A 144,179-nucleotide genomic window follows, 5' to 3' on the forward strand; every position below is an offset into this window, starting at 1 on the left:
AGGGGCATTCTTTAAGCCAAAGGGCATAACAGTAAACTGATAATGCCCATCAGGTGTTAAGAATGCGGGTTTCTCTTGTGCTCCAGGTGCAATTTTGATTTGCCAGTATCCTGCTGTCAAGTCAAAGGTACTTAAGAATTGGCTGCACCTACTTTGTCAATTAATTCATCTGCCCTTGGTATGGGGTGAGCATCTGTCTTGGTGACAGAGTTGAGCCCTCTGTAGTACTCACAAAACCTCAGCACTCTCCTTCCATCCTTGGTGTGAGGTTTGGGGCCCGAGACCACTGGGCTAGCCCAGGGACTGTCAGAGTGCTCAATCACTCCCAATTCCAGCATCTTGTGGACTTCCACTTTGATGCTTTCCTTGACTTGGTCAGACGGACTAGTTTATTCTTGACAGGTAAACTGTCTTCTGTGTCCACATCATGGGTACCCAGGTGCGTCTGACCAGGGGTCAAAGAAAACTGCTGAAGGACTTGCCTGCAGTCAGCTTGCTGTTGGTTAGAGAGGGTGTCTGAGTAGACAACTCCACTGAGCCATCTTTAGGGTCAGTTGAGAGGAGGTCGGGGAGAGGTTCACTCTCTGCTTCCTAATCCTCATCAGTAACCATCGACATGGGTATGTCTGCCCTGTCATTGTAGAGTTTGAGGCAGTTAATATGGATCACCCTCTTGGGTGTGCTGCTAGTGCCCAGGTCCACTAGGTAAGTGACCTGACTCTTCTAGCACCTGGTAAGGGCCACTCCATCTGTCCTGGAGGCTCCAGAACCCAGATTTTCTGCTCTGGCTGAAATTCAGCCATTGCACCCTTTGGTCATACCACAACTTTTGGAGTTGTTGGCTGGCCTCAAGGTTTTTGCTTACCTTTTCCGTGTACTGTGCCATCCTTGAGCAGAGGCCTGGTACATAGTCCACTACATCTTGTTTAGGCTCATGGAGAGGTCTCTCCCAGCCTTTTACAAGTGCCAGTGGTCCCCTTAAAGGATGGCCAAACAGAAGCTCAAAGGGGGGGAAACCCCACTCCCTTGTGTGGCACCTCTCTGTAGACGAAAAGCAGACATGGCAGGAGGACAGCCTATCTCCTTTTGCGTTTTTCAGGGAGCCCCATAATCATGCCCTTCAATGCCTTGTTGAATCTTTCCACAAGAACATTGGTTTGTGGATGGAATGGTGTGGTGTGGTGAATTTGTAAGTCACCCCACACTCATTCCACATAGGTTTCAGGTAAGCTGACATGAAGTTGGTAGCTCTGTCAGAAACCACCTCCTTAGGAAAACCCACTCTGGTAAAGATACCTAAGAGAGCTTTGGCTACTGCAGGGGCAGTAGTCAACCTAAGGGGAATTGCCTCAGGGGATGCTGAGGGAGGTTCAAGTGGACCCACTATGTCAACACCAACGCTCTCAAAGGGGACCCCTACCACTGTAAGTAGAATGAGGGGGGACTTTGGATGCCCACCGGTCTTGCCATTTGCTTGATAGGTAACACAGGGGCTGCAAAACTCCCTTACCTTCTGGGACATAATGAGCCAATAGAAATGGTTGACTGATCTCTTCCAAGTCTTGGTTTGTCTCAAATGCCCAGCAAGGGGAATGTCATGGGCTAAGGTGAGGATGAACTCTCTAAACTCCTGAGGCACTACCACTCTCCTAGTGGCACCAGGTTTGGGATCTCTTGCCTTACTGTAAAAGAGTCCATCCTCCCAGTAGACCCTGTGGGATCCACTGACACTTCCATTTTCTTACTCAGTTGCTTGAGGTCTCAGGCCTTCAAGAGTGGGACATTTCTTTTGTCCCTGGCACAGCTGTTCTCTTGAGGGTCCCCATGGGCCACAGAGCTCTACCTGATAAGGCTCCAGCTCCATGGACTCAGTTCCCTCACGGGATAGGACATCTTGCTGGGAAAAGAGGTCCCGTTTCTTTTGCTGGTCCCCCAGTCCTCTTTCCTTTTCTCTTTGAAGTTTTTCACCCTGTGCTCTGCTCTTTGCTCTTGTCTTAACACACACCAGTTCAGGGATACCCAGCATGGCTGCATGGGTCTTGAGCTCTACCTCAGTCCATGCTGAGGACTCCAGATCATTCCCTAGCAAACACTCTACCGGAATTGCAGAAGAGACCACCACCTGTTTCAGGCCAGTAACCCCTCCCAATTCTAAAGTCACCATTGCCATGGGATGGACTTTAGTTTCATTGTCAGCATTGGTGACTGGATATGTCTGTCCAGCCAGATACTGTCCTGGGGAAACCAGTATGTCTGTCACCATTGTGACACTGGCACCTGTATCCCTCGGGGTTTCTACCTTTTACCCATTTATCAAGAGCTGCTGCCTGGATTTTTGCAAGTTAGGCAGCCAGGCAGCTAGTGTGGCTAAATCTACCCCACCCTCTGAAACTAAGGTAGCTTCAGTGTGAACCCTGATTTGCTCTGGGTACACTGTTGATCCCACCTGGAGACTGGCTATTCCAGTGCTAACTGGAGTATAATTGTGGGACTTTTCTTGGGACAGGCCTCGTCTCCAGTTTGGTGTCCAGGCTGTCTACAGTTGTGACACCAGGCCTTCTTGAGATCAATGTTTTTACCCGTATGCCCATTTGTTGACTGTGAAGAGGCTCAGGGCCCACCCTCCTGAACATGTTTTTGGGGCCCTTGAGAAAACTCTGTTTTTGTCCTTGGATGTCACACCACCTTTCACCTGGTGAGGCTATGTGACCCCTTTCTTTTGGTCGCCCCCTGTGGATGGCTTGGTCACCCTTGTCTTGACCCAGTGGTCTGCCTTCTTTCCCAATTCTTGGGGAGAAATTGGACCTAGGTCTACCAGATGTTGATGCAACTCATCATTGAAGCAATTACTTAACATATATTCTTTCATAAATAAATTATACAGCCCAGCATAGTCACTTACTCCACTGCCAGTTATCCAACCATCTAGTGTTTTGACTGAGAAATCAACAAAATCAACCCAGGACTGGCTTGAGGTTTAGTGAGCCCCTCTGAACCTAATTCTATACTCCTCAGTTGAGAATCCAAAGCCCTCAATCAGGGTAGCTTTCATGGGGTCATAGGATTCTGCATCTTTACCAGAGAGTGTGAGGAGTCTATCCTTGCACTTGCCAGTGGACATTTCCCACAGGAGAGCACCCCAGTGAGATCTGCTTCGTTTTCTGGTTGCACAAGCCCTCTCAAAAGCTGTGAATCATTTGGTGATGCCATCACCTTCTTCATATTTAGTTACTATCCCTTTGGGGATTTTTAGGATGTCAGTATTCTCTCTGACCCTATTTAAGTTGCTGCCACCATTTATGGGTGTTAAACCCATTTCTTTTCTTTCCCTTTCTATAGCTAGAAGCCGCTTCTCCAAAGCTAATCTCTTGGCTATCCTTGCTAGAAGGATGTCCTCTTCACTGAGGCTGCCCTCAATGCTTACAGAGGGACTCCCCTGTGGAAGAGCCAGGCTCTCTGACTATGATTTGTGGAGACAGGGTTCTAGGAGCCATGTTCTCCCTAATTAGGACAGGAGGGGTGAGTTATTCCTCCTGTTCACTAATTTCTTCCCCATCTGAGGGAGGATCCTCCAGCTCAGAGGGGTGGTCCCTTGCATACTCTGCCAAGACCTCCTGGAGCTTGACCTTGGTAGGGTTGGACCTAGTATTGATCGGTTTTATTTTACAGAGGGACCTTAGCTCTGACATCCCTAGATGCAGGTAAGGGGTGAGGTTAAGTTCCATCACCATCTCCTCTGGGTTATTCATTATCTCTCTAAAAGTTGGGATTACTTTTTAAGAAACTAAAAACTACTTCTAGTACTTAAATCCTAACTTTTAAACTTAAAAAGAAATGGTAACAGAGACTTACACAAGGCCCTGGTAGGACTTTTAAAAATTTAGAATAATAGTCAAAAATTAAAAAATCTGTTTCTAATGACAATTTTTGAATTTTAGTCGTGTGATCAGGTATTGGCTGAGTAGTCCAGCAAATGCAGAGTCTTAGACCCCACCGCTGATCCACCAACGTAGGAAGCTGGCTCTGTATTTACTATCTCAAAGTGAGAGATAGTGTGCACAGAGTCCAGGGGCTTCCCCTTAGAAGTTGATAGTGACAATAATAGATAATACTAATGCTCTATTTGTGGTAGTGTGGTCGAGGAGTTAGGCTTATCAGAGGGTAGTGTTAAGCATTTGTTGTACACACAAAGGCAATAAATGGGAACACACACTCAAAGACTTAACTCCAGGCCAATAGGTTTTGTATAGAAAAATATTCTTCTCTTAATTGATTTTAGAACCACAAGATTCAGATATCAAGCACATAAATGTTAAAGGTACTTGGCATAGGTAAATGTAGAACTTTGCAGTGCTTCTTCCAGGCGTAGTGTTCTTTATTACCAAGCAATCGCCGTCAGGGGGATCCTCTGGATTCTCTCTGCAGGCGTCATTGTGGGGGTACAAGGAGGTCATCTTAGGGAGGACATGTTGTGGGAGTCGCCTGGGGGTCCTCTCTGTGGTGTTGGATCCTCTGGACACGGGCCGGGGGCATCGGGTGCAGAGTGTTGGGGACTCACGCTTCAGTAGTGAGGTGGGAGTCCCTTTAAGGATGGTTTCTTCTTTGTTGCTTTGGACAGAGCCGCTGTCCACGGGAGTTTCTTGGTCCTTTGGGTTTGCAAGGCAGTCCTCTAAGTCGGAAGAGGTCGCTGGCCCCGCTGTATGAACTGCAGGTTCTTTGAATCTGGAGACAGGCCGGTAGGGCTGGGGTCTAAGCAGTTGTCTCCTCCTTCTCTGCTGGGTTTTCAGGTCAGCAGTCCTTCTTCTTAGGTCATCAGGAACCTGATTTCCTGGGTTCAGGATCGCCCCTAAATACTAGATTTAGGGGTGTGTTTAGGGCTGGAGGGCAGTAGCCAATGGCTACTGTCCCTGAGGGTGGCTACATCCTCCTTGTGCCTCCTCCCTTTGGGGAGGGGGGGCACATCCCTATTCCTATTGGGCTAAATCATCCATGTCAAGATGGAGGATTTTCTAAGGAAAGGGTCACCTCAGCTATGGACACCTTAGGGGCTGTAGTGACTGGAGGGTGACTCCTCCTTGTTTTTCTCATTATCTCCTGCGGACTTGCTGCCAAAAGTGGGGGCTGTGTCCGGGGGGGGCGGGCATCTTCACTAGCGGGAGTGCCCTGGGGCGTTGTAACACCAGGCTTGAGCCTTTGAGGCTCACCGCCAGGTGTTACAGTTCCTGCAGGGGGAGGTGTGAGGCACCTCCACCCAGGACAGGCTGTGTTCCTGGTCACAGAGTGCACAAAGGCACTCAACCCATGTGGCCAGAAACAAGTCTGGAAGTGGCAGGCTGGCAGAGACCGGTCAGCCTAGCAGTAGCAGCTGGGCTGTCTTGCAGGGGGCACCTCTAAGATGACCTATGAGTGTTTTTCTCAATAACTCTAACACTGGCATCAGTGTGAATTTATTGTGCTGAAAAGTTTGATCCCAAATTCCCAGTATTCAGTGTAGCCATTATGGAACTGTGGAGTTCGTGTTTGACAAACTCCCAGACCATATACTCTCTATAGCTACTCTGCACTTACAATGTCTAAGAATTGGCTTTGACACTGTAGGATCTTAGCAATGGAAGGATTGAGATTGGCTTACACCTAGACAGAAAGGTATAAGGTTAGCCTTTTATGGCAGGGAGTATAATAATATACCCTTGCTCTTCAGTAAAGACTAATTTCAGTAGATCAAATCATAACTGTTAGACCTGTCAGCCTTAAGAGTGGTCTTCACACACAAACATTTTGCCTTACACCTGTTTTGCTCAATACCACTGTTAACCAGCGCTGCTTGTGCTCGCTCCTTCTAACATGGTGAAATTGGCATACATCTATCTGGCATAATTAATTCACTTGCAAGTCCCTAGTAAAGTGACACTACAGGTACCCGTAGGATGCAAATGAAATGCCTGCAGCATTAATTGTGCCACCCACTTTAGTAGCATTTGAAGATGTCTCAGGCTTGCTCTTGTAGCCTGTGCCCTGCCATTTTGACCTGCCAACATAAACCTTTTGCCAGGCCTATCCTTGTAGTGAAGGACTAAAATGAGTTTGTCATCACTGCAAGGCCTACCTCTCCCATAGGATAAAATGTGGTTAATTTAATACTTCTAATAAGTGATAATGTTTGATTGGGAGCAGTTAAGAAAGTCATGTTTGGTGTCGGAGGAATTGTAATTTAAAACCATCATTAATGGTAAAGTCGAATTTTGAGTCACAATTCTCAAAATTCCACTTTTAGAAGGTTGGCATTTTCTTGTCCTACCGAATTTGGTGCCATGACTAGGTATAGTTGGCAGCTGTCTTTTGTGTATGCCTCCTAGACAGCCAAACAACAGAGTCTGGATGATGGCAGAATGGGCCATCTCTGGCAGGATGGGGATGTGGGGGTGGAGTGGTCATCTACCATACTTTCAATTCAATAGGCTACTTCAGCACACACAAAGGGCTTCACACTAGCGTACTGTGCCCCAGACAGACTGGGACCAGGGAAGGGAGGCAGGACATTCCAGGCACTACTGTAGGGAAAAACTTCAGAAGCTTCTCCCACGTCAAAGTGGGCACCAGGTATAACAAGTATTGACAAAGCAAATTGGTCTGGAGTTTGCGGACAGCTTTTTGGCAATTCATAGTTTTTACAAAACATAAGAATTTAGGAAGCTGCAGAGCCCACATTAAACAAAAAGTGGCTAAAGGCTAAAGTGTTTTTCTAGACACAAAAAGTACACATTACCATGGTACACCCAGCACTGAAGGGAACTAGCTAATGTGTCGATGCACTCCTTGTGAAAGGGCTGCATGCCATAACTCAGAGTAAAGTCAAGCAATAGCTGGAATGGGTGAACATTGCTCCTTGGTTTATGTTGGAGTGGGTAGAAGAAAAATGTGAATGACAAAATCAAAGATTAATGGACAAAGTCTGGCTGAAAAACCCTAAAAATAGCTATCATATCCATACTTATAATAAAATCAAAAGGTCTAGGCTAGCACAGACCTAAGACAGCCATAGGTCTAGCATTGGCTACTCACCTTGCCTTTAAGCAGGGCAAGAAAAATGGGGCAAAATGAAGGAGGGGGAAATAGAAAAAAAAGGAAGGAGGGAAGAATAGAAAAAAGGAAGGAAGGCAGACAAAAAGGAAGGACAAAGGGCAATAAGAAAATGAAGGAAGAAGATAAGAAAAAGATTGAAAGGGGCAAAAAAGGAAAGAGCAACAGCAAAAAAAAAAAGAGAAAAATGAGGCAAAAAACAAAAGAAGATAGAAAAGAAAAAGGGCAAAAAGAAAGAAGGAAACGGGGAACAAAAGAGGAACATAAAGGAAAGGATGAATGTAAGAAGGTAAACAAAGAAAGAAGGAAAGAAGTAAAAAAGAAAAAAGGAAAGCAAGAAGACAAGAATGAAAAAGTAAATAAAGGAATGAAGATGCAAAAAAGGCAAAAACGAAAAGGAAAGAAAAAGAAACATGACAAAAAAGAAAGGAAAGAAAAAAGACATGAAATCAAAAAATAAAGAAAACTAGAAAGAAGGGAAATATGGAAAGTAGAAAAGAAAGCGGAAAAAGAAGGAATGAAGGTAAAAAAGGAAATAAGGAAAGAAAACAGAAATAAAAATGAAAGACTAGTATAAAAGAAGGCAAAAAAGGAAGAAAGGAAAGAACAAAGGAAAGAAGAGGAAGAAGGCAAAAAAGGTGAAAAGAAAGATAGCAAGTAAAAGGAGAGGCAAAAAAGGAAGAAAGGAGTGAAAGAAGAAATGAAAAAGGGAAAAAGATCGGAAAGAAAAGGAAAATAAGAAAAACCGTAGGAAAGAAAAAAGGAAAGAAGGAAATTAAAAGGGAAAGAAAGAAGGGAAGAAAAAGGGTTAACATTATAAAATAATGGACATACACACCCAAATTACACCAGTCTTGTGCTTAAATAAAACTGTTACAAGTGTGCTACAAATGAAACATGATCAAGTTTCTTTTTCTTCCTGGGCAGTTTATTAAAGAACCACTGGTGAAACAGAGATCAGGGACCCAATATGATATGCTGTGAAATAGCAGCAGTCCACTTCAAAAGGAATTTTCAACCGCACTGGGAGACAGGAACTGAAAAAGATGGAATGTGACTTGTGCTCACTTCATGTGTGTCCTACTATCACACCAGGCAACACTGGCACCAAAGGGGACTAAACCTTGTTTGCGGATGTGCTCTTTGCGAAAGAGCAAAATGCAGACACTTAAAGTAATGCTATCTGGAGCCTTAACCCCCTCTGTGCCGAGGATGTAATGGTTACGTCCCGCGGCATAGTGCTCATGTGCCAAGGACGTAACCATTACGTCATGGGCACTGAGCTCAGAGGGAGCGCCAGCGCTCCCTCTGTTGGCTTCCCTCCCACCCCCCCAAAGCAGGGATGGAAGGGGAAGCCCTTCCCCTTCCACCCCCGAAGCCCCTGACCCTCCCAGTGACGTCAGCGCGCAAATGCGCTGACCTCATCAGAGACCACTTCCCCATCGCGCTGGAAGCTCAGCTTCCAGCGCAATCCGAAGAGAAATGTCATCCGATCACGTGATGGGGCCCTGAGAGGCTTCAAAGGGAAGGAAAGGGATTTCCTTCCCTTTGAAGTCTCTCAGAGCATTTCAAAAGCCGGATTCTAAGCGATCCGGCTTTTGAAATGCCCACTAGACACCAGGGATTTATTTTTTATTTGAAATTGGAATAAGGGGAGTGACCCCTTGGGCAAGGGTCAGTCCCCATGTGGGCAATATTTTTCAAGGCCTTTTCTGACCCCAGGTGGGGCAGAATCCACTAGGCGCCAGGGATCATTTATTTTTGCAGTTCTTTTTTTTTTTTGGGGTGGGTGGGAGCGCCCCCTTAGGCAAGGGTCGCTCCCTAGGGGGCATATTATATTTAGGCCATTTCTGCTGCCCTTAGGGGCAGATCGGCCTATTTTTATGAGGCCAGTCTGCCCCCAAGGGGGACAGAAACCACTAGACACCAGGGAGTTTTTTTTTTTTTTACGCCAAATTCACGGAAGGGGAGCGACCCCTTAGGCAAGGGTCGCTCCCCGGGGGGATGGGGGGGGGGGCAAATTTATTTTAGGCCATTTCTGCCCCCCCTGGGGGCAGATCGGCCTATTGTTATTAGGCCGATCTGCCCCCGGGGGACAGAAAACTCTAGGCGCTAGGGCAAAAAAAAAGAATTGTGTTTTTTTTTTAAGAGATCGGCTGATTTTTGTTAGGTCAATCTGCCCCCAAGGGGGACAGAAACCACTAGGCACCGGGGATCTTTTTTTTTGCGCCAATATCATGCAAGGGGAGTGACCCCTTAGGCAAGGGGGGGGGGGGTGGGAAATTTATTTTAGGCCATTCCCCCCCCGCCCCCGGGGGCAGAAGCCTCTAGGCGCCAGGGATTGGTGTGTGTGTATGCACGTGTTTTCTTTAGGGGGGGCAGCCCCTTGGGTAAGGGTCGCTCCCCATGGGGCACATTACTGATGGCCATATCTGCCCCCAAGGGGGGCAGAAAGCCCACCAGAGGCCAGGGAAGTATTATTTTTCAAAAATAAGAGGGTGGGGGTATGGCCATACCCCTATCCAAAATAAATGGGGCCAAAGTTGTTCTGCCCACCAGTGGGCACACGGGGCAATTACCCCTGATCCACACCCCGGGAGGGGGGGTGGGGGGGCAGAAAGTCTACTAGATGCCAGGGAATTAAAAAAAAAAAAAAAAAAAAGATTGGGGTGGTGGCTACCAACCAGTAAGGGCCTGGTTATGCCCCCACCCCAACTGAAGGGGGTAACAGTCTTTCAGCTCTCCCCCGCACTCTAAAACATCTTATCCCACAGACATTTGATTATTTTGGGTTTTAGTTTTACATTTGGTCCATGAGAGCTTGGCTAACTCTCAAAATCGTCTCACTTGGAATGGTGAGGGTTGCACTTTATGGACTTTGGGATGCTGCCATGTAGAAAAATCCATAAGACCTAAACACATCTGAAAAGTAAACATCTGGGTGATTCCAGGGTGGTGTGTTTCACATGCGCGCTGCACCATTTTTGTACCCACAATCCCCTGCAAACCTCCAACTTTGCTGGAAATCACACGTTTCCCACGTTTTTGTGATGGAACCTTTCGGAATCTGCAGGAATCCACAAAATTTCTACCACCCAGCTTTGTCTCATCTATACCGATAAAAATTCTGCTGCACTTGTCAGCCTAAAAATGTTTTTTTGCAAACTGCCCTTTTGGACCCCCTTTGGTTCCCCCTCAATATCGACATGTTTTTGGCTCTTCCCTTTCACAAGCACTTGCCCCACCTACATAAATTAGGTTTCTTTTTTATTGGGAGACTGAGGGGAACATTGGGTGGTATGAGATTTGTTCCAGTGCGGTGATCCCACACAGAATTTTGGGAAAAATGTGATTTTTTAGCTAAATTTGAGGTTTGCTGAGGATTCTGGGTAAGAAAACATTGGGGGATCCCCGCAAGTCACACCTCACTGGACTCCCTCGGGTGTATAGTTTTCAGAAATGTCAGGGGTGGTTGGTTTCCCTAGAAGGCTGCTGAGCCCAGGACCAAAAACGCAGGTGACCCCCGCAAAAACAGGTTGTTTTGTATTTGATAATTTTGATGTGTCCAGATAGTGTTTTGGGGCATTTCCTTTCGTGGGCAGTAGGCCCACCCACAAAAGTGAGGCACCATTTTTTATCGGGAGACTTGGGGGGAACGCTGGGTGGAAGAAAATTTGTGGCTGCTCTCTGATTCCAGAACTTTCTGTCACCAAAATGAGAGGAAAAGGTGTTTTTTTGGCCAAATTTTGAGGTTTGCAAAGGATTCTGTCCAACAGAACCTGGTCAGAGCCCCAAAAGTCACCCCATCCTGGATTCCCCTAGGTGTCTAGTTTTCAAAACTGCGCAGGTTTGCTAGGTTTCCCTAGGTGCCGGCTGAGCTAGAGGCCAAAATCCACAGCTAGGCGCTTTGCAAAAAACAGCTCTGTTTTCTTTGTGAAAATGTGATGTGTCCATGTTGTGTTTTGGGGCAGTTCCTGTCGCGGGCGCTAGGCCTACACACGCAAGTGAGGGTACCATTTTTATCGGCAGACATGGGGGGAACACAGAATAGCAAAACAAGTGTTATTGCCCCTTGTCTTTCTCTACATTTTTTCCTTCAAATGTAAGACAGTGTGCAAAAAAGACATCTATTTGAGAAATGCCCTGTAATTCACATGCTAGTATTGGCACCCCGGAATTCAGAGATGTGAAAATAACCACTGCTTCTCAACACCTTATCTTGTGACCATTTTGGAAATACAAAGGTTTTCTTGATACCTATATTTCATTTTTTATATTTCAGCAAATGAATTGCTGTATACCCGGTATAGAATGAAAACCCATTGCAAGGTGCAGCTCATTTATTGGCTCTGGGTACCTAGGGTTCTTGATGAACCTACAAGCCCTATATATCCCCGCAACCAGAAAAGTCCAGCTGACGTAACGGTATATTGCTTTCAAAAATCTGACATTGCAGGAAAAATTTACAGAGTAAAATGTGGAGAAAAATAGCTGTTTTTTTTACCTCAATTTCAATATTCTTTTATTTCAGCTGTTATTGTCTGTAGGAAACACTTGTAGGATCTACACAAATGACCCCTTGCTGAATTCAGAAGTTTGTCGACTTTTCAGAAATGTTTAGCGTTCTAGGATCCAGCATTGGTTTCTCACCCATTTCTGTCACTTACTGGAAGGAGGCTGAAAGCACAAAAAATAGTAAAAATGGGGTATGTCCCAGTAAAATGTCAAAATTGTGTTGAAAAATTGGGTTTTCTAATTCAAATCTGCCTGTTCCTGAAAGCTGGTGATTTTACCACCGCAAACCCTTTGTTGATGCCATTTTCAGGGGAAAAACCACGAGCCTTTTTCTGCAGCCCTTTTTTCAAATGTTTTTTTAAAAAACGAAATTTTTGCTGTATTTTGGCTAATTTCTTGGTCTCCTTCAGGGGAACCCACAAAGTTTGGGTACCTCTAGAATCCCTAGGATGTTGGGAAACAAGAAAACGCAAATTTGGCGTGGGTAGCTTATGTGAACAAAAAGGTATGAGGGCCTAAGCGTGAACTGTCCCAAATAGCCAAAAAAAGGCTCGGCACAGGAGGGGAAAAGGCCTGGCAGCCAAGGGGTTAAGAAGGCTGACCCATTGCCCACTGGCCTATGCAGTATGCTGAAGTGGGCGGAAGCAAAATGGGAATGACAAATACAGACAAATGGGTGAAGAGAGGCAATTGAATGCCCTTTTAAGTAAGTATATTAGACGTATTGCTTTAGAAAAATCAAAAAGTCTTGGCTAACACCAGGCCTAAAAAGGGAACCTACAGACTCACTCTTCAGTACACTCCTGGACCAGTGGATACTACAGAAGAAGGATGCTCTGCTGCTCGAGGCCTGCCCTGCTTGCTGAGAAGGCAAACTGGACCTGCACCCTCTGATGGAGTGAATTCTTGATCCCCAAGAGGTGCAGATTGTAGTGGTGTAGAGTGCATTGGCATAGAGTAGAATGATGAAGTGTAGAGTAGAGTGGCATAAAGTGCAGTGCGTACAGTGGGACAGAGTAGGGTGCAGTGATGTAGAGTGCAGCGTCAGAGTGCAGCAGTGTAGAGTGCAGGGTAGGGGGTGGAAGGGAAAAGAAGTACCACAAAAGAGTGGCATGTAGGAGAGAACAAAACTATATGGATGGGGCTATGGAGTGCTTGAACACAAAATATTGTAGCTCCAAAAATAGAAGCAGTGGATGAAGCAACACAAGAAGAGTCAATGACCCAGGCATGCCATGACAAACTGGAGGAAACAAATGGCAGCAACAGTGAAGCTAACAAATGGTAAACTAGGGCAGGCTCTAAGCCCATTGTATGTAAACAGAAGTGCAGCAGAGACCACGCATGCACTATCTAGGGGGGAAACTAAAAAAAAAAAAAAGTACTTTGTTCTACCAGCAATACAACAAACAAATGGGGACGGATTCAAGATTTCTAAAAACTACAGGAACTGCCAGCAACGACCAGAATTCCTGGAAACTATGAGAACAGATGCTTCCCCGTGCTTCAGTTATTTTGCTTCTTTCTAGGTGTGGTGGCATGTGGTCTTTTCCTTAAAGTGTCTTGAGTCAAATATTGTGCCCAAAATACACTTAAAGCAGTTCTGGTTATTTCCTGGGAGTGTCAAAAGTAGCTGGCAGTCTCAGCACCACAATTACATACAGAACTTTGTGGCCATGGCTCAGTTTGCAGGGGAAGGAGGGCGGGTAGGTGGGTCTCTGGAAAAGAGCAGGAACTGCTGGTCGTGGTTTGGTCAATTCAGCGCATCACACTTCACATGGTGATTTGGTACCTGCAGGAATTCAGGACAATTCCCAGTGTAGCAGGACTTCCCTGCCGTGGACACTGCAATTACAGTCCTCACTGGCAACCACATCAAACTCTCCCAACCAAGGGATGAGTGCATAGTTGCGCTCATTGCCCAGAATTGGGGTAGCTGGAAACAAGCACTTAACAAGTAGGGGTTCGCCACAAGTCTTTGCAGCGCCAATCTCCCCCTCTGGGTTTAGCAGTGAAGATGTTGCTTATGGAACTTGATCAGTCCTGTCTGTGCCTACTCACCTTTCAGGCAGCTAATGCTGGGCGTTCCTTTGGGCACAGTCCTCCTGCAGAAACAATCTATTGCAACACAGGTATTCAAGGTATGCCCTCCGCACTCCATCAGAAATGCTTGGATTCCAATGGTAACATCTCCTCAACTTCCTGGGAATCTGTCTACAAGCGGCACTTACTCTGGACTGCAGGTGTTTCTACAACACCCTTGATTGTGTTACCTGGGACTGTTTGGAGAGAATTCTGAGCACCAATTTGGAATCCTCCTGCTTAAATAATTGTTACTGACAAACTGTGGATTCTCAGGCACAGCTCTGGTACTGGTTCTAGGCAGTTCTGCCTTATTAGTATCCCTCTCCAGATAGGCCAGTTACATGTTTTGTCTTCAAGGGTCACCATGCAGGAAGAGTGGGATGGAGCCTCTAGCTCAGACAAACCCAAAACACTGGCACAAGTATAAAATTCCCTGGTTATGCTATGTTAGGAGCATTTATGGAGTGCGTTAGACCCGAGGGTATCAAAGTGCTAACAGAGACCCAGCAGATGGCAGAAACATTCACTCAATGCTGTGCAAAGTAAAGAGCCAAGTTTTTAGGTGTTTTTTAAAGATAAAGAACCTTTCTAAATTTGCAATGTGGGCTGGCACAGTATTCCATAGATGGGCCGCTCCTACAGAGAAGACCCTTGCTCCCCATCTAGCTTTGCGAAATCTAGGAACAGCTACAAGTTTCCTTAAAGACGACCTAAGAGGTCTGGATGGAGTGTACCACATGAACACAGCATTGAGCTGTTCTATGATCTGGGAGTAGAGGGCTTTGTGCACCGTACAGAGAGTTTTGAAAACAATCCTCTTTCGGACATTCAGCCAATGAAGGGCACGCAGTCCCTCTCTTGTTGAGGTCCATATAGTGATGTTCAGAGTAAGGCACGCCGCCGTGTTCTGGACAACCTGCAGTTTGTTAATAGTAGCATATTTACTATTTAAGAGTAAAGAACTGCAGTAGTTAAAACGCGAAGTAATGAGTGCAATAAACACTGCCTAACACAACTATAGAGGAATAAAAAGAAAAATCTTCCTCAGAAGTTCAATAATATGAAAACAGGTGCCAACGGTATGGTTGGCTTCGATGTCAAAGCTTAAGGAATTGTCAATCATAATACCCAAAAGATGGCATTAGAGTTGCTAAAGGTGCCACATAGACATTAAAGAGGGTTGGGTTCAAAGTACAGCCTTGGGGGATGCCACAAGGAAGAGTGAAGGCGTCCGCTTTAAAGTCACCACAGCTAACTACCTGAACCCTGTCCAGGAGGAAGGAGGAAAGCAAATTAAGGCCAGCCTGCCAATCTCTATCTCCTCCAGCTGATGTACTATAGGAGTTGGCCAAATTGTATCAAATGCTGCTGACAAGTCAAGCATTAAGAGTACAGCTGCACCCCTCCTGGTCAACAAGGTGGCGGATGTTATCAGTTACTGCCACCAGTGCAGTCTCCGTACTGTGACCAGCCCTGAAGCTGTTTTGTGAAGGGTCCAGACAGTCATGGATTTCTATATAGTTGACCAGTTTCTGGTTAAAAAAAAATTCCAGCACTTTAGCAGGAAAAGGGAGCAGAGAGATCAGACGATAGTTCTTAAAATTGTCCGGATCAGCATTGGACTTTTTCAGAGGAGGAGTGCCTAAACCTCTTTTCCAAGGTGCAGGAAAAACGCCAGATTGAATGATACGCATAAAGGTATTATGCAGGAAGTCAACAATGGGGTCGGGCACCAGATGGAATATTTTGGCCGAGCAGGGATGCCAATGGACGCAGATTGAGTACTTTAGTTTACTGAAGCAAGATGGTCAGGAACTCAAAAAGTTTATGTTTAGAGGGGATTACAGGCGAGGAAATATTGTCTGATTTAAGATCAAAGGCGGAATAGATATATAGGATCTTATATATTTATTTTTTCCTATAAAGTACCATCCAATCACAGAAGGCTTGGAAGGTGGAAGCCTAGTTTTGAGAAGTAAAGGTCAACTGTTTAATGGTTTTAAACGGCACCTTAGAGGAATTGCTTGCATTCCAATTTTATCACAGAAGCATGCCGTTTTGCGGCCTTAATGGCTGATTTGTAATGGGCCAGCACGGTTTTATATTTAGCTTTATCCAAACGTTTACCCTCAGAAGAGGGAGAAAACGGCCACTCGGGTTCTTGTCCACGACCTTTAGAGTGCAGCTCCTTAAGTTTGGCCAAGAACCAGGGAGCAGAAGGTTTGGTTCTGGTCAAAGTTTTAGATCTTAATGGCACAATGGAGTCTAAAGAGAAGGCAACCCAAATGTCAGGGCTCTAATTTGGTGCTTCTGATGTATTGAAAACTAGAATTACAGGCTCTGCACTGAGAGCAGAATATTTGGGATTACACCCTCCTCTTTGCCACGACACTCAAAACAGATTTCGAGATAAAAATAAGTAATGCCTTTATTACAGTTCCTAATTTCGTCTGGGAATTTACAAAAGTTAAACTTCAACTGTGGCATCTGCTATGTCTATATTTTTAAGAGCTTCGAGTTGAAGATACTGAAGTGGCTACTAAGGATGCATGCACATCCAAGGTGGCCTTATTGAAATGCAATTGTGATATTTTAGGCAATCCCATTCAAAGTTATTTGCAGTGGGTGCACACACACTCATCAGTTAGGGCCATTTTAATTGGAGTTGTTACAATACAACAAACCCATTTCATAGCGCCCACCACATGTGCACACATGGGAGGCCATACTGTAATGTTTATTAAAAAAAAAAAAGCTTTGAGACTGTCACCTACTGAGTACCTCAAACACAAAAAATGGAAAAAGAAGTGGGAAGTGGGAAAGAGGGCGTCAAGGGAATATAGGGAGGGATGGCAAGGAAGATACATATTTTTTTTTAAAGTAGTGCACAGAACAGGGAGAAGTGGAGGAAACAATGGACATGTTGGGGGAGAAATACAGAGAGTGAGGGGGCAAGAAAATGAAGTTGGAAGCTGCACACAGAAAAGAACAAGAACATATGTTTGAAATTAAATGAAAAAAGTAGTTCCCTGATTGCAAGAAACATCATTACTGGAAGCATACAAGTCAACCAGTCAAAAACCTATGAAATCAAAATGCTCCTATGTGAGAGGAACACATGAACAGGGAGGAAGGTTATTCAATCAAGCAGAGACAAATGAGATAAGCAACACAATTGCCAATCATAAGCAAGGGGTTAAGTTAGAGCACACTCCAAGTATATGTTAGGTATGGGAAAAAATAGGTCTGCTTTCAGACAGCTAAAGATAGCTATACCGGAAATATTTAAAGAAGGATGATTTTTAACCAAATAACATATTCATTAAATTCACAAAAAAAGTGAATCAATACGTTTTTTATAAGGCTCTGACTGTTATTAGAAGAATATCTGGCAGTTGTTTGCAATGTAATCCAACCCACTCCCCTAAGACTATTTCATCATCTGGTTACACAGAGAAGATGTGAGTGAGTGCCGCCTTGCTGCACCAGTGTTGCAGCCAGATATGAAAATCACAAAATATTGAATACACAAATAATAACATAGATATTGAATCCCCATTACACCCTTGAACAAAGTCAGAAATGGGGCACAGGGATAATAGCATTTGAGGCTGCATGACACTTTGATAAATCGAAAAATAAAGATACCATTCTTTGGAAAGTGCAGAATTGAACGAGCAGAAGAAAACTAAATCATCTTGATACAGTAGAATGATTTCAAGCATGCCCACCCAATACGCCTGCATCCAGAACTACAAATTCTGACAAAAATCACAGACCAAGTGTAGTTTGCAGGTTTAAAGAGTCATTTCATGTCACAGATCAGGCCAGCTGCACAGTCAGTACTCTCTTCCAGCTCATCAACATAATCTACTGCTAAGGATTTTACTTTTAAAGGAAACTGATGGCAGGGACGGCTCCTCCATTAGGGTGGAGGAGCGTCCCCCCCCCAAGCCAGCAGCTGAAAAACCTTTACAAGAAAACAATAATAAATTGAGTTGTAAAGGGGTGGGGCCATGGGGGTGACACGCACTCCCCCTCAGAGAGCATGTGTGTTTGGCCGGCCGTCTCAGGCCGGCCAAACACATATGCGCAGTAGGCTCTCTCCAGCCCGGCAACACAGTTGTCCGGCTAGAGAGAGCTTGCACAGGCTGCCAGTCTACCTGGGAGCACCCTGGCTAGGCACTCCCAGCCAATCCTGACACTGCTCTGAGCGGGGAGCCTCTGCCTGCAACGGGGGAGAAGGGTGGAGCGGCAGCGACTCAAGGGTAAGTGTTTTTTTTATTTTTACTTTGTATTAATTTAATGATTATGTCCCCCTCCCTCTGCACGCCGCCCTGCCCCTTCCGTGCCCAGTGACTAAGTGATGGTGAGCTCCTACTTGTTAAGTATCTTAAGGCTAGAAAATGTGTACCGGACAAAGGAAGGTTAAAGGGTCTAATGGTCTGCTACCAACTGGTAGGCATTAGGTTAGGAATGAGGTGCACAGCAGTTACTGCACGTTTTCCACAACAGAAACCAGCTTTGAGATACTAACCTTTGGGAAAATGGGCAGAAGTCTATGTTGTAACAGCATACAAATCACTACAGAAACATTTATGTTTCAAGCAGGAAGCAACGGACGTGGCAGAGAAGAGCGCATGAAGCATGTGGTGTATTTGATAATTTCACTTGACTAGTTTCAAGGCCATCAAGAACCCTATTTTCTGTTAGAGACTTTTTAGATACTTCCACTCTAGATGTGGAGGCTGTGTCCTCTCTAGCACCAAGATGTCCACGGGGTGATAAAGTGCTGTACAGGTATCAAAATAAAATGAAGTCAAAACACAGGCTCTCCTATAGCAAGCTGTTTTATGTGGTGTTTTGGGCACTGGACTCTATATGTCCAGCTTGAAAACAGGTAATTCTATGCTTCAAATTAAAAAAGCAACAGAAACCAAGAAACACTATCAAACAGTAATAACAGACTAATACCAACAAGCCAACAGTTGGAACTCCTAAACAGCACATGCAGTTGGTCACTTGGAATTTTCACCAGTGATGCAATTCAAGAGAAAATAAAACTTAAGGCAAGGTCATAGAGCTTACACCAGTCCATAATACGACCGTAACATGAATCTCTTATTGGATGCCAATCTAAGTACATGACTGAATTCTTATCCTGAATTTTGCACAGTAAACATCTTTACCTACCCATGAGGTTATGCTTACAGATAAATCAGATGAGTGGAAATTATCACTCCTAAATTTGGCGCACAGGTATTCTTAGCTGGATGTGGGCGTCAACCTTAGGCTCTGCTTTCAGGTATATTTCAATGTTTTGGGGGACTTTCAATCCAGGTTCTGCCCACTGGTGTTCTCAGCTAAACAGGTGGGACAGCCTTAGGCTCTGCCCACTGGTGAAGTACAACCCAGCGGAGGCCATCGCTCCTCAGTTCTGCCCACTGGTATTCTCAGTGAAACAGGAGAGTCACCCTCAGTCTGTGCCCACAGAAAAAAATCAGTTGGTAGGGATCGTGCTCCTGATTTCTCCCCCACAGAAAAATTGTAGTTGATCCGAGCTAGTTGCTCCCACTCTGCTGGCATATCCTGGAGACACCCTAAGACATCACTCCAACCAGTGAGCAATCAAAGAGTCTATATATCATTTAATCATGAAAGGCTAACAAAAAAATGAAAAATCAGATATCATCCAGTCAGCCTGGTCAATGTGCTTCCCCGGCACTAAGGAAAGACAACCAAGAGGACAATCCCTCATCTAAAGGATCTTTTCATTCATCTAAAGGCACAATATTATTCAGTAGAAATTAACTTTGAGCCAAGTCATAAAAGGCGCAAATGAGGGTATGTTTCTCTGTCCGCCATGACCTCTCCCCTTTCCACTCTAATTTGCATAGATCTCCTCAACTCTGCCCTTCTGTACTTTGCAAACCCCATCACAGTACATGGTCCTCTAGCCTGCCTCTGCCCGGTCATAATATATTCACCAGAGTCCGGACCACCATACTCACCAAAGCACTTGCACATCATTTCCTGCTTCAAAACCCACTACACTCTGCCCTCGTCAACCACAAAATTCACATAATACCCCCATCCTTAAACACAACCCTCAAATTATGACAAAACAAGCCTGTTATAGTGCTTCACCTCCACTAAGCATAACCCACATGCATTAACACCCCCAACATTATCCCAATACTACCTGTAAACTCCCCCCATCTAATCCTACTCTATCCCCTTCCGCACTGTGGCCTCAGAAACCAGACATTCACATGACAGAAGGTTTCACAGCATCATCATCAATGGGTGCTCCATGAATAAGAATTCCCTAAACATCTTTCAACTGATTCCCAATACGTCATCAGATCTCATCTTCGTAGCACAAATGTGACTCACTTGATGAAACCTCACCAAACGTCAAAAGATCACCCCTCCCATCTTTCACAACTGCCCCGAACACCAAGCAGGTGATCTCTCTGTACAGAAGACTTCACCATGACAGATTGTGAATCCCTACTAATGAGATGTTTAGCCACCCCTACATGCTCTTGGTCATTCTTCATGATGTACAAACTACCTCCAAGCAAAGGGGACTTCAAGGATGCATTAGTAGACACTAGAAAGGAAAAAAAAAAAAACACAGTTACAAAATAAATAAATTGCACTTCACCACTGTTAGAAATGGGGTCTTTGGTTGGCAGACAGGTTACCCCCTGTCCAAGCAAGGACCCTCTTTCTAGTCAGGGTAAAAGAGAATCACCCTCAGCTAACCCCTGCTTAACCCCTTGGTAGCTTGGCACGAGCAGTAGGCTTAACTTCAGAGTGCTAGGTGTAAAGTATTTCTACCAACACACACAGTAACAACACTACAAAATGACAACACAGGTTTAGAAAAATAGGAAATATTTATCTAAACAAATCAAGACCAAAAACGACAAATCCACAATACACAAGTCATCACAAACTAAAAAGTCTTCATGTAGTTTTGAACACACACTAACACTGTTAGCGTGAAAATGTACCTTGTGCGCATCAAAAATAACCCTGCACAGGCGGGTGTGCTTCAAAAAGGGCTTGCGATGCGTCGATGTCACTCACGAGCGAGACCTTGCGTCTTTTCCCCCTTCTGTCGAGTCGGCGTGCATCGGTTCTTCTCTCCGTAGGAGAGCGATGCGTTGATTCGGTCCGCACACAGGTCCGGGCAGGCCTTGCGTTGTTTTTGCACACACAGTGATGGTTTGCGTCAGAAATTCAGCAGCACTATGGTCCGAAAACCATGCAGCGCGGGTTGCGATCTCCCAGTCTCCATCTGCAATGTTGCGTGTCGTTTTTCCATCTCCGTGCATCGATTCTCTGGTCGTGTTGCAGGCGAGCATCGATTTTCAGCCGTGAAGCCGGCGGCGTGTCGTTTTCCCAGCCGCAGATCGGAGTCACATCGATCTCTTCCTCTTAGGCTGCCAGCTTCTCCTTTCAGGATCCTAGGAACTGGATGGGCACCACAGGGCAGAGTAGGAGACTCTCCAGAGACTCCAGATGCTGGCAGAGAGAAGTCTTTGCTGTCCCTGAGACTTCAAACAACAGGAGGCAAACTCTAAATCAAGCCCTTGGAGATCTTCTTCAAGCAGGGATATACCACAAAGTCCAGTCTTTGTCCCCTTGCACAGGCAGAAGCAGCAACTGCAGGATAGCTCCACAAAGCACAGTCACAGGCAGGGCAGCTCTTCTTCCTCAGCTCTTCAGCTCTACTACAGGCAGAGGTTCCTCTTGTTTTCCAAAAGTGTTCTAAAGTCTGTGGTTTTGGGTGCCCTTCTTAAACCCATTTTCTCCTTTGAAGTAGGCCTACTTCAAAGCAAAGTCTCTCTTGAATTTGAAATCTTGCCTTGCCCAGGCCAGGCCCCAGACACTCACCAGGGGGTTGGAGACTGCACTGTGTGAGGGCAGGCACAGCCCTTTCAGGTGTGAGTGACCACTCCTCCCCTCCCTCCAAGCACAGATGGCTCATCAGGAAATGCAGACTACACCCCAGCTCCCCTTGTGTCACTGTCTAGTGTGAGGTGCAACCAGCCCAACTGTCAAACTGACCCAGACAGGGAATCCACAAACAGGCAGAGTCCCAGAAATGGTATAAGCAAGAAAATGCTCACTTTCTAAAAGCGGTATTTTCAAACACACAATCTAAAAATCAACTTTACTAAAAGATGTATTTTTAAATTGTGAGCTCAGAGATCCTAAACTCCACATGTCCATCCGCTCCAAAAGGGAATCTACACTTTAATCATATTTAAAGGTAGCCCCCATGTTAACCTATGAGGGGGACAGGCCTTGCAACAGTGAAAAAAAGAATTTAGCATTATTTCACTGCCAGGACATATAAAACACATTACTATATGCCCTACCTTAACCATACACTGCACCCTGCCTTTGGGGCTACCTAGGGCCTACTTTAGGGTTGCCTTACATGGAAGAAAAGGGAAGGTTTAGGCCTGGCAAGTCGAATTTACAGTTACAACTGCACACACAGACACTGCAGTGGCAGGTCTGAGACATGATTACAGATCTACTAATGTGGGTGGCACAACCAGTGCTGCAGGCCCACTACTAGCATTTGGTTTACAGGCCCTGGGCACCTCTAGTGCACTTTACTAGGGACTTACTAGTAAATCAAATATGCCAATCATGGATAAACTAATCAACCATACAAATTACACAGTGAGCATAGGCACTTTAGCACTGGTTAGCAGTGGTAAAGTGCTCAGAGTTCAAAAGCCAACAGCAACAGGTCAGAAAAAATAGGAGGCAGGAGGCAAAAAGATTGGGGATGACCCTGCATAAACTCTAAAGTCTAACAACCACAACAACTTATGTATCTAAGTAGACATGACTATTTGGTTCAACTGTCTGGATACCACACAAACAAAATAAATCCCATCAAATCTGGAGGCCCTCCGTTTAAGCCCTCTCATCAAGAGACCAGCACTCACACCAAGACAACTTGAATGTGATATTCACCTCTAATGGACATGCTAAATAAACTGGAAACTCCCCCCTCAATAAGGAGAAACCACCATGAACTCTCCTTCTACTTAAACCTCCCAAACAAAAAACAAACCAAGAACAAAACCTGCCGGCCATGGAATATGGAAGAAATAAAGCCTCACTATGCACACAGTTCTCTTAAACCTTGCATAACCATCACCAAGAGAAGTGATGGCATTCTACCAGTTCAATGGTTCACAAACTGCCCCACAGACAGATCCAACTGAAGACCTGGAAGCAAACCCAAGAAAAGTACATACAAAGATAAAAATATTGCAAAAGAAGCTGGGCCGGTTACAACAGAAAGGCAATGGAAGTGGCAAAGAAGCTACAATACTCTATGTGAATAAGGGACACAAAATGCCCTTCAAAGAAGCACAAGCAAGATTCTGGCACAACTCTGCAACCCAGAATTTTCAATTTCAGTGATACCACAATCACAAACATTCTGTGACTTAAGCTCCAAAGAGCTTATTGCCTAAACAGGGAAACCAGATGACCACCCCAGGTTAGAGCATCAAATGCAACACCTATAACAGAAAGATGCATTATAAACAAATACTTAATCAACCATCAACCCCTTACCTAATTCAAGATGCACTCAGACACTTAATGCTGTAAACTGACTAAAGCAAGGACCCCAACCAGATCTCCAATGTAGCCAGTTTTGGCAAAAACATTCAAACACATCCTCCTAAAGAAATGTGCTGGATCCTTGGAAAGGAATATCTTGAACACTTCCCTAGAATAGGGATCCTTCGCACCAGAATTTGCAAACATCTGATAACAGATTGGTCACAAGAAAAAGAAAGTCGGTCCTTCCAGTCCTGTTAACTACAGGCCAAAGTCCAATGTCTAGTCTTGGGACATTTACTTGAAAGAAGGGGGTTTGCCAGTTCACTATGTGAAGAGAATAGTTTACTGCTAGATCAACAATCTGGATTATGCACTGGCAGAGATAGAGTCAGCTTTCAAGGAGAACTTGAATATAAATCTGAAAATAATGCAGTGACTGCAATGCTACTTCTGCATTTATTGGCAGAGTTCAATAATATCCATAATCAGACACTGCTAATGTAACTCAAAGAACTTGGCACAAGCGGGAACCACTTCTTGCTTTAAAGACAGACAAGGCGGGGCAATTATGCACCCTCTGCATCACTGCAGTATCCCACAATGCAATTACAAGGTTTATGACCTTTCTACTTACCTTCAACCTCTATCATATTCCACTACTGGGCTGGATATGTTACTTTAGTCTTACCTGCTCCAGCTACACAGGCAACAATCACCTTATTAAAAAACATGGGCAATCCCAGTAATCTGGGACCAGATGGTGAGGTATCACAAACTAAGAACATCATAAATCGTGGCCTGTGGACACGGACATAATCATCATTCTACAATAACAGCAGCTTTAAAAGGAGTGCTCCTTCTTAACAATGAGAAATCTAAGATGCATCATCCATCAGAAGTTACAAATCATACTCACCCATGTAATATCAAGGGTGGAGTTACGTTCTAATTCACAAATTACAAATAGTTTGAAAAGTGTATTCACCTCTGCCCACGGGAGCACAGCACACCACTCCACTAAGGATCACAATAGCTACCTGTATCAACACTGTCAGCATTCAAGGCCCTCTACATCTTCCACACAGTCATCCAAGGAAAAAACCCACATCACCTACGCATGAAATTAAAAATAGTCCTAAAACAGGACACTACTACCAAGATTAACACCTCAGATCATCATCCATTCCTATAAAAAGAAGTCCAGTGGTGGATCTGCATTCACAGTACAGGCGAAAAAACTTTGGACCTCATTGCCAGATAAACTATTAAATAAACAACATCATACACAATTCAGGAATACAGTAAAAACCTGGTTATTCTCAAAATATAACTCAGCACATTGGACAGAACCCCAGCATGTGAGCATCAAATTATACTAATGACCACTACAGTGCATATCACCTAAGAGAATTGATTCGAACTTAGCAGTACAGGACTCTGCTCAAAAAAATCCACAGACCACCTGCAAGCCACTGTTGATGATCTAACCATACTCAGTAAAGACATTCATCAGAGACAATCAGACTACTCTGGGGCTATTGCTGAGGAATCCCAGCACAGCCAACTGTAATTGGAGCTGTAGAAATAACATCCATAACACAAATGGTTCTGTTTAAAGACCTAAACAATAGATTGATAGCACAGTTGACTATAGCCAGTGCAGGCTGCATAACAAAATACACATCAGTATTCATTGTGTAATATCCCAAAGGACAGACTCACCACTATATACAGTATACCAATAGCCACACAGCCAACAACTCAATAGCAAAAGTGTCAGGCAGTAAATGGCTAACGAAACATTGTTGGCTCTTGGAACAAAAAAGTTTGTCCTACAGGGCCCAACCATCAAGCAATGCAACAGACCGACAGACACCCTACATTCACACTGTAAAAGAGTATGGGCTTAACACGGATTATGAAGGCAGATCTCCTCGCTCTCTCCGCTGCTCGCTTCCCTAGCACCTTCCTGACCCTAATACTTCAGCCAAATCAATGCATGTGTTGTAATCAGCACAGAAAGTGGATTCAAAACTTTAAGAAAACCAGTGTCATGATAAAGGGCCTACAGAGCACCATAGTGGCCTGCTTTATACAACTATAATTTGCCAGTCTGTCGCTCACGTCTCTCATCTGTAACGCTGCTCAGCACTGCATTTCAAGAAATGATAAGAGCAGCGATCCAATCACTCCTATAATACACCAAAATGCTTCCCACACAGGCTCACTACAAAGACAATATTATCCAAACGACACACTCTTCCACAGTATACCATGCTACCTATCCGAAAATGTAAATGTGTGCCATGAGCTGGAGTATGAAGTTCTTTATATTTATTACAATACCATATCCCTAAATATATTAAAATTGTACTTCAGCAACCATCCGGTGAACAACAGGAGAAAATTCTAACTTCACACTGAAGCATTTGTGAACATCAATGGTAGGTCTACTATTTCAATCAAACAGAAAACTTGGATTCTATCGCAAACAAACAGCCAAAAATGAATTTGGGATGAGGGGACTGAAAGAAGAGCTGTTTTAGAATGTTTGGATTTGTATTTGCTTTGTTGAGATGTCAGCACAAGTAGGAATTGACGAGGATTTACTGAGGACAGTGTCTTAATATTTAGCAGAAATCATGTTTTGTGACAGGAGTGTAATCTTTAATACACAGACTAACATTACATTCTCCAAAACGCCAAATGCAGAGAAACACCTCAAACAAGGACTTTACTATACACAGGGGTTTGTCAATGAACCACTTGCAGAGGTGGCGAAAGGCACTGCCAACATGTACTGTACTTCGCAGGAATCTACAGTGGATTGGAAAGGTGGCTCAAAAGATGTAGCTTTCCTAGTGATCCAAATACTCTGACCCTAGCCCAGAAGTATTGGGCCAATCGGTCCCCTACGTTCTGGGCTCTAGACGCTTTGCCTGTGCTGGCCTGTCTACTGGCCCATTCACCTATCATTTGCTTAGTTTACTTTCATTGTAAAACTGATATGCTACTGCAGTCCAAACAGTGCACCTGGCAAGCACAGAGGGGGGCATGTTTTGCTCTTATGCTTCATAATCCACAAATGTGCTCTACGTATGGCGGCATGAAGAGGGTGCACGCATTCAGTCACTGGAGTCCAAGCCGCTTCGGTCATTCACAGTTCTACAGATTCCAACAATCATCAGCCTACCAGTGGAATGGATGTGGAACATTAGAGCACTAACAAGAGTGGACTGGGTTTAGTCAATACCTGAAAAGAGCAAGTATACAGAGGAAAAAGGGGACAGACCAACATGCTATGCTGCCTTTCGTGAGACAGTTGGGCGTGAAATAAGAGTCCTGCATGTTCACATGGCACTAGCCAGGTAGCATACCTGCAGATTTTCAAGCGAGCAGTAGGGAAATCGTTTTAAATGCACACCGGTGGTGTCTCTGAAAGGCCCAAGAGTTGAGGCAGAGACAGACACGAGTAAAAAAAAAAAAGAAAATAGGACACATCAGAAACAATGCTTCGTGGATTACCCCTTTACAAGTCACACTGATCACATTACAGTTGCAAAAGTTTAAATGCCTCAATTTTCCAAACTGCAATTCCTACGTTTTATTTGGGTAAAAAAAAAAAAAAAAAAAGTTTTTTTTTCTTTTTTTTTTTTTACAATTTGGTATGAAAAGTAGAAATTGTTCATGATAACAGCCCAATCAACTGTTCTCGTCCTTGGTCCCGCTCTGCACCTGTATATATTGCACTAATGAATCCTGGACCCTTTTTCATCAGGACTGTATTATTTCTGAATTGCACTGCTGAGCAGACATTTCCAACATTCAGTAAAGTGACGGGATAAACTTTAAAGTCTTTCAGAGTTTAGTTCTTAAGTAAGCAAATAAAAACAATTCAAATACGCTGGAGCAGGTATGCATTTCTTCACACAAAGAACTTACTTTAGTCATTAATTTTTGTAATACTGCTGCTTTTAAGGAAGCTGAACTCCCAGATCCCTAAAAGTCAGTTCCTTTTGAAAGAAAAGTCTTCTCCAAGCTATCGCGAATTTAAGACACTTCCTGTGCGCACTCTCAAACCCTTTAAGATGGGTGCCCACTTGCTTGGCAGCAGGTTAAGGAGTTCCTGGGTGTACTGTGTGTAACATGTGTGGTGAATTGGGACTGGTTTCAGAGGACTGAAGGAATTGTAGCACATAAGCATCGGATTTTACACCTGTCCAGACTGAAATGTCTGTCACTTACAGTCACTTCATGGAACAACATCTCCAACAGACAGTAGAGCTGTATACTCGCGGTCACAGTAGACTATACCCACAATACCACTGGGAGATAACTCAAGAAGCTGTGCAGCAGTTTACTTCCTGGTTTCTTTAAGAAGCCATTTAAAATAAACACAGCTCTTAAATGGACCTTAGTCTGGAGTATCTATTCAAGTGCACTATGCATTCTAGCACTAGTAGCTTCCCTTTCTCATTACGAGTGCAATGCTTTAGGCAGTAAAACCGAGATTAGCTGAAGGTTTCAATAGCAATATGGGGCAACTGCAAAGCTACGAAGGAAGACAGATAAATCATTTATTTTAAATATAATGAAAATCTGGAAGTTCCTTCTAGCAAAGTATTCTTGCTCAATGGGGCCAGGTTGCGTCAGATGGTGAAAGTACCATCCTTAAAGGCCAGCAGGGATTGACATTGTCAGTCAAAGGCCGTGCCTTTGAAAGGTCAGTTTGGTTTGGGGTAGAGTTGGTTTCATGTGAGATTACATAAAACCAATTCTGCCCTAACTCTGTTTTAGACATGCACATAACATTTACAAATTCTCCAAGAGGTGACCTGCCCTCTTGATGAGGTAAACCGGTTACACCCAACAAGCAGAAACAGTTTTCCTTTCCCGTTTGGGAGGAGAGGTTAATGCGCTGCACACATGGATACGAATGGTCTGCATGGGTTAGGTTTGGCACACAGGGGTCGTTAGGCCTGAACGGAGTATTGAGCACAGATTTGCATTCCTAACTAGCCATGTCTCTCTCTCTCTCTGCTAATTACTCTTGGAGTGACTTTTCAGGTTTGTCAATGGCTGACTCTTTGTGGCTCCGCTGTGGGCTGCGTGGGGAGGTGGCAGCCAGGACCCGACCGGTCACCAGTAGTGCCAATGCCAGCAGGTGGACTGAAAAGTAGATGGAGCGCCAATAACGCATAGTGTCAGTATATGTGAGCAGCACAAAACCCATGCACATGTAGTCGTACGACCGCATCTTCAGGAACCACTGCACCCAATCGAATGCAAGCTTTCCTGCGTCTGACAGATGGTGCCGCAGCCCAGCCTCCATGGCTCCTTCAGCAGCTAGGCAGAGAGGGATGGTCAGGAAGCTCAGGTAGTATCCGGGATGGATGCCATGCCAGTAAGCACTGATCAGCATGGTCCAGGCACTCCTGCAAAGAAAGGAAGGCAGAGTAAAGTCAGAGCCTGCAAATGAAAGAGTGGTAACGCCTCAAGGTATGTAGTGCAACCCTGTCCTGCTTGTAGAAGCTTAGAGCCTGATTTAGAATTTGGTGGCAGGGATAACTGTCACAAACGTGACAGATATCCAGTCCATCATATTAAGATCCCATAGTAGCTTATGGAGATCCTACTACGGCGGACGGATTTGTGACAGAGTAACCCGTCCACCAAACTCTAAATCAGGCCCTTAGTAAATGTAATATGCCCCCACCCGGAGGAGTTGGTCTTAGCATTTATTGAAAAGTGAGACCGGCATCACATATAAACAAATATTAAAATGGAAGAAAAGCAAACAGGATTCCAAATGGCTGCAACTATTCATAAACACAGTAATCAGGATCACAATCAAAGCATGCTTCCAAGCAAAAATGAGCGCAACAAGAAACAAACAAAAAACTGATATTTAAAGCATATGTTCAGTGGTGTAATGCATGTGACGAGACTTCAGCATATGGGGTGGTACATCTATGCTGCTTTGTTCCGCCCTATCGCTTCTGGGGCAATACAGGGCACACGAGTGTTGCTGAACAAAAATCTCCAGACCCAGTGTGGCATCTGCAAATGTTCTAAAGGGGAGGAATCTGCAGTCTGACACCTGACACAGTATCAATCAGGAAGAGCTTTATTAAAGGTAAGTAACTTGTTATTTAGTGCCCACCCAAGTATCTAACACTGTTTAGATAATCAAGAAGTGCCTCAGGAGAAATAAAAGCGCGTTTGACTGCTCCACTGTACTACCTAGTAACATTGCCTGACTTAGAATTCGGTGGATAGGTTACTCAGTGACAGAGGTGACGGATATCTCGTCTACCAAAATCTAAAACCCATTCTATCTTATGGGTTTTAGATTTCTGCAGACGGGATATCTGTCACCATTGTGACAGAGTAACACGTCTGCCGAGTTCTAAATCAGGCCCTATGTCTCCAAGATGCTTCTGTCAATCAGTTGTATTTTATAGTGCTAGCATAATGGCTTTCGGCTACTTCAGAGCACATTTAACATGCTGTGAGTATGGAGAAGTATTAGGACATCTCCAATAGCGCGTCACATTTCAGTGGCACATCATCGTAACTGGAGAGTTTTGAACCAGATGACTTGCCTGACAATAGTGCCTGCAAAAGACGTGAGGAGGACATTGAAGTAGTCTACCTGTGCCTACCACAGAGGTTTGGTATCTGTAGGGATTGTTCCTTTTCAGATAGTACAAATGAATTAAGCATTGCTCATCCTTCCTTGATAACTGAGCAACATTTTGCCATTTGTTAGTGTGCTATGGTTCTTGGCTTTCTAAAGTCTGGCTAAAGGAGCTTTAAGTGTTGGATACCTTTCATTATATATTTTATTTAAAATACATAGAGTGAGCCAGATGAGTAGTTCGCTCTTGCCACATGCTAGCAGCCGTTTATGACGGATTGTTTTACCTGTTGATTCCTCAATTGTTGACTATTCCTAGGTGCCAAACTTGATCCTGATACTTTTTATATAGTTCCAGCGCCAGTAGGGGGGCACAGGTTCTGTCACAGCACCAGAAGCAACACCATGGTGGTTTCACTGGAGTCATAAAATGGCCACCCAAGCACACCGATGTCAGTTTCCTTTTTTTTCCTGCACACTTCAACCTCCTTGGTTTTTTTAGTTTCTCGTCACAGATTTTCGCTCAAATCACCACTAACAAGTGCAGTGCTTGATGATTTCTCCCTCTAACAAGCCCTTTTGGAACTGGAACTGAAACAAATCTTCATTTCAGACACGCATGAAACAGGTCTGTGATGTTTGGGGTCAACCCACGACTCAAGGCTGTGTGACTTTTAAAGCCTCATGTGCCCAGAGCCATTAAGAGCACAAAGCCAAGCTATTTATGGCCTTTGCGCACAATGACCCTTCGGCTCAACACCATTCATGTTCTGGTTCAAGATGTCAAACTAGGCCACTTCCTTCACTCAAATCCTCAAAGTTTTCAACATGCAAAAGGTAAGTTTACCCTGATATTTCTGTCCGCTGTGGCATCACCTTCAGTGCTGGAACTGGAGATCATTCCCCCTAGAAGCAGGAGCGTGCCTCTTTGTCTTCACCGGCTCCTCATTTGCCAGCACCAGCACTGGCTCCTCCTCTGTCCTATCCAAAATCCTGGAATAGGGGGCTTATCCAGTTTTCTTTTTACATGCCATGATGGAAATGTTTCGCCATGCGTCAGTCCTCTCTGGCACACCTGCGGGCCCCACTTGAGTTGTTGGGCTTCGTTCAGTTCCTACAGACTGGTCCTTTGCTGGTGCCTTATGTATCAGATAGAACTCCTGCTGCGCTGTCTAAAAACATCCTGACTGGAGGCTTTTGACAGATTACCTTACGCCAGTGTGATCTCCTGCGCCACTGATGCCAATTCAGGCACCATCAGTGCCAGCCAGTGGCATTACACAAAATGAGGAGGCTTTCTTCAGAATGTGATGAGGAACTCATGAGTCTCACATATTCATTGTCCATGGGCTGAATGAGCCCAAATTGAGACCATATTCAGATGCTTGATAGCATTCAACATGACAGACAATAGAAGTGAAGCTGCCAACCAGCTCATATCATCTGACACAGCAGATAAGTAAGCTCTATAGCTGGCTAGTGGTTTAGATATTTTTCACAAAGTGGATAAGGCAGCCCCATAGGGCGGGCACCCCATGAGGTGGTTTCATTTCAAGTAGTCCTGAGTAAGGCTGCGTACGTTCTGGAGCTTCCCTTGTCCACTGTCAATGCCAAGTCAAATATCCCGACAGAGGTCCTGCAAACCTTATCTTCCACTCTTGAGTCCTTGCTATGCCTTTTAAGGAGGCCTTCAAGGACACAGTGAATTGCACAAGGAAAGCTCACATCAGCTCTAGCAGTGAATAGTTTGCTCTCCACGCATCCTAGACCAGATTCTGGGAAACTGGCTTTCTTGTAAATTCATCTTTCTCCAGACAACCTGGCTGTGCAGACCTCCTTCTGTACAAAATAAAACATTGGTGCTTTCTTGGCAACCCCACTGGACAGAGTCAATGAAGTTGAGGTAGTAAGAAGGAAGATCTTTACTTCAGCCAGTATGGCAATCCACTCTTAAATGTAGTTTGTTAGTTGGGTAGATCTTGTCTGGCCTAATGGGATATGTCACCGTTAGTGATATTGAATTTAACATATCACATATCTCTGTAAAAAAATTATTGTCCAGAGATTTTCATTTTTGATTTGTGTTTCTGGATCATTAGAGAAGTCATTTAGCTTGGGTAGACATTGCGGATCCGGGCCGAAAATGTTCTGGACGCCACTTTTAAAAATGGCAGATGTGTTACAGTGATGAGGTAATATTTCAGGAACCATGAAATCTATATACTTCATTTTGGTGTAAAAACAGGTTTGGGGTGAGAGGGGGGGGCTCAAGTACTGATATGGAGACAGAAAATAATTCCTCAGGGCAACCCTGCTGCCATTTTCCAAAATGGCGGCCACAATAAAGGAAGAAGCAACCTATATAGAGATGAAACAAATAATAATGGTTTTTAATCCTTTTATGTGTACACCAAACAATGTTTATGATCTGAATATGAAAAAAATGTTTATCAGCCCTGTTTTAGACACAATTTCATAGTTCACTTTATATACTGGTTTCGACAATCTTTAGTGGTACATTTGCAGAATGATGAACATTTGAGAAGAGCATATAGTCAGGGACATCTTTTTGTAGCACAGGTTTTGCAAGTACACGTACGTGTAAGATCTGTGGGTAAAGACTTTAGAAATGTTGTAGGTTTTAGCACCACATCAGTATATTCCCAACCAAATTCACATGGATCTTTCTCTACATATGCATCATCCAAAACATTTACACATCTTTTTTTCAAGTAGACCGCTCTTTTAATCACACAGAATATGATGTTGATAGAGGATCACTTAGCAGGACTGATCTCTTGAACTCACTATACAGAAGATCATCAAAGTGTGAAACAGTCAGAACTTGTTTTCCACACACGCACAAGGTATTTTTCTACTTATTTAAAGTCACATTCTTCTTCTGTCTCAGCAAATCCTTTGGAAACTTCACAGGTTCAGCAGTTAAAACTGTAGGCTTGGTTCCAATTTTGCTCCTGGTGTCATCACCCATAAGAATACGTGCCTTGATAAGAACACTGGGTCAGGTTTCTTGTACAGAACATGAAACGTGATTAAGGCCCTCATTCTGACCCTGGCGGTCATGAGACTGCCAGGGCTGCAGTGGAGATCAGACCGCCGCAAAAGCAGTGATCCAGCCTTCATATTACGACCGTGACAGAGCCGCCACAGTCTGACAGCCGGCACCGCCAGGTGTTGCCAGCCGACAGCCTGGTGAAGCCGGTGGTCTCAATCTGCCAGGGCACCACTGTAAGCAGCGCTGCCCCCTGGATTACGAGTCCCTTTTCCGCCAGCCTTTGCATGGCAGTCCCACCACCATGCAAAGGCCGGCGGAAAAGGGGTGCCAGGGGCCCCTGCACTGCCCATGGGCTGTCCATGGGCAGTACAAGGGCCCCCATGGACAGCCCTGTCATGCTTTTCACTGACAATTTACGGGCAGTGCAAAGCACAACGGGCACTGTCGCACTTGATGCACCTTAACATTGCCACTAGCTTGATTATGAGCCCACGGCAATGTTGTGGTGTGTTTCCTGCTGGGCAGGTGGGCGGAAATGCTGTTTCTGCCCGCCGGCCCAGAAGGAAACTCTTACTAGGTACCGAGGAGAAATGGCTGCATATGTGGTCATCCCGATGTGGGACTTTGGCGGTCGCCCGCCAAAGTGAAAATGAGGGCCTAATTGTCTTTTCTCGCTTGTTCCTTAACGTATCCATAACTCTGACAATCCTTGACTTATGAACACCCCAACAAATCTCAGTAGCACAATCATAACATCTGTCATTTGACAGTACAACAACTCGATTGGAAACATTTCGAACAGCCCACTCAACATGTGGCACAACACAAAGGGTAGCTTCCTCCAATTTGCTATTAAGTTCTTGAACAATATGGCACGTAACTTTTGAATACATCTCTGCAGGCACCAACTCCTCATTGACAGTCATTCCACTTGAAATAATTGGAAATTCAGTGTTCACTGAAGCATCAGCAATGTTTTGGAGAGTTAACATCTCCAAGTTCATCATGTTTGATGCTGATGACCAGAATTTATCAAGTTGCACAGGTAAAGGAGTCTAATTTTTGATGCAGGCAAGGTAAATTGTTCCACTTGTAGACATTCATCTGATTCTTTCACCTACTTTGACAATTAGTTCAAATAAATGCCATGAATAAGGACACCTTTTCGAACTGAAATTCTTCAGGTCAAAGTCTGTTTTTTTTTGTAACCTGTTTTGTAGTGGCTGGTTTGACAAAACGATTACTATTGCCATTAAAGCGTGGAAGTTTTTTTTTAGTGATTATGTCAGTTTTTTCCTTTTTGAATACAAATCTCTCCAGCTTCAGTTTTGTGTATCGTTTCAATCTATGTTCCAGTACATCTAGTGGACATGTCCCTATTTTGTTATCCACATATTGTTTGATCACAAAGTTGTGCAGTTGCACAAGCTCAGTCCTTTCAAAGGGGTTTCTTTGCTGCTGCATGAACTAAAGAAGGCTGTCAGGATGTTCATTAATTCTGAATGTCATCACTCTGAAAACAATGCAACTAGAAAGGACTTCATGGTAAACTAGCTGCCACTGAGCAACATATTCACTTTTACGTGTCTGACCAACAATTCCCTTGGAACTTTTCTGCGATCTCTGGATCGTCTGTTCCAGTTTCATATCTGAAGTCACAGCATTGAACCTTCTCTCTCTCCATCTTTCACCACAAAATTTCTTTGGATGAATTTTCTGTAGAGGTAAGCTCTCCAGCTTCTTCACACTTTCAAAATACCAGGATGCATATCTCAGGTAGTTTATGCAATCGAATTCATGAAACACAGTAATCAGTGACTACATAGTCATTAAGTGCAGCTCCAAATCACCTTCCGGATCAAGTTTATCACTAGAGCTCTCGTGTGTAAAACATTCCCACAGTACTTGCAAAGTTCAGATTTTTCTTTACATTCTTTGACAAACTCCACAAACTTGGTTTTCATGTTTTCTGATTTTGAGCTGAGTATATTGAACATTTCCTGGCTTTGCATTATGTCTTTTGAATGAAGTGCACCCTGTGCCTTGTTCACTTCAGAGAAAAGACATGCAAAACCTAATTTGTCATTCTTGTTCCTGAAAGCATTCCAATGCAATGTTTGTATAGCCTCAGATATGATAAGCATACCTTGTAATGAATGAACATAGTGAGTTCTGCTCAATATGTGCCTCAATAAGTGCTGAGATAACTTCCTGCACACAGCAATTCAACTTTTGTCATGTGGAAAACGCACATCACTGGATAAAGATCATCAAATTCTACTGGACATAAAAATATCAGCTACAATATGGAAAACACCTTAATCGCAGAAAATTGGCAGGATATGCTTGTCTTCAAACTGAGCGTGTACATTTTGGATTTTTTTTTAGAGCTGTGTATACTGTTGCATAGTTTGTGACTAGAGAGGGTATTACTGGTAAAAACCCAACTTCTTCAGTGAGACAGTATTCTGGGAGATCGGAGCATAAATTTCATACCATCAGGAACTGGCTTTTCTTCATCCTTCAGTTCTCACCTAATAAGCAAAAAATTCAGTGAAATCAGCTTTGCAGACCACAGCATCAGGTAGAAGATCCATTTCCTCAGCCACTTTGAAACTTTATGGTAGAGTGGGGTTGATGGCTTGAAGTGATTTTGCAAATGTTGGCAAGCCAGCTGGGTTACAAGTTTGCAGTTTCTTTGTACCAATGAGGTAGCTGCTGGAAAAAAGCAGTCTCGGCTGTAAGCATAAACAGTCTTGAAAAAGCACCATAGCAGTATCATGTGTACTGGATGTTCCAAACAAAGAAGAGCGGTCTTCAAAAGAAACTTCATCAAGAGCAGCAATTGTAAATCTTTTTCTGGTAATGTGACTTGGAAGTGGCGTGCTGTCGGATTCACAAGATTTTACAGCATGAGCTGCTAACAAGTTCCTGCTCTGTACTATGTCATTGTAACTTGTTGATACACCAATCCTATTCATTGAAGTGAGTAGCTCTCTACATCTGCACGTGTCATAGATTGCGTGGGCAGTCATCATATGTAGCAGAGTTTACTTTTTATCATGATGTCATTCATAAAACATTGATTTGGATAACGCAGTACCATTTGCACAGAATAAGCATGTCAGTTAATGTGATTGTCTTCTACTTATTTTTCTTATATCTTCAAAGCCATCATCAATTTTGGCAGCTTCTGTTCTGAACTTAACAAAATCAGGCATTCTTGTTGACTCCCATGATTTGCGGAGCTCTGAGGCATCACAAAATTTGTCATTACGTCCAAAATCTAAATCTTTCAGGATGTTACCTAAAATGGTTACTGCTGATTTTACTGCATCCTGTGATCTTGTTTAGGCAGCAAGAACATCACCATAAGTGGCTAATTTTTTTTGTTAGACTGACCAAAACTAATACTGTCATTGTACATTCTCACCAGGAAATTGTTAATTTAATTATTATGGATCAATAGAGTTTCATCAAAGTTGACCATTATTTCACTGATCTCACGGAGTATAAACCCGTAGCCAGCACTCAAGAGTGGCTTTAAAACTTAATTTGCTTTTTCAAAGAGTGCAAACTTAAACTGAAGGCTGGCGGTTACTTTGCTGCTGGGAGCTCATTGTATATTCATATTTTCGAATTAACGCACACATGCAGTTCAGTTGGGCGTACAAATCCGCTGCAAATACATATACTTTGCTGTTTAGATCAGCTACTCAGCTAATAACTTCATCTTGGAAGAAACTAGCTGCAGATAAAAACATGTTTGCTCTTTGAGACTCACATACTGTGTACTCTGTCCTTCCTTCAATCCCTTTTGCCCCTGTTCTGGCTAAACTACAGATAACACATTGAAGATCCTCTGCTTTCTGATCAGTTGTTGGAGGTGGATGAGGGCTAGCCATTGAGCTTCTAAGTGGATGGGCGTTGGGTTTGGTTGTCATCGCTTTCTCAAAAGACTCTGATTCTTGTTGTGAATTCACTGGTTTCTGCTATTTTTCTGTAAAAAAAAAAATCCAGGCTTTTTTACCGTTGTATCCAACTTGTAGCACTTGTTGTTACAATGATCAAATTTTTCATCCTCTTCACCCATCAGTTTCAATATTTTAAGACCTCCATCTTGTCATATTTCTGCAGCATCTCAAACTCTCTTCTGTCCCGCTGCAGTTGATGTTAGCTTTTCTTTTGGATTAGTTTGGCATACAACACATTTTTCTCTGTTGAAGGTGTACTCAGATGTTGTAGTTAGCAACACTGTGTCACAGGTGTATGCTACCACCTGCTGCGCTCATGTTTACGAATTTGAATCAATGGAAAACCTGAAACAAAAACAATATTAAAAAAATTATCAATATGATGGCTAAAACACATCATTATGGAGCCACCATTTCTGAAAGTGGCAGAAGAGTTGCTCTAAGGAGTTTGTTTCTGTCTCTATAAGACTACTTGACCCCTAAAACCTATGTTTTGATACCAACATGAGGTATATAGGTCTCATGGTTCCGGAAATGTTACATCATCACTGCAACTCATCTGCTATTTTTAAAAATGTTGTTTAAAAAAAAAAAAAAAAAAAAAAACACATCGGCCCAGATTAGCAAATTACATCTCTAATTTTACTAAAACACAAATTAAAGATGAAACTCTGGACAACTTTCTTTTTTTTTTTTTTTCTTTTTTAAACAGAGGTATATCAAGGGGCCAGGACTATGATGAGAAGGATGTCTTTAGACAAGTTACCAGAGCTGGTCTGGATACTGCTGTGGGCCCTTCGCTGGCCCTTAAAAGGCATGCCTGGCTCAGATCAATCGGCTTTTCCAGGGATGTCCAAGAGATAGTGCTGGATAAGTTGTTTGATGGAGCAAGAATTTTTTTGCCAAAGCAGATTCTGATATTCAAGCAGTGGCCCTTTGACCATCATTCTCCGGCGAAAGACTACTGCTAATTCCAAACATTTTGAGACTTCTCAAGTGGCTTACATTTCCATCAGAGCAAGCCCTCTAACAACGAACCAGCTTCTTACGTAATACTAGTGCAGGAGCAAAGGTTGAGGCAGCCAATCATAGCAAATCTACTCCTCTTCCCTTCACCATGTGGAAAGCTGCTTTTGCTTCCCCCTTGAAGAAGCATTTGCAGCCTTTGGGAGCATGGGTATTCTCCTTTCTACAGGCCTGGAGGGCTATAACATTGGATCAACGGGTCATTCACATTGTAGAAAGGTGGTAAATCATATTCTTGCATCACGCTCCTACTCAGTTTCCTCCCTCAAAGTCCCTTCAGACAAAAGGCCATCTATGAATACTACAGGAGGTGGTGACCATACTGCTGCAGAAAGAAGCGGTGGAGCTGGTGCTTTAGCAGGACATTTAGTAGTGGAACTACTCTTGGTATTTCCAATTTCCCAAGAAGGATGGCAGACTTCATCCAATCCTAGACCTCAGGCACTTGAACTTTCAGGATGTCTCTAGAACAGATGGTATTGGCACTAGATAGTGTCCCTCAACTTGGATTTCTACATACCAAGTCTACTGACAAACCTTGCTTTGCAGTAGGTTCCACTCACTACTAGTTCCTGGTCATTCCATTGGACTGACAGTGGCACTGTGAGTCTTCACAAAGGTGTTGCCCGTGGTTGTTGCTCATCTTTGAGGATTGCGATCTCTCCATTTCTGTACCAGCATGACCGGCTTGCTGAAAGCCAGTTTACCGCACATGGTGACTCACCTACATCTCTATCTGCACTTCCTATTTGCACGAGCTATAGCGGAAACATAACTTCAAACCCTTCCTACTTCCCATAAAATCTGATACATTTAGGATACTATTCTGATGTTTCAAGAGGGAGACTGGCTTCCGGTCAACGGTTCTCCTCCTGTTTGGTCTTTTGGCTTCCTGCATCTTTCTGGTCATGTATGCCAGCTGGCAAAGGAGGGCTTTCCTTGGGTGACCCCGCAGGCAGTAATTTTAGCATGGTGGAGACTTAGGATACATCACTGAGGTCTTCCAATACCCTGCACCTGATCCGATGAGGCAGTCAATAGAGGTCAATGAAGCTCTTGTCTCAGGAGATTTCTTTCTACACTCCCCTGCTGTGACAACGGTGGTGGCGAATGCATCTATTCTTGGGTGGGGTGTTCATCTGGAGGAACTAGAGATGAGAGGCCTCAGGCCTCCAAAAGAGCAGGTCCTACACACCAACCAGCTCGGTTGGCACTCAAGTTCTTCCATTCTTCCCTTCACTGTCAGTCTGTCCAGATCTTCATGGGCAAAACAACCGCAATGTGGTACATCAAAAAACAGGTAGCACTGATGTCAAAACTGCTCTGTCTAGAGGCAGTGGGCTGGGGCATGCAAGCCAACAGGCACTCTGAACACCAGTTCCAGTAGCCTTAGCATCTAGTGGTGTCTAACTGTAAGTTATACAGCAGATCTTTGCCCTGTGGGACTCACCTCTCAAGTGGATCTCTTTGCCAGTGGCGTAACAAAACACAAAGTACAAGGGGAGGGGCCCTCACCGGTCCACCACCTACCACTTTTACTGAGGGATCCCCTGGAGCTTGACCCCCTCCCCCACCTGCACCACAGGGCTGTGGGGGCTTATGCTACGCCACTGCTCTTTGCTACTCGCAGCAATGCACACTGATCACAGTTCTGTGACCTGCAGTATCTGCTCCAGGGAGGATGGGGGAAAGATGGAATTTTCCACTTAACTATGTGTTCCCTCCAGTATTTGTGATTCCTAATAATTTGAGGAATATTCACCAAAACCACGCCCAAGTCCTCTTTATCAGTGTGGTACGCAGACCATCAGCCTCTCTCCTTGTATCCCCTTGAATCCCCTTCTCAGTCTGCCCCTCCCAGTCAGAAGACCAGGTTGTGCCCCTCTATAAAGGAGCCAGATTCAGATTCTGCACCTCATGCTTCATAGCCTCCACCTTCATGCCTGGAGCTTGAGCGGTGTCTGGAGGGCCTATCATCTATCAACAGCCAATGGAAGTGGACAATGTTGTCCAATTCATTCGTCACCCCTCAACCTGGACAGTCTACTCTGAAAAGTGAAATAGATAAATATTGCTCTGTGTTTGAAAAATAAGGTGGAGTCCTTGAAAGCTCTCCTGTAAGAGGTCTTTCGTTTTGCGCTCCTGCTGACCCAAAAGGACTATGTGAATGGATACATTGTAACTTTGTCTTTATTTCTCTGCCTTTAAGCCCGGCATTCACAGTTCAAATCCCTAATCATGATGAGATTTGTGAAGGGACTGACTACAATTTCTTTCTTCTCAGCCAGTTGGCCATGCCCAAATGGGGTTTGAACCTTGTATTACATTTTGAATTGTGTCCTTTTCGAGTCCCTCCACAACTGTAATTTGAAACAGATGATGTTCAAAACAGTTTCCATGTAGACATTACTTTGACAAAGCATGTAAGCAGTAAGTTGCAGGCGCTGAGCGTCTGTCTGCCGTATACATACTTCTTTGAAGACAACCTGCTCCTTGTGGCTAAAGTGTCTTTTCTGCATAAGATGGTGACAATGTTTTATCTGAGGCAATACATTCCCTTAACATACTTTACCCTCCACCACATCCCATCAAAGAGGAGAACAGCCTACGCTGGCTGGGCCCTGGAATGGCCATATATATTGATCACACTAGAGAGATCAAGTCCGACAACCAGCTCTTTCTGCGGTATACCGGCAGCAAGAAAGGCAAGGTGGTGTATAAAGAGTGCTGTGCTTTTGGCAAGAAGGAACAGCTTCACACCTTTTCCAGACACAATTACTTAGATTCAAAGGTGAGAAGGGATTAACACTTCAGGATTTCCTATTTGACCACTACTTGAGACCCACCATCCAGGAGGGTTGCTGCTTTTAAATCTATTCAACAGTTGAGGAGTCTGAAGGTAGAAGGATCTCTCAGAAGGAAAATGTTACTTACCAATAGACATCTGTTCATGGAATGTAGTGCTGTAGATTCACATGCTCTGCATAAGCTTGCAGAATCTTTTCAAGTCACTGTATCGAGTGGCTCCTCCTCTCTGTAATAGTGTGCATTGGCATCAAGTCCTTTGTTAGATTATTTTTTTTCCCCGCAGGCGGGAGAGTAAAGTGGTGTGAAAAGAGAAAGATGTCCATGCAATGTATTTACATATGTACAATATTTACATGTAATATTAATTGCAACGGTCGCAGGCGTCCAGGGAGGACGAATCTGAATCTACAGCAATACATGCCACATACAGACGTCTACTGTAAGTAACATTTTCCGTTCAATGACATGCGGCTGTAGATACACCCGCTCTGCATAGACTCTAAAGCCGTCCTTCCATAAAGCGGTGGCAAGCGTGCAGGAGTTGCAATTCTTTGATAAAGTGTTTTAAGTGCTGCTTGGCCAACATTAGCTTGTTGGTATGAGAATATGCCTATACAATAGTGCTTGGTAAAGGTATGAGGTGTAGACCATGTAGCTGCTTTACAAATATCTGCTAGGTAGGTTTCCTATGAACGCCATTGAAGCACTCTTCTTTCTAGTGGAGTGTGCTCAAGGCTTGACAGGGAAGTGGCATTTTGCTTTTGCATAGCAAGTTTGAATGGATTTAATTATCCACCTAGCTATACCTGTTTTTTTGATACAGGGTTTCCTTTGTGGTGTGAGGAAAAAGACACAAAAAGTTGTTTAGTTTTCCTGAACTGTTTGGTTCTAACTGTAGAATACAGAAGGGCTCTTTAAACATCACAAGTTTGTAAAGCCCTTTGTGCCACAGAATCTGGCTGGGGAAAGAAAACTGGTAGTTCAATTGATTGATGTGGAATTGTGAACACCCTTTGGGAGAAATTTAGGATTAGTTCTGAGAACAACTTTATCCTTGTCAATCTGGAAGAATGGTTCTTCCAAGGTTAAAGCCTGGAGCTCACAGGCACGTCTAAGGGAAGTGATGGGCACATGAAAAGCTACTTCCATGATAGGAATTGTAAGGAACACGCATCTAGCGACTCAAAAGGGGGACCCAAGAGCCTTGTGAGAACAATGTTAAGGTTCAACGAGGGTGCCGGAGGGACCCTTGGTGGAATGACTAAGTCCTTCCATAAACGCTTTTATGACTGGAACCCTAAATAAAGAAGTATGCTGTCTGTTTTGAAGATATGCAGCTATAGCTGCTAAATGAAGTCTAATAGATGTGTATGCTAAATTAGCTTTTTGTAAATGCTGTAAATAACAATTTCTTGAACTGCTGGCTTGAGAGGATCAATGTTTTTTTATTTGGCAATAGCAGACAAAGCGTTTCCACTTTGCGGCCTAGCATTGTCTTGTAGGTCTAAGCGCCGCTTTAAGAACATCCATACACTATAGGGTTAACTGTAAGTATCGAAATTCTACGATCTCAGGAGCCATATTGCTAGGTTGAGTGACTTGGGGTCTGGATGTTGTATTTGCCCTTGATTTTATGTTAGAAAGTCCGGCCTGTTTGAGGAGCTTCTGGTGTGGAACTACTGAGAGTTTCACAAGTGTTGTAAACCATAGCAGTCGCGCCCATGTGGGTGTTACAAGTATCATGGTGAGTGAAGATTGTCTGAGCTTCCGAACTAGAAACGGGATGAGGGAGAGGCGGAAAAGCATAAGCAAATATTCCTAACCGGCTCATCCACAGAGCATTGCCTTTGGACTGAGGGTGAGGGTACCTGGATGCCAAGTTTTGGCATTTTGCGTTTTGAGCTGTGGCGAAGAGGCGTTCTATTTGATGTGTTCCCCATTTTTTAAAGTACTGATGAAGGACTTGAGGGGGAGTTCCCATTCATAGACTTGTTGCTGCATCCTGCTGAGCAGGTCTGCAAACTGATTGTCCATTCCTGGGAGATACTGCGCTACTATGTGAATGCGGTGATGTATTGCCTATTTCCATATAGATTGTGACAAATGGGACAGCTGCGATGAACAAGCCTCCCCCCAACCCCCCCCCCGTTTTTTAAAACAGTACATGGCAGTCATGTTGTACTCGCACTATTTTGTGTTGCAAGTTTGGAAGGAACGCCTTCATTGCTAGGAAACCTGCATGAAGCTCCAATTAATCGATGCATAAGGACTGGTGAGTAATATCCCAAAGACCTTGCACTGTGAGGTTAAGGAGATGAGCTCCCCAATCTGTGTGTGATGCACCAGTGGTGAGAATGAACTGAGGTAAAAGGTCTAGGAAGGGCCACCCTTTCTGCAATGGTGGAACACCACTAATCTTATGAGAGTGTGGAGTCTGGTGATCCAATAACACTAGATCTCTCCAATTGACTCTGTGCCTGAAATCACTAACAAGAGAGGCATTGCTGAAGGGGACGCATGTGAAGTCTGGCACGAGGTACAATCGCAATACAGGATGCCATCATGCCTAGGAGGCACATAACCGTTCTCACCATGTATGAATGGGTCTCTGTTATTTGAGAGATTAATGAGTGAAAGGTTTACACATGTGCTGAGCTGGGAAATGCTATGCCCAATTGTGTACTGAGAACAGCCCCTAGATAAGGTTGTATCTGAAGTGGTTGAAGATGTGATTTGAGGTAATTGATTGTTAATCCTAGCATGTGTAGGAGATTGATTGTGAGCCGAGTGTGCTGGTGACACTGTTGAAATGTGTTGGTTTTGATAAGCCAGTCGTCCAAATAAGGGAAGACATGAATGTGTTGTCTCCAGAGGTGTGCGGCAACCACTGCAAGACATTTGATGAAATACCCTGGGAGTTGTTGTGACCCCAAAAGGCAGTACATGGAACTGATAACGTTTCCCTGCAACCATGAATCTGAGATATTTGCACTGTGCTGGATGAATATGAATGTGAAAATATGTGTCCTTTATATTTAATACAATCGTATTGTTGAAGAAGACGAGAACATATGTGTGTAAGGGTCCGAGATCCCGAATTGGTCTCAGAGATCCGTCTTTTTGGGGAATAAGAAAGCACAGGCAGTATACTCCTGTGCCTTGATGCTTTAAAGGGCACTGACTTGACGGCCCCTTTGAGGAGAAGAGACTGCACCTCCTCTTTGAGACGAGTGAGATGTTCTTATGAGTGTTTGTGATTGAGAGGGGGGAATGTTGGGGGAGTGAAAATGAGCTCCAGACAGTAACTATTTTGGATAATGGAAAGAACACTTTGGTCGGTGGTGGTGTTTGACAACTGTTGGTAAACAAGTTTAATTCTACCCCCCACCGGAATGGTGTGGCGCTGGAAGGTGGAGAGAGTCATTGTTTAGCAGAAGAGGTGGAGCCTCTAGAGGCTGATGGCTTATCTCTGCCTTTATTGCTGGTTCCTCTGTAGGAAACACAATAAAAATCCCAGTGTGTACGATTGAGAGGATGTTTTGGCTTATGTGGCAGACTGGTCTATCAAGGATGACCTAAACCTTGCAAAAGTGCCACGCTGTGCTCTGGCTTGGAGGGCCCCCATTGCTTTGGATGTTTTTGTTATCTTCTTTTAGCTTTTTTTAAAGTTGTATCTACGTTTGGGCCAAAAAGGTGCTCTTTATCAAAGGGCATGTTTAAGACTGCCTGCTGAACCTCTGGCTTAAATCCAGAGCCAAGCATGGTGTCTAATATTGACACTGGTATCAATGCTGAGTGCAGCTGTATCAGCAGCACATGTCTGTGACGGTTTGCCCATCTGCTACAATATCAGCCCCCATTTTTTGATGCTCTTGAGGGAGCTACTGAAGGACCTCTTCCATGGAATCCCAATGCACCCTGTCACAACATGCTAGTAGAGCCTGTGAATTCGCAAAGCGCCAATGGTTCGCTACTTGAGCTGCCACCCTTTTACCTGCTGCAGCTAATTTTTTACTCTATCAGGAGGGGGAGTGTCTCATGTAGCTTGGCAATTGGCTCTTCTGCATGCTGTTGATGCGACAAAGTAATCTGGTGAAATTTGTGGCTTTATAAGCAGAGGATCTGTGGATGAAGCCTTATATTTTTCATCAACTTGGGGAGTTATAATACCTGCTCGTACAGGCTCCTTAAAGATCTCATAAGCATGCCGAAGCATGCCTTGGAGCATTGGCAGGAACGGACTTTCTTTATGTGTTGCTGAGAGGGTGTCAAATAAAAAAAATCTTCCTCAATAGAATCTGTGTGCATTGTCACATTATGAAATGCAGCTGCCCTAGCTATGGCTTGCTGATATGAGGTGGGATCCTCAGATGGAGATGGTCTAGCTGGGTAGGGATATGGATCATTAGGTGTAATAGGATCCAGATCAAATGTGTCCCAGGGATCTGGTTCATCTAGTGTATCTACTAAATCCTTTGTCTCATGTTGGGGTGAACTTGGTGGAGTAAACCCTGTGTTTGGTGGAGGTGATGGAGCGAGAGAAGGAGGTGGAGAGGATGAGGAGAAGGCTGAGGAAAAGATGGCATCCCTAGTTTGGAACCTTTTTTGGAGGCAGAGAGCTATAAAGTGCCTCCTGGAAAGTTAATTTTCTTTTTACAGGGACAAGGGGTGATGCTAAAATGCGACCTGTTCCCTCCTGAATATGAAGGCTGCGTAGAGGAACGCCCATGACTTCTAAAATTGGCTCCACCGGTGAAGGGCTGGTAGAAGACTGTCTGGAATCTGCTGGAGTGGAAACAGTCTTTAATTTTTTCGGCTCCAAAGGTATTGGTTGGTGCAGAGGTGTCCGCACCGAAGCAAAGGAGGGCAGTTTTTAGGTCGGTACTTAAGTGATCGGCACCAAAGTAGGGGGCACAGTTAGTAGAGTCGCTGCCAAGGTGGTTTTCGAGCCCAAGATCAATGGGTGAAGTTTTAACTTTGACTGATTTTGTTGCAGAGCAGAAGGGTGGAGCATCCAAAGCACTTTCTCGGCGCTGGCCATTTCCAGAAGGCTGTGGCAGCCCGATGACCTCTGTAGCTATACGTTTTACAGTCTTGATCCTGGGAGCAGGGACCTTTGTACTTGTGGTCAGTGCTCACTGCAGCTCCTGACTCTTGATGTCGGAGTGGATATCTGAAGTCCGAGGCGCCATTTCGAGTCGATGACCTCTTCTGTCGTAAATCGTCTTTTTGGACGGAAATGATCAATAGGCGTCACATGCTTGCTCATTGTGGTCGGGGAGAGACACAAATTACCCACCTGGTAATGATTGGTGTGTGGGAACTTAGAATGACAGAGGGCAAAATCAAAATAGAGCCCGTTCCATTAGGTCTGCAGCATAGCAAGATGCGCTGTGTGTGAGAAAGTAGCCTCTTTCTAGCCTTGTTACCCCCACTTTTGGCCTGTTTGTGAGTATATGTCAGGGTGTTTTCACTGTCTCACTGGGATCCTGCTAGCCAGGGCCCAGTGCTCATAGTGAAAACCCTATGTTTTCAGTATGTTTGTTATGTGTCACTGGGACCCTGCTAGCCAGGACCCCAGTGCTCATAAGTTTGTGGCCAATATGTATGTGTTCCCTGTGTGATGCCTAACTGTCTCACTGAGGCTCTGCTAACCAGAACCTCAGTGGTTATGCTCTTTCTTTACTTTCTAAATTGTCACTAACAGGCTAGTGACCAATTTCGCCAATTCACATTGGCATACTGGAACACCCTTATAAATTCCCTAGTATATGGTACTGAGGTACCCAGGGTATTGGGGTTCCAGGAGATCCCTATGGGCTGCAGCATTTCTTTTGCCACCCTTAGGGAGCTCTGACAATTCTTACACAGGCCTGCCACTGCAGCCTGAGTGAAATAACGTCCAAGTTATTTCACAGCCATTTACCACTGCACTTAAGTAACTTATAAGTCACCTATATGTCTAAGCTTTACCTGGTAAAGGTTGGGTGCTAAGTTACTTAGTGTGTGGGCACCCTGGTACTAGCCAAGGTGCCCCCACATCGTTCAGGGCAAATTCCCCGGACTTTGTGAGTGCGGGGACACCATTACACACGTGCACTATACATAGGTTACTACCTATGTATAGCGTCACAATGGTAACTCCGAACATGGCCATGTAACATGTCTAAGATCATGGAATTGTCACCCCAATGCCATTCTGGCATTGGGGAGTCAATTCGATGATCTCCCAAGTCTCTAGCACAGACCCGGGTACTGCCAAACTAACTTTCTCGGGGTTTCACTGCAGCTGCTGCTTCCAACCCCTCAGACAGGTTTCTGCCCTCCTGGGGTCCAGCCAGGCTTGGCCCAGGAAGGCAGAACAAAGTACTTCCTCAGAGAGAGGGTGTTACACCCTCTCCCTTTGGAAAAAGGTGTCAGGGCTGGGGAGGAGTAGCCTCCCCCAGCCTCTGGAAATGCTTTGATGGGCACAGATGGTGGCAATCTCTGCATAAGCCAGTCTACACCAGTTCAGGGATCCCCCAGCCCTGCTCTGGCGCGAAACTGGACAAAGGAAAGGGGAGTGACCACTCCCTTGACCTGCACCTCCCAGGGGAGGTGCCCAGAGCTCCTCCAGTATGCTCCAGACCTCTGCCATCTTGGAAACAGAGGTGCTGCTGGCACACTGGACTGCTCTGAGTGGCCAGGGCCAGCAGGTGACGTCAGAGACTCCTTCTGATAGGCTCTTACCTGTGTTGCTAGCCTATCCCCCTTCCTAGGTAGCCAAACCTCCTTTTCTGGCTATTTAGGGTCTCTGCTTTGGGGAATTCTTTAGATAACGAATGCAATTAGAGTTCCTCTGCATCTCTCTCTTCACCTTCTGCCAAGGAATCCACCGCTGACTGCTCAGGAAGCCTGCAAAACCACAACAAAGTAGCAAAGACGACTACTGCAACCTTGTATCGCTGATCCTGCTGCCTTCTCGACTGTTTTCCTGGTGGTGCATGCTATGGGGTAGTCTGCCTCCTCTCTGCACTAGAAGCTCCGAAGAAATCTCCAGTGGGACGACGGAATCCTCCCCCTGCAACCGCAGGCACCAAATGAACTGCATCACCGGTCCTCTGGGTCCACTCTCAGCACGACTAGCTTGGTCCCTGGAACTCAGCAACTCTGTCCAAGTGACTCCCACAGTCCAGTGACTCTTCAGTCCAAGTTTGGTGGAGGTAAGTCCTTGCCTCCCCACGCTAGACTGCATTGTTGGGTACCGCGTGATTTGCAGCTGCTCCGGCTCCTTTGCACCCTTCCAGGATTTCCTTTGTGCACAGCCAAGCCTGGGTCCCTGACACTCTAACCTGCAGTGCACAACCTCCTGAGTTGTCCTCCAGCGTCATGGGATCTCCTTTTGTGACTTCGGGTGAGCTCCGGTTCACTCTTCTTCGTAGTGCCTGTTTGGGCACTTCTGCGGGTGCTGCCTGCTTCTGTGAGTGCTCCCTATCTTGCTGGGCGCCCCCTCTGTCTCCTCACGCAATTGCCGACATCCTGGTCCCTTCTGGGCCACAGCAGCATCCAAAAACCCTAACTGCGACCCTTGCACCTAGCAAGGCTTGTTTGCGGTCTTTCTGCGTGGGAACACATCTGCAAGCTTCTTCACGACGTGGGACATCCATCCTCCAAAGGGGAAGTTTCTAGCCCTCTTCGTTCTTGAAGAATCCACAGCTTCTACCATCCGGTGGCAGCTTCTTTGCACCCTCAGCTGGCATTTCCTGGGCATCTGCCCAATCTCGACTTTGTCGCGACTCTTGGACTTGGTCCCCTGTTCCACAGGTACTCTCGTCCGGAAATCCACCTTTGTTGCATTGCTGGTGTTGGTCGTCCTTGCAGAATTCCCCTATCACGACTTCTGTGCTCTCTGGGGAATAAAGGTGCACTTTACACCTACTTTTCAGGGTCTTGGGGTGGGCTATTTTTCTAACCCTCACTGTTTTCTTACAGTCGCAGCGGCCCTCTACAAGCTCACATAGGTTTGGGGTCCATTTGTGGTTCGCATTCCACTTTTGGAGTATATGGTTTGTGTTGCCCCTATACCTATGTGCTCTCATTGCAATTTATTGTGACTGTACATTGCTTGCATTACTTCCTTTTGCTATTACTGCATATTTTTGGTATTGTGTACATATATCTTGTGTATATTTGATATCCTCATACTGAGGGTACTCACTGAGATACTTTTGGCATATTGTCATAAAAATAAAGTACCTTTATTTTTAGTATATCTGTGTATTGTGTTTTCTTATGATATTGTGCATATGACACCAGTGGTATAGTAGGAGCTTTGCATGTCTCCTAGTTCAGCCTAAGCTGCTCTCCACAGCTACCTTCTATCAGCCTAAGCTGCTAGAAACACCTCTTCTACACTAATAAGGGATAACTGGTCCTGGTACAGAGTGTAAGTACCCCTTGGTACCCACTACAAGCCAGGCCAGCCTCCTACACTGTGTGAGATGTAGGCCCAAAGAGGGGCGTGAACGCCCCCGAAGGGCTGAGAGACAGTTCAGAGAGTGAAGTTTGAACCGAGGTTACGTTATGAGAAAGAAATGTGATCAAAAACAATACCATCGCTGAAAGGGAGACAGAGAGAAACCTGTTTAGGACTGTATCGTGCCGAGTACTCGGAGCAAGAGGAACACAAGTCCAATCCCTACAGCAAAGAGAAAACAATCTAACAGCAGTCTTGTTGCCCATGTGCACTATTACCAAGAGGAGTAGTCACTTGATCCCGTGATTCGAAAAGATTTTTCGAAGAAGAACAAGTTGTACCACTCCAAGCCCAACACTATATAGCGTGCTTATACAGAGCATGTGTAACTACAGCCACAGATGTCATCGGACATAAATATTACTTACATATTGAACAATCTTTCTAATTGATACTCGGTTTTGACCTGCAGAATCCTTGCTTATCTCACTTGCCTTCCTGTTCTGAAGGCTGGCCATAGGCTACTTTAAAAGGGTTTGAATCTAAATTGCGGAAACGCACTGACCAATTGATGTTGTTTCCTCATCTCACCATATAAGGGCACAGGGAAAAATGGATGTAGAACTTGTGTCAGTGCAATGGGGTGTGGGGTTTATGACTCCAATTAAATCACCAGAGTAACTTTTTGTTGTATCATTCCATTTCCTAGTGAGTGCTTGTATTACACAATGCCTACATTTCACTTACTTACCTACCTACTTATTTACTTATTTATTTATTTACTTTTAGACAACAATATTTGATCTTAAGCAAACCCAATTTTGGATTCTTCACCTGTTGAATATCCCAAGGATGGATCTGGAAACCTTCTACTGCGCGAAGGGTCTGAGGGGTGGACTCAAATAATGAAGTCTTGCAGGACAGAGTGGACAGCATTACCCTCCTGTTGAAACTGGTGTCTAAGGGAGTAGTGCTTCATGCAAGTGTGTACCTAGGCCCACATCGCCACCTGGTAGATTTTTTAGAAAAGGCATCTCCTTGTTAATGCAGCGGAGGGACTCTGGGCCTGGTGCAATGAACTCATGAGCCTTCAAGGTCTTCCCTCCTTGACCCAGCATAGCAGATTTTAATGCTGTTGACTATCTACTTAACAGGGTTCTCTCCTGCAACACCTTTCATGGATTTAAAAAAAAAAAAAAAAAAAAAAAAGTGGTCAACACAATGGTCTTTCATGTTGTCAGTACAGAAGCTCAGCACCATTCAAGAGTTGAGCCTATGGAGCCTCTCCTCTTCTTCTTTTGAGTGGAGAAAAATGGATTGGTGAATGTGAAAAGGAGGGAGCCTTTAGTAAAAAGACATTTAGGCTTCTAAGCACCTATTTGTTTGGAAAGAGGGTCATATAAGATAATTGCAACAAAAGTAATGGCAATAATGAAGACAGTCTTGAATATCAAGAGTCGCAATGAGTAGCTGTTTATCTGCTTAAATGGCCGGAACAAGAAGGATGTAAGGACTAGACTAAAGTCCCATTGTGGCATAGCGAATGTGCTTAGAGGAAATATGCAAGCCAAATCCTAAAAAAAAAAAAAGCCTTCCTCCCATCCATCAACAGGAATCATCCTTTACTCTGCCGACAGCAAAGTCCTACTGGGCTAACAAAAGAACAAATGTTAACACACCCTAATGTTTGGTCTGCAGGATGCAGCAGATAACAGATTTTTACCAGGGCCCAGCATATATAGATTTCAAGGAAAGGCAACTGCCCACAATAATGACATCCATTACCTCGGTCAACAATCAAACACATTCAACTGCCACCACCTAATCTCCACAAAAGGGAATAAAAGATGCAGATCCTCAGGTGCAGGACTCCACCCTGTTGTCGAGACAGGCTGTCCTACTGAGGTGAAAGGTGGATTGGTGTGTACGTGCTAATACTTAAGAGCTCTGGTTACTGTGTTCACTTGTCCAAGTCCGGGGTGACAAAGGTGACACTCTGACTCTCCTCAGAACTTGTAGCAGAAGAGGTAGCCATATGCCTACACTCCATAGCTAATGCTGGAACAAAGAATAATATGTCGGAAGGCCTACAAGTGTGAAAACAGTCTAAGACTAGACTCACCCTCATTGATAATAAGTATATAAATACAGACTTTTAGAGGGAGAAATAATAGACTGGGCAGATGGCTGACTTGGAAACAACCCTAAATAATTTCTTAGGCATGTTTGGTGCCATAGTGATTTGACATGTTAAACACATTTTTAGTAGTACTTGGGGTCTTGTAATATGCTAGTTTGGTTTAGTAGTATTTGTTAAACCTTGCAACAGCAGTCAATTCTCCAGAATCTTTCAGGTTGGTAGACTTCCAGTTTGCAATTCATGCCAGAAGAACACCATTTGTTATTCGTATGCTTTTCATCTACACACTGTCTGGTTTATGGGAAGAATTTGTTTGAAGGTATTAATAATGCCCTGATTAAAAATGTCAATTTGAGCAGTTGGGCTACAATACCTACTGTTAATCCATGTTGTGAGGAGCAGGACTGGGTTATTAATATTACCAGTTACAGTCGTCTCCATTTCCCATCTTGTTTTAAGCAAGTGTCGCTATTAGAGAGAGGCCACATCGACACTAAGATTGAAAGGAACCACATAATAATCAATCCACTATAGAGATGCAAGTTCCTCTACCTGAATAGAATCTCCAAATGAAAAATAGGATCTAGTAGATGGCGTGTCATTATTCAGTAATTTAAGTTTGAAGACTGCCGTATATCTCGAAAATTAAGTCTAGTTCCTCTAGGGCAGTGGTTCTCAAACTTTTTATTGTCGTGCCCCATCCGCCCCCATGGGGTGGGGGGTGGGAAATCTCCAGGTCCCCCTCAGAATTATTCACAATTATTCAATTAAGTTGGCAATGTTTAAATATGTCTACACTTATTTAAACATTGCAGTTAAGTTCTGTTAACTTTTTAAAAAAGCAATATTTGTTTTTCTGCTTAAGAAAAGGCAGTGTTATCTGCATAATGCCTCATTTGGCCAGAGCCTGGCATCCATCCCCCCTCCAATGGGATCACTTGAGGCCCCCCCTGGGGAGGGGTGCCCCCTTGTCTGAAGACCACTGCTCTAGGTGATTAATTTGGGATGGTAATACTATTGTTTTTCAAAGCTATTAAAAGCTAGAATTGTTAAAAAGGTCTGATAATTTGATCGGATACAATAGGCAGAGATGTCCGTCTTGAGTTCTGCAGATGGACCTGTATTTGGAGTTGTCCATGTAATTGTTGTATTGTAAGTTATTTTATGTATTTAGAGTTATCCATGTCATTGTTTTATTGTAAATTATTTTATCGGTGCAATTGTAATCTAGATAGTGGGGAGGTGTGGGTCATGGTTGCTACTCTGTCATTCTGTGACTTGCCTCTCAACTTCAGGGCAAATTTCAGGTAAAACACACACACAACTGGTTGAGGTAGTCTATTTTTATAAAGGGTATAATGCACACTGAGGCAGACCATAATATGTAGGAGTGCTTTCTACCTTTCAGGGGGGTAGAACAAAATCTATTTGCTGGGACCACCTGTATTATGTAGCGCATACCTTACTTGGAGCAACAACATCTAGTTTTAGGGCACCCCCTGCCTGTAAGGACTGATATTTAAAGCATCTGCTTCTCACCCAAATATGAAGGACTTGACTGGCGAGTTCTTGTAGATGTACTGCGAAAGCCACCATTGGACGCTCATGTTCCAGTACCGCATCCCATCCTTCACCTTCACGCAAAAGTCAGCGCCATAGCAGTCAATATTCTTCACAGTCTCATAATCATATGGCACAGTCATGCGCTCACCATCAGGGGATCTGTGGAAAGTATACATTGGAAATTGAATAGATCTTAAACACTACTTGCTATTTTCTACCAGCACACACAAGCAGAGGAACAGAGGACAGAAGGGTCAATCTTACTTTGCCCGCAGGTTAGGTTTTCATGTGGCTATAGAGCTCCCCATTTCCCCCTATGATCAGTCACAGCAACAGCTTGCGCCGAATGACTTTTTGGAATGACCCAACAACAGATGTTGCAATTCAGCACCACATCTTCCTTATTGTTGAGGGCTAAAATCCACATGTCCACTAAATCCAATCAATAAGAGGACCCCAGATCTGCACTTACAAGAAAACTGAAAACTACAGGTCTCCAAAGTCTCTGCATGGACCATCCTCACCTTCACAGAGACCACTGATATGGTAGGGCTGATCAATGAACAGTCCATGCTTGAGTTATTTGCCGCTGTATGCTATAGTAGACACTTCTTCTACATGTACTATTTTTCTGCGAGTCAGTTTAAGATAAGGGGCCACTCAAACTTTCGGTGAAAGCGTTCCTAAGTAATATTTACAGCGTTCTTCAGGACCAAGCACCGTCTTATGATCTTAAGCAAACCAATATGAGTGGCATCACCGTTGCTCTTACCTTTATGTCATGAGATTGTTCCTTCACATCCGGCTTACAACCTTCGTCACTAGTAAAGCTACTCTAATTCCTGCTTTTTGTTGGTCTCTGGGGGGTTCCTACAAGAGATCTAAGAGAACACGTTCCTTACCTCTCGACAGGAGCATACTCCACAGTCGGTCCACCTCCTGAGCGAGACTTGGCTGCTACTGGATAGGCACCAAATGCAGCTGCCATGCATCCGCACTCTGCAAAAATCCAGGCCACATAGAAGCGCATGCGAAAGACGAAGAACACAGTCGTCATGTAGAATAGGCGGTATAAGAAGGCCCGGTCATAGAACTCCTCAGATCGCACATATTCCAGTGGAAACTGCTGAGAGACCAGGAGGAAGAGGACACCAAATACAGGAACTGGCTTCAGACGCAACAGCAGGGGCCACCAACTAGGTATGGATTGAGAGTCCATTTGGTACAGCCAGTCATGATATGTTTTGTAGCGGTAGAAGGGGCCTAGGAGAGAGTCATGAAAGTTAATGAGGCTACCAGAAATGACCCTAAAAGGATACATTAGAACTCTTGTTCTCATTCTGGAAGAGATTTTTTTTTGGGGGGGAAATATGCTTTAAACCAACCACTTTTTTAGGAGGGTGCTCCACCCCAAATTTACAAATGTATGAGTACAGCATCCACTTAAGTAAAAAGTGTCCCTTATCCCTACCAATTTATTTTGGATTTACAGGTTGTGGAGGGAAATTTCAGAAAATCACTCTTGCAGGAACAGGATGAACAATTCACATTCGACATTAGAGAGAACTAGATGTTTTCCCCAATCTACTTCAATCTTTTGATATGTGAAAATAAATATGTTGGACTACTTTTCCCAAGTACAGTCTTCAAAAGTAACCATGTTTTCTCTTCTCATGATCAACATTACAACCTCTTTTTTAAGAAACCTTTTCATGCTCAATATACCTGTGTGCCTTATGAAAAAAACACTTTATTTTGATTCAATTTAAAGGCCAATATGAAAACGAGGATGCTGTTAAACAGGCTGGCCCTAAGAAGCAGTGATGCAAATTCAGTCACATCCAATCAGTAATAATGGATAAATCTGCATTGTTGATGCTTTATGGGGGTGCCATCCAACTGTAAATAAATATTAATATTTAGAACTTAAATTGTGCCACATGACATACAAGGCTGTTTTGCGTAGAAAAAAAAAAAAAAATGACATTTACTTGTAATAAGTGCTCAAGTACAAGTATAGTTCAATCTTTCATAGATTCACATGCTTGAATAATCCTTCCCATTGAGCTGGGAGACCCACGGTATCATCACAACAGCAGGTCTAGGTTAAATATAGCCCAAAGGATTCAAACTATGGCTCCTTAGTAGACTCCCCGTCAATTACAATGAACAAAACTTGAACCAATAAGGGACAGTCAACCTGAAGCCTACACCCTGAAAAGCCACCATCCTTCGGATTTCATATCACACTTGTTTGAAGGAATAATCAACGATGGTGAGCCTCTTGCTGGAAGGAGGGTGGGTTGCATTTGAATCTACAAAATATGCTAATTCTGTCAAGTAACCTTGACATGAAAGTGCATGTCTCTTTATCCGTTTTATAACTGTCATAGTTTAACAAGCTTGAATCAGAATAACAAGCAGTGCATATCAATGGAACATAGTGGATGTACGGAAAAATCTTAGAGTGGCTCATCTTATCACTGCTTGGCCTAGTGCTAAATCTTTTTTTATGGTCTCTTCTAGACAGTAATGTCTTGTAGATGAGTGTAAATTCTCTCATGTTGCTGCTCTGCATATAGCTGTCAATGATGCTCCACCAAACAGTGCAAAGTAGATCTTGAATGAGTGGTTCCTCTGCTGTGTAGTGGCTTGCTTGCTTTTATGTGGCAGTACACAATTGTGGCTGCATGTCATCAAGTTATGCCCTGTGTGGAAACAGCTTCTCCCTTATATGGGTTTACAACAATGCCAAAAGCCAATCTGACTTCCTAAAACTCTTTGTTCAATCCAGATATACAACTTATATCTGGAGAATGCAAGGATCTCTCTTGAGTATATGCTGGATTCGGAAACTACTTCAATACCATTGTTTTATTCATGTGGAAGTCTGAACGTACTATAGCTATTCATTTTCGGTTAGTTCTAAAAAGGACTCCATCAGTGTGAAACTGGAGAAACGGTTCTTAAACTGTTAAAGCTTGTACCTTACTGGTTCTCTCAGCTGATGTTAATGCCAAGAGTAGGGTTACCTCCTAAAATAGGAACCTAATTCATGCCTTATGAATTGGTTGAAATGTAGAAGCTGGGAGAGGACTATACTGAGTTGCCACACCATTGGGGGGGGGGCTAATTTTGATTGCAGATGCATGACCTTTGCTCGAGGCATATGTTAACCCCGATCGAGCAAGAGTATGTGATGCAGCACTGAAGATATAGGATGTAAACTTTGATTTTCACACCAGCTACCACACATTTCCCATTTAGCATAATAAGTCTTATTTGTGGCTATAGATCTTGCCTGTGCCAAGATTTCTATGCAGTCTTGTGGGAAGACCAGACTTGAAAATTCAAGGTGTGAAGTTTTAAGGATGTTAGATCTGGCCACTGGTTCAGAGGTGTTGCCATGGCATCAGTGCAGTTTTTGGAGTGTCAGAGTGGAAAACATTACACAAACCAAAATTGTCTTGGGCCTGCTGGAATTATTAGCATTAACCAACAGAGATCCAGTTGAATTTTTACTAGTACCTGTGGAATTATGGGAAGAGGCAACACCTTCCCGATCTCGACTTTATTTATTTGTCACTCATGGCACTTGAGTGTATTGAGACGGAGCACATTTTCCCACTCGTTGTCCTGCCCAGGAAAATACTCTACTGTTAACAATGCTTTGCCCCGAGTGGCCCAACTCCACAGGGTCTGTGCTTCCTTTAATAACCCTTTTGATCTTGTTCCTCCATGTTTCATTATTTAAAATATGGTGGTGGTATTATTGATGCCTATAAACACTGACAATGCCTTCAGTATCCATAAGAATGACTGAAGACCTAAACACAATGCTCAGAACTTCAGAAGATTTATATGGAGGTTACTTTCTTCTTGGGTCAAATTGTCATTGACAGATAATTCCTGGAGATGAGCTCCTTCCATCATTTCTTGGACATGCCTGTTGTCAAAATAGTTTTTGCAGGCTTCATCAGGAAACTGAGATTTTTCCATTAGTTAGACCTTTCCTCCACCACATCAATCAGTTGTCTATCTTTGTAGTCTTATCTATTTTGTCAAGCAAAATGTCATATTTGTAGCCACTGACGGTCCAATTCTTTCTAAAGTGGCCTCCTATTCAGCCAACAGAATGCCATCAATGGAATACAGGAGATCATGACTAAAAGGTGTTTGAACTGTTGTACAATAATCTGTTTCTTGGATCAGATTAAGATCACTAGTGCCTGCAGTTTTAGCAACCTTTCCACTAAAGGGTAATGCTTTTCCTTTTATTGTACTCAATACTGTGCCCAGAATTTGAATTCTGGAATATGGACTTATGAAACACTTTTGTATGTGGACTGTCAGTTCCAGGCTGAGGAATAAGCTCAGAAATTCTTGTGTTGACTGAATGATGGACCGTTTTATCAGCCAATCGTCCAAATATGGAAACACTGAATGGCCTTTTTTCCTTATGTGCGTTGTGGCTGGTGACACACACTTCACAAATATCCTTGGCACCAATTTCAGCCTGAAAGGCAGTACCTTGAATTGAGAGTGGCAACCAGCCACTTGGAAGTGCAGACATCTCAGTAGCTGGGGGTTAATGGTAATAGTGATACAACCTGTACAACTGGTTCAATCATTTGAGGGCTAGCAGTCACCCTTTGCGGAGTCAGACTTAGCACATCTTGCAGAGGTTCTTATTCCGAAACTGTTGGACTTTTTTTTCCTTATGCAGGGTCATCACCAATCTTTTTGCCTCCTGCCTCCTATTTTTTCTGACCTGTTGTTGTTGGCTTTTGAACTCTGAGCACTTTACCTTGATAGGTGAGGAAAAACAACGCAACCCCTGTCCGGACACGAGTACTTGCTCAGATCGACGCAGCGCTCTCCTGCTAAGAAGAAAAACAATGCACACCGACCCGACTGGCGAAGAAGAAACAACGCAGGGTCTCGCTTGCAGGTGAGAAATCGACGCATCTCTAACCTTTTTTGATGCACACTCGCCCGTGCATGTTATTTTAACACGACCCAGGTACTTTTCAACACCAACAGTGTTCTTACTGTTTACAAAAGATTTAAGACTCTTTTGCTTTATCATCGCAACCCACACAGCGCAGTTTTGCTATCAACGTGCTGCAGGATTTTTGACTCAAACCTTGCTGGGCGCGGAAAAACAACGCAATGACTGCCCGGACCCAAGTGCTGCCCGGATCGGCGCATTGCTCCCCTGGAGGGAGGAAAAACGATGCACAGCAGACTGACCGGACTAGGAGACACAATGCACGAGCTCACTTGCGGGTAAGAAATCAACGCATTGCTAACCTTTTTCAATGCACACTCACCCTTGCGTGTTATTTTGATGCTACCCAGGTACGTTTCAATGCTAACAGTATTCTTACTGTTTAGAAAAAGGATTTAAGACTCTTTTGCTTTTAAAATTAATAACTTGACTTGTTTATGTTGGATTTTTGTCGTTTTGGTCTTGTTTTGTTTAGATAAATATTTCCTATTTTTCTAAACCTGTGTTGTGTCATTCTGTAGTGTTTTCACTGAATTACTGTGTGTGTTGGTACAAATACCTTACACCTAGACTCTCGTGCCAAGCTACCACAGGGGGGAGCAGGGGTTAGCTGAGGGTGATTCTCCTTTACCCTGACTAGAGTGAGGGTCCTTGCTTGGACAGGGGGTAACCTGACTGCCAACTAAAGGCCCCATTTCTAACAGGACCTTTGCTCATGGACATGAAGCGGATGTTCCTCCATGAGCCATTGCCAGGCTAGTTCGGGAGTGTCAAAGATATGGGTTTTGTTAGCATAGATTACTTGGAGTCTGGCAGGGAAGAGTAGGCGGTACTGTAGACTCATCGCTTTCAAATTCTGCTTGACGTCCATGTGGGAGCAGCGTTGTTGATGGACATCACGGGTATGGTCAGGGAAAAGAAGACCTGTGGCCTCTCAGAAACCGTTTGTAATAGTCTGCTATCACTAATCTTACATTTCTCACCAATGCAATTAGTATTTCAATAGTGTCTTGAGTAGTGTAATTAAGTCATCATAGTAGGGTGCATACATTTGCCGTGATTGGCTTTGATGCAGTTGGCCAGGGCTATATGCAGGACTAAATAGGCAGTCATCTTCAGAGCCATCAGGATCTGGTATCCTGGATGGTGGATACTTTATCATCTTAACTGAAGATGTGTGGCATTGCACAGCTTCCTTTGGTACCCCAGCGTCAGATATAAAGGTTAGTAGAGCTGTAAAGGATTCCTTAGCCATACATTTTAGAGGTTTTGCTGTCGTTGATGGGGTTGTCATCAATGGAGACGCCATTGAAGTGTGACTCAGATGAAGGGGTGAGCTGTTGCTGGAAGTGCCACAGACATCAAGTGTCATTGATTACTGTCTCATTGAGGGTGAAGGCATTGGAGCCGTAAATGATGGTGTTGTTGATGGCTGTTTCCATGTACATGTGGTCGTAGACAAACATTTTTCTTTGCTCCTGTCTTCAAGAAGCTTTATTGACAACTCTACAATAAATAGAGATATGAACAAGAGTGAGGATGGTGGGAGATTTCTGGTGGTCAACGGTGCAGACACTGTCAACAACAGAACCTTCATCAGAGGTATGCCTCTAAATGAAGGTCAGAGAAAAGATTAATGCAAAAATGTTATGTTCTGAGGCTCTGGAGATGGAGCCTTTGAGTAAGGGATTACATCAGGAGATTAACTGTGCTATTTGGATTGCTTCATAGCTTGTTTTGAAGTACAAGCTCTTTCACTACTGTAGCTGTTTCAGGAGCTTTTTTGTCTTTAGAGTGAAACCCCTTAAAGGTCTTTTGTGATGTCTTTCAAGACGAGATTGGTTTATCCTCATCTGAGGCCCCTTTTTCCTTAGATTTTTAAAGCCACAGCAGGAGTCTTACCTCCCTACCCTGTAAAGTTTTGTAGAAATACAATCCTTATGAACATCATCTGATTTTAGCTTTTTTTTCCTGCCACAAGAGCCATAGGGTCTAAAAAGATGCTTTATAATAGTATATGACATGTTGAAATAAGAGAGGTGAAAATTGTCTTCAGTCACTATAGCAAACAAGTCAAAACACAAAGTACATGGATTGTCTGTCAAAGAGCAAGGTTATGGTGGCCCACTAACCAAAGTAAGAAATCAGAAGAAACCAGAAGAAAAATGACTTCTCTGCGGAGAACTGAGCAGAGCTCAAGGGTACTACCTTCACACACAACATGCAGTCGAAATCTGTAGGATGGTGGCCTTTCAACGTGTGGTCTTCAGGTTGATTGTCTCTGATTGTTTGAGGTTTGGTTCATTTTAAAATTATGTGAATAAGCTACTACAGAGACATTGATTTTAGTATTTAGGCTATGTGTAACATAGAACTGCTTTTGTGATGTTATTGTGGGACTTTTGAGTAATTAATGTACGTAAATCAATGAAAGATCCAAAACAAGAGGAGCTCTGCTCAAGAAACCTCAAACAATATTTGTCTGATCTGGTGCACCCCTTTACTTATAAATCAGTCCGTGGAAAAGACACTCCCTAAAGTATAACTGACAGTCCCCTAATAACATCTGTTGTGAGAGAGGTCACTCTGCACCGGTAATAAAAGTTCAACCACACTGTACCCGTCCACGGACAATCAGTGCTCAATCAATCAATCATTCAGGGATTTGTAAAGCGCACTACTCACCCGGTAGGTCTCAATGACATTTTACAGAAAATCAGACAGCTATCTCATCGCCTCACCCATTCCTATTAACGTATGCTGTAAGAGATGTTGCTATGTAATGGTTACGGGTTCCAGTCACACTGCATCTATTTACTGATACTTTGTGGTTTAAGATCTCTTCTATACTATGGAGACAGCTTCTCTACACCCATCTGTTCATTCAAAAATCTGAATTGTCATAAATGGTTGTCTCGTATTTCGCCTGGTAATGCACAAGAAAAATCTATGTTTTCCTCTTCGCTTGGTAAAAGTGTGCACTATATTTAGCAGATTTCAACTTTTATAAGGTTGCGGATATTAGCCGCAATGTACCTTCAATTAATGTAATTTCTTGTTTTATAACAGAAGTTATTTTCAGATATGAGAAAAGAAAAATTCATTTTAACAAAGTTCTTAAACACACACTCCTATATTCTACTTGGTCCTTCTCGAATGGCACTCACTTTACAAAGTGACAGGTTCCCGGTCCCTACTGACTTGTAATCAGCACACAGTGGCATCTCTTACATTATAAGAGACAGGTTTATTTTTTCATATGCGCTTGTAACTAGTGCACAACAACATTTACTATACAATTGTTTATCATTATATATTTCCTTCACAATCAAGAACTACCTTTTCCAGCAAACAACAATCCTGACAAATCAAACTCCCTCTAAAACATGTGAACTGTCTGATGGTGTTTATGAGCCAACTATGAAATTGCCATTCGATGTGTTCCATGGATTTAAAAATGCAGGAAGAAGCCACCTTCACCTCCGATTACTGGACAGTGCTCCCTTTCCAACTTCGAGTTCACAGTGATAGCTTCTATTTAATATTCAGGTATTCATGATGCACAATCGATTGCTGTAAATATTTTGGAGTGGAGAGGAGGATGCCACAGTGACGGCTGAGAGGTGCAGATCAAATTATCAACGTGGAGGGATACACCACATTATTCATACATGCTGAGATATAGTGAGGGATGCAGTTAAAGAGCAGCCCAACATAAATGTTTTATTCTTATTTCTTGTTAAAATATAAAACTCTGCTACATAAGCTTGCTGTATCTTTCGCAGTCAATATGCTCCCCAATTAAAGAGGGACTTTGTTTTAAGATCAGACTTTCCACTTCCTAAAGTAGCTGAGCAATACTGTGGGTTCTAACAGAGCCCAACTACAAGAACAGTGCTTTGAGCCTGCAATCCACAACAGAATGCCTAGTTTCTTTGTTTTGACTCCACAGTAATTCCTAGTTTACTAATCAAGAAAGCTGAGGTTCTTTGTGAGCAGAGTCTTGCACATAACCACATTCCCTCATATGACCACATCCCAATTGTCTATTTGAGCTTAAAGAAGACGAGCCTCTTGCTCTGTGCTTTCTTACCAGTCATCAAGCCGATGTAGCAATAACTATAACAGAACATCTCCCACAGTCTTGGGATGCTAGGAATCACCCCAATCAAGGAAGACTTGGTAAACGTGGTCATTTCTTGTTTCTTCGACCGGCAGAATTCTTGCACCTCATTGGCCAAACTCACCAGCTGAAAGAAAAGGAAAGATTACTTTGTATCACTGAGGAAGATGGCAGGGATTAGGTACATTCAAATAAGGTTTCCTTCCTAATCTGTGTTTAATCACACAGGTCCCGGGGATGGAGATCAATCACATCCCTCTCAATCACTTGACTCTGCTGCACCCTGCATATAAGTGGGGAGCTACAGGTTGAAGCACCTATTTCAATACGATGAGATTACATAAATAATTTACAGAGTCTCATCTAATTTTCTGATTGTTCAAAATTTGTCTAAAAAACACCCACAAATACTATAATCCTGTGCATCATTCATATTTTGATTCACAGTGAGGCTCTAGCTTCTATTAGCGCTTGCGCTGGAAAATGTGTCTTAGGGTAAGTTTGAAATACTGCTAAGAAGGAGATTCAATGTGAACAGTACGAGGCTATATAAGGAACTTGGGGCAATGTACCTTCAGTGTCAAAAGCAGCTGAACAGCATTTGTGAATGGAGTTGGGGGTGGTAGCCCAAAATAAGTTACAGTCCGAAAAAAGAACAGATAACCAAAAGTCCAGCCCAGAGTCAGGAAGTGACAGGACCTGAAAAGGATAAGAAAAAGAAGATTGATACCGCTTCATCTCAGTGGATCAGAAAAATACAGATATCACAAAAGACCTGCAGTCTATTAACACCTATAAAAAAAAACAAGAGTTTAAGCCTCTCGCCTCCTTGGCATTCTAGCTATAAAAGTTATGCAATTTAATTTTCATTATGCTTTAAGACACAAGTACAATCACTTATCACAAAGAGGCTCAATAATTTCGACAAAGGACTAAGATTTTTCACCTGGTTGAAACTTTCTAAAACTCAGGAAAAATAAGAGAAGTATGTTTTGTTGTTAACTTACTGGTTTTTGCTTTCACTATGCTATGTGGAATAGGCAATCGTAATCTTCTAAAATACAAATGTGGTAATAAAAACATAGGCTCCATATAAAAAAAGAAGATGTGCGAGAAAGGGACAAAGACAATTAACATTGGGTATTGCAGACTTTTGAAGAACTGACCGCTATCTGGTGGAGGCCCTGCTACACAAGGCGATTCTTCATTATGCTTTATTATATCTTTCAATCAGTGCTCATTTTCACATGTGGTGCATGCCTTTCTGTTGCCAGACAACAATCAGTAGTCCCTTCACACCATCTTCCCTTTAACACTGGCCAGCCCATAGAGCGTTAGTGACCAGAGTCTGGGTAGTGAGAAGAGATGGGTACTAGAATAGTGTTTAGGGGATGTTTTCTGCTGAGGTCTACAGGTGAAAGCCTGATGGTGCATTCAATGGTTGTAAAAGATGCTGCTCTTGTGGCCCCACAACAGACAGAAATCAGAGGTAAGGGAAGTGGAAAACAGTGGTTGCTTTGCTTCATCAAACAAGACTCTGCAAGATGGCTGGTCTGCCACCAGATATAAAGACATTATCAGAAGAGACATTGTGCAAGTGGAATTAGCAGGAAGAAAGCACTTATGGTGATGAGAAAGGATTTCAAGCACAGTAAACAGTGCTTTAACCCAGAAAGACAGTCCTTTGATATAATGAGGGAATCCAATAGTGCAATGCCTGTATTTTCCAGCAGCCTGTTCGCATTGCCTAAAGTCTAGATCTGATCATGGTTAGCCCAACATGGAGGGTACTACAAGGGGGCAACTGAGTCTGGTGACTCACTGCATCAACTGGTGTCTTTGCTTTGTACCCACATTTTATTAGTGCTGTCTGATCTACATAGAGTCTGTCTGCATTAGACTCGTGTATATGTCTTACTCCTATTAATTAAGGCTTTAGACAGAGGTGGACTCTCATTTACCATTGCTCATCCAGACTTCTTTCTCCTGGTTGTGAGTTAGCATCATGGAAGTCTGTGTGGGTCACTGGACTGGTCCCAGAGTGTGGGATGATTATTATGCCTTGCTTGTTGTTGAGATCTGGTGCACGTGCTATCATTCTTACTCTCTGTATTGCACTATGCAGCCCAGCCTCACTGCAGGATATTTCCTATGTTCGGGATCACTGGTTCCCACTTATAGTGACTGAACCGTGTAGGAATGTTTGGCCTACTGCACCGTTCTATGGTCCAGTGTCAGTCTATGGCTCAGAAGACCCCAACTGTCAAGGAACCCTCTGCACTCAGACACCTCAGACCGAGGAGAAAAGGAGCACTGGTGTCCCTCGGTTGCTGAGCATCGCAAGACTTGAGCCCACTCCGCGGTTCACTCTGACTGGACTCCCAGTCCTAACCTGCAGCTTCTTTCCAACTGGACCGATCCCCAATGAGTAACATTGGGTACCCGAGCTGTACTACACATCTGCACCTGGCTGTTCCAGTGCCAACCGGTGTGAGATGCTAGTGTGGGCCTGACCTTCGCCCAATACTTAACTTAAATCCTTTGGTCCCGTAAGTCAACGTATTCTACCTGTTTGCCGTATTTGTTCTTCCCTCATAGGATAACACTACAGCTTCCAAGAACTGCACTAAGTGTGGCGTTTTTTACACTGTAATGATTCTCTTGCAAAAACTTACTTACTTAGTCGTATTGAGTCTTGTGCCGAAACATAATGAGTTGTGACTTTCATTTACTGACTGTGTATTTATTTGCAGATGTCCGTCACCCGTCTCTGATAAGCCCAAGGCTACTCGATCACACTAAACCCTAAAAGAGCACCTTGAGATAGCTAGGGCAAGCCCTATCCACTAGTAAGGGAACACCTGGACTCTTTGCATAGTATATCTCATTTTGATATATCATATAAAGAGCCAGCTTCTTACAAAAGTCTGTTAAGGAGTGGATACAAAGAAGCCACGGCTTAGTAACAATTTAAACTTTTCAGTGTTAACATTTTAAACTGTACATTCAATAAATTGTTCAAGCACAAATACATAATTCATTAATGCAGAATGTCTACTATTAGGACAAGCATTCTAAGGAGTGAGCTCACCTTCCATTACGACAATAGTTCCAGTAAAAAAGCACATGTACACAGGTATGCAAAAATGTAGTCGTTTGGTGCCTCTTGCAATGCTCCTAGATTTCTCCCCTGTATAAAAACAGAAGCCTACAAGCAAGACTCGTAGTTGTTTTCTTTCAAAATAAAATGTAGATCAAAAATTGCAACTTCAAAAAATATGTTTTCTAAAATATTGTGCAACTTGATACCGTTTCTGTGCGGCATAATTTACTATAAATTGAAGAATCAATGCAAAAACACAACTGGAAACATGAAAATAAACTAGGAGCCAAATACGTAAGTGACAAAGTACTTCCGCAGATACAGGCTCTTGCCTTGGTGCAGATTTACGACCTTCAGGTATTCCGAAGAGGTTGGAGGAAAGTCATACTCCCAAATAAAAAAATAAAATAAAAAAAACACCATATAGGAAATTGTCTTGGAGGGTCTGCCCATGGAGACAGGAAGATATGTAAATGCTCAGCAGACTGTATATTTTCCCCATCTAGCATCCCCGCCACCCCTCATACCTACCCAGAAGGATCATGAAAGACCTGGGTAACCACTAAGGGAGGATTTTTTTTTTAAAGGAGAATCCCTGCCCCTCCAGATTCCCTAATAAATGCAGAGAGGTAAACACAGTCGTAGCCAAATCTGCGCAGGAGTGGGCAGATAGTGCCCAAGAGATGAGTCCCTTGTAGAAGAGCAATGACTGGTTGATGGCAGCAGCAAAACTTGAGGACTGCAGTGCGCGTAACAGTCTAATAGGCTGCTTATGTTCCATGACAAAAACTCAAAACTCCATGGTAGGGGTGGCCTGGGTGAGTAAGGGCCATCTGTCTCAGACACAGCAGTGAGTGACGCAAGGCATTTGCTGGGGAGCAAGTTGAACAATGAAAGACAAAACATTAAAAACAAAACCCCCTTCAACAGTACCCAACAACAAACTCTCCCACCCCAAACTTCTACCCGTGAAGCATCTATTGCCCAAAACCTTTCAACAACAAACACAAAAAACATGCTGGGGTATTCAAGGTGGATCTCCTCCTTTGCAGGATCCATACGTAGAAGTCGTATCATTGGTAAGGCGCTCTGTGTCCAGAGCTAGTGTAGGTCAATGACCGGAGTAGCAAGAGATCATAGTGGAGCTACAAGAGGGTCATCCTCAGCAGAGGCAGTGGCACTGACTATCCCAGTCATCTCTGAGTGCAGGAGGGAAGCAAGGAGGTTGTTATCTGGGACCCACCAGGATCAGTTACTGAGGAGGCAGGGAAGCGTTAACGCTGCCCCTGTGACCTTTGGATTTAGGGCGGTGATGACCGGGCTTTGTGGGTCTAGGCCTGCTTGGCGCCATTTGGGGGCTCATATCTTTGAAAGGGGTATTTTTAAGTCACCCATTCCCAAGCTGCCTCTGGAGTGTCGAAGTGAGAGCGGAATCTCTAGATGACCCACAACTGTGCCGGGAAGAGTAGCATCTATTGCAAACACATTGCCCTGAGTTTCTGTTTTACAGGATCGAAAGATTACGTTGCAGTTGGGTTAACTTAGACTGAAACGATCATGATGGAGGATGTCTGAAAGTAGAGCTTCCCTTGGGCGCCTGCCTCCTGGGCAATATCATCATGGTAGTGGAAGTTCAATATCTTGACGATGACTGTCCAGGGAGGGGCCGGGGGAGGTGGACGAAGCACCCGGGTCTGGTGCACCCGCTCCATCACAAATAATGGGGAAAGAGATCCTTCAGCTTTCCAAGATCTGAGCCAGTTTTCCAAGAAGGTCTCTGGAAGAGGAATCTCAACCCCTTAAGGAAAGCCCACAACGTGCAGGTTGCTCTGATGGGATAGATTTTCTGTGACTTCGGCCCTAGCCTTAAGGGTGCGAATGGTTGATGTAGGTAGTTGGCTCTGTATATACTATTTCAAAGTAAGAAATAGTGTGCACAGTGTCCAAGGGTTCCCCTTAGAGGTAAGATAGTGGCAAGATTAGATAATTCTAATGCTCTATTTTGTGGTAGTGTGGTTGACCAGTAGGCTTATCAGAGGGTACTGTTAAGCATTTCTTGTACACACACAGGCAATAAATGAGGAACACACACTCAAAGACTTACTCCAGGCCAATTGGTTTTTATATAGAAAAATATATTTTCTTAGTTTATTTTAAGAATCACAGGTACATGATTTGAAGTAAACACACACAAAGCAAGGTACTTCACGCAGGTAAGTTAGGAACTTTGAATAAAAGCAATATCATACACAGTCTTTGTTAAAATGGCAATAAGCTATTTTAAAAGTGGACACAGTGCAAAAATCAACAGTTCCTGGGGGAGATAAGTAAAGTTTGTGAGGTAAGTAAGACAATTACAAGTCTCAGTTCCTGGGCATAGGCAGCCCATCGTTGGGGGTTCAAGGCAACCCCAAAGTTACCACACCAGCAGCTCAGGGCCGGTCAGGTGTAGAGGTCAAAGAGGTGCCCAAAACACATAGGCGCCTATGGAGGACAGGGGTGCTCCGGTTCCAGTCTGCTAGCAGGTAAGTACCCGCGTCCTCTGGGGGCAGACCAGGGTGGTTTTGTAGAGCAGTGGGGGGGGGGACACAAGTAGGCACACAAAACACACCCTCAGCGGCGGCAGGGGGTGCAAAGCAGGCATCAGGTTTCAGGTAGGAAACAATGGAGGGACCTGGGGGTCAATGTAGCGGTGCAGCCAGGCACTGTGGGGGGGGGGGGGGGGGGGGGGGGGGGTTCCTCAGGACAGCCACCACCTTGGCTAGGCAGAGGGTCACCTGGGGGCCACTCCTCCACTGAGGTTCAGTTCCTTCAGGTCTTAGGGGCTGCGGGTGCAGTGCTGGTTCCAGGCGTCGGGTCCCTTGTTACAGGCAGTCGCGGTCAGGGGGAGCCTCTGGATTCTCTCTGCAGGTGTCGCTGTGGGGGTTCGGGGGGGTCGTCTCGGGCTACTCACGGAGTCCTCCCTGTGGTATATGTTCTCTGGATCTTGAGCCGGGGGCATCGGGTGCAGAGTGGGAAGTCTCATGCTTCCGGCGGGAAACGTGAAGTCTTTAAAAGCTGTTTCTTTGATGCAAAGAAGTTGCTGTTGTTGAGCAGAGCCATTGCTCACGGGAGTTTCTTGGTCCTTTAGTCCAGGGCAGTCCTCAGAGGCTTCAGAGGTCACTGGTCCCTGTCGGATGCATCGCTGGTTGCAGGTTTTCGAGTCAGGAGACAGGCCGGTAGGGCTGGGGCCAAAGCAGTTGTTGTCTTCTGTCTTCTCTGCAGGCTTGTAGGTCAACAGTCCTTCTTGTTTCTTCAGGTTGCAGGAATCCGATTTCCTGGGTTCTGGGGTGCCCCTAAATGCTAGATTTAGGGGTGTGTTTATATCTGGGAGGGCAGTAGCCAATGGCTAATGTCCTTGAGGGTGGCTACACCCTCTTTGTGCTTCCTCCCTGTGGGGAGGGGGGCACATCCCTAATCCTATTGGGGGAATCCTCCAAAACGAAGATGGAGGATTTCTAAAGGCAGGGGTCACCTCAGCTCAGGACACCTTGGGGCTGTCCTGACTGGTGGGTGACTCCTCCTTGTTTTTCTCATTATCTCCCCCAGCCTTGCCGCCAAAAGTGGGGGCAGTGGCCGGAGGGGCGGGCATCTCCACTAGCTGGGATGCCCAGGGGCGCTGTAACAAAAGGAGTGAGCCTTTGAGGCTCACCGCCAGGTGTTACAGTTCCTGCAGGGGGAGGTGAGAAGCACCTCCACCCAGTACAGGCTTTGTTCCAGAGTGACAAAGGCACTCTCCCCATGTGGCCAGCAACATGTCTGGAGTGTGGCCGGCTGGCAGAAATTGGTCAGCCTACACTGGAAGTCTGATTGGTATCTCTAAGATGCCCTCTGGGTGTATGTTACAATAAATTGCACACTGCCATCCGTGTGCATTTATTGTGCTGAGAACTTTGATACCAAACTTCCCAGATTTCCGTGTAGCCATTATGGAACTGTGGAGTTTGTATTTGACAAACTCCCAGACCATATACTGTTATTGCTACCCTGCACTTACAATGTCTAAGGTTTTGCTTAGGGGCATAGTGCTCATGCACATATGCACTCACCTGTGGTATAGTGCACCCTGCCTTAGTGCTGTAAGGCCTGCTAGAGGGGTGCCTTACCTATACCACAGGCAGTGTGAGGTTGGCATGGCACTCTGAGGGGGAGTGCCATGTCGACTTAGCCTTTTTCTCCCCACCAGCACACACAAGCTGTGAAGCAGTGTGCATGTGCTGAGCGAGGGGTCCCCAGGGTGGCATAAGACATGCTGCAGCCCTTAGAGACCTTCCCTGGCATCAGGGCCCTTGGTACCAGGGGTACCAGTTACAAGGGACTTATCTGAGTGCTAGGGCTGTGCCAATGTGGAAGCAAAGGTACAGTTTAGGGAAAGAACACTGGTACTGGGGCCCGGTTAGCAGGGACCCAGCACACTTTCAATCAAAACTTAGCATCAGCAAAGGCAGAAAGTTAGGGGGTAACCATGCCAAGGAGGAATTTCCCTACACAACCCACCCCCCCTCAAACGAAAGAGGATGAGACTAACCTTTCCCAAGAGACTCTTCATTTTCTAAGTGAAAGAACCTGGAAAGCCCATCAGCATTGGCATGGGCAGCCCCAGGTCTGTGTTCCACTACAAAGTCAATTCCCTGTAGGGATATGGACCACCTCAACAGTTTAGGGTTTCCTTCTTTCATTTGCATTAGCCATCTGAGAGGACTGTGGTCAGTTTGAACTATGAAGTGAGTACCAAAAAGGTATGGTCTCCGCTTCTTCAGGGACCAGACCACAGCAAAGGCCTCCCTCTCAATGGCACTCCAATGCTGCCCCCTGGGGAGTAACCTCCTGCTAATGAAAGCAACAGGCTGGTCAAGGCCATCATCATTTGTTTGGGACAGAACTGCTCCTATCTCATGTTCAGAGGCATCTGCCTGCACAATGAACTGCTTAGAGTAATCTGAAGCTTTCAAAACTGGTGCTGTACACATTGCTTGCTTCGTGGTGTCAAAGGCCTTTTGACAGTCCATGGTCCAGTTCACTTTCTTGGAGGTAAGTTCTGTGAGGGGTGTCACTATTGATCCAGATCCCTTCACAAACCTCCTATAGTACCCATTCAAGGCAAGGAATGCCCCGACTCGAGTCTGGGTTTTTGGAGTTACCCAGTCTAGAATAGTCTGGATCTTGGGTTGGAGTGGCTGAACTTGGCCTCCACCTACAAAGTGACCCAAGTAAACCACAGTACCCTGCCCTATCTGGCATTTAGATGCCTGGATAGAGGCCTTCTGCTTGCAGGGCCTGCAAAACCGTCTTCCGGTGGGCCAGGTGATCCTGCCAGCTGGAGCTAAAGACAGCAATATCATCAAGATAAGCTGCACTAAAGGACTCCAAGCCAGCAAGGACTTGATTCACCAACCTTTGGAAGGTGGCGGGGGCATTCTTTAAGACAAAGGGCATCACAGTAAACTGGTAGTGCCCATCAGGTGTAGAGAATGCGTTTTTCTCTTTTGCTCCTGGTGCCATTTTTATTTGCCAGTACCCTGCTGTTAAGTCAAAGGTACTTAAGTATTTTGCGGCACCCAATTTGTCAATTAATTCATCTGCCCTTGGAATGGAGTGAGCATCTGTCTCGGTGACAGAATTAAGCCCTCTGTAGTCCACACAGAACCTCATCTCTCTCTTGCCATATTTTGTGTGAGGTTTGGAGACGAGACCACTGGGCTAGCCCAGGGACTGTCAGAGTGCTCAATCACTCCCAACTCCAGCATCTTGTGGACTTCCACTTTGATGCTTTTCTTAACTTGATCAGACTGTCTGAATATTTTGTTTTTGACAGGCACGCTGTCTCCTGTGTCCACATCATGCGTACACAGGTGTGTCTGACCAGGGGTTAGGGAAAAGAGCTCAGCAAACTGCTGGAGGACTTGCCTGCTGTCAGCCTGCTGTTGGCCAGCGAGGGTGTCTGAATAGATCACTCCATCTTCTGAGCCATCCTTAGGGTCAGTGGAGAGGAGATCAGGGAGAGATTCACTCTCTGCTTCCTGGTCCTCATCTGTAACCATCAACATGTTTACATCTGCCCTATCATGGAAGAGTTTGAGGCAGTTAACATGGATCACCCTCTTGGGGGTGCTGCTAGTGCCTAGGTCCAGCAGGTAGGTGACCTGACTCTTCTTTTCTAGCACTGGGTAAGGACCACTCCATTTGTCCTGAAGTGCCCTGGGAGCCACAGGCTTCAGAACCCAGACTTTCTGCCCTAGCTGAAACTCAACCATAGCAGCCTTTTGGCCATACCACATCTTCTGGAGCTGTTGGCTGGCCTCAAGGTTTTTGCTTGCCTTTTCGATGTACTCTGACATCCTTGAGCATAGGCCTAGTGCATAGTCCACCACATCTTGTTTAGGCTCATGGAGAGGTCTCTCCAAGCCTTCTTTTACAGGAGCTAGTGGTCCCCTAACAGGATGGCCAAACATAAGTTCAAAGGGGGAAAACCCTACTCCCTTCTGAGGCACCTCTCTGTAGGCAAAAAGCAGGCATCGCAAGAGGACATCCCATCTCCTTTTGAGTTTTTCAGGTTTGGGATCTCTTGCCTCAGTGTAAAGGAGTCCATCTTCCCAATAGACCCTGTGTGTTCCACTGACATTTCCTTTTTCTTGTTCTGCTGCTTGCCGTCTTAGGCCTTCAAGAGAGCGACAAGTTTCTTCCCATTGCACAGCTGTTCTCTTGAGGGTCCCCCTGTGCCCAAGAGCTCAACCTGTTAAGGTTCCAGCTCCATGGACTCAGTTCCCTCAGAGGACAGAACTTCTTCCTGGGAAGAGAGGTTCTGTTTCTTTTTCTGTGCTGAAGCTGGTCCCCCAGTCTTCTTTCCTTTTCTCTTGAAAGGTTGGGCCATTATTCCAGACTCCAACACTTCTTTTTCACCAAGGGCAGGTTTTCGAGTCAGGAGACAGGCCGGTAGGGCTGGGGTCAAAGCAGTTGTCGTCTTCCGTCTTCTCTGCAGGCTTGCAGGTCAGCAATCATTCTGGTTTCTTCAGGTTGCAGGAATCAGATTTCCTGGGTTCTGGGGCGATTTAGAGGTGTGTTCAGGTCTGGGAGGGCAGTAGCCAATGGCTACTGTCCTTAAGGGTGGCTACACCCTTTTTGTGCCTCCTCCCTGTGGGGAGGGGGGCACATCCCTGATCCTATTGGGGGAATCCTCCAAAACTAAGATGGAGGATTTCTAAAGGCAGGGGTCCCCTCAGCTCAGGACACCTTAGGGGCTCTCCTGACTGGTGGGTGACTCCTCCTTGTTTTTCTCATTATCTCCTCCAGCCTTACCACCAAAAGTGGGAGCAGTGGCCAGAGGGGCGGGCATCTCCACTAGCTGGGATGCCCTGGGGCGCTGTAACAAAAGGGGTGAGCCTTTGAGGCTCACCGCCAGGTGTTACAGTTCCTGCAGGGGGAGGTGAGAAGCACCTCCACCCAGTACAGGCTTTGTTCCTGGCCACAGAGTGACAAAGGCACTCTCCCCATGTGGCCAGCAACATGTCTGGTGTGCGGCAGGCTGGCAGAAACTGGTCAACCTACACTAGAAGTCGGATTGGTATTCAGGGGGCATCTCTAAGATGCCCTCTGGGTGTATGTTACAATAAATTGCACACTGGCATCCGCGGGCATTTATTGTGCTGAGAAATGTGATACCAAACTTCCCAGTTTTCAGTGTAGCCATTATGGAATTGTGGAGTTCGTGTTTGACAAACTCCCAGACCATATACTCTTATGGCTACCCTGCACTTACAATGTCTAAGGTTTTGCTTCGACACTGTAGGGGCATAGTGCTCATGCACATATGCCCTCACCTGTGGTATAGTGCACCCTGCCTCCGGGCTGTAAGGGCTGCTAGAGGGGTGACGTACCTATGCCACAGAAGTGGGAGGTTGGGATGGCACTCTGGGGGGAGTGCCCTTCGAGACCTTCCCTGGCATCAGGGCCCTTGGTACCAGGGGTACCAGTTACAAAGGACTTATCTGAGTGCTAGGGTTGTGCCAATTGTGGAAGCAAAGGTACAGTTTAGGGAAAGAACACTGGTGCTGGGGCCTGGTTAGCAGGGTCCCAGCACACTTTCAATCAAAACTTAGCATCAGCAAAGGCAAAAAGGTAGGGGGTAACCATGCCAAGGAGGCATTTCCATACACGTTGAGAGTAGTGTAGTTACTTTAGCTTTCAAGTCTGATGAGTCGTCCCTCAAAGGTGGACAAACTGCTTTTTACCTCTGTCACTCGCCCAGCCACACCACAAGGATCTTGACAGAAAGGCAAAGTCTACACTACCTTCCACAATTCTAGCCTTGAGGGACTACCACAATATTTGGATGGCTTGCAATAACTGGTGTGCATCTGGGGAGGCTGTGGAATCTGGTGACTGTTCAACAGCTGTGAGGGGAATGTCTTTCCCCATTGTAGACTGATGAGAGAGGCTGCCAAACCAGACATTGTCTCCCAGCAGAGAGCCGGTGTAGTCCCCCAGGCAGGCAGCATGGAAAAGCAGTGTAGGAGCTGGGCACTAATGTCCAGTAACACACACTCTGGGTCCGCTTACTCACACAGTTTAGAGGGCAGCAAATGCAGCTGGATTGGAGGGGGTGGGGGCGGGGGGGAAGTAATACCGTAGGTGGACAACAAAGATCTGGCTGCTGAGGGACACAGTCTGTATCAGGGGGAGGGGCTAGAGCAGCCATTCATTGTCTCCGGATTCAATGACAAGCGGCAGTGTCACAGTGGTCTGCATTCCTGGGACGGCGGTTCATTGGTGGTAGTCAAATGCCACACTTTCCTCCAAAGGTAGTCATTGGATCAGCATGTGCAGCTGGAGAAAGCATATATTTGCCAGGCTGGGGCCTAACCACAGGTGAGAAAAGGGACTCTGGTTTCAGGAGGGCCAAACTGACCTCCAGTCATTGAGGGGAGGGGGGAGGAAGGGAACACTCTCCGAGGTCAGCCCACACCAGCTGGGACAGGCACCGCCAAGATTCACTAGTTTATTAGGGGTCCACAGACTTCTACTGATGCCATGATCAAAGGGGGGTATGCACCACATGTGGAGACAAAAGGATTGGGGCTTCCCCACCAGAGTTTGATTCTCATAGGCACCCACAGCACCCTCACGGGCCGGGTCATCACGAAAGGCCCGGGGGAGGAAAAGTACAGCCTGGGCAATCTGCAAGGTGTCCCCTACACCGCTCACCATGGCTTCACCAGGCCGAGGAGGAGATAGCACTCACCAGGGGCCACACTAATCCATTGGTGCGCAGCCGGGCACCGTCTCTGCAGCTCTCCTCCGTGGCATCTCAGCCATCCTAGCTATCAGGAAAGCACGGATTGGAGAAGAGAGAGGGCACAAATGTGGGGCCATTGCGCACGGCTCAGGTCACAGCCCCCACTGATGACCTCCGCTCTCCTTCCACATCTGTTGCCTCAGTTGCCCAGACTTTGGGTGGGGGGGAGGAGATGGGGGGGTGGACATTTCTCAGAGGATGGCCCCCTGGACCAACCCACACTCTGCCTGTTGTCACCTCCAGCCCCACAGGGGCTTTCCCGAACTCCCGCTCTGGTGTGTATGTTGCAGAGGCAATCCGCTTTAAGAGTCTCCATGGCCTCCATAGGCCAGTACCATTTTGAGGCAGGGAGCATGGCAATGCCTGCCACAGTCATCGCGCATCAGGGGACCCTCAGCGAAGCGTTCCCTGGTCCCAAAAACAGCCACCAGTAGTTGGAGGAATACACTAGGGAACTCACTGTGATCAAGGAGGACCCAGGGCAGCAGATGAAGCAGGATCGCGGAGGAGGTCCCGAGTGCGCCACTAAGATGCATCCAACATCTTGGCTGCTTCGGATCCACGCCGCCGCTTAGTGAAGTTTTTTAACACTCTTTCACGGATTGTCTATGTTAGGTTGGTGTGGTTGTCGTATCAAACAGTGCACAGAGTTCCTATAGGACAAGGATACACCAGGGGTGGCTCCTCCGCTAAGGCGGAGCATCGCCCCGCTGGATTTCCCAAAAAGTTAAAGTAAAATGATAAAAACGTACACTATTCTATTATCATTTTATTTTTCCTTGTAGTGCGGGCAGGACTGGGCTGGAGGGATGGGGTCAGAGGAGGGCTAGATGCACAAAAAGTGTTCATATCTGTTTGGCCGGCCATGTTGGGCCAGCCAAAAAGACATGCGTACTTTGCATGTTCTATATACGGCTGTATAGCACAGTTAGGTAGAGAACATGCCCAGGCTCCCATTCCCAGTCTAAGAGGCAAAGCAGGCCGCTCACACCAATCACAACGCTGCTTTCAGAAGTGTAGTGATTGGCTGGAAGCCTGTGCAGCCAGGAAGAGGAAGATGACGGAGGGGAGACAAATGAGTTTCCCCACAAAGGTAAGTGCATTTCTTTTTTAAATGCTCCATCCCCTGACCCTTCGCACCCTGTCCCGCTCCGCCACCCCTGTTCAGTGCATCTGGGATACGCAAGTCACCTTTGACCAATATCATTATTGCATCATTGTCAGTTTGAAGGATTGATGTTTCTGTGGTAGAGCTAGATAATAATTTCTCGACTGTAAATCATTAAATGGATCACAATTTCCAATAAATTGTTTAAATTCTGACACTATGAAGCTTTTTACAATTTTCTTTCAAACTTGGAGATTGCTTACACTGTAGAAGTTGCTTAGAGTTTCAAAATGATTATTATTTTTTTATTTTTTAAAATAAAGTTTAAATGGAGTGGGGTGGCCTGTATTCTTTTAGGACAGTCTGAGACATTGTCCTGTTTTTGTGAAACTCATCACATGCAACGAGCAAGTGGCTATAGATGGGCTGGTGTTTCAGCATTGTGGACTGATTTCGATGAACAAATGACACAATGGTATATTCATTACAGTCTAAATTAATTCACTTTTGATAATTTCTATGAAGTTGTTCCAGATCACATTGTCTGGAACACGAGTCTGTAATATTTTGCCAAGTGACTGTGTACAAGAGTTTTTATTTTATTAATTTAAGTATTCTGAGAATGCATCACTCGTTTATTTATTATTTGTGACATCCAGAGTAACGCAGATTTCAGTATGCTGTTTTACAATGTCAAACTATTGTGTGACGACTTATGGTTTGGGTGGTTGAATTGGAATATTCAGAAAGAGGCCTTTCTTTGTTTAAAAAATGCTATCTTTGTACATTTTGTCTCTCCCTTAATAGGGAACTAAGGTCACCACTTATGGCTCATGCTGCCACGCACATTCCATTACCCCGAGCTTCTGCCTATCTGCATGGAGATCTTTAGATTACTGCCGTGCTGATTTCTTTGTTTTCTGTCTTTGAAAGTTCATAGAGGATAACTTGGGCTGTCGGCAGTGGGGTCACTTAACTCTTTGTAAAAGATGTTGTAACATAGACCACAGACTCAAAACCAGGCTAGAGGTAGCAGATGTTTAGTGTCCCAGGCCAATTGCTTCCATATTATTACCTCACTAATTGTAACTTCCTTCAATGGAATTAGGGAGAAAGGAATGAGGTGGTAGTCAGATCAGTTGACCAGTATTGGGGGTTCTGTTCTCAAAGCACCTTTTATCACCTTAAGAACGTACAGGATATGTTCCTTCACATGACAAGGTGTCATACATAACTGCGTTAGGTCACTGATGCTTAGACAGCACTAAGTTGAAAGACGGTAGTCATTGGAGTCACCCCAATTTACATTAATATCCCCTAAAAAGATGTTGTTCAAGGATGATATTGCGTTGTCGGTGATCAGTGCCACCAAAATCAAATCCTGGGGGTAGGCGTGTGCAATGTGAGGTTGGGTGCCCAGGTAATCCCTGTGGTTGAGCAATGCCCCAGCCCCTTACCCTCCCCCCACCCAATTCTCACCGGGGGCCACACTGGGACTTGCAGTGGATTCAGGGTTCACCAGAAACATCAAAAAATAATAATAATTTGACACCACAGGAGTCTCTCTGGGACCCTAATACAAGGCTTGAAGGGTCTTGGGACCTCTACCCTGCCCCATTATGTGTTTTTTTTATTTTATTAATACAACAGTATACTCCACACTGGTGTACCAGTGATTGGTGGGTATAACAAATCAGTTAGCATGGCCGGTCTCCTGACTCGAAAACCTGCAACAGTGATGCATCCAATAGGGAGCAGCAACCTCTGAAGCCTCATAGGACGGCCCTGAATCCCAGGACCAAGAAACTTCTGGGAGCAGTGGCTCTGTTCAACAAACAGCAACAATCTATGAACTTTTCTGCAACTTCTAAAGACTTCACTCTTCCCGCCGGAAGCGCAAGACTTCACCCTCTGCACCAAACGCCCCAGGCTAGAGATCCAGAGAATCAACACCACAGGGAGGACTCCCAGGCGACTGCGACCCCATGAGTAGCCAGAGACGAACTACCTGGATCCCCCACTGCGACACCTGCAGAGAGAATCCAGAGGCTACCCCGGACCACGACTGCCTGAAATAAGGGACCCAACGCCTGGACCAGGCACTGCACCCGCAGCCCCCAGGACCAGAAGGAACCGAACTTCAGTGCAGGAGTGACCCCCAGGTGACCCTCTGCCTAGCCCAGGTGGTGGCTGGCCCGAGAAGCCCCCGTGCCCTGCCTGCACCGCTAGAGTGACCCCAGGGTCCCTCCATTGAAACCAATACAACACCCGACGCCTGCTATGCACACTGCACTAGGCCGCCCCTGTGCCGCTGAGGGTGTCTTTTGTGTGCCTACTTGTGAACCCCCAGTGCTCTACAAAACCCCCCTGGTCTGCCCCACGAGGATGCGGGTACGTACCTGCTGGCAGACTGGAACAGGAGCACCCCTGTTCTCCATTGGCACCTATGTATTTTGGGCACCTCTTTGACCTCTGCACCTGACCGTCCCTGAGCTGCTGGTGCGGTAACTTTGGGGTTGCCTTTCACAGTGGGCTGCCTTTGCCCAGGAACTGAGACTTGTAAGTGTCTTACTTACCTCACAATCTAACCAATACCTACCTCCCAAAGGTACTGTTGATTTTTGCACTGTCTACTTTTAAAATAGCTTATTGCCATTTTAACAAAAACTGTATATATTATTGCTCTAATTCAAAGTTCCTAACTTACCTGTGTGGAGTACCTTGCATTTTCTGTATTTACTTCAAATCTTAAACTTGTGGTTCTAAAATAAATTAAGAAAATATAACTTTCTATATAAAAACTATTGGCCTGGAGTTAAGCCTTCGAGTGTGTGTTCTCATTTATTGCCTGTGTGTGTACAACAAATGCTTAACACTACCCTCTGATAAGCCTACTGCTCGACAACACTACCACAAAATAGAGCATTAGAATTATCAAATTTTGCCACGTTCTTACCTCTAAGGGGAACCCTTGGACTCTGTGCACACTATCTTTCACTTTGAGATAGTATATACAGAGCCAACTTCCTACAAAGTGCATCCCCAACTTTTTAAAAAACACTGCACCCTACCCTTGGGGCTAGCTATGAACTACCTCAGGGTGACTTATATGTAATACAAACTAAGGTTTGGGCCTGTTAAGTGGCTACACTTGCCAGGTCAAAATGACAGTTTAAACTGCACACACAGGCTCAGATGTTTGAAAGGCTACTGAAGTGGGTGCCATAATCAGTGCTGCAAGCCAGCTAGTAGCATTTAATTTACAGGCCCAGGGCACATAAAGTGCACTTTACTAGAGACTTATAGTTAAATTAAATAAGCCAAATTGTGGAAAGGCCAATGTTACAAAGTACAAAAGTGCACAGATTACAAAAAGCCAACAAAAATGAGTCATAAAATAGGAGATCAAAGGGCAAAAGGCTAGGGGAAACCATGCCAAGGATGTCAGGTCTAACATTCCTGATCACATATGCGCAGCCTTCTGAAAAGGAGTCCGCATCAGTATCTGTGATGGTGTGCCTGAGATACTTTTAATTTTTTTTTTATATTTTTCATATTTTTGCCATTTATTTTGCATATTGCATGTCTAGGCTCAAAAATAGATAAAAAGACAAGCTTGCTAAGGCTGAACCTATTGGCTTTGCCAATGCTTTTTATATTTGGATGTCGTTAGTACAGTTAGTGAGGGGGAGTGGCAGCATACCTGGGGTTTCTTTGTGTTGGGAGAAGGAATGGATGGTGCTGCCAGGGGTGGTGGGTGGAAGGGCAGTGGTATAACATTTTAATCTATAGGACTGGGGAGGCTTTTGGAGATGGGCAAGGACATGGAAGGTCATGCTATGCATAGCGCCCCCAATACTTCTTAACGTAGTATTTTAGATAAAGCTTCCAGTACTGGACACAGCACATTAGTTCAAGCATTCAGAACAGGGTACAGCATTCAACATGGAAACCTAATGATTCGTCAACTGTGACTCAACCTTTAAGATAACATCTCCTAAACCAAGTTAAAAATATGATCACAGTTTCTATTATCAACCATAAGAGAAGTATACATGTAGATTGAATTATACAGCTCAGAAAGGAAAGGAGACAAAATAACAATGGTGTTAGAAATGGGGCCTTTGGTTGAGAGTCAGGTTACCCCCTGCTCAAGAAAGGACCCTCACTATAGTCAGGGTAAAAGAGAATCACCCTCAGCTAACCCATGCTTACCCCCTTGGTAGCTTGGCAGAGCAGTAGGCTTAACTTCAAAGTGCTAGGTGTAAAGTATTTGTACCAACACACACAGTAACTTAATGAGAACACTACAAAATGACCCAACACATTTAGAAAAATCGGAAATATTTATCCCAAAAAAAAAAAAAGACCAAAACAACAAACATCCACACTACACAAGTCAAGTTATCAATAAAAATGCAATAAGAGTCTTTAAGTAGTTTCAAACACACATTAACGCTGTTAGCGTGAAAAAGTACCTTGGGTGCGCCAAAAATAACCCCGCACGGGTGTGTGCTTGTCAAAAAGGGCTTGCGAAGTGTTGATTCCACTCACGAGCGGGACCTTGCGTCGTTTCTACTTTCGCCGGGTCAGGGCGCATCGTTTCTTCTCTCCGCAGGAGAGTGATGCGTCGATCCGGTCAGCACTCTCGGGTCCAGGCAGGCCCAGCAGTACTTGAGTCGGAAATCCAGCCGCACAATGATCCGAAAACCCCATAGCGCGGGTTGCGATCTCATAGCCTCAGTCAGCAATGCTGCGTGTCGTTTCTCCTGTTCCGTGCAGCGATTCTTCGGTCGCGTTTCCGGCGAGCGTTGATTCTCAGCTGCAGAGCCGGCGGCGCGTCGTTTCTTCAGCCGCCGATCGGAGTCACGTCGATCTTTTCCCCACACGGCGTTCTGTGTGTGGATTTCCTTGTCTTTAGGCTGCCAACTTCTACTTTCAGGGTCCCAGGAACTGGATGGGAACCACAGGGCAGAGTAGGAGTCTCGCCAGAGACTCCAGGTGTTGGCAGAAAGAAGTCTTTGCTGTCCCTGAGACTTCAAACAACAGGAGGCAAGCTCTAAATCAAGCCCTTGGAGATTTCTTCTCAAGATGGAAGGCACACAAAGTCCAGTCTTTGCCCCCTTGCTCTGGCAGAAGCAGCAACTGCAGGATAGCTCCACAAAGCACAGTCACAGGCAGAGTAGCTCTTCTTCCTCAGCTCTTCTCTAGGCAGAGGTTCCTCTTGTTTCCAGAAGTGTTTCTCAAGTCTGTGGTTTTGGGTGCCCTAGTTATACCAAATTTCTCCTTTGAAGTAGGCCTACTTCAAAGTAAAGTCTCTTTTGAATGTGAAATCCTACCTTGCCCAGGCCAGGCCCCGGACACTCACCAGGGTGTTGGAGACTACATTGTATGAGGGCAGGCACAGCCCTTTCAGGTGTGAGCAGCCACTTAGTCCCTCCCTCCTAGCACAGATGGCTCATCGGGATATGCAGGCTAAACCCAGCTCCCTTTGTGTCACTGTCTAGTGTGAGGTGCAACCAGGCCAAATGTCAAACTGACCCAGAAAGGGAATCCACAAACAGGCAGAGTCACAGTAATGGTACAAGCAACAAAATGCTCACTTTCTAAAAGTGGCATTTTCAAACACACAATCTAGAAATCAACTTTACTAAAAGATGCATTTTTAAATTGTGAGCTCAGAGAACCCAAACCCCACATGTCAACCCACTCCCAAAGGGAATCTACACTTTAATCAGATTTAAAGGTAGCCCCCATGTTAACCTAGGAGAGGGGCAGGCCTTGCAACTGTGAAAAAACGAATTTAGCAATATTTCTCTGTTAGGACATATAAAACACATTACTATATGTCCTACCTTAACCATACACTGCACCCTACCCTTGGGGCTATCTAGGGCCTACCTGAGGGGTATCTGACATGTAAGAAAAGGGAAGGTTTAGGCCTGGCAAGTGGGTACACTTGCCAAGTCGAATTTACAGTTAAAACTGCACATAGACACTGCAGTGGCAGGTCTGAGACATGATTACAGAGCTACTTATGTGGGTGGCACAACCAGTGCTGCAGGCCCACTAGTAGCATTTGATTTACAGGCCCTGTGAACCTCTAGTGCACTTTACTAGGGACTTACTAGTAAATCAAATATGCTAATCATGGATAAACCAATCAACTATACAATTTACACAGAGAGCATATGCACTCTAGCACTCGTTAGCAGTGGTAAAGTGCTCAGAGGTCAAAAGCCAACAGTAACAGGTCAGAAAAATAGGAGGCAGGAGGCAAAAAGATTGGGGATGACCCTGCATTTGCAAAAAAGTCCAACAAATAGTAACTGATCTTGCAAAAAACAAAATAAAAAAATAATAACAAAATAAAAAAAAAATAAAAAAAAAATCAAGAGCATGGATGAATGAAAGGATGCGGCATAAAGGCCAGAGCCTCCGACAGTGGAAGTGGGGAATCAGGTTCAGGATTAGCTCAACATCCTGTGATTCAAGACAAATCACAATCTCTTCGTGCTTAAAAACAAAAAAAATGATTGCGTCCTTTTGTAACGTAACTGGTGCTCATGTAAAGTGCTTCAATAGCCCATGAGCAAAGGCAGAAATTCTTTCTAATCTCTGGAATGTAAGTGAGCAGTAGGATCGATGGTCAGAGAGATCTCATCCAGCCACCAGCAGTGTGTACACAGTGTGGCAAGAGCCCATCCCCATTTGCTGGGCGTCACTCTGTTTATTTCTGCTCACAACTAAAAGGCCTCAATAGACTTTAATTGAGTCACCCGCTTTTCAAATCTAAATCAACCTCCAAAAATGTGTTCATTTAATACTGATCTTAATGGGATCACGGTTTTGAGCGTCCGATTTCCCCCGCTTTTTTTGATGCTCTATGTGCCAGTAGCATGGGGTGTTCAATTTCTACCCTCAAATTACAGGACACTTTGCACATGTGGCGACGCACTGCAAGCGTGGAGACATTGGAAGATGATTGATGTGGAGCAGGGAACTATGAGTCGCATTGCACATTCATTCTGAATCCCCCTTCTCTAAACCAGGCCCTCTCAAAAGATAGAACTCCTACCTTGTCGAGTAAGCCTTAACTACGCTTGACGGCAAATACTGAAATGCAAGTTTAGTAAATGAACAACTATGGTATCCAAACGGAATGACATAGTTGCTCAGGTATGGGTCCTGTGCTCGCTGTGGCACAGGACTCGGGATGAGATTGTTTGTTTTCCTGCTCAGAGAGATTCTGGCTGGAAGTTTTGTCAGGATTCTTACTAGTGGAGAAAAACAAGGCAGATATGTATCTAGCTGGTCTCTACTTGATATGATATACTGGGTGAAAAACAAGTGACAGGCACGTGTCCTCAGACTTTTACAAGCATTCCACGCATCACCTCAGTTTTCCCCAAGTCCCGACTGTACCAGGCTGCAGTAGCTTAGGCTATTACTAGTTCCATGCCACCTCAATCTCAAGAAACTAGAGTTGTATGAGCAGAGTGGACCACCTTCAATTGTGCCTTTTGTTGACCACAACAATATTTAAAAAAAAAGTAACTATACTTTTGTTCAATGCATGACAGATCATAGAGATGGCAGTGCTTCAACATATACAATTTGATATGTTCACGTTTGCTAGTATAATGATTTGTTATTACTTTCTAGCAGCTAAATAAGTATGCCTTTGCTAGTTATCATGTTAATAGTCATTAGCACAGCTCTGAGGCGTCACAATTATGTTCTGGAAGAACCAAGCAACGACAGCCTAATATTTATAGGCTTAACCTGTCACTCGTAAATATAGAGTTCATTTTGTACACCTGAACAGCTTGTTTAGAAGGTTATTTCCTGAATGCGGCATAGCCCATTTTGTGGCTCTGCCCGTATAAAATTAACAAATAGTTATAGGCATCTCAAAGTAGCCATGAGAGATCATGTTGATATTAACACTCATCTAGTGTTTGTTACATAGGTGCACTTGCTGTTATTAACATTCATGAAATGTTTAATAATGGCATGGGTCGGGGTGGTGGGTTCTGTCTCCGTCTTTGGGACACATAGCCAATTATGGCTAACCTGACGTGGAAGAGAAACACACTTTTTAAGGATAGGTTTGCATTTGCAACCTGACAAAAAAAAAATAAAGTCTGTGCGGTACACAAAAACAAAAAAAAACAAAAAATACAACAACAAGCATTTGCAATGCAATGGGTCTTGCGTTTGCTCAAGTTAGAGCTGTTAAAGTTGTAAATTCCTAACTGGATTTTTCTTGTCACTGAAAATTAAAACAGTTGATATATGAGAGCCAATTCAAAGTGCTATGAGCGCGAAGGAGAGAGACAAAATTAAAAAGAGGTTTGCTTGCAGTCAAATGTATCGGCAATCGTGCAATTATCCATATAACACGAACAGTGTTCAAGGCAGTAAAAAAAAAAAAAAAAAACGCCCTAAGGAGAGACAAATGTAAAGCACTTACCAATGACAACAAAGGTATTTGAAAGGCAAGCCAACGAACGAGTGATAGGCGCGCGGTAGGTGTGGTTAAAAGCCCACAGACAGATTACAAGTCACAGCGCTTGCACGCTCTACCTAAAACAAAGGGGGATTCTTTTCTCAACATGTGTCAATAATTGATTTGAACATAAAAAAAGTGTGATGACTCAGTGTATTTTCAGGTATATAATACTGTCTATATTGTACTGGAAAGTGACAACTTCCTAGTACGCCTAGTAGTCTCAAGGTAACGGTCAAAGGAGTCGGACTCAAGTAAGTAAATTGTTGAATGGGGATGAGCAAAAGTACACATTCTGTAGATTGTAGAGGATAAGTCTTGCAGAAACAAAGAGTTGTTCTTCAATGAGTGCAACACATTATTACGGTTTCCCCAGCTCCAAGAGCCCATAAAATAAATGATTCCAAATGCACTTAAATAGAATAGTCAAGATGGATCAGCTAAATGTTCCTGTAAAAAGAAAAAAAAAAAAAAGGCGTTTCAAGACAACTTTGGCAGGTTAGGAGCGTTGGAAAAATATGCCTGTATTAAACTCCTTCAAATTGAAAGGTGAGGGAGAGGAGGAAACATGCAAGGCCTTACCTTGGGGTGGCTCTCAGGATCACCCAAGTCCCGAGAATGGAAACAACAGAGTGAAGAATGTGGACATGGCAGGTTAGCAGCATTAGTAGGACACCAAGAGCACCCCCGCCAACCTGCTTCACCCAGGGGCCTGCAGGAAACAAATTGAAGACGTATTAATAAGAAAGCAGGATTGTGTGCACGTGGCTTACAACTTGCAGGGAGAGATGTATTCACATCATCTAAACCAGGGTCTCCAATACATATATAATGCAAAGAAAGGAACATAGAACCAGGGCCAAGAGCTAGAACAAATGCAGAAAGCAAAATGTATAAACACAACATCGAACAAAGGACAGGAAGACATAAATAAACCATAGAGACGAATATCTAAAATGGAGCATAGCTGGTGTACATGTGTACGGTAAAGGGAATATGCAGGCCATAGAACCCTGGAGACAAACCCAAGTACCATTCACAAGGCAAGACGAACACATCAGGGTTATATTCAGGGCTAAAGTACGTGTCACGTACAAAAGGTCTACAATCCGAGACATGCACAGTGTGAATTAGATGTACACTCAAGACCTACACACAGAACAAAACCAGAGATAACGCAAAAAGTAAAATGTGTACAGCAGACGCAGAACTTATAATCGGAACATGTGTACTATAGTGCTCTAAGGATGTATGCATTGGACGGCATCATCAACAGAGAAGGACTCATGCTTGGCCGTAGAAGCCACACTCAAAACACACATACACCAAAAACAGGATAAATGGAGACATGCTTTAGAACTAATTTGCATAAAAAAGAAAGCAGTTTAAAAAGTATTTTGAACCCAGGACATATGTAGATGTATAAAAATAGGTAGGCAGACAAAAAACTTACAAGTGGGGAAAAAAATGAATATGTCTACACTGCAGAGATAAACCAGTATTTACCCATTCCAGAAATCAAGAAAGACACCATACACAAGCTAGACAGCAGCATGTACCTACATCACCTAATTCCAGGGACAGGGAGTAAGGTGCCTTACCATAGTTTATAACACGTGGCATAGGCTAAAGGGTACTATGCAGAGAGACAGGTGCACACACTTCATGTAACTAGAGAGTAAGTTGTTTGTACTGAATTTAAGTCAATTAGGCAGTAAAATGTGCCGCAAAGACTCAAACCCAGATGACGTGCACTACAAAGGGAGTTAGGTCAGCATGCTGGAGTTAAATTCAGAGGGTATATTAGCCCTTCAGTTCTTTAGAGTGCAAACCCCCTATTGCTAGAATTACGGACCTAAAATCCTAGTTCCTATGTTAGGAATACAAGATCCCATACTTCACCATCTACAGTGAGCTTGTTCTAAACTGGTCAGAGACCAACTGGCTTAAAAACTAATCACATGATTTCCCGTTCAACTAGTACCTGAGGAAGGATGCAGCTGTCAGATGTAGCAGGCAAGTGTGTCTACCAATCCCATGATCTACCAGAGGCAAGACCGATCCGTTAGGATGTGGACTTGGTTATTCTTTATTACATGGGTCCTTAGTGTCAAGTCCTAAAATATTTAAGCTACATCTGCAGTATCAAAGACCTCTGAGAGCCTCAGCCCCCCAAACAAAACTGTTTTGCAATCCTGAATAGTACAAAATAGTAGATGTTTACAATTTCCCGAATAAAGGATCTGAATATTGTATAACAAAGAGGTTTTACTGGAGTGATAGTTGCTCTCGTACGTTTGATGTTCTATTTACATTTGTACAGATAAAAACAGCCCAATATTATCTATTTCCCAGAGAAGCCTGGGGTCTCACACTTTTTCCAACTGTTAAAAACTGGCATAAGGGTCATCCAGTTAAACTACGGTACCCACACAAGTATCTGGTGAGTTTTCTTGATCTTAAAAGACTTTATTTGCAAACAATATATGTATGCAGTATCACATTTACTGGAAACCAGAGGGCCAGTATATAAAAAAGGATTATGATGTGGAGTGTATGGTCCCAACCTGGACTCTGCATGGAAAGTACCTGTAAAGATTGAAGCTGCCTTACAACAGTCGTGTTAAAACTATCACAAAAAATCCCTTGCCTACTAAAGCAGAACATCTAGTTACTACACTGATATGCCCTTCATGATCACTGTGCTGTCCAACTTTAAAATAAACTAAGATGTCATAGTCCCAGCATCACTGCACTGTTTTGGGGTAGGCATCCATTTTGTTCACAAAATCTACCTGGCAACCTCTTACTTGCCCCAAAGTCCCAGGGTGCAGCAGGATGAACACTTACTCGCATTCTTGAAGAGGAAGCCCACTGGTATGGCGGAGATTAGAATGGCTAGGTACTGGATCTCTTCAGGTGACATTATGGCACTGCAACAAAAAAACAGAAACATGAAAATGAGTACCTGTACTTAGAAAAACCTAAACCGAAGCCACCAAAAGAAGAGAGCTCACAAGAGGAAAACATGAAGAAAACATGAAGAAGAAAGCTACTGAACAAAACACAACTATGCTAAACCGGGTAAGTCCTTCAAGGACACCCTGGAAAACTAGGAAGCATTTTATAAATTTCGTTGGAGATTGTTTCTATCGCTGGGTGGAACAATCATAAAATAAAACTGTGCTAAATGCAACATTCAGAGTATCATGGCTTTCTACCTAGGTACAGCATGGACATCAATGGTACAAGCTTCCCACACACACACACACACAAAGTCCAAGCAAAAAAAGCAGCTGTGCAACTTTACATATACACACGCACACAAAAAACAGAATATTGGGTAGCTATGTAAGCACCCTAGACAAACAAAATGTAGTTACTGAATAGGTAACAGCAAAGCAAGTCTAACATAACAAGACCCATACTTCTTAGTTATGGATATAAAGGACAACACCTCTAGCCCATTTTGTTTACAAATAAAAGGAGAGCCTTAACCACGTTCCCAAACGGTTCAACATATGGGCAATGCAGGCAATAGCAATTGTGTGCCTACACTGGAAAAATACAACACAATTGTCAAAAGTATGTAACTGCAAGGAGCTTGAACGCATTACCATGTCCTTCAACTCCTGGCTTTTTCAGGTGCTACTTTTTAGGGTCGAGCCTCGTCGCATGCGCTTGCTCATGCGTTTCGCTAAGCGAGATGCTTTAGTAATTAAAAAGGGCTCGGAGCCCTGTCCACGTCACGTCAGTGTCTGTCATTGGCTTGTGGGCTTGCCTGTTAGAATCTGCTTGATTTCATTAGTGGAAGGCATGCACATGTCATGCCTTTTCCGGTGGATAGCCCTCCTCGAGCGCATCGACCAAGTACAGAAAACATGCAAGGCTCGCTGTTTTCTGTCCGGCTCGTGGACTACTTTTTCTCTATTTTCCCAGCGCGATCTGGCTTGGTAGAAGTCAAGCGCTTTACACAGTTAATTGCACTTTTTCGGGTTACGTACATAAATGCACTTTTGCCGATAGCGTTGTAAACTCCTAACCCGACTTTTCACCTATCAGCTCTAACACGAGCAAACGTGAGACCTGTTGCATTGCAAATGCTTGTTTCTTTTTGTGTTGGCACTTAGTGGCAGTGTGTGTGTTTTCAGTCTTGTTCCTTATGCAAGTCTAGCCCCTCAGTGTTCCTCCTCAACACCTTCCGATCCATACTCCACAGTCCGTCTGGTGCTCCAGCCCCTCCTTCCCACCACCCATTGTCTGGGTGCCACCGCAGCCCCTCCCATCCACCCCCAATTGAATGTGTGCTTCCCCTGCCACCCACTGCTTGCCCCAGACCCTACTGCCCACCCTCTGTTCTTCATGTGTTCTCCTCTCGCCTATCCTTTTCCACCCCACTGCCTTCTCTCCCGTCCTTGGCAGACGAGGCAGCATGAAGGAAGAAGCAAGAGAGAAGGGTGGGGTGGTAGGGATATATTTTAGGTTTTTTTTTCCTTTAAAGATAAAACATTTTTTTTAAACCACTTTTAGCCACACTGCTGTACAGCACGGCAAAAAATTATTGCGAAAGTCAATGGGTCTCACATGCGAGGCCTCGTGGCTTCGTCAATGCTGTATTTTTTTTATTTTCACTCAGCAATTCATGGGACTGCATGTTTCAATGCTCGCTCTGCCTGTGTTTTAGTCTGCCTCCTCCCGATTGTTCTTTTTTCACTCCTCCATTCACTAAAGCTCCCCGAGCCTCCCAATCTCCCGCTCAGTGTTCAATTTGTTATTTTTCACATATTATATATATATATTTTTTTTTTTTTTTTTTTTTTTACACACACACTTTATATTTTGTGCTTCACACACACACTTGCTTTCAAATAATTAACATTTTAAATTTACATTTGTAACATGGCAATATGCCAAGTTAAACATGACTTCTATGGGTTACTATACATGCACCCATAAACTTTACGATAAATGCATGCACCTGCATCACAACATGTTGGAATGGGGGTTTCTGTAATAGCAAAGCGATTGGAAGGTTGTCAGCCATGCATGCAAGTTGTTGCATGAATTGGCATGCGTATGGCAAAAAGCACTGGCAAAGCCAACAGCCTTGCCTTTTGGAGCTAAGACCTATTGGCTTTGCCACTGGGTTTTTTGTTACATAAGTGCCTATTCACATATAGCCATTTGCTGTGTATTCAAAGACCAAGGTGAAATGTCAGGAACTGCCTTCCAATGGTGCTGGTTTACTTTTCTTTCTCAGACTTCAAAGTGAGAGGATTGATGTGAAAATCTTGCTGGATACTGGGGGTAGGAAAGAGGTTTTGTTTCTAGCACACAACGTTTAAATTAACTGTGCAAGTATTTCAGAATATATCAAAATTATGCATGCACAAATTAAGCTTTTATTCTTATTAATGAAGAGTGTTGGAAAATGTAGAAGGCTAGCTCTCTATCTAGTGTAAAAAATGAAGTGCACTGTGCAGAGAGTCCAAGCAACTCCACCTTGGTTTACAGAGGTCAAAACTAGAAACCTAATGCTTTAATTTTTACGGTAGCTTGGTCGAGCAGTTAGGCCAATCTTGGAAAAGTGAAAAGCATGTGTTGTACTCACAGTATCAATAAAAATGGCCACACACTCAAAGGGATAACTTGAGATCAATTTTCAAAAATACTTCAGATTTTTATAAAAATAATTCTAAGATCAAGATCATCAAAATCGGGTAAGTACTTTTTAAGTTATGATTTTCTGCTTCTGTGCGGAATTACACACCATAACAATCACTTGGGGGAAAAAAAAAATATATATATAACTTTAAAAATGCTTATAAAGTCAGGCCAAGTGTTTACCCGTGTCTCCTTTTGTATTTTTAGGTCGAAGTCATCAAGAGGTCCTGTGGACCAGCCGGGGAAGTTTGGGCAGTTCCTGGTTTTGGCAGAAGCAGCTGCTGAAGAGTCCTTGGAGCTGGTGCAGGACCACTGTGAGTGACCTCTTGGAAAAGCTATGCACGGGCGAGCTACACGGTGAGTCCGTTAGGTCCCTTTGGAGTGCAGAGGTCGCAAGGGGTGGGTGGACCGTTAGAGCACAGCTGGTTCTCCAGTGCAGGGCCCAGGGATGCCAGGTGCAGAGCAAATGGGTGAGCCAAGAGCTGTGCGCAAGAGGTGCCCTTGGAAGAAGGAGAAAGGTCACTTTGAGGGTAGATTGCAGGTCAGCAGGGCCACTCTGCGTGGTGGTTCTTACGTTTCCTGAAGTCCCTCGACTGGGGCTTGCTCCTGGTCCTTTGGGAGTCCAAAGTGGACTTTTCTTCTGGGTGTCTGACGTTGGGGGTTCTGTACCTCTGGCTATTGCATGGTTCAGCCACTGGAGGTCACAGTGCCACCAAACATGGCACACTTGCAGGATTTGTCCTCCCGGTCCATTGGGTGAAATTTGGGCTGGCTGCTGTGTTCAGATCCTTGGTCAGCGGCCAGTCAGAGAACTGGACTTCACTGGTCTTTGCGTCTTTGTTGCAGGGAGTGATGCCTTCACTCTGGAGGGAGATCTTTGGCGATTTTCAGAAGGGTGGAGGTCCTCTGGGGTTTTGTAGAGTCCATCCAATGTCCATGCTACCCCCTCAGCAGTGACTGTCGAGTCCTGGGTGCAGCAGCCAGGGTTGGTGTATTTTTCTTTGTGCAGCAGGAATGCAGTTCTCGAGCCTTGGGTCTTCTTTGTTGCAGGACTTCTTGTGGCCTGGGAATTTGATCTGCAGGTCTAGGGGTGCCTACTAAAAACTGCATTTAAGGGGCGTTAAGGAGAGTACCCTGTAGTGACCAATGGGTCATCTACATTAGGGTGGCTACACCCACTATGTGATCACTTCCTGTGAGCAGAGGTCACTTCCCTTTCCCTGATATGTTATATTCCTACCATGCAAGATGCAAGAAAATGAAATGGAGCGGTCATCTCACGTGCAACACCGTAGGGGTGGTGTAAGCTGGGGGTGGCACTCCTGTCCTTTGTTAATTTTCCCGCTATTGCTCCCGCCAAAAGTTGGGGTTTGTAATGGGAGTGGCTATCTGCTGCTAGCAGCAGGGCTGGGGAGGGGGAGGGTAGGGTCAAGTTTCAAAGGCGATGAGCCCTTTGAAGCTCATAGGCAGGGCTGGGCACATTCCTGGGGGAGGAGATGTAACACCTCTGCCCAGGAAGGGCTTTGTTCTCTGGACCCAGAGAGCAAAGGCTCTCACCCCGGGATTCCAGAATCTTGTCTGGAGGTGGCATGCTGGTTGTGACCAGCCAGCAACCATGCCAGGACTAGTTAGCTTTTGCAGGGGTCACCCCTAGGTACAGTTTGCAATAAACCCAATATTGGTACCAGTTTGGATTTATTGTTCTGAGTTGTTTGATACCAAACAACCCAGGGTTCAGAGCGGCCATCATTTAGCTGCGACACTCGTACTGACCAGTGTACAGCACATGCATTTAAAATGACTGCTCTGTTCACTTACTATGTCCCAGGTTTGCCAAGGACACAGTAGGGGCATATTGTTCATGCATCTATTCCCACACATGCAGTATAATGCACCCTGCCTTAGGACTGAAAGGCCTGTCAGAAGGGTGACTTACCTATATTGCATTTGGTATATAATGGATAGGTCACACAGGCTGTGGGTCATGTCAGTTTTGCATTTTAGGATTGCATCAGGACACAATACATGCTGCTCTCAGGGGCCTACCTCATGCCCCGGGTACCTAAATACCATTTACTAGGGACTTATAGTGGCAGTTAAATGTGTTGTCAAATGTGCCAATGCATTACAACAGTTCTGGGGAAAAGATCTGGCCCAGGGAACCTGCTTACCAGGGGCCATGGACACTAACAACTTTGAAACCACATCAAATACCAGATAAAAGTGGGGGGCTAACCATTTCAAAAGAGGCACTTTCCTAAAGAAACAAATACTTTAATAGGATCAAAACAAATCACAAAACTTGGTGAAGCAATTTCCACACATTTTCAGCTGGTCACTGTATAGTTTTATTAGTAAAACTGTATGTCTGTGCAACATAATAGTGATTTCAATTGAAAATATGTTTTCTATAATAGTAGTGTGCTACCACATCATAAATACTCCACTCTACACCACTCCAGACCACACCACTCCACTGCACGTACGCCACATCATGCTACGTCCCTCTACTCTAGCCTGTACCACTCTACTCTTGTGCTAATGCACTCTACACCACTGTAGCATAGGCCACATCATTCTACTCTGCACAGCTACACTCTACGCCACACTCAACTTTATGCCCCTGCACTCTACGGCAATCCACTGTACACTACCACAATCTACTACGTACCCCTGCACTCTACACCATTTAAGTCTATGCTATTACACTCTGCATCCCTCTATGCAGCTGCACTCAACCCTGCATCACTCCCCGCCACTACATTCTAGTCTGTAACAATCTACTCTACCCCACTGCACTCTACTGCACACTGCACCACTCTATGCCACTACACTTTACATTACTGTACTCTATGCCACAGCTCTCCACACCACGCTACTGACACTCTACAACACAGCACTCCATGCCACTGAAGTCTATGCCACTCTGCTCTACTCCACTGTATGCCACTCGACTGTACTGTGCACCACTCCACTCTGCACTTCTCCACTCTACACCACTCCACTGTACTCTGCGCTGCTGCATTCTATGCCACTATACTCTGCAATACTCTACGCCAATGCACTCTTTACCATTCCACTTTACTCAATGCCATTCCAGTTTATGCCACTTCACGCATCTCCATACAATGCCACCCCAATACACGACACTCTGCTACTCCACTATTTGCTATTCCATTTTACGACACTCCAAGCCACTCTCCTCTCTGCCACTAACTTTTAGCCATGCTGAATAGCAGTCATGCCGGTGAACCACATGGCTAAAACACATTTGCAAAGCCAATAGCTCTTGCATAGGCGACACCTACTGGCTTTGCCAATGCTTGTTTAAGAGTAGGCAGTGGTTCCAAACAATCCCATTTCTGAATGGGTTACCACCTACTTCAAGTAGGTGGTAAAATGTGAATGTTTTGCGACCACATTTCGGTTGCCACTACATACCACTGCGATTTGGTATTAGGAAGGGACACCCTAAACACGCCCCTTCCTAAAACCGAATCGCAAACCAAATTTGCAATTCGGTAATAGGTGACTTAATTGCAAATAGGGCTTTGCACATTTAAAAAAGCCTTTTTGCGTTCGCAAACAGGCTGATCCTATGAACTGGCCCGTTTGTGACTACAAAACAAGAACTTTGTACATGTGGCCCATTCACGGGTGTGGAATTCCTACAGCTCAACGCCTAGGACATCCAATCAATCTGACATCGGTGGTGAGTTCATTGGTTTTGTCTGTGCGTGTCTTGTTTTGACATGGCTTTTGTAACACTTTATTGGTGTGGGAGCTTCCAGGCCCTCACCATTGTAACAAATATTGACAAAAAGTAACAACAACAAAAATAAATAATAATAATTTTGGTCTCAAAAAGCACACATTGCCACTATATTTCCTGGCAGTGAGCAAAACTACTTTGTGTTCCAATGTGCTCCTTGTGGAAGAGCAGCATGCTATCACTCACAGTAAAACCAGCCAATAGATGGATAGAGAGAAAAATAAGAGTTTAATAAAAAGAAAATGTATTGGTTAACACCAAGACTTTGACACATAATTGTATTAGAAATTGACCATAAGTAATAATATAATTTAACTTCACATAGGTAATGGAAAAACAAACCTACTACTCCAAAAACTATTTAAAAGAAGAACATAAATTAAAGAAAATTTAATTTCACGTTCGCTCATTTGTAAATCTCCATTGGAGAGGGTGAAAATTGACTTTCTTTTGCTTATGTTGTTATTTATATTTCCCCTTCAAGTGAGGTTTCGGTTGACGACGATACTGAAGGCCACCCAAGACCATCTAAACAACGCAAAGTGATTTACTCCCAATTTTACATCATGCACCTACAGCAATTGGCTACTTACTCTGTTAAATCTTATCATGTGTCCCCTCTGCCACTTTCAAGACGTTAAGCATTTCCCTTTGCAATCTCTTCGAATGAAAATAGAAATATCTCACCACTACGTCTTGCTTTGCAGCACATAACACTCATGGCTTGTCCCTAACTATACCAATGTACTTGTCCTTAAAGTATCAGAACTCAGAAAATAAAAAAAAATAAAAAAAGTGTTGAGTGTCCTTTACAAATATACCTTAATTTAAGTGACCCCCAAACGTTCCTCTTTTATGCTATACACTGGAATTAAACATGACCAGCGTTAAAACCCCAACTGCTCTTTAAGAAAGCTCTTATGCTTCAGTGGTTGACATTTTCATATTCCTTTATGTCCTGGAGAGGAAATTCTCAGCCTCAGATTTTGAAATCACCTCCAGCTGACCGTGAAAAGATCGTGAGGTTAGGCACTCTACACGGGTCATTCAGTTTATTCGCTTTGTCATAGTGATGGAAACTCTTGAATTTGAAGCACTCTGCAACAAAAGGATCACAGGCTTTCCATCTTGATGGTCACACTTTTGACAGTGTTGTTCTGACTCTGCCCCAGTGACTAGTTATTAGAGACTGCAGCCTGGCATTTAATGCTGTGAACTCGATCTGCTCATTATCATTTATGGAATTATTTCACAAGCACCCATACTACTTTAGATTAGCCAAGCATCTTAACTTTCTACACAAGTGCCTTCACACAGACAGTGACAATAGAAAAGCCTTCACACAGGTGGACAGTGATGATATGCGATATCCTGAGCTTATAGTCACACCACTATACTCAGGCCCGGAGGAGTCACTGTCAGTTGCCTCTCTCTGTGGCCTTATCTTGCTCCTGGTCGGCAAGTATCGGCATTGCAACTATTTCCAATAAATTGCGTTTCTCAAAATGTCTGGAAGTCTTAATTCTCACCGTTCACACAGAGGTGTCACAATCTGTTCTTCCCCTGATGAGACCTTGTTAGGTATTTTATTATCATTTACTTGGTCTTAGCTGTGGAATTGTACTCTCTGTTTCAACCAGTTCCATTACTCAGACCACAGTTGTTTGTTTTACTGTATATTCGCACACATTTATCGGTATTCATAAGACTTTGTTCAATGTGTATCACAAAAACAGTGAACTCTTTCCTACTGCGGTCTTTCTATTTAATTTCATGATTATTTGTACTAATTTCTTTGATCAAATTGGTGTCTGCACATATAGCAGCTGGGCCAGTGGCTTGCTAGTTTAATAAGTAACAACTGTTTACAGTCATTTATTTGCTATTCATTGTGCAGTCTCCTGATGAATGAGTCCTTGGTAAACCACTGTTTTACATATTCATATTTACCCAAGCTCCCCTTGGCATAATGGATTGCTCTAGTGTCTTATGAGTGATCAGAAGTTAGTGCCAGCACCACCAGTCATGACTCAGGAACAGCCAGCCAAAGCAGTGGTTCCCATTAATTGCTTTCTGCAGCAGCATATCTTGAAGAATATTCTAGCTTATACAGCTCTCCAGCACAAAGCCTTGGCAGAGCAAGCAACTTTTAACTCCTACCTGGACTGTGCCCTTTATATAAGCTTCCTTAATATACTTTCTAACACATCACAAATGGTGCAAAAAACGCTATTAGATTGATTCTGTATTGTGGTATCTGTGACAAAGACCACATCACCAGAGCGAGGATGGAGGTGTACCAGCATCCGGTCATAGCCTGGATCACAGTCTAACCTTTAGCTCCATCTTATGTAGCAAACAGAACCGCACCTTCCAAAGCTCCTAGTGCCCCCAGGCTAAAACAGCAATTTTAAAAGGCACTCCCACACTCAGTTTGGCTCTCAGAGGAAAAGGCTGCTTTGCCGTAAAACTACCCTCATCTTTAACAGTTTACCAGCTAACATATGGTCTTGTCTCACACAGGTGACATTCAAACACCACCTCAAGGCACATTTATTCTAAGGTAGAATTAACTCTCCAGAGCCTAGAGGTCTCATAGGTTTACAGTGTGCTATGTAAGTGTAGCAGTCAGTGAGGAAGAAATGCTCAGATAGCAAGGTGCATATCGCTTTTTTCCTGGAGTTTTCCCTTGCTATGAAGAGGCCAGATCCATCTGCCTATTCATACATTAACTTGTTGTTAGGTCATCTTTCCAGTCCCTAATGTGCTGTCTTAAGAGCAAGGAAGAGAGACTTAATTCACTGCATGCACGCACTCATGCTTTTGTCCTCGCCACTGATTGTCTCTCCATCAGCGTGTGTGTACACCTTGGCAAATATTCCATGGAAATTCCCCACTATGAAGGCAGAGCACAGGATATCCTCAACTACTTAGGTTTCAAAGGTGGAAGGGTGGAGCCATTTGCACACCCTATTGTTGAGTGTTCCTTTCTGCTGCCAGTTGAGATGTCGGACACTTCTATGACTTCCTTTGTCCTGCACTCCAACAGGTTTCTTTGGAGCTTGTTGCAGACCTACTGGTCCCACAATTGTTACAAGCAGAGCTTGAGCCATGATGTGCAATTGTATTTATTTGTAGTTTTATCTAGAGTGAGCCAGAACTTTGGGGACATCAGAGCATTTTACATGTAGTCGGTAGAAGAGCTGCAGCTGGCTAGACATTACAACGATTACTTAGTTGACAGTCCAGTGTCCTTTGAAATACAGACCCAAATTCCTTCTGTGAAGTAGAGGTGTAGAGTGGTATCCATAACTTGGGCCTCACCATATAGAAATATACAAATTTAGCTGCAGTCAGTTTCCTAGATCATCATCAACAGGACGTTCCTATTTGAAAGTGGTATTGAGATGACACAAGGGGCAATTATTCTGATTGATGAGGAAATGGAGTTCCAGACTCTTGTTTCCCTCCCTGAGAAGTCTTCCAGAGAATCTTTATTTTCTTCAGTTTAGGAGTTTCCTGCAGAGAAAGTCTGCACTCCAGAGTGTCTGTGGGCCAGCAAAGATGAATAGTCAGTAGGCAAGATAACAAACTAATTGTGGGGCGTTGCCTCTCTATCTCGATATTGTCTTGTCGCTTGGGTATTTGACGGCTGACCCTGTGAGGTGGGCAACTCGCTGGTTACGAGAGGGGAACTTCTTGGTGGAGGTGGTTAAGTAGTTCTCAGCCGTCACCAGGTCAGTCAGCAAGACACCCTGGAGAGCTTTTGTGTACAGCCTTGTACCTAATGCAAACTAGTTTAAATAGACTCCTCAGCTCAAAGGGGAACCAGTTTAGTGAGAGCAGAATAGTAATTAAGCAAGCAATATTGCTGACGGCCGTCTTTAAAGGGTCAGGAGTATTTTCAGTATTCAGTCAGTAGGAAACCGACATATTTGATCCGAGAGAGCATGGCCGCTTGCACCACCGATTTAAAGTAGTGTGGTGGACTAACCTACTTCAACACTCGAAGGAGCCTGACTTTGCAGATCACAAACTTTGTCAGATTGTTGATGTGCTCCTGAAACTGAGGTTTTTGTGGAGTATGACATTTATCGATTGAGCACTGTTCATAATTTCCATCTTACATTTGATCTAGTTTAATTCATTTATGCAAGCCTGACATGGTGTGGATGGTTTCGGAGGAGAGATGGAGAGGAACTCAGATTTTATGGGTTCAGTTTGCAACAATCGTATGACATCCAAGATCTGAGGATTTTTAAGGTGCTGGATAGTTTGAAGATGTCTAGTGGAGAAAGCTATTTTGATGTAGAGCCAAGTGTCATCTATGCAGAGGTGGAGCAAGATGTCTGAATGGTTCAAAAAGAAAAAAGGTTGGTTCCAGGTAAAAAAAGAGAGTGAGGGAAAGAACTGAGTGCAGAGGAACATCTTGTTGGGAGCAGTTGTTCAGGTAGTATTCGAGCCACTTCATTACAAAGCCACAATGTGTAGTTCCAGGGTTTTGAAGACCAATGTGTCTGACTGTATCAAATGCACAAGACAGGTCCAGGAAGATAATGCGAAAATCGACTATTTCTACTATATTATAGCATAGCAGTTTTTGTTCTGCAGTGGAACGGAAGCCAGACTGGTGATAATCAAGTGGGTAGTTTTCATTGATAAGAGATTGTTGCCTTGCAACACAGCTCTCAAGTACTTTTGCTATGAAAAGAAACTTGTTACTGGTCAGAAGTTATTCAGGCCTGAGCCCTGACCTTTAAGCAGAAGACTAGTTTGGTTGTTTTTTAGGAACTATGCCATGCTACAGGGAGGAATTAACTAGATCTCCGATATAGGGAATGAGGTGAGGGCTGATATCTTTCACGAATTTGATTGGAATAGAGACTGAGAAACATGAAGAAGATGCTATTTATGTGATGGTCTTTGCTAAACCTATTCGTATAATCAGTTGTAATTACAACTGATTTGAGGTTGTACCCGTTAGGGTGAGAAAGAAACAGGGCTCTGCTGCAAAGATGCGCACTATTTTTCTGATATTGTCCTAGAAGAAGGCCAAGAGCTGTTCAGTTTTTTCAGTTAATATTTCGATGGGAGGTTAAAGGCCATGTGCCTTTTGATAATAATTACAAAACTTTTATGGACGATTTTTTGCCTAATGATATTGGATTTGCTATGCAGTGCCTTGGCTTCAAATATATTTCTTTCATACACTTTTCTCTTGTCTCTGAGATCTTCAAGGTTTAGAGCAGACTGGTTTCTTCACCATTCTATCTCTGTAGCTCTGCGACATTTCCTCTTGTGTAATTCCCTGAGGAAACATTGCAAGAAAGGGTTGATATTCGGTTTCATTCGTTTCAGCTGGGCTACTTCATCTGCTTTTTTCTTCAAGTTGGTATTATATTGATCTGTCAAAGAGAGGGTGCTTCCATAAGATTACTGGGGAGCAATAATTTGATGGCAGTTGTATACTCCAATTCTGATCGGTCTATGTTACTGATGTTCCTCACCCACCCTTTTTAATTTTTTACCCAACTTGTGATAGAGCACTTTCTACATCCCAGAATGAAAAAAAATGATATATGGATGAAACCAGGCTACAGAGATTGGAGGCTTATTATACTCTAGGTGTGCTCTACTGGGAAACACCCTGAACAACTAGGTCCAAAACAACTACTTTCCTAAACAACTATTAAGTCACTACAACGAGGTACTGAACAACTACTGTCTAAACAACAATTCGAAACAACTAATAAAGATTTAGAATTGAGATATATATATATATATATATATATATATATATATATACACACACACACACACACACACACTCAAACAAAAATAAAAACTTTACCTTAAAATTCGTTGTTCAGGCAATTGTTATTCAGGCAAAATTGTTGTTTAGACAGTAGTTCAGTACTTCGTTGTAGAGACTTTTTAGTTGTTTAGCAGTAGTGGTTTAGGACCCAGATGTTCCATCACATTTTCAGTTTTTTCCAACCACAGGCGTGAATGCACTTTGTCTTCTGCTGCTCACCTTTAGCTCTCAACCAACTCATACAGATAGAGGACTACACAAGCAGACACCTCACAATAGTCCGGAAAAGCACGCATACTGCGGATCATGTGACCAGGTAAAGAAAACCAATCCCCCTTGTTCCTCGGTCATGACAAAACACTCGATATCTATCATAAGATCCAAAATTGAAGATTAATTAAAGGGATTTGCTAAACTTTAGCCGGTCTCTCAAGCTGAGGGGCAGCTTTTCTGACACCTGATCTCCTTCAGTATGCTGTGCCTCTGAATGCTTGATGAGTGTATAACCAGAAAAAAGGGCGGCACACTACAGAACTATCAAGGGGCTATTTTGTGGGAAGAAAGTAGAGCTCGCCCTGAACTGAATGGCAGATATAAGAGTGTTGCTGTTCTGTTTGCACATGGAGACTCACGTTGGTTGTCTAACCACAATGCATCATACCAGTGCAGACTACTAACTGCATTCTTGTAGGATGGTGTCACTAGTTTTCTGGAGAGGCTGTTACACTCGAAAAGGAGGATCTGAGAAGGAAGGGTGCAGCTGTGTCAAATATGTGCATCTAGCTAATAAAACCTCATATCTCTTCATGGCTGGCGCTGCTAACCCGGCCTGCACTTTACTCCAGTGTGTAATTCCCCACTATAAGTTTACATTAATTTCCATTTGCTGACCATGGCCATTATTATAGGAGCCATGATCCATTGCTCTCTCATAGGACAAAATCTGGGCTAGCCAATGTATATGTGCAAGACTATTCATCCTGCTCACCGTGTGGAGGGGACACTGAACAAAATGCTACCACAGGCTGAAGGTGGCTACTAGGGAAGGTGCACATCCCGGTAATCCACACTACGGTAGTCTGGGGCTCGCCACACCTTAAATTATTGACATGCTTTGTGGTAGTAAACCTGTTTGAGATAGGTTTCTTGATTACAATTTTTAATAATATGTTTCTTACATACCATTTCATATTACACTTCTGCAGGTCTAACACATGGTTGCACCATCTTCCTTCCCTAAAACTGGTTAAATCCTCTGTGTCTTGCATTTTCATAATAAAAAGATAGCATCGTTACAGACATGACAAATAAAAGCAGAAACTGTAATGTGAAACTAAATACACCAAAAAGCATTTAGCAATGTGCTGCAGAAAAGATATAAGTATCAAATTAATGTAAGTGACATTAAAAAAAAAAAGATATAGCTCTGAATGTGTAGAAAGATTCTGTCTATCCTGTAATGATTTATAGCGTGGAAAAAAATAATCATATTCCCATACGTATCTCCTTTCTTCCGAAAATTGCTCTTTTTAGGAAACGGGAGCAGAAGAAAGACGCTAACTGCCTATTTTCGCGATACAGCATTCATGTTTACAGAGCTTGGCGTGTTACAGTCGGTAAAAGCCCGGAAGCGCAGGTAAACAAAAACCCCACGGGAGAGTTGGCAGTAGAATCTGGAGGGGAGTTTTTGAAGTGCAAGCCAAAGACCTGTCCCTACCTACCTGGGGCTCTGCAAGAGCAATGAATACGTTGAGATAATACTATGTTAATACGGCGAACTGCGGTCTAGTGGGATGCTTATTCCAGAGGTTGCTGAACAGAACTGGTATGTAATATTAAGGGTGAATTAATGCGAACGCACCACACCGAGCCTTATTAATTAGCAATGCGGTTAATGATTATGGATATGTTGTTCTACAAGTCCCGACCAAACTTTCTGGGATCTTCTTTCCAACACCTAAGGCGGCCATTCATTAAGGACCTTAGTGTCAAATACGCTCAATAAACTGAATGAACTCAGATTTAAGAAACCACACAATCAACTCTTCTGGCTCTCTTGAGTCTCTCCCTCGGCCGTCTCCTCCAGGTTTCACATTAATCCCTGCAAAAGGAACATTAACCCATTCAGTTATCTCAGAGCAAGCACCACACAATGCGGTGCACAGCAGCAGTGTGTACATCACAAGGATAAACAAAAAAGATATAGGCTCAGCAGAAGAAGCACCCCAGAGGGCTCACCTTCCTCGCGTCTCCACCCCAACGTTAGGAACGATACATGCTGTTTCACTCCGAGCTGGCTGTTTATCTGCCCTAATCTGAAAAAATAGGAAGTTGCTGCTGTGGGTGCAGCACCTATGCTGCTTAGAATTACTTCCTGGTGGTCGTCGTCCCGCCTACCTCCCACACGCTGAGTCAGGATTGGCCGAGCAAAGCCCTATAGCTACACTCAATTGGACACGCTGGACGTCAAGCAGCAAGCGGCTCCTTCTTTCATACCAGACCGCCCCGCCACAGAACGTGTCTCTTTCTTATCAGCTACTCGGAACAATTAAATCGATTACTATTTTAGTTTCCTTAATCACTTGCGCCGTGTTCTCTTTTTTGGGATTAAAATACGTAGTGGGTTGAGCGTGTGCGGCTAAAATCTGTTTATAATGCTTCCCGGGTTCTAATCCTGACAGCACGATGATTGATCCTAGCCATGTTGATCTGAAACTGAAATTGCATTTATATAGCGCTTTCTATCCCTGACTAGGTGTTGAAACGCTTTACGGCGAGTAGCACGCTATCTGGGAGCGCAAGGTAAGTTAATGGTCAGTCCATTGGCTATTGGAGTTAGTTGATTGTGCATGCAAAAGGTTCGTTTCATTGCAGTACATTTGTTGTGTTTACCTTTGAGATGGCTGTACAACTTAGAACCTCCTCGCTACTGAGGTTCTGGGTGAAGGTTAAGAACTTAGGGACTGAAGGTTCTATGGCAGTTGGCCATAGCAAGAGATGTGTGTGCAGCGCTGGGTTGGTGGCGAAGAAATAAAGTTACTTCACTAAGACTTACCTGCTTCTGTATCATAACTTACCTGCATCAGGATCGTAACAACATTATTAGTGACCAAGGTGTGATATTTAGAAGGGTGTATGTGAGAAGCAAATGATCCAAACAAAAACAGCTTGAAGACAGTGGTTTGAGATTTATGAGTAGTTTGAATGTAGAAGAGGCCAGTGACGGCTGCCGCAATTGTTGGGGAGGGTGGTAGGAAACAACTAAAAAATAATTCGAAAAAAAAATCTTACTGTTCTCGCCCCTGTCTCCTGCCGCCTCGCTCCTCTTCTGATGTCACAGTATTCACTGGGATACCAGCACAGGCTCCCCAGCAATCCTGGGGCTGCTTTCATGCTATACTTAGCATGAAAGCAGCGTCAGGATTGGTCTGCGGCTTGGACTTGCCGCTCAGACACTGCCCTTGGGTCTGTGCAGTTTCTCCAGCCGGGCTCTTCAACACAGCCGGGTTGGAGAAACCTAAGTGCGCATGTGTATTTATTCAGCCTGAGACAGCCGGCCAAACACACATGCACACTTAGGTGGCCTCTCTCCTCCACCCTCTCCCCCCTCCCGTGGCCCAGCCTTGCCATTCCCTGCACTGCTGGCTGAGCCAGCAGATGAAAAATAAAACAATAGTAAGCTATCATTTTATTTTTCATATGCTGGCTCTTAGTGGGACAACGCTCCTCTGCCATTTCGGAGGAGCTACCCCCGGAAGAGGCATATAAGGAAAGCAGAGATGCTTTCAAAATCAAGGAGGAAAATAGTAATTCAAAGTCATGCAGGATTTTAAGGAACACAGCATGTATGTTTTTTGTAACAGCATGCAAATTGTGGAGGAAAGTGGCAGATACTCACCTCCTTGCAAAAAAGCAATCCCAATGCTTGCTGAGACCCCTTTAACAGTAACTGTGGATTGCAGTGGCGGACCGTCCTTTAGGGCGGAGGGGCCACCCCCCCACCTTTTGCCCCTCATGAAAAGTGTCTGTCAGGCTGAACAAAGGTCAGCCTGACAGACACTCTTCATGTTCAGGTCAGGCAGCCAGGAGCAGACATGAGCGATTTGCACGCACTCCTGGCTGCCTGAGCTGAACTTTGCTGGGCTGAGGAGGTCACAGCTCCTATGGGCGTGACCTCCTTGGCTCAGCAAAGGTGCCTCGAGGCCCTCCCCTGGGTGACAAGGAAAGCGTCACTGATTGACACTCTCCCTGGGCGCTTCAGGTTTAAGCCCTGAAGCGCCCAGGGCGAGTGTCAATCAGTGACACCTTGTCACAGAGTGGGGTGGGGTCAGCAGTCTCACTGACCCCATCCCACTCTGTGACGAGGCTGGGACTGCTGCCTTCCCACACTGGCTGACCTAAGGTCAGCCAGTGAGGGAAGGCAGCAGTCCCAACCCTCCTGGGACCCGAAGGCTGAAGGTAAGTGTTTGTGTGTGATGTTTTAAATTGAATGTTTGGTGCATGCGTGCATGTTTGAGTGTTATGAGTGCTGTTAATGGATGCGCGTGCGTGTGTGTGTGTGTGAAAGAATGAGTTTGTGTGATCTTTTAAAATGAATGGTGCGTATGTTTGAATGGTATGAGTGCTGTTAATGGATGTGCGTGCGTGTGTGTGTGAAAGAATGAGTGTGTGTGATGTTTTAAAATGAATGTTTGGTGCATGCGTGCATGTTTGAATGGTATGAGTGTTGTTAATGGATGTGTGTGCATGTCTGTGTGTGAAAGAATGAGTGTGTGTGTGTGTGTGCTTCCCGCCCGTCCCCCTCCCTCCTAAAGCTGCCAGCCGCCACTGGTGGATTGTGATGTTGAACATCCAAGTAGCCATAATTACAATTTGACAACACTGCCATCACCCCACTGTATTCAATGCAAACAGTACTTTCAAACCTAGTCCCCAGAGCAGCAGTATATTCAAAACCATAAAGTATTGTTACAGTTTATGCAAACCATTTTACATCACACATAAACTACCCATATAATATAAACATGTTATGTGAGTTGGCGTCCCAATAAAAAATAAAATAAATTTTAAAAAGTTCACAAGAGGGGGTGTGCAATGGAGAGTTTGGGGTACAAATAAAGACATGGGGATAAGGGATAAAGGAGGGGGGAAGCAGGATGAGGTGGGGACGCAGCACAGAGCATGGGGTATTTGCCATTGGGGTGGGACATATGAGGATGAGAGCTAGAAAACACATGCTGTAGGAAGCTGGTCTGGTGTGTGGTGGGTACCTAAGGTACTTACACCTTATATCAGCTCCAGGTATCCCCTCTCAGTGAAGTGTAGGCAGTGTCTAGAAGCCAGGCTCTCTAGAGGTAGCTGTGGATGAGCAGCCAAGGCTTATCTAGGAGACACGTAAAACTCATGCAATACCTCTACAGTCACAAACTACTTACACACAAGAAAGAAAACGGTTGGTTGTACAAAAATAAAGGTACTTTATTTTTGGAACACAGTATCAGAAAATACCAGAGAGGGGCAAACCTCCAATAGGAGGTAAGTAAATACAATATATATATACATAACAGTAGGGGGATAGAAAGGTCTGAAAACAGTGTAAAATAGCAATAAGCAAAAGTAGGCTAGGGGGAGCCCAAACCATATACTAAGAAAGTGGAATGCAAACACGGAGCCCCCACCTAGGTAAGTAAATCGTGTAGGGGGAGCTGGGAGTAAGAGGAAACCACACAGGTAAGTAATGCAGTATCCCCCCAGCGAACAGGAATGCTAGAGTAAAACACTGGATTTCCCCAAAAGATAAAAAGGAGGAAAAGAAGACACCCAGAACAGCCTGCAAGAAATCAGCAATAGATTACGGAAGATGGAGACCTGTGGAGAGAGGGAACCAAGTCCAGAAGTGGGTGTAGAGTCCAGGGGGAGTAGGCGATATTACCCACCCAGAGGTACCTTTTGGAGTTGGTGGACGAAGAAGGAAGACAGGTCAGCACTGAAGCACAGAAGCTGGAGAAGAGTTCCTGATGCATGCAAAAGGTGTCCCATGCTGGAAGCTGGATTCTAGATTGCAGATGAGTGTTGGTGAAGGATTTCCACCAACAAGCCTTAGCAAAGGCAAATTTGTGGTTGGAGGAAAAGAGGTGCTGCAGAGGACCAGCAAGGTCCAGGAGAACTCCAGCCAGAAGGGGGAGTCACAGGGGACACGCCTCTTCACAGAAGGCCCACAGGAGCAGAGGCAGCACCCACAGGTGTCCCACTGGACAGGAACACAGAAGTCGCTGAAGCATCCCACGCAGCACCACAGACGTTGCTCCCACGTCGCCAGAGGACCACGCAGAGGCCCAGGAGTTGCAGGAGGGAGTGCTGGGGGTTGGAGTTACACGTTGCCTGAAGTTCCCCTTGGAGGTGAAACAAACAAGTCTTGGCAGCTGCAAAGGACCCGGTGCACGGCCTGGAATATGTTGCAAAGCTGGCAGGAATTCTGGATACAATGTTGCAGAAGAGTCTTCCTCGTGGATCTACAGCTTGTAGAATCCTTTGAGTTCAGTCGCGGTTCTGGAGGACAGAAGTCGAAGCAGAGGTTGCAGAGGAGTCCTGCTAGAATCTTGCAAGCTGAATCTGAGGACCCATCCCAGTGAAATACCCTATATAGCACAAAATAGGGGCTTGGTCACCTAACCAGATAACTACCTATCAGAGGGTGCCTTTGACATCACCTGCCTGCCTGACCACTCAGATGCTTCCATAGTTCCCTGCCAACCTTGGAATCAAGATGGCAGAACCCAGGGACCCTCTGGGGGAGCTCTGGGAACCACCCTTGGGGTGGTGATGGACAGGGAAGTGGTCACTCCTCTTTCCATTGTCCAGTTTCGCGCCAGAGCAGGGACTGGGGGTCCCTGAACCGGCGAGGGCTGGTTTATGCACGGAGGGCACCAAATGTGCCCTTCAAAGCAAACCAGTGGCTTTGGGGAGGCTATTCCTCACAAGCCAGTCATGCCTATTTCCAAAGGGAGATGCTGTGACCGCCCTCTCCTATAGGAAATCCTATGTTCTGCCTCCTTGGGCATGATCAGATCAAGCAGCAAGAGGGCAGAAACCTGTCTGAGGGGTGGCAGCAGCTGGGCTTCCCGGAAAACCCTGTAAGACTGGTGGTAGCAATGCTGGAGGTCCTCTAAGGAGCCCCAGAGTGCATAGAATCATACTTCCAATACTTGCAACAGTATTGGGGTGTGATTACGACATGTTTGATACCAAACATGCCCAGGTTTGGAGTTACCGTTATGTAGCTGGACATAGGTAGTGCCTATGTACGGTACACATATAAAATGTCATCCCCACACTCACGAAGTCCAGTAAAATGGGACTAGAGTTCGTGGAGGCACCTCCGCTAGTGCAGGGATGCCCTCACACACAGGTACCTGCACCCTGCCCTCTGGGCTGAGAGAGCGTACCATAGGGGTGACTTACAGTGAGCTGGTGCAGTGACCTGGGGTGAAACCGGGGGCGTGCACCCGGTTCACGCAGACTGCAATAGCAGGCCTGCAGAACCCTTTGCATGGGCTCCCTATGGGTGGAAAAATAACTGTTGCAGCCCATAGGGGTCCCCTGGAACCCCAGTACCCTGGGTATCTAGGTACCATATACAAGGGACTTACATGGTGGCACCAGTATACCAATTGTGGGGATAAAAAGTTACTGGCAACCAAATTTAGAGGAGAGAGCACAGTCACTGGGGTGCTGGTTAGCAGAATCCCTGTGAACACAGTCAAACATACTGACAAACAGGCCAAAAGTGGGGGTAACCAAGCTAGAAAGAGACTACTTTCCTGCACATGCACACTGAGTACTTAACAAAAAAAGAAAAAAGTAATTTAATGAACGTGAGCAGTAAAAGGATACAAGTCAGCCAATCTAAAGTATGGCACAGAGGATATGCACCAGGGGAAGGATAAACACGAAGAGGAAGGAAAGATACTGAAGAAGAAGCAATCCATTGAGAGTGACAAAGCCAATTACTGAAAGCAGCGGGTGACTCTGAGCCCACTGCAAGTTCCTGGTATAGCACACAACAGGCTTTCTCCTACTGCAAGCTATACGCTGTTGTTGTATCTGACCCTCTTCGCAGTGTCACAAGCAAACTTTTTGCCTTCACTCCTGTTTTCTGAACCCATTTTTTTGTAGACTTTAGTATGCTGCACACTTTACCTCTGCTAACCAGTGCTAAATTGCGTGTGCTCTCTCCTTTAAACATGGTACAATTGGCATACACTCAATTGCCACATTTAATTTACTTGTAAGCCCCTAGGAAAGTGGTACTCACTTACAGGTACCCAGGGCATGTAAATTAAATGCTACAAGTGGACCTGCAGCACTTATTGTGCCACTCACTTAAGTAGCCCTCTAAAACATGCCTCAGGCTTGCCACTGCAGCATGCACGTGCAGCTTTTAACTGCCATTTTAACCTGGCAAAATAAACCTTTTGCCAGCCCTAAACAATCCTTTTTAATATATATAGGACACCCCTGGGGAAGGCCCTAAACAGCCCATGGGAAAGGGTGCACTCTATTTAAACGGCTGGACATGTACTTTTAAGTTTTGCATATTGTGGTTGTGAAAAACTCACAGATTTATTTTTCACTACTGTGAGGCCTACCTCTTCCATAGGATAACATTGGGTTACCTTACTCAATTCATAAGTGATAGCTGTTGTGTGGGAGAAGGTAGGAATCTCATATTTGGTGTCTGTGGAATTGTAATTGAAATCTCTCTTTAATGGTAAAGTCAGATTTTAAGTCACAATTCTTAAAATGCCACGTTTATAAAGTTGGCATTATCTTGTTCTAACCATTTGGTGCCGGCTTCCTGTATTTTGGGTCACGTGACTGGGTGTTGTTGGCAGTTGGCCTTTGTAAATTCCTCCCATACAGTGTCACAATAGAGGTCTGGATGTTGGAAGGATGGGCATCCTGACTAGATAAGAGGGGCGGACCTGTCACCTGCTACACTTGCCCTTCAAAAGGCACTGCTCAGCTAACACATAAAGAACTTCACACTAACTTATTGTGACTCCAGACATACTGGGTCCATGATAGGGAGGCATGAAATTCCAGACATTTCTGTGTAGCAAAAACTCCAAAAGATTCTCCCACTTCAGAGGGGGCACCAGATATAAAAATGGGACCCTCAGACCCATTATTCAGTACAATCCTGGACCTGAAGTTAGTACAGAGGAAGGACTGCCTTGCTGCCAGTGGACTACATTGCTGCCCGAAGCCGGCCCTGATGCCTGACAAGCACCCTTCATCTCAGGCTGAAGTGACTCCAAAGGTCAGCTGACTGACCTCCCGTTCTGAGCTACAGGGAGACAACAGAGCCCTCTCTGCAAATGCCCAGATGACCTGTTTCACCTGGACCTACCTGAGCCATGCTCGCCTCTGCTGGTGTGAATTCCTGATCCCCAAGAGGTGCCTCCCAGGTCTTGGACCCTTGATGTGGCATTTGTTGAGATTTGAAAAAAGGAGAAATCCTGAAGTTTTCTGATCTCTGTGACTGTGAAGGTGTCAGTTCCAGCCAACTTTTCACCTGCGCCGACTGCCAAAGCTATGAACCAGAGAACCCAACTCTTGGCGCTACAGCGACATCCAGAGATGTAAGATCTGCACTTCACACTAGAGCACTGACATCCTGCAGTGACTACCCACGCTAATACCCAGCAACAACAGTCCGCGACGCCTGACAGGATCTTAGCACTACAGCGATTAAACATCTGTGACTCCCAGCCTGGTTTTGACTCTACAGCGACAACCATCCACAACATTCTCCCTGCACCTGGGGGCCTCCTCCACCACAAACGGAACTCTTTGTGCTTAACTTTGGAAGGTAACTTTTCAAGCCAAACTAATCTGGTCCCTGTATCCGGCCCACGCTTCATCGCAGTCAGCCTGAACTTGTGACTTTCACCCAGTCTTGTTTGACTAGATAGACACGAGTGACACTTTGTGCTTTATGGAATTATACTTCCCCAAAACGTTTGTAATTTAATATCTCCAGTTCTACTGATTGGATTTATTAATTTTTACTCTGTTTTTCTAAGTTGGTGTGGAATTTTTGCTGTGCTGTGTTTTCACTTCATTACTGTTTGAGTACTGCATAAACACTTCACATTGCCACTGAGCTAGGCCTAACTGCTTTTGTGCCAAGCTACCAGAGGGTTAAGCCCAGGCTAATTTTGTGACTTTTGTGGTTCACCCTTACAAGAAGTGTGGTTGTTGCTTGAGATGAGCTCACACTCCCTTCAACCAACAACCCAATTTCTAACAGCTGTCTAGCAGGTGAAAGATAAAAACGTTACATACCTCGCTGCACATTTGTGTTTCATGTATGCAATGGGGTAGGACAATGAGAGGGAAATGGGTTGGTCACGGCAGTCTAGGGGACATTAGGGAAGATGAGAGAGAAAACCACTGTAGGGGCTATGGAAGAATGAGAGGGCTCACTAGTGTAAGACGGAATAGGAGACAGAGGAAAACAATATAGTGGGGAAAGAGAAAAACAGTGAGACAGAGTGTATATGTTATGTTTAATAAAGCGTAAACAACTCACTCCAACAGGAGTATCCTGACGTTAAACCCTTAAACCTAGAGGACAGAATAACTGGCATGCCCGTAGAAAAAATATTTAAAATAACCAGGTGTTTAGCACATTTTATTCCAGGGGATCGCCCTTCTAACTGCATTCTTGCGGGAGTTCCAAGTGCGGTATCAGATGATCTAAGACTCCTAGCCAGGTGGCAGAACCGAAGTACTAAATGGAGGCAGGCAGGGCCTGAATATGGGACTGGCAGAGGAGTTTAAACATAAATTGCTTCCTAACTAGGAGCCACTGTAATGATCTGGACCCGGAGGCGAGCCGGGCGGAAGGTGATCTCACACTCGGGCAGCTGTGTGCTGAACACCTACAGGGCGGAGGGGAAGAGGGCGCCACTGAAGGTAGACTGGAATAAAAGAGATAGGAAACTGTTTTATGCGTAATATGGAAATAGAAAGAGAAAGATGATGTCAGTATGGGGGTAGGGAGAGGGAGTGGGGGGAGGGGAGTACCGGAAGAGAGCAAAAGAACCAAAGAGATTGAGAAAGACGGGAGATAGGAAAATAATAGAAGGGAGTAGAGAAGTAGGGACAGAGAGAGAGTACAGGGGGTCAGAGAGAGAAAGCCAAAGTAGAGAGGTTTGAATAAGAGAGCTGGGATACTGTTTAATAACAACACTTGAAGGGGAGCGAAAGATACTGATAGCTAGTATGGGGTGTGGGGAAAACAAAGAGGGAAAGAGAGAGACAGAGGAAGACAGTGGGAGGTGGGAGGAAAATGGAGAGAGGTGGGAAGGGAGAAAGAAACCTGGATCAAGGGAGGGGAGGGGTTTGCTGCGCAGAGAGAAGTGACAGTGAATATAATTAATGTAGGACCTCTGGGGAAGCGAGTGTAGGAGACGTTTTAATGCACGGGCAAAGTGATCTCTGGCTCAGGGCCCCAGTCTTTTAGGGACCCCTGGGGCTCTGTTCTGCAGAGATTTTGCCCTGATGACCGGTAATAATTTATAAATGGATTGTTCTAAATACCGCTTTCATTTAATGTGTTTTAATGTGGGTGATGTGTGAGATATTTTTACAGACATTTTGCAGAGATTTGTGTACGTGTTTAATGCAACAACCATAAAAAATGTCCTGTAGATCACAATACGTCCTCACATATGAGACAAGGGAGGGTGTCACAGAGATTATATGTAGTGATATTTCTGAGCTGCTGCTGTGTTACAATATTGAAAACACACGTCACCAATCCTGAATATTAGATCAAATGCATATAGAATTTGGACGATTGTAGGTGTGCGCTGTCAGTGACCTGGCCAAAGAGGGCATGAGCGTGCTGAAATTGAAATATAGTTGTGGAACGGGGCCCCCCAAAATACGTTTGGCCCAGGGCCCCCAAAGGCCCTATGATGTCCCTGTGTATGTAGAAGAGAGAGGGAAGCCGCTGGATGCGAGAGAGCGGTATGTGAAGTTTAAACAGACGCCGGCAAAGGACGTTGGAATATTCACCACCCAAGAGGCCACAACCTCCCCGCAGAAGAGCGACTGGACACAGAAAACGGACGGATTAGACAGAAACTCCGGACTGAGACAGGGACACTGTGGTAAAGCCGGAGACTGCTCTGCGTCCAAGATGAGCAGGGGAATGCAGGACCCATTGGCCTAGAAATCTCTGCTTTAACTATGTTTTAAATGAGGTCAGTTTTTAATGTGTAACTCGGTGTGAAGATTCAACCCAGTGATGTTACTCGTTCCACTCCCTTTCTATGCACCCAACGTGCTCTGGTAGACACAGAGAAGCACAAACCGCTTTTTAAGTGCCACAAGATATTCGTGTTTCCGGTCACATTTCTAGTGACAATGTTTGCATATTTTCCCAGTACTTCGGGACCCTGCTCATCCGTTTCCCCTCGTGTCTCCAAGTGCTCTGCGTGCCCTCCCGTGGTCTTCGGTAGCACCGCAGCACCAGCGCCGCATATTCTGTTACTAAAGATTTCGGAGGCAACCTGACACAATTCCCCTAGCGGAAGTTGTCCCGTCGGGACTGCTTCCTTTTTGCGAGAGAGACGAGAGAGACGAGAGAGACGAGAGAGGAGCTCAGACGCACGGCGCTGGTGCCGGGTGGCTCGCGTCGCGGTTTGCTCACCGCGAGTGCAAGTGTGAGCGCGAGGTGCGCGGCGTCCGGCGCACGGCACACGGTCTGGGGGCTGCCGCTGCCAGCCGCTCCCCGTGCTAGCAGGAGAAACAGCCGCTGGAAGCCGGGAAGCCGAGTGAGCACGGTCCGGGGGGGCAGAAGCTGCTGGCAGGGGGGGAGCAGCTTCTGCGAGCAGGCGGGTGCAACCAAGGCTGCTGCCTGTTTTCTCATCAGCGCCGTCACGCTGTCACGGTGCGGACTAAGGCGTGGTCTGGACACAAAGTAAGCCAGTAAGCCAGTAAGCCAGTAGGCCAGAAGCCAGAAGGAGCGCCAGAGGAGTACCGGAGACCCAGAGCGCGAGAGGAGCACTAGAGGGGTACCAGAGGAGCTTGGAGTTGCAGCCCTGCCCTGCCCTGCCATCACATGGACTAGGTGAAGCCAAGGAGGTGAGCCAAGGAGGGTATTCGCTGTTTTTCAGCCACCACAGCGGTACCTAGCCATATCTAGTTTTCTCTGATCTGACCCAACCTAAGGATATTACCCCGACCTAGGTGACTTAGGTGACTTGGGTGACTTAAGTGACCTAAGTGGTTCCTGTGGCTTGGCCGTGAGCGTGGGCCGTGAGCGTGGGCCATACAAAGTAGCGCATCAAGTAATGCATAGCAGTGCATAAACAACGCATAAGTAACGCAAGTAGGCGTAAGTAGCCTTCACAGACAGACAAACAGAGACAGAGACAGAGAGGATCTGAAGGGGCCAGATAGAGAGAACCTGAGAACCAGAGGGAGGCCATTAATCGACACAGTAAACTGCGCTAGAGGGACAGATATCATTCGAACATCGCGCTTTTGTACGGCGTATTGTGCATATTGTGCATACATTGCGCGTCACCACACAGCAAGGCAAGCAAAGCCAAGCTCTATATATTCTAGAGAAGCATCCTACAGATCCTACAGATCCCGGAAATTGTTGAAGTTGCTGATCCCGATCTTCTCAAACAATAAAAAAAAATGGTTGGAACAAGAGGGAAAACAAAGAAAGCCAGACAGGCCAACGAGGCACTCGGTAATCCAGTGAAACCCCAAAGATCAGAGCAGGAACCTAACAGCTTACAAGATCTGGGGTCAGACCAAGACCAAGACCTGGACCTTAGAGCCACTAAGTCATCCCGAGGGGAATTTATAAACCAAGGAGTGGTCGCAGCAGCCGAGGAAGCCCATAATGGGATTCCCAACGATGAAAGCAAACCAGGAGAAGAACCGGGTGGGACACCCGAAGCGGCACCAGGGCCTATGCTGTCTATGCTGCTAGTCCATACTGACTCTGATGACATGGGGCATGTATCACTGAATGCAGGTGAAACGGCGGGGGGCCCTGCAAGTCCTCCACTTAGGAGACAACAGTATATACCAACGCACCTGGACCCAAGGAAAATTAAATCAAAGATAAATACTATTACCAACTATTACAATCATATAAATCTAAATACTGATTGGCTGCAGATGCAAAGCTCTAAAGCTAGCAACCTCCCATCACAGCCATCAGGGGAAAAAGGTGACAATAATGTGGAGGGTGAGCTGGAGCTCTTAGAGACCGGGCATCAGGATTCCTGTCCATCCCAGCAGCGACCTGCCCGACCATCACGACTACCCTGTGGAACAAACGACTCCTTTGTGGGTAGTGAAGTGGGGTTAATTAGTTCCCCAAAATGGGTCAGTTTCTCGGAAGAACAAAGACAAAGAAAAAGAAAAAGAAAAGGCAATGAATCACCTCATTCGGAAGCCCTAATGGGACCACTACATTCTGGGAGCTCTCCACTGACATTCCCTTTACCTCATCTAAAAGTAGAACCTACAATCCTCCAAAATGTAAAGGGGCCTGAAATAGAACAATCACCACAGAAATGCTCACACAAGCTCTCTACGCCACAGCTTCATCATGGAAGCCAAATTGTAAAAACGAACCTAACATTGAGTAGATTTGATCATAGTTCTTGTAGTCTGGAGCTCTCCTCGCCTGACATCTCCGTAATTGGTAGTATAGAGCCCCAATTAAACAGTATAACATCGGAAGACTTAAACCTCTTGGAAGGTAGTATAATGTTAGGTCATAGAGGAGAGGATGATAAGAACCTAGAAGGCCAGACAAATAATGAGCAAAGTGAGCAAACCTGGGGAAATAGAGACGATCCCCCATTAGATCAACCAATCTTAAGCATCATGAAAGTTATATGCACAACATTGGACTCAATTGCAACAACGATCATGGTCCAGTCTCAAAAATTTGATGATCAACTTGAGCTAACTAAACAATTTACTAACTCATTACAGACCATAGACCATAGGATGGCCTTAGTAGAGGGTGTAATAAGGGAAAATCTGTTACATCAGGCAGTGGCTGAAAAAATGGACAAGATGGACAGGCAAGCTTGTGGCCCACTGCTGGAAAAATTACTGGAAGTTCCGAAAGTAATTAAAGACATAATCGAAGATTGCAAATCTAGTCTCAAAAACACACAGGCATGCAATCACGAGTCAGCAAAAATAGAACCGAGATTAACTGAAAGACCAATAGATAGCGAAGAAAAAGAAGGACCCTCTGGCACGGGACGAGACGAGCACCCAGACGTAAAAACCCACATAGACAAGACGGAGAGAATCAACAAAAGTCCTGTATCAGCAATCGAAATCACAAATATAGTAAAAAAAAAGACTCTGAGTAAAGGGCATCAACAAACAGGTAGATGGAAATACACATGGAAAAAACCTAGAGGAAACAAGAAAGTACCAGCAAAAAAGGCTCAAAATATGCCGAAACAGGCAAGCCCAACAGGGCAGACCAGGAACACAGGCGATGAGTCTACTCAACAGCAGCCTAAAGATCAGTGCATCAAGCCCGAGAGTCTCGAGAAACCAACTGACAAAGATATTAGTTTTATAAATAAAAATCCTGGATTATTGTGCGACAAAAGCTGCACCCACCATTCTCATATAAACCGAATTCCCATTGGTCCTAGGGGCTACCAAGTATCTGGGCACGACTTAGACAAAGGAAAGAGGCCAGAAAAAGACCCCGGTACAAATCACGGGATCAATGAGGCAAACGATCCCTTAGCCAATGGACAATACAAATGGAGCCCAGAGACAACAAATTTAAGCACCGGCACTGATAAGCACCTCCCAGCCATAAAAATAGAACACTCAATTCAGGCGCATTATCCAAATACAGTAGGAATCCATAATGGAAAACGTCAGCAGCCTCTGAACTTTATTACCGAGGGGGTAGAACAAGAAAACAGCAAAAGTGAAAACGGAAGGGCAGAGAGCCCAGAATGCACAAGAAGCGAACAAAGCACAAGAAAAACCTTGTGCGTGGATAACACAATAGCCCCGGTTCCCGCACCTCGGTCAAAAGTAAAACACTGCTCCCAGGCAAGTCCGGGAAACCACAACTTTAGTAGCCAGCCAGGGTGGGTGACTGATCCACCTGCCCCACCGCGTCCGGTGCTTGACTTGGAAACTAAAGGAAAAAAGGATAATTGGCCTCCAAAAAGACAACCTCATGAGGAACATAGGAACAAGGAGTTGCAATTTGGGAGGGAAAAATGCCAGGTAGAACGAACATTGACTAGTCGGGCAGCTACTATTTACAATAAAGCAAAGGAAGATAATCAATCTCAAGGAAGATGGTCACAGGGAGGTAAAGGGCATACCGAGATTCGCACTGCAATAATTAAAGAGCCTGATGCCACAATCACGTTTATTCCCGAGTACTCCTCAAGAGGAAGTCATGACATTCTAAATAGGACTAACATCCTACATTTGGTCAATTCTCTGCCAGCTCTGCAGAATGTAACAACTAAAGACCTCCTCTCAGTAAGATTTATGCAAAGGAAAGAATTGGAGAACGGGGAATCAACAGAAACAGTCTGGGCCTCACCCTGGATAGTAGAACAGATTTTAAAATGTTCTAACATGATGAAGACATGGGGAATATCTACTGCTACTCCGCAAAAGGAACCGTATCCAATAATATTTCTTGAAAAAGCTCCAAAGCAAAATGTTTCGGGCAGGCAAGAGGTAGAAGGCAATTCTGGTTCGATACTACAGGGAGCAATTAGTTCCAAACAACAACTCCCTGAACGAATAAACCTGAGCAATATGAGGTTCTGCCTGCTTGTTAACTCCCCTAGAAACAGCAGGGGCCATCCCCCACAGTTGCAGAATGATGAAGACCAACCATCTAGAAATTTGTAGCAACAAATGGGCAGCTCAAACATAAAAAATAGTACTCGTCCTACATTAAAAATCTTAAGCTGGAATATTGCAGGCCTAAAAAGCAAAATGGAAGATAAGGATTGGGTTGAATTTATTAAACAGCAAGATATCAGCTGCTTCCAAGAAACTTGGTCTACCAACGCCATTGACCTAGACGGGTTTTCCACTTTTTACATACCCGCTATCAAACAAAAAAAAGGAAGACCATCGGGAGGTCTGATCATTTGGATCAGAACTTCGCTATTGGGAAATTCTGCTGTAACCCATGCCATACTAAGCAAGGAAATCCAGACGCTTGCAGTAAAACATGAGGAGTGGTCACTTGAAATAGTAAACGTGTACTTCCCTCCCATTAGCCGGGCCCAAGTCACGCCTGGTGTGCGGCTCCTCGAAGAACATATTTTAAATAAAAGATCTAAGGGTTGGAGGAACCCAATACTAGGTTACGCGAACAACCGTCCCCCACAGTTTTGTAAAACCCTTCTACTAATATGTGGTGATTTTAACACTAAACCCCATTCTATCCTTTGGGATGAACAAGTAGTAGAGGAAGATCACGCTTGGAATATACCAACGCCCCCCATCCAACGCTGTCAAGATTCTAAAAAAGGGGAACTAATCTTTGAAGTACTAATAGAAGGCGGAATTCGCACAGTAAACGGAAGAACCAACTCAGATAGAAGTTTTAAATCTACCTTTCGAACTGGAAAAAGACATAGTATAATTGACTATATGGCAATAAACATCGAAGCCTGGCATTATGTTATCGATATGGAAATAAGGGACAGGATTGAGAGTGACCACGACCCATTGCTAATGGAGATAATCCATCCGGACGCAAGTCTGGGGAAGGTTGAGTTTCCATTTAACGGAAATTGCTTAGCTATAACCATGAGACCAAATAGGAAAAACATACTAAGGTCAAACGTAGATGAACCCTATTTGAGCGTACCTAGTCAAACCTGGTTTCTATCACTTAGTACGTTTTTAAACCTACCAGTTAATGAAGCTTTACCCCTCCTGGATAATTTTAACAACTTGCTATTACAAACAACAAAGGAAAGAATTAAGCATCCCCAAACTAACCCTAATACGATGGAAGACTGGTTCGATGAAGAGTGTTTGAAACTAAAAAATACCTTATCGCAAGCACTAAAGAAACGGCATTTGAATAACCATAATGAGCAATACTTTTATGAATGCAGGCAACAGTACAAAAAATTACTAAGATATAAAAGGAAGACATTTCCACATAAGCTCTGGAAATCCCTCCTGCAGGCAATATCGGCAGGAAACTGCAAAAAGTTTTGGGAGATAGTCAGATGGGGATGCGAAGGCCCCTCAAAAAACCTAGAACTGAATATCAACCCACAACTCTGGGTAGAGCATTTTACCGCCTTGTATCAGGATGAGGTCAAGACGGCATCCCGGAGTACAAATAACTCAACCAGCCTCATCCAAGGACTGGAAGGTAGTAATCAAAGATCAAACAAGGCAGTTCCACTTCAAACGACCTATGTAGCATTATCAAAAAGGTTTGTTAGATCGACAAATGGAACCCAGAATGAACTAGTCCCAAACGAACTCCCCGGCCCAAATGCCATGCAAGTAACCCATGCCATCCCTTGCGCAATGGAGCTGATACCGGAATTCAGCGAGAAAGAGATTAAACAAGTTATTCTCCTTCAAAAGCCGTACAAGGCTGCAGGCCCAGATGGTATCCCTTCAGACGTCTATCGTAATCAGTTAACGCTATGGCTGCCTGCTCTAACACGCATATTCAACAGCATTTGGCACCACGAGGTAATTCCTACCTCTTGGAAGAAATCAATAATTGTCCCAATTCACAAAAAAGGACCTCGGGACATGGTGTGCAATTATAGGCCTATCTCACTGCTTGACAGCGTTGGAAAAATCTTCGCCAAATTGATCCAGCTGCGTTTAGATCAATGGCTGGAGGATGGAGATTTAATATCGACACACCAAGCTGGTTTTAGGAGAGGCCAAAGTACAATAGACCAACTTTTTAAGCTAAATATGATCTGCGCGAAATACGCCACCCTAAAAGATTGTGCATTATATCTGGTCTTTGTGGATCTCCAAACAGCTTTTGATAGCGTCAACTGCCAAACATTATGGCAGTTATTGTCGGAAATGGGCATACAGGGAAAAATTCTAAGGCTGTTAATTCTACTGCATACAGGGAATACTGCTAGGGTTAGATATTCTATGAGAAATGATTATACAGCAGAAATTCCAATCCAGCGTGGTGTAAAACAAGGATGTGTCTTGGCCCCAACCTTGTTTAACTGTTATATAAATAAGGTAAGCCAAGATCTGAGGAAATTAAATCTGGATGTGCCAAAACTAGCCAACGAAAGTATACCTATCCTGCTTTTTGCTGACGACGCTGTACTACTGGCAAGAACAGAGATAGCAATGCATCGTCTACTTAGGGGTTTCGAATCATTTTGCACTTCAAGGAGCATGGTAATTAATGAGGGGAAAACAAAGTTTATGATTCTTAACCCAAAACAAGCGATGCATTCGACTTTTAGGGTAAACAACAAGCCCTTGGCCCGAGTGACTACCTATGACTACCTGGGTTGCAGACTGGATGAAAAACAGACATGGAAATCACAAATCTACAAAAGTAACATCTCCTTGGCCCAGCACGCTGGAGCGGTACTTAGATTTGCTAAAGCCACAGGCAATCATTCTGTGAGCTCTGCACTGCTTGCTTATAAAACCAAAGCAAGGACTGCAGCACTTTACAGCGCAGAGATCTGGGGATTTAGAAAGACCCCATTAATACAAGTAACCGAGAATAATTTTTTACGCCGATTACTTTGCTTAGGCACTGCCGTACCAATGATTGCGTTGAGAACTGATCTACAAATGAGAAAGGTCGAGGATTACATTGCATTGGCCCCAATAAGATATTGGATCCGTATCTGGGCAAAAGAGGAACTCAAACCATACAGAGATACACTCATGGACATCATGAAGCTACAAAATCATCGAAAATTGCCTTGGTTTAAACACATCTCAACTACCCTGGCTGCTATTGGCCAAGAAGACCTCTGGCTTCATCCAGGGAAAATCAGAAGGCCAAGTTTATCTGTCATTAAAGAGGCATACTGGGACCAAAAGACCCAGAGTATGTGTGAGATACTTAGCCCTCTACTCAAGCGGTACATTTTGTTCAATCAAGAGCTTAAACCAGCATTTTTCATTGACTGCATTTATCCGGAAGAAAAAAGGGCTCTCTATTTTAAATTTCGTATGGGTACATTACCAGTGACGGCGGTGACTAACAGATGGCAAGCCGTCTCACAGCGCGGTTCAGACTGCTGTCCTTGCCTTCATGGTGGTCAAGAAACATTATCCCACTTCCTTTTATTATGTAATTTTACGCTTAAACTCCGCAAATTGTACTTACGTCCACTTTTTAGATCATACGGAATCAGGAAATGTAATGAGGCGGAAGTGCTTTGTATGCGATCAGATGAGAAACATATTGTGGCGAAGGTTTCAACTTATATATTGGAAGCATGGAAGCTACGTTCATTAATGTACTCACAGTTGGCCTAAGTATAATTACTTGTGTTATTCTAGCTATCATTTATATGGGAAACCGTTGAAGGTTGCTGATCAAACCGGGCTAGGTCCTGGGTTATTATAATATTGCTGGCAGGTATCGCAAGAACCCAAATGATTAGTGCAAGAATAGGATATTTAAATTTTAGATCTATAATGCTTTTAGAATAATTAAAGAGTCTTATGCCAATCATGGCTAATTATCAAGTTTTATGATATTGCAGGGTATATTGGATTCACCTAGGGCCATGTAAAATCAAAAACTCAAGTATAGTCTTTCTTTTATTACAATGTTTTATTTAATGTAATTTTATTGCGTGTGATGAATTGATACTTATTGTGTACTATTGTTAAGGCCGGATAGGCTGACAACAATTAAATAAATGGTAAATGGTAAATGGTTACTAAAGCATGTGCTTTGAGATGTCGTTTCTTAAAGGGGTGTAAGGAGACCTCATCTCTAATCCCCGCCCCCACGGTGCAGCATAAAATGGATCATCTCTAGCAACTCATAAACTCACAACACATCTGCCATCGTCCATTTTGCCTACTAGAAGCACTACGTATCAAGCTGAACAGTCTAGGCGCTATCTACAAAGCGTGATCGCGCTGTTCGGGCTGAAAGTGCCTGAGGGTGATTCAATTAGAGGTGTAGTGTTATGCAAGGCTCCCCACTCACATCAAAGTCCAAGTTGACAACAGAGGACATAGTTTTCAAGTCCCATAAATCTACCACTGATAGCTCAGTGTGGTGAATGTCTGATGCGCAGGCCTGTGTGTAATCTTAATTCGCAGGCCCGGAATATTGATTGTGCCTTTATTCTTCTGAAATCGATAACCTGACAACCTATAACCGAACCCATTACTAGCAAACAAAAGGCAACAGTTTGTGGTCTTCACAAGTGAATGGCGAGGGCCATGTAAGAATGAAGGTAAACATCTTTCTTTACTGTTGTTTTTAATAAGTATTTTTCAGTGCATTAAATATGTATGTCTGTAAAAGAATTACTTTCGTTCTGGTAAAACAATATGATCTATTAATAAGTGACAGATAAAGTAAGGCTTCAAGTTGTTTTCCTGGAAAATAAAGTAAGCAGCACCTAGTGACGTCACAGTCTAGAAGATAGTTCCGTGGGATAATGCACTTGCTGTAGAAGAACACGCGCAAACGTCATAACTGCCAGGGAACTGGTAAAAGCATCAGCTGTAAACGTAATGCCATTTACAATTCAAAACATGGGTAAAAGACAAGGGTATATAAAAATATTATTCAGATAACCAATACAATACCTTAGCTCTGGACAGCTGACATCAGAAAAGCAATGCTCTGTCTGTGTATACTGAAAATGTAACCAGCTTGCATTTACCATAAAAAAGTTTGTTTTGGAAAAAGAAAAGGTAAGGATTATTATTGAAAACATCAAGGAAGAAATATAAATAAATGAGATAAACTGCAGCTCCTCGTGGGGATGTGAACAATGTCCCATCTTTAAAGTGCTTCTATGCTTCTTGTGGAACGGCATGGAAAGCTAATTTGGTTTGGGAAATAAAGAAACTGTAGTTCCAATCTCGGCGTTCCCACTAAAAAAAAATGATTCTGGACAAAACATTTTATTTCCCTCTGCCTCACTACTCCTTGCTGCCAAAATGCAGTGTACGTGTTCCTCCCGGAGACGGTGTCAGGTTTCAATAACGTTTGTTCCAGTACGAGGAAGGAGAGGTCTTCTGGCCCAGGGCAGTTGAGAGCACCCTTATAAATACGTACCCGGAAGGAGAGGAGAGCTGTTACCAGAGCCGGGGCTGTAGCTCTGGTGGCGCCCGATGCCACCATCTTTTTTTGACGCCAACCATGATCGCCTCCTCGTTTTCCCTCACTAGCATCTTGCAAAAGCACCCCTCATCTCTTCCTAGCCCCTAGTGCAGGTAACTGCTGAGTTTACCAATCCACTCAGCTATGACCTAAAATACAGTTCTGTTCTTTGCAGCAGGCACACGAACCCTCTGCGCTACTTTATGGCAGTCAAAACTGCCCCTAGAAATAAAAACGATCTCTCTCGTAGGAACATTAATCACAAGTGTAATCTTGACTTTTTCTTATTGCTGCCTGAAAGATGGACCAACAAGTAACGCCGCAGAAGGTGCCTTTGAATCAGAAGCTATTGCTAAACACACTGTTGCTTGAGTTAGAGCTATTGGTGTTGTAAATGTATAACTTAACTTTTTTTGCCACATAAATCGGTAAACCCTGCCTCATAATTTGGTCTTTTCCTGCCACATAATTCCAGTGGCCCTGCATATACCTAAAGCACTTCCATTTTCCTTCTTCTATCTGCAGCCAAAAATTAAAATGTTGCTATGTAGCATCCTAATTTAAATCTGCCATGCTAATTCCAATAAAATACCACTTTCACCACCCCACCATCAGATGCTGGCTGGCTAACAAAATTCCCAAAACAAGACAGCCACGGAGGAGTAACGAGAGAAATAAACTAGAAGAGTCGCCCAAACATATCAAGAGTGTTCAGTCACAGTGTAATAAGGATGTTAAGTTGGCCTGAATCATGGTCATAATTGCAATAAGGAGAGATTAATAAAACATACAATTATCATATAAACCCAATAAAACCTTTATCAGAAGTAAACATTTGGCATTAGACTGTAATGTTCAGAACAGCCCCTAGATGACACCACAAAGAAAATAGCATTTGTAAGAATCATGGCCACGTTACCATATAGTTGGTCTATAGAAGGCATAACCACATGAAAAGACAAGCATTTGCAATGCAATAGGTCTCGCATTTTCTTGAGTTGGAGCTATTGGCAATATAAATTCATAACTGTACTTTTCTTGGCACATAAATTGGTCACCCCTGCCATATAATTTCATCTTTTCCTGCCATATGATTCCAGTGGCCAAGCATTTAACTAAAGAACTTCAATTTACCTTCTTCCTCTATCTTAAAACATATACAATTATCATATAAACATTTATCAGAAATACATTTTTGGCATTAGATTGTAATGCTCAAAACACCATAACAAAAATATCATTTGGAATGGATTGTAGGGTGAAACAAAGGAGGGAGTCTGGAGTAAAGATGGAGAGGACAAGTGGCCTAGTAACTGTGTCATGGGCCCTGGAGTAAGACAGGAAAATGGTTGACTGGAATTTTGGTAGGAAAACAGAGAAGTAATTAGAGTTGAGTGAGGTCCGTAGGTCTCTGGGCTCCGGGGCCACTGCACCTGTTGCTTCATTGATAACTAGGGCTCAGGAGAGAAAGCGGATGGGGCAGAAAAACAGAAGCAAAAGGAATACAACAGACAAAAGGAAGAAAGAAAAAGGGTCACAAAGAAATGAAAGAAGGGAATGAAAGAACTAGAAAATGAAAGAACAACTAAGAAAAAATAGAGCAAACGTGAGACAAAAGGAAAAAAGGGAGGAAGCTAGCGAACAAAAGATAAAAAGGAAAAAATAATGAAAGAAGTGTGAAAAGAAAGAGAAAAATTAACATTAGAGAAAAACAGAGAAATAGTGAGAGAAACAAGCAGCGAAAGAACCAAGGCATGTATGTACTGACACATTTCCCAGAGACACAGAATGGGAAAACCACTTTGACACTTCGGGTCCCGACAAGTAACTTGTGGCTTCCACAGACAGAGGGATAAAAGAGGAATTTATATTAAAATGTGAATTGACAGATAGAAGTAAGAAAAACACTAGAGAGAGGAAGGAAGAAAGATCTTTAAAAAAAAAATGAAAGGACACATACCGGGTCAAAGGAAAGAGAAAATAAAAAAACACAAAGAAAGAATGAAGGGGTGAGAAGAAAATAGTTAATGAATGAACACCTGATGAAGAAAAAAAGAGAGGAATGAAACAATGAAAGAAATAACCAAGTTTATTCGAGTTTGAAAGAGGAGGTAGCAATAGGGAGATAAAAAAGGGAGAGGAGTAGAAATAAACAGTTGAAAGAAAGAGCAAAACTGTTAATGTGTGGATTTTAAGAGCTGGAAAGAGAAAAGTGGGGGAGAAAGAAAACATTGAGAGTAAACAGAGTAAAGGAAAGAACAGTGTGAGAGAGGTGAAAGAGACCCTCCCAAATAAAGATGGCAGCTAAGAATAGATTTAATTGGCTCTTCCACGTCCTCAAACAGAACTCAGAGTGTGGAAAACACAGGGCACTGCAGAACGGCAGGAGGTGCATTAGCAGAGAAGTGAGGTATGTTAATGGAGCTACGTGTGGAACCTAGTATTGGCATGCCAGTGTTGCTGAGTGTTAGCCTGGAGGTGCCCTGGTGAAGATGCAAATGGGGCCCAGCATGGGAGTGGCATTGCCTCTAAACCACAGAAGCGAGGAGTCCTGAAGGGAGTGTGTGAGCCTTAGTACTGGGAAGAAATGTGCACTGAATGTTATCATTGATAGAATCTGGCGGAGCTGTGGTGGTTCCTATCAACAGTGACGTTGGATGTTAGACTTGAGGTGCACTGGCTGAGCTGTGTTTTGCTCTTTTGGGTCCAGTATTGGCTTGGCAGTGGGACTGAATATTAGAATTGAGCTGCTGTAATGGAAGAGTATGTGAGCGGGGTCCCGGTATAGGAAAGGAAGTGACCATGCCGGGGTAGAACTGAGGTGCACTGATGGAGCTGCGCCCAAGGTCCCAGTACTGGAGCAGCAGAGCGTACTGACTGTAAGAAATGAGGTGCTCGGGCAGAGAGCGTGTGTGGGGGTCCTGGCATTGCCACAGCTGGGGGCTTGGAGTGTGTGAACTGAGGTGCATTGATGGCGCTGAGCCTGAGGTCTAGTACTGGAGCAGCAGAGTGTACTGACTGCAAGAACTGAGATGCTCTGGCAGACAGCATGTGTGGGGTTCCTGCCACTGGCACGGCTGAGGGGTTGGAGTGTGTGAACTGAGGTGCACTGATGGAGCTGTGCCCGAGGTCCCAGTACTGGAGCAGCAGAGAGTACTGACTGGAAGAGATGAGGTGCTCTGGCAGACAGTTTGTGTTGAGTTCCTGGTATTGGCCCAGCTGGGGGCTTGGAGTGTGTCAACTGAGGTGCAATGATGGAGCTGCACCCGAGGTCCCGTACTGGAGCAGCAGAGTGTACTGACTGCAAGAACTGAGGTGCTCTGGCAGACAGTACCTGTGGGGCTCCTGGCACGGCTGAGGGCTTGGAGTGTGTGAACTGAGGTGCACTGATGGAACTGTGTCCGAGGTCCCAGTACTGGAGCAGCAGAGTGTACTGACTGAAAGAACTGAGGTGCTCTGGCAGACAGCGTGTGTGGAGTTCTGGCACTGAACTGAGGTGCACAGATGGAGCTACAAGTGGCATCCCAGTATGGAGCAAGAGTGGCCACTGTCTGTAAGGATTGCGGAGCTCTGGTAAAGTTGATAAATAATATTCAAGCCAAGGAAGGGCAGGAGCTAGGCAGCTGAGAGAGGGTGCAGAGAGCCCACAAAGACCAAATGTAACCAAGATAACAGCCTCATTTATAGCCTTGTTTACATCTAGGTTCAGAGCATGAATGCTCTGCAAATGAAAAGATAAGCTTCCCTTGACAGGAGCAGTAAACAAAGTTAAAAAAGGTCCCCTACAGACTAGACAAACAGGACAAGTGTAATTATACAGTAGTTGGTCCCTGCTCCCACACAGAAGAAGGAGGGACAAAGAGGCATGACTGACCACTAGCAAGCAAAGAATTTTTAACAACACTGAACCTAACAAATGAAATAGCTGGAAGCCCAAAGAAGAAGTATGCTTAAAAGTATACAAGAGATTGTAAGCTTTTGATCAACCTAAAAATGACTAAAAGTATTGTAGTGTAAGCATTATTTAGCCCGTAGAGAGCATAGTGTATTACACATTTTGGGGGCTAGCAAACCTACTGCAATGATATTACAAATAAGGCCCTTAAACACAAACTACTCTCAGCTGTGAAACAAAAGTTCCAGGCATGAGAGAGGTTAAAAAGACCCCATTAACCTAGTGTGGGGACTCAGAAATCTAGACAAAAAGAACAGGTTGCAGTGAACATTTTAAAGGTGGCCCCATTGTCCCAGGACCAGCACAGGCTGACTTATGAGCAAACATGTTTTGTAAAAGAATGCCCTGCAAAGTATTATGGGCGACCGAGTGAAGCAAATATTGTAGTATGTTGACTGTAATGCTCAGAACAGCCTCTAAAGAAAACCACAATAAACATATCATTTGTAAGCAACATGTAACCATATAATTAGCTAACCACTTGAAAATAAAATGCACAAAGTAATGTAGTGCAACCATATATTTAGACCCTTGAGGGTATAGTGTCTGACACATTTTCAGGCCTAACAACTCTACTGCAATACTAAGACCCTCAGGACACAAACTACTCCAAGCTGTAAAACAAATGTTCTAGCCATAAGAGAGCTTAAAAAGGGGGTGAATGGTGGAAGGGGGTATTATTTTGGGTCCCCAATAACCTAGTATGGGGACCGACAGATGACCTAAACAGAAAAAGTGTGTCATGATAAATATTTTGGTGGCGATCCCATTGGCCTACGACCACCACAGGCTGAGTTATGGGCATAAATGTTTTGAAAAAGAATGCTTTCAAACAATTATGGGCTGACTTTACCTGATTGCAGTGAATATTGTAGTATCGGCTCTACCGCTGTGCCCGGAATGCCACGTTGCGGATTTCTGTGTTTTTTAGTAAAGCATTTATCAATTCTAAGTGTTTTGGGAAAAGCTATGGAGCAGGAAGGGGACAGGCTAAAGAAATTACTCTTATTAGGTAACAGTGAACAATGTGAGCAGCGCTCAAGTACAGCAAATGGAGTTTGCTCTGTTAGCGCTGTGAGGGCTATAGGTCCCATGGAGCACAAAGGGGAGAGACAAAAGAGAAAAATAATTTACAAAGGCTGAAGTATATTGGCAATTGTGCAATTATCTATGTAACTGGGTCAGTCTTCAAGGCGGTAACAAAACCAGCCCAAGACAGGACAAGCATAAAGCAATTACCAATGACATCAAGGGATATTTGAAAGGCAAGTCCACGAACGCGTGAAAGAGATGGGCTTGAGGTGGGCATGGTTAAAAACCCACAATACCTACAAAAGGTCAAAGCGCTTGCATGCTCAACCTAAAAAAAGGAGCATTGCAAAGAAAATAAAAAAATGCAGGAACTAAAATCAGAAATAAAGCAGAAATTGTCTACTGACCCCACTACTCAAGAGCTGCTTTTTCGGCAGATTCGCATAGGCAACTTGCCACCACTTGCAGTGAAGGGAGCCACTGGCTGAACGGTGCTGACGCACTGCCCCATGCTTTATGCTGAGGAAAACTCACATTTCAGCAGACTAGCATATGAGGAGGGCTGGTTAAATGGCCCAGTATGTACGTTTGTTTTTTTTAAATTATGAATGTTTCGGAAGAGCTGTCTTTAGACAGAAATATGACTAAAAGTATTCCGTTAGTGGGAACCGCAGCACGGTTCTTTTGAAATTCAGCAAATTCATGGAGTTTGGGTTTTTACATATTTGCATGTTGTTTGTTTTTATCTTCACCTTGGCTCAAGCTCAAGATCTTAGATGATGATATGATCATATTTCATTTTTTCCATACTTCACTCTCCCTGTTCCAGATTCGAACTCTTGAATGGTCTGAACGGTTTCCTTAATCAATACACCTATTTTAGTACTCGAGCATTTTGGTGAATAGGCTTCCATTGGATAATCAAAGTTTGGAAACAAACTTTATGGGCTGAGTCATTTTCCACAGCCTCGGCATCAGGACTGATAATTGGTGTAAGCCCTTTTCCCCGTGAGTGTCTAAAGTAGGCAGCTGGTAAAGCGAACACTTGGAAGACTGACACTAATTGTGATGGTTTCGTTCATTCTCATTTGTTGCAGATGTTCATTATGAAAATGTGTGTTCACCTGGTGTGTCACATCAATATCCAATTGTTTCTAAGTGCTATAAATTGTTAACATTAATCAGTTCATAATGTTTGAAGTCCCAGCTAACCCACCTACCTCTTTAAATTCGAATGCTAATTCTTCACGAAAATAAAAGTTGCACCCAGTGCCTCTCGAACTTGACAGTCCAAATGAGGATGCCAGAACTGACCACTGAAGTCCAAATGTGCTCTCCAGAGCCAGAGATGCCCACCACAGTACACAACAATAAGCCATGGATGAGGATTCTTGAAATAGGCACACTAACAGTTGGTTATTGAAGAAGACAAAGTGGACATGGCATTCCACGTGGCCTTCAGTACCACAAATGATATCCAAGGGGTGGCCTCTAAAAATAGCACCAATGCTCTGGGTGAGATAGCAAGAGCTAGATAAAATCCTATTGGGGTCTTGGCACAATATTCTAAAGAGTTTTTCTGAACTGTAACATTTTAGGTGTGACTTCTAGATTGAGCCATAATCTGCTTATTTAAGACTCCACATTAAACAGTGAGCTCTCAAAGGGAGGAGAAGGGGTTGTGTGTTTGTGTTTTTGCGTGTGTGTGCGCGCGCCAGTGAGATGCAATCCCCAAGTGTTGAAGCCTTGCAACAAGTTTACAAACCACATGTTTGAGCCAGAAGAGAAAACGTTACCAATATGCCTTTTACCTTACCATGCAGTGCTACGATGCCTTCCAAAGGCAAACAGCGCTATTACATTATTCCACTGAAACACAGGTTGAAGAGATACTGCATGTGGGTCCTACGATAGTCTAGAATTCACACACACCTGCTGAAGCAGGATAATCACTTCGCTCTGGCGTCATCATCTTGCATACAAGAAGGATTACAAAAATAAAACGCAGACATAAACAAGGTAATTGTCATCGTTTCACGACGGCGCCCACGAGCAAAAACAAAAGAAAACATGAGAGGAAACTGAGTAAAGACGACTTAACAAAATAAAAGAAAGTTAGCTTTAAAAAATAAAACTTTGCAATTTTGTTTGTCCTGCTGGGCACGTTTTTGCCAGTCACAAGCCTCCTGTTTGCAAGGCACTGGAAGTTAAAATGAACAAAATAGTACCTTGATCACGTCGGGAGCAGCGGAAGGGCATTAATTAAGTTTAAATCAATTAGTGCTTGATCCCTGCTCCACATAGAGCAACGGAAATGATGCCAGGCATGCCTTTATGAATTACGAGGCTGCAAAGAAGAGTGCCATGCAAACCAACAAATGGTGAGCGACAGGCGGGCTCCAGGCCCTTCACTGAACACAACAGTGTCTCGCATGCAAGACGCATGCGGTAGCGTATGCACTCGCAGTCTCGACCCTAAAAAGGAACTACATGAAAACAATACCTATGAAACCCAACTCCCCCCACCAAACTATCCCTCCCTCCCATGGTCCCACATCGCAATGGAGTTGTAGTGTGAGGGCACCCATGACCATAATCATTTGTAAGCACCGGAGAAGTCTCACCAATTAGGGTAAGATAGTACTGTCCACTATGGCAATTCCTAACCCACTGAGATTGTGCAGTGTAGGCCTTTGTACTGTCACTCAGTCAGATGTGTCACTAGTTCTGGTATCCTGAGGTTCCAGGCTCGACTCAGGTGACCGGTTAGGAGACTTACTTGCTGACATTGCTTCATCAGCCTGTAGTGTTCGTAATAGTCTGTCTCAAGCACCTGTCACCTACATCGATCCCTGCCTGCTCCTAGTGTCCCTAAGTAGATTTATGTTTTTATACATTGCCCACTTAGTTAGTTCTGCTCATCACTTAGCCACTGTAGGGCTGTTTGTTGCCTTCCTCTTCAGTGCAATGTGGTGCTTTGGCGAACACCAATGCCAGGTCAATGAATTTGGATGTTACCTTGTACTTAAACATGGAAACCGGCCCAATAAGAAGGTTTTCAGTGATGCAGTGATATGAGGCTCAGGGACATCATTGATCATGTCCACTATGTCCTCCCAGTATGCTTGGAGAGGCATGCAGCTCCAAAACATGTGAAACATTTCAGGACCCTCTTCCCTGCATTGGGGCAGCTAGTATTTGCTTGCTGGAAGACTTTATTAATTTTACCAGGTGTCAGATATGCTCTGGGTAGGTAATAACAATTAACTAGTTTGAATCTGGCATTGCAAAATACTTTCTGGGTTATGTTTGCTCGTATGGCTCAATATAGTCCTGTTATAGCTTTGCATTTACCTGTGGTTGTGCATAGTGTATGACAGCTTTGGTGTGTGTGGGATTCCGTTCCTCCCGCTTTCCAGTGTTGATGTATCATCACTATCACGGATCCAAAAAAGAGGAAGTGACCCACAGGGATGTCATATTCAAGCTGAAGCTCCTCAAAAGATTCCATCTACAAAGAGGTTGCCTAGTCTGTCCACCCCTAGCCTTGCCCACTCTGCTAGTCTCTCCTGTACTTTGGTCTTCAGCATGGCCACCATAAATTGTAGTGTTAGCTCTGGGGAATTAGGGTAGTTTGTTTGTAAGCACCTCAACCAGCAGTGTTTTGCTACCATGCTGCCCTGTTTGTACTTGTTTAGGCATTAAAATCAATTGTGCTAACCACTCAAGGGTTGGTGCGACTCTTCCTGTGGGGGGGAGGAGGGTCATTGTTAATTCTAGCGTGAACCCATCTCGCAATCCATTGCATTTGTGCTGCCAGGTAATATGTTTCGAAAACTGGAGGCACAGGTCCCCCATAGGGTAGCCATGGCAGTTCTATAATTTTTGCACTCATTACTTGTCCTGCTACTGACAATGGGAGAGTGCTCTAGAAGGGTATTCTCACCTGGAAGAAGGCGATAGCCCTACTCATGTACCCGTCCAACAAATCTTGTTCCTGCCTGTATAATCTGGTCCCCAGGTATTTTGAAGAGGTAGTCCCCCACTGAAGTTCTGATATGGGTAGGTCGACAGTTTGAGAGGACCTGAGTGGGAAGAGGCAGATTTTTTGACAGTTCATGCCTAATCCCGATATAGCTCCAAAGCTGTTAAGCAATTGCATAGTTTTTTGAGGTTCTGTATTTACATTGCTCAGAAAAAGTATCATATCATCAGCACACAGGACAATATGATGTGAGATAACTCTCACTAGCATCCCTGCATAGTGTAGTTCCAAACTCGCCCTACACACCAATTATTTAACTGCCGGGGCTAATAAAAACGGAGACAGTGGCCAGCCCTGCCTGGTGCCTTGTTCCACTTTGTAGAAGTCAGATATGATCCCACCTGTCTTGACCCTTGTGCTCGGGGTTGTGTATAGCAGGTGGGTCCACCCTACAAAGTCCTCTCCCAGTCCCTTCCTATGGATTACTTCATAGATGTATTCCCAGTGCAGGCTTTCAAATGGTTTCTCGATGCCTACTGACATCATCACTACATTCTCATTAATCGAGTGTGCCTCAAGTATTATGTTTACCTTTGATCTGATGTTAACTGCAGTATTGCGGTCTGGTATTAAACTGGTTTTGTCAGGGTGTATTAGCTGTTTCACGTAAGGCAGTAGGAGAGAGGCCAATGCTCTGCTCAGTATTAATACTCAATCCTCGCTCAGCCCCCACCCTTTTCAACACTTTTATGACACCTCTGGCCAGCAGTGTCAAAACCCACGGCCTCAACATCATATTCTACGCTGATGACACACATCTCATCCACTTCGAAAACACCACCAATACCAACTTCCACAACTGCATGACAGACGTTGCCAACTGTGAAGGACAACTGCCTGAAGCTCAACATGGACAATACAGATCTTTGGAAACAAAAGCTCCCCATGGGAAGCCTTCTCGTGGCCCTGAGAACCTAGGCATCATTCTGGACAACCAGCTAAACAGGATGACTCAGGCCAACTCCGTCTCCTCCTCTGGCTTCTTCATCCTCCACATACTTCGTAAGATTTTCAAATGACAGTGCTTTAAGGCGTCAAGGTGAGAGTCACACTTTCAGAGTGCTTCAGACCCCCTCCGTCATCTTCTTTCATCTTTAGCCATCATAATAAGCATTTCCCCCCACAATTGCCTCATCTTGCCTCTGCACCTTCCTATGTCGCTGAGAGTGCCCGCAACAATAAGCTGGCCATTATAGCTGCTTTGCCTGGAGAGGCCTCCTGATCGACCAACGCGGCGGCCAGCACTGAATGATGGTGCGGCCACTGCAGAAACTTGGGTGCAGCGACTCCTACAATTGAGAGGGGCCACCCTGGACTGAGGTGCCCTCCCCTGGAGGCCCTGGGAAGATGTCAGGATGGAAGCCTACCTTTCGCTGCTGCCAGCCATCGCGTCTTGAGGCATGAGGCCCATTTTGCACTGCCGGCCTGGGCCCCACCTGATCTGTCCTGGCGCCCGGCAGGAGCTGCAACACTGACTGCAGAGAGTTGAGTGATGCGCCAACAGCCTTATGGGGCTGGGGTAGCCTGGCAGAGTCCCGGTGTGCTCTTGCCTCCGGACGCCACCTCCCCGTATTTGTTTGTGCTCCCGCCGTTGGCTGGGCCCTGCTGTTACTTGCCTGACTCCTGAGGGACACTGAGGCCCTGGTGTAGTGCACAGCTGTATCTCTGTCCCACTGACTGCGTGAGGTGGACTGAGTGCTGGTGGGACCGACAAAAATACTTCCTCCCCTGCAGCACCCCTGTAGGACCCTCTTTGTTGCTCTGGGCATGCGGTGGCAGCATCCGCTGACCCACTCAAGGCCCCCACCTTTGATGGTGCCCAAGATGCTGCCTGGGAGCTGATGCCCACAAGAGGAGGTGGTAAGGATCTGTTGCCGTAGGGGCTCGGAGGCCTGCCTGGTTTGTTTTGGGGAGAAGGGGACCCATGGCTGCTTGGGAGGCTGCTGCTTGGCCCTGGAGGTGTGGCTCCTTTACCTTCACTGCTGGATGGACTGGGTGGCCTCCTGTGGGGTTGGCGGGGTGGGCGTTCACCCTGTGGAACTACTCAGCCCTTGAGCCTGAGACACTGTTCTGTCTGAAGGGCCCTTATCACTAATCACTCTTGCAGGCTCTCTCCTATAGACTTGGGCCTACCCCACTTAATTGTACTAAGGTCATCTATGCTTTCCACAGCCACACCCGACATATGACCTACAATAAATACTTATTGGTGATTTAACTCCGCTCCAATTTTGGTTGAGACCTGGTGTGCTGTTGACTAGAGGCATCCTCTATTTGTGCTCCTTCCTCTGCAATACCCATCTGCAAACGTCCTTTCTCGCCCAGTGGCCACCCCTACACTACTAACTGCATTTGGTAACTCTTCCACATCCTCTCCAGGCTTCTAAACCTCGACTTGGTGGTCGATTGGTGGGGTGTCCCTTGAGGCTTCCTGAACCGACTCGAAACTCCACTATACTACTGACTACGTTTCTCCACATTGGACTGTAACAATTTTCTCTACTGCTAGGCTGCTTGTGCTTCTATGGGAGGTTGCAAGCAGGCCGAGCTTTTGGGACTAAAAACTCCAATCAGAGGTTCTCAAGACACCATGGGCAAAGACAAACCACCCCATTCGACGACCTCCCAAACTGTCATGGAGCAATATACCACTGGACCTACAACCGGTCTCGCTGGAGATAGCAGGGCTAGTAGAGCGTCCACACCTGCCAGTGACCTTGCCACTATTCTCCAAACATCCAATCCTCCCAAGTTGCAGCAGAAGCCAAGATTGCCAAGGTGCGAGTAGATGTTGCCCTCCTTCATCAGGACCTCCGCAATGCTAAGGCAAGGATCACTGAAGCTGAATCAAGGCTGTCCACAGTAGAGTATTAGGTCATGGCTCTCAAATCCCAAATAGCGGGTCTCTTTACGCGCACAGTGAAACTGCATCTCCGTGCTGAGGATGCAGAAAATTGCTCTTGTCGCAACAATGTGCGTGTGATTGACATTCCTGATGGTACCGAACCACAGCAAATGGTGGACTACCTTGAAACTTGGATCAAAACCTGGATGCCTCCAGGACAACTGTCAACTTGGTTTCTGATTAAGCGGGCACACCAAGCTCTGAGCCCCAGACCACCCCCAGGCACATCTCATAGACCAGTGACAGCCTGATTCCTTAATTTCCAGAATCGAGATGCCATCCTTTGGGAGGCCACACCCACCTAGAGCTCCTCTGCGGCGAGGCCATAGGTCTTCTTTTCCCTGACCATACCTGTGATGTCCATCAACAACGCTGCTCCTACATGGACGTCAAGCAGAATTTCAGAGCGATGAGTCTACAGTATCGCCTACTCTTCCCTGCCGGACTCCAAGTAATCTATGCTAACAAAACCCATATCTTTGACACACCCAAACTAGCCTGACAATGGCTCATGGAGGAACATCCGCTCAAAGTTCATGAGCAAAGGTCCTGTTAGAAATGGGGTCTTTGGTTGGCAGTCAGGTTACCCCCTGTCCAAGCAAGGACCCTCACTCTAGTCAGGGTAAAAGAGAATCACCCTCAGCTAACCCCGCTCGCCCCTGTGGTAGCTTGGCAAAAGCAGGCAGGCTTAACTTCAGAGTGCTAGGTGTAAAGTATTTGTACCAACACAACCAGTAACTGAATGAAAACACTACAAAATGACACAACACAGGTTTAGAAAAAATAGGCCTTGCGTTGTTTTTACACGCCCAGCGGTGTTTGCGTCAGAAATCCAGCCGCAAGATGATCCGAAAACCACGCAGCGCGGGCTGAGATCTCACCAGCCTCCGTCAGCGATGCTGCGCATCGTTTCCCCAGCTCCGTGCATCGATCTTCCGGTCGCGTTGCTGGCGAGCATCGATTTTCAGCCACAAAGCCGGTGGCGTGTCGATTTTTCAGCAGCAGATCAGAGTCGCGTCGATCTTTCCCCCGCACAGCGTTCTGTGCGTGGATTTCTTCCTCTTAGACTGGCAGCTTCTCATTTTGGGGTCCCAGGAACTGGATGGGGACCACTTGGCAGGGTAGGAGTCTCTCCAGAGACTCCAGGTGCTGGCACAGAGAAGCCTTTGCTGTCTCTGAGACTTCAAACAACAGGAGGCAAGCTCTAATTCAAGCCCTTGGAGATCTTCACAAGATGGAAGGCACACAAAGTCCAGTCTTTGCCCTCTTACTCTGGCAGAAGCAGCAACTGCAGGATAGCTCCACAAAGCACAGTCACAGGTAGGGCAGCTCTTTTTCCTCAGCTCTTCAGCTCTTCTCCAGGCAGAGGTTCCTCTTGGTTTCCAGAAGTGCTCTAAAGTCTGCGGTTTTGGGAGCCCTTCTGATACCCATTTTCTCCTTTGAAGTAGGTCTACTTCAAAGCAAAGTCTCTCTTGATTGTGAAATCAGTCCAGGCCCCAGACACTCACCAGGGGGTTGGAGACTGCATTGTGTGAGGACAGGCACAGCCCTTCCAGGTGTGAGCAACCACTCCTCCACTCCCTCCTAGCACAGATGGCTCATCAGAAAATGCAGACTACACCCCAGCTCCGTTTGTGTCACTGTCTAGTGTGAGGTGCAACCAGCCCGACTGTCAAACTGACCCAAGCAGGAAATCCACAAACAGGCAGAGTCACAGAAATGGTATAAGGAAGAAAATGCTCACTTTCTAAAAGTGTCATTTTTCAAACACACAATCTTAAAATCAACTTTACTAAAAGATGTATTTTTAAATTGTGAGCTCAGAGACCCCCAAACTCCACATGTCCACCCGCTCCCAAAGGGAATCTACATTATAATCATATTTAAAGGTAGCCCCCATGTTAACCTATGAGAGGGACAGGCCTTGCAACAGTGAAAAACGAATTGAGCAGTATTTCACTGTCAGGACATATAAAACACGTTACTGTATGTCCTACCTTAACCATACACTGCACCCTGCCCTTGGGGCTACCTATGGCCTACCTTAGGGATGCTTTACATGTAAGAAAATGGAAGGTTTAGGCCTGGCAAGAGGGTACACTTGCCAAGTTGAATTAACAGTTAAAAACTGCACACACAGACACTGCAGTGGCAGGTCTGAGACATGATTACAGAGCTACTTATGTTGATGGCACAACCAGTGCTGCAGGCACACTAGTAGCATTTTGTTTACAGGCCCTGCACACCTCTAGTGCACTGTACTAGGGACTTACTAATAAATCAAATATGCCAATCATGGATAACCCAATTACCTACACATTTTGTATAGGAGCACTTGCACTTTAGCACTGCTTAGCAGTGGTAAAGTGCCCAGAGCAACAAAAACAGCAAAAGCAGAGTCCAGCACACATCAACAACCTGGGAAACAGAGGCAAAAAGTTAAGGGAGACCACGCCAAGGATGAAAAGTCTAACAGGTCCCCACAAAGATCTAGCTTGACCAAACCAATCTGTGTGACACCAAGATCTAACCCCAGCGATAATGTACTTGCTTGCAGAAGAGTCCCCACAATCAATGCTCCAAAGCCATCTTGCCATCTCCCCGGACTTGGAGCAAGTCTCCTATACCGAGCACTGACCAGGACACTGAAGCGGGAGGCCTCCAATCAGATCGAGAGTCCCCCCTGGATGAGGCCCTATTGGTTCCAGTCAATGGGCACAGTGACACAGACCTTTTGCGGAGCCCCATACTGTGACGTTCCAATCCTATATTGTCCAGGGAGTATTGAGATATGCCCATTTGAATCTTCACAAATATCCTTTCCTGTCTGTTCATTATCCTGTACAATGGAGGGGTCCACCACTCCCTTTCAGTTTTATATTTTGTATTATTACTTGCACTTTCTTTACTGGGTGACAGGTGCTTTTTTGGTGGAAGTACGGGGTGGGGAGGGAGTTGGGGTGGTGGTACGCTTTTAAAGTTATCTTTGTTGTTGAGTTGGATTTGTTTGAATGTTCCTTTTCCTAATATTTTTCTTTACACAGGCACACACATGTATGACAGCTCTGGCAGTGTGACCATTACCTATCTTGTTAGTAAGCCCCGCAACCCACTGCTCGACTCCTGGATACGGAGATGGGACGGCCCCTCCTCATCACGTCCAATTACGCCCTCCTAAGCTCCCACAATGGCGACTCTACATGCACCTCTCCTGGACTGTTAACTGTCTCCTAGACCGGGTAAAATGCACTGCAGTTCTTATCTTTGGTTACCAACACCTCCCTGAGGTCCTCCTACTCCAAGAGACCCATCTCCTCAGTAAATGCTGCCCCTTCTTAGCACGCAAAGGATATGACAGAGTCTTCCACGTGGGTTAGACCCAGGGATCCAGAAGGGTAACTATGCTGCTGCGTCACTCCTTCCCTATGACAGTCTCTCAAGAGATTAGAGACCCGCATGGCAGATTCATTGTCCTCACTGGAACGCTTGAGAGATGTACTGTTAACCTAGTGAGTGTATATGCCCCCCTCTGCTCCTTTTTAGATGATCTCTCCAAAATTTTACTAGACATTCTGCAGGGCGACCTACCCTGATAGGGGGCGACTTCAAGACCGTCCCCACTCCTGAGACTGACACATCTGGACCCCCCTCTGCATCCTGTTGCATTAGGGCTTGTCAATTTTATGATTAGATTGCGTCCCTTGGTCTATGTGATGTGGTGACGATCTGGCACCTGCAAAGCTTGCAATTCACTCATACCTCGACAGCGCATCATACACATTCCCATATTGATCTCATCCTTATGCCCACCCCTGACTGCTGTGCAGTTACTCAAGTTGAGTTTCTCCCCAGGGGAATATCTGACCATTCCCCACTTCACCTCGGTCCCCCTAGTATGGGCATGTGGCCCATGTGGTGCCTTAATGCATGGTACCTTCATGACAAATTTTGCATTCAGGCCCTACATACCGAGCTCAAGGCTTAATTTCAGACCACTGTAGGATTGGTTCCTTCTGTGGACACCCTTTGGGCTGCCAGTAAGGCGACCATTTGTGGATTTGCTAGGGGTCATATTCGAGCCGAGAGCAGGCATGCTCACTCCATATCACTCAATTAGAGGCAAAGGCCATTCACCTGGAGGGCACTTGTGTGTTTGATCCAGGCGGAAACATATTCTGTCAGCTCTTTTGTGGAATGAAATACTCCTCCAATCCATGGAAGCTGCTAAACACTTATGGCAGCCACAACAGACAGGGTCTATGGATGGGGTTTTAAATGTGGGAAATTGTTGTACTGGTTGGTCTCCCATTAACAGACACACAGAATTGTGCCCAAAATCATTGATGATCGAGGCACAACATTGCATACACTCTTGGACATGACAAAGGCCTTTGCACACTACAAATAAGAGCCTATACACAGCATCCTCTGCGGTGGACCCGAGCTACTCCGCCTGATTCCTCCACAATATATCTCTCCTTTGGCTATCCCTGACAGAGGTACAGATGTTAGGCGAACCTTTCACGGCAGTAGAAATAGATATGGCTGTGTATGCAGCGGCCTCTGGAAGGACTCCTGTCCCCAATGGCTTTCCTGTGGAAAATTATGCAGGTATCCAGGACATCTTGACCCCCTCAGCTTCTGCCCCTCTACAACGAAGCCAGGCGATCAGGCGCCTTTCCACCAGAAGTGGACACGACCACTATTGTGGTAATTCTGAAGAGACAGTCTCCCTGCACTTCTTGTGCCACTTATCGTCAAAGTCAAGATCTTCGCTATGCTGTTAGCCACTCACCTTAAGTGAGTTCTTCAGACCTTGATACATCCAGACCATTGTGGTTTCATGCCTGTTCGGGGTACGAGGCACTGCATCTGACACCTCCATGTTGCTCTGGCCCACTGTCATCTCCTGGCTCCTGACTTAGCCTTGTTTTTTATAGATTTTGAGGCGCCATTTGATACAGCGGACTAGGGTATCTGCAGCTGGTATTGCGAGGGCACGGGTTGGTCCTCGTTTCCGCAGACTGGTCCATGCCCTTTACACTAACCCCATGGCATGAGTCCAGATCAACAGTGTCCTCTCACCTGCCTTCCTCATACAGCACAGTACGGGTCAAGGCTGCCCCATCCCCCATTCTTTTTGCCTTGGCAATCAAATCACTAGCACAGTTTCTCCGACACTATGCTCAGCTGCATGACTGGAGATGGAGAGAGGGATACGAGGACCGCAGAGCCTTATATGCAAACAACATCCTCCTTTACTTAGCAGACCCCTAAACTAAAGGATCTTGATGCCGTCACATACTCCAATGTTTTGAGGAGGCCTCTGTCCTCTGTGTTAACCCCTTCAAATCAGTGTTGGTACCCCTGTCCCTGTCCTGGGACTGGTTTTACTGGCAAGGTATAATCCCCATCCGTCGTGTTAGCTTTCAATACTTGGGTATCTGGGGGGTGCTTCACCCAGAGTTCACTTGGTCATTAAATCTCACACTCTTGATGTGGAAGGCTAATGACGACCTTACTCGATGGAACACCCTTCTTCTGAATGTCATGGGCTGTATCGCCTTATACAAAATGATGATCCGAGGTTCTTGTATGTCTTCCAAAATATCCCACTACTCCTACTGCGTTCTTGGTTTTGTGCTCTGGACAGGCTGGCAACGTCATTTCTGTGGCATTGGTCCTAACTTCGCAATGCCCTTCACCACTGCCAGAGGGACCCGCATGATGGGGGCTTGGGAATGCCCAACTTGTATCTATATTACTTGACCTCCCACTTTTTAATAATATATGATAAAAAGCAGCTGGTCAGACCCTGCCTATCAGTCGCAACTCTCCAAGATCACCTTTCTTCAAATACTTGCTATGTGATATGACTCCCCGATTCCTCAAGACACTGCTTCTGTTACCTAAACGGCTATTCTAGCTTGGAGAGCCGCCCTACGCCACACTGATGGACCAATACACTTATGCAACAAACACCACTTTGGCATGGCACCTCGCTATGGGAAGTGGCAACACTACAGGACTTTCAGAGGTGGGATCTTATTGGTCTCTCAAGATTGAGCGATGTTTGGTCAGGGACACACATGTGCTCCTTCCAGGAACTTCAGACCACCTACACGCTTGTGCACACGCAATTTCACAAATACCTCTAACTGAGGCATGCGCTTCAATCACACACTTTCTGCGCAGACCATCTCCTGGAGTTCTGTCCGCTCGAGGACAAAATCCTCATGGGGCGATGGGCAGGGGAGGTATATCCCAAATTTATAAAACACTGATTATTAATGCCCCAGGCAATATGGACCACATTAGAACCAATTAGGAGCATTTGTTGGGTCCTCTTGAGAACGATGATTGAAGAGATGCCTTGATGGCGCCTGGTAGGACCATCACCATCTCCCCCTGATTGTGTATGATACAAGCATACTATCTTTGTGGCGCCTATTTATTTCCAGCCAGACTGCACAGTCCAGGTTTCCTCCCTATCCCAGCGTGCCCCCATTGTGCTGATGCCCCTGCCAATTTCTTCCACATGATCTGGCTGTGTACTCCGGTTCTTCAGTTCTGATCCGCAATGGTGGGTGAACTTACTGTGGTGTTGGGGTGGGAGGTCCCCCCCAGCCCTCTGGTGATTCTTTTGGGGATCATGGATAACTCTGGGGGTACGAGGGCTGATAGAATTTTTTTGGGTGCTGCTTTGATGGTTGCCAAATGAGATAATGCAACAAGCTGTAAGGCTTCCACCCCTCCCACCCTCTCCCGTTGGTGCAGAAGAGTGGACTGGTGTGCACAACAGGAGAAACTGTAGTTATTTGATGCAGGTGTATTTTACTGGGAGCAAAATGGCGCTCAAGGCCAAGAGGTATATATCAAATAGTACCCTCTTTATCATACGTGCACCCTTAAAGGACTATACCCCTCAGTCCTAACTGTATGGTGCTCCATACAGCTCTGGGCAATAAACAGCAAGAGGCACTCGTATTTAAACAAGTAAACAAAATAATACAGAAAAATCTGACAAAGTCACTGTCAATGTCTGAATCACAAAGCAATATCCCATATTTTTCTGGCAGAAAAAGATGAAAAAAATACAATAGAAAATTAACGCGTTTGTAAATTCACAGATAAAGATGAGAGTATACAATAGAATAGCAGCATGTAATATTGGATTTTTCATGTTTGAGAATGTATCTGCCATCTTGCATCATTAACATGTGTTTTATGAACAGATTAGGCGTAGATTCGATCATATTATGTATCAGACTATATATGTGATCAGCATCTATCATATTTATACATTGAGGCTTTGTATAATATGTACCAGCATTCACCATCCTGTGTTTCATGAACATGATGTTTTAGATGTTTCTTCTCTACAAAGGATTAATGTTATGCCCATGTTTATATCTGCGATCGACTGCAACTTTATGATGAGAGATAATTTTCTCTCTTGGGTTTCTAAGTTTACTTCTCACTACTTACCTCTCATTACACTAATATTAGCAGTTAATACTAATTGTCTAGTGGGGGCCCTCCTCTTCCCTTTTTTTACTTCTTTGAATTGTATGTTCTGGGACATTGACAGTGACTTTGTCAGATTTTACTGTATTATTTTGTTTACTTGTTTAAATACAACGAGTGCCTCTTGCTGTTTATTGAACAGGAGAAACTGGTTTATGAGGCCCAAGGTTGCCCCCGCAAACACAATGGAATATGGGGAAAAGGCTTGAACAAATACCTTAAGGTGTCGGCTGGAGCCAAAGAAGCTGCTGTTGTATGGTTATGATGTGCCATTTTAAATCTGTAGTGTGGTCATATGATTATGTTGTACAGTTCTTTCAAAGCGCTGCCTGATGTACTTGCCTCTTCTGTCCACTACAGACCATACAGAACGCCACAGCCAGACTTGTCCTTGCTCTCCCTAGATGAACCCACATCCCTCCATACCCCAGGGAACTCCACTAGCTCCCTGTACAGAACAGATGCCAGTTCAAGCTCCTGACCCACGCATACAAGGACCTACACAACTGTGGACCTTCCTGCTTGAACCACCGTCTGAACTTCCATCGGCCCATGAGACACCTCTGCTCCACTTCCCTTTTTTTAACCCTCACCCGTCCCATCGGATGTCGCAGATGTGGATGTCACTCTTTTTCCTACCTAGCAGTGAAGACATGGAATGTAGAACAAGCTAACCTTTCATCTCTGGACCGCCCTATCTCTTCCAGAGTTCCACAAGTCCCTGAAAACAGGAGCCAACAAAGTTCTCATTCAGGTTTCCAGAAAAATGACCATGTCCGTACCCTCCACATGTCCCAGTAACCCAATGATCCAGATGTTATTTCTACTTGCTTGACCTTTAGAATCTTCAGTTCTGTGTTTTAATGCCTGGGCTCTCCTTTCTATGCCTTTCAAGTGTTTCCTCAGAACACCCGTTTCAGGTTTCAGTTCGGTCATGGTCCTCTCATTGTTTTTGATCCTATCTGACAGCTTGCGCTGGTCGTCATGGAGCAGGTCAATATCATTGACTACTGTGTCCATTGTGCTTTCCAAGGCCTCTCTATTGTCTTTGATTGGCATGAGGATTGGTTCCACTGAAGTGCAGTGTTAAATATCGGGTGAATGGGAAGAATGGTGCTCGTTTTCACCTTCTTCCTTCCGCAAATGAGGTGCCTTTAGTTTACCACCATCTTGCACTCTCCACTTAGTTTCTTTCCATTGCTCTCTTGTTCATCCACTCTATTTCTGAAGTGGTTACAGTATCTCTGGTGGTAGTCCATTTGGCTCCACCAGGCGCAGCAGTTCCAACCTGGGGGGGTGCACCGTGTGGTTGGTCTCCCTCACCCGGGCACCCTTTCAGTGAGTTATTGCCCCCTGGGGTTGTATTGAGGTGTCTAGTTGTCCCCCGCACTCTTCCACCAAGATTTCGGGAATGATGTGCAAGGTCCTTGCACTTTCAGGCCAGTTAGATCAACTTGTGACCCCTTGTGTGCTCTTCACAGAAGTACTCCATGCACTGTACGCACTGATGCAAGGACATTAATACTGTGCTGCAGACCTTGGACTCCCCACTCACTGTGCACTGTTTTCTGGGTGCTCTCCATATGGTGCTGTCACAGCTCTCTGCCACAGACTCCCAGGATCCGTCACCATGCCACCAGTGTCCCACCCCACTCCTCACTACCCCAGGCAGTACACCACCGCCCTCAACTGTACGCCATGGCCTCGAGCCGTTTCGCTTCACTGTCACCTGCAGCGGGGTTTGAGCTCACAGGGGCTCACAGGGGCCACCAAGTTCTCTTGTAATCAGCCGGGTGGCTCAGACTCCAAGCAGCTGCTTTCACCCTATAAAACACAATGGTTCTGGACCATCTCTGTTTAGGCTGCCAGGAGTAAGATATTTTTGCCCTGTATGTGTTGGGAGCTCAGAGGTCAGGATGGCTTGCAGGATAGCAATGGATGGTGTAGCCAGGCTGGGAGCTCCATGAGGTGATTCTTACTCCTTTGGCATCAGGCCATGACCCCAAGAGCTATACATAACATGTATTTAAAAAGCCTACTGTTCTGAGTCAAATATGCTTACCTCTTTCTCCCCCTCCAGTATGGCAAATGGCACCAGTCAACGTTCTGAATCCATAATACATCTTTACTGTTTCAGTTTAAAGTTCTCGCTTGTATGCTCTTTTATATTTGCCTGTAGGTCTAGATGGTGGGTCTTGTTAGGATGTGTTGGTCAACTTGCTTTCAGAGAGAAGTGGGAATATTTGGCATGGGTGTTACTGGACTTTCAGCATCGACTTTCAGCAGTTGGTGTGAGCGCTCATTAGTCATTGAAAGTGATTTTAGAATACTTTTTTAATTTCCTTCTCCTTATGTTTCAGGTTATGCTAGTTACTGTTACATGTAACAAATGAATTTATTGAGGAGTGTGTCTCCTAGCATATTTAAGTGTTTTATAAGAATTGGTGCAAGTACATTTTGAAATCTTTGTTTCATTTTAGAGCGCCATTCAGACTGCAAGAACAATTCTAGTGTCTTTTCAACTGAAATGACAGCACCCAAACAATATGCTGCTTAGCAGTGCAAATTGTTTTATTGCTACAACAAAGTACAATTAGGTACTGAAGATAACCAGATTGCAAACACATCCAAACTTTGCAAGACATTTGGTTAATGGCGAAACAATGTGCTTATTTGAGGTAAAAGTTTAATCAGATAAGAATGTACCAACTGAATTATTATGTCACAATTCATATCCTTAGTCAGAATAAACAGAAGGCCAAGTGGGGATTAAACTTGACTATATGTTTAGGTCTCACCTGAGAAGCACATGTGCTGTCACTTGCAGAGATCTTCTGTTAAAAAAAGAAAGACGTAAAGGGGCCTAGATTTCAAACAATACTTACCACTGATTGGTTTCATCGTCACTCTCATTTCCTTGCTTTTCATTGGTCAGCATATGTTGGTTTCACTTTTTAGGG

General features: G+C 44.7%; 1 protein-coding gene across 1 annotated transcript; it reads right to left on the minus strand.

Moving 5' to 3' along the window:
- Positions 1 to 26,805: 26,805 nt before the first annotated feature.
- Positions 26,806 to 101,741, minus strand: MBOAT7 (membrane bound O-acyltransferase domain containing 7). Its single transcript, XM_069200783.1, has 8 exons — positions 101,592 to 101,741; positions 86,953 to 87,035; positions 84,685 to 84,814; positions 62,621 to 62,747; positions 62,019 to 62,175; positions 53,817 to 54,177; positions 52,891 to 53,073; positions 26,806 to 28,727 (listed from the first exon to the last, which is right to left on the minus strand). The coding sequence occupies exons 2-8, from the start codon at positions 87,026 to 87,028 to the stop codon at positions 28,337 to 28,339; spliced, it is 1,425 nt and encodes a 474-aa protein (XP_069056884.1). The 5' UTR covers positions 87,029 to 87,035; positions 101,592 to 101,741; the 3' UTR covers positions 26,806 to 28,336.
- Positions 101,742 to 144,179: the final 42,438 nt, after the last annotated feature.

This window comes from Pleurodeles waltl, chromosome 7 (assembly GCF_031143425.1).
Source record: "Pleurodeles waltl isolate 20211129_DDA chromosome 7, aPleWal1.hap1.20221129, whole genome shotgun sequence".
Classification (NCBI taxonomy): Eukaryota; Metazoa; Chordata; class Amphibia; order Caudata; family Salamandridae; genus Pleurodeles; species Pleurodeles waltl.

Bases quoted from the DNA above. Each gene is read 5' to 3' on its own strand.
- MBOAT7 (XM_069200783.1), bottom strand. From the start codon at position 87,028: ATGTCACCTGAAGAGATCCAGTACCTAGCCATTCTAATCTCCGCCATA. The intron at 84,815-86,952 runs GTAAGTGTTCAT...TGTTTCCTGCAG, and splicing joins CTTCCTCTTCAAGAATGCGA to GCCCCTGGGTGAAGCAGGTT. The intron at 28,728-52,890 runs GTGAGAAGCAGA...CTTTCTTTGCAG, and splicing joins GTCAAGTCCTTCATATTTGG to GAGTGCCTGGACCATGCTGA.